General features: G+C 33.9%; 3 protein-coding genes and 1 pseudogene across 3 annotated transcripts; 2 read left to right on the forward strand and 2 right to left on the reverse strand.

The window, feature by feature from the left end:
• The first annotated feature begins 60,353 nt into the window (after window positions 1-60,353).
• LOC128214532 (uncharacterized) lies at window positions 60,354-67,962 on the forward strand (annotated as a pseudogene).
• Window positions 65,960-67,555, reverse strand: LOC128214541 (uncharacterized). Its single transcript, XM_052921054.1, has 2 exons — window positions 67,500-67,555; window positions 65,960-66,236 (listed from the first exon to the last, which is right to left on the reverse strand). The coding sequence occupies exons 1-2, from the start codon at window positions 67,553-67,555 to the stop codon at window positions 65,960-65,962; spliced, it is 333 nt and encodes a 110-aa protein (XP_052777014.1).
• Window positions 67,963-83,210: 15,248 nt separating the features above from the next.
• Window positions 83,211-89,940, forward strand: LOC128244306 (uncharacterized). Its single transcript, XM_052962324.1, has 6 exons — window positions 83,211-83,286; window positions 84,539-84,614; window positions 86,194-86,307; window positions 86,510-86,560; window positions 87,282-87,435; window positions 88,395-89,940. The coding sequence occupies exons 2-6, from the start codon at window positions 84,555-84,557 to the stop codon at window positions 88,589-88,591; spliced, it is 576 nt and encodes a 191-aa protein (XP_052818284.1). The 5' UTR covers window positions 83,211-83,286; window positions 84,539-84,554; the 3' UTR covers window positions 88,592-89,940.
• A 10,682-nt stretch (window positions 89,941-100,622) lies between these two features.
• Window positions 100,623-101,057, reverse strand: LOC128214544 (sex-determining region Y protein-like). Its single transcript, XM_052921068.1, has one exon. It carries the CDS (start codon window positions 101,055-101,057, stop codon window positions 100,623-100,625), a length of 435 nt encoding a protein of 144 aa, XP_052777028.1.
• Between the last annotated feature and the right edge of the window lie 22,695 nt (window positions 101,058-123,752).

Consider the following 123,752-nt stretch of genomic DNA (forward strand, 5'->3'; position numbering starts at 1 on the left):
CAGTTTATTTGCAGAAACCTATACGACATATAAACGACACAACACAAAGCCAATTCATGCTTACATGTTTTGCATTAATTCCTAATGGGGATTACTGCAATCTTGCTGAGGTTTCTCAAATCAATGCAAATGTGTTACATTTCTGATAAAACACAGACTTGAATAATGTATCAGGCATTCCGATGCAATAAGGATCAATGGATTGTCACTTCACTTACAAATGTACATGATGTAAATAGGGAACTAGGAGCGTGCATTTCCTTTCTATGATGTGATTTTGTGGTAAACTTAAGTGCCCTATTTTATATATTATAATATTATTATTTGCACACGACCTAGTTCAATTACGACGTTAATGTGAATCATGTTTGCCTGGTTATTTTTATTAAAACATGAACATTACTTACTCTAAGAAAGTAAATATATTGGTAGGATGTTAAGGATATTCGATTAGATCCCATTGCATGTCGTTTTTGTCAAGTAATAGTTTTTGCAACAAATTATTATTCATTTAATTTTGATCAATAATAAGAAGTTACCATAACCTAGTGCGAACAATAAAAATGTTCATGAAATAAATAATACCTACCCTTTTGTGAACAAATCGACCTTAAAAGATCTCAAAAGTGGAAAGTGCAATGCTGTCGTTTTAGAATAATGTTTCTTTTCAAAATCAATTCATTTTGTCAAGCCGCTGTGTGCAATCAGTAACTGTCTCGTAATTAACCTGAAAACGTTCGCTACCTTTCGAATTTCGCCGAAAACTATTGTATTTACCAAAAGGAGTCACTTTTAAAACCAAATGTTTAGGCATGCTTAGAATATTTATTTATATGTTGAACATAAGTCCAGCTACTAAAGAGCTTCACATAACTCCAGCATGATATGCTTGGAAGTATGGTGAGGTCTTGTGGTTTCTGATGTTTTCAAAAGAATATTTATTTTAGTAGAAGGTTTTGCAGAAGCCATACAAACACATCGTTACAGTTTGTGATAATTGATGATGAGTGATAGTATATTGTGGGTCTTCCCGGGCTATGTCTTTGAATACTCACTGAAACTCTCAGTGAGTCTTTGGAAATTTTAAAATAAACATGAAATGACTGATGACGTAGGACTGGCATATTGTTTCTACATCTTATTCAAAATTCAACCTACATCAATTTTATATCACATAAAGCTATTAATAAATTTTAGCATTTTCCTGCTACTTGTATACTTGCATATTTATTTTGACAAAACTCATTGTTTCACTTAGACTTATTTGCTTCGATGTCCTTTACGTGATGTCATTATATAAAAACCTCAAACGTTGCTTACATACAATAATGCCACTCCCTATACACACCACTTAGCACTAACCTTTATGATCAAAGGCGTCGTAAACCTTCGTCGAAATAGTGTGATGTCAGGAAGTTGTCCGTCCAAATTTCGTTTGAAACAACTAGTTGACACGCAACTCGCATTCATACTGGACATTTTCAACCAATTTATGCCTTGAGTCTTAATTGCATAGAACGAGACACGTTTCTTGTGGACGCCGTTATACTCGGTTCATCCCTTATTGCATAATATAGTATATCCAAAACAAAAACATTGGTTTTGAAATAAACAAACTGTTGTTGTGAAACATCACGTTAGCGTCATGCATTGCATAAAACAAATGAATATTTTATAGATGTGTATTGCGTAGAGTTGATAAACGTTAAAACCGAGTTTTCGTTGTTGTTACAAAGGGAAATTCTCGGACAATTCGGATAGTTTGGAATGCTCCGCTTTACAAAATACAGATTCTTGGAAATGCGACCAAAACGTGAGGACACTCGCTTGTGTTTCTTTAAGTGATTTTAGGTCAATTGGTACCGCCTATCGGCAGTACGGAAAAGGAAGTGAACATTTCGGGCCATTAATGCTTGCTTCAGCTTCCAATGTTATATTATGGGGCCACAGCATCTGCAGCCTTAATGTAGTTCGCCTAAACGAAATTTAAGTGCTGATATATGAGGGTCTGGCTCTGTTTGCCTAAATGTGGTCTTTATTCCTATGCTTTTATAATACCTTTGTAGTTAAAAAAAATCGATGAATTTAGTGCAGTGTGATTGGTGGGCTCTTTTGTCATCAGGCATGCGTTCATGGTAAGCAGTTGAGGTCGCGGGGGTACCAATTTGGGGGTTCAACACATCGACCTCTCGTGGCAGGGTATGAGTGGCCTTAGTCTAACAAGCCTCAGGCAGAAGATTAGGACATTGTTCAAGATAAGACCCCTCCCAACTAAATACTCATATTTAATATGAAATTAACGACATTGGCCGAACCACCTAAGTGCAATTATGTAGGTGTGAGTGATAAAATGAGTTTTGATTGAGATTTGAATTGAGTATTTGTGTGATATTTGGGCCATTCCTTAAATAACACTTGTACTAAAGCTTTTTTCGTCCCTGGTTTTTAATGCTATATGCAGTTTTTATGTCATTTTCATAAGTTATTGATACTCATCGCTTTAGATGCTATGTATCCGGTGTGCCTGTATAAATAGTGTCTGTTAAACAAGCGATAGTAATACGCCAGTCTATACACTGTTTGCTCAAAAGATTAAACTTAAATTTAAAGCGTAAAAGTAACCTTTATTAAAATAAAATTCATTAAATATATCAATATCTTATTTCACAACTCAGCAATATCAAATTGGAATTTTCTCCTTGATAGGAATGTCTTGTTGGCACGTAACATTTAATCAGCTGAGACAATTAAACCAATCCCTGCAACGCCGCCTGATTTGCTGACGAATTCACATGTTGCAAGAAAGCTGCTTCATCTTTTAACGAGCTTAAAACACCATGACATCAAAGGGATTTAATTTAAAAAATGCTCACTCGCCTTTGTTATAAGGTTTCCCGCCGATCAGAGGTAACTATATCATTATAGTGACAGAAAAGGAAATTAAAGGAATTGAAATTTGGTCGTGAATCAAATCCATCATCGGAAATATCGGTCAAGCCTTTTTGATCAGTATTTGATTACGTAGTCAAGATTCAAATGTCGTAAAATGTTTAAACCGTAGTGGTAAAGAAGAACAAGTATTTTAATCTTTGATATTCTTCTTAACAATGCAAGTCATGAACACAACAAATTTCTTTTTTATTTTAATAGCGGTTAATCATCCCTATGAAGTATACGATTGTAAATATCCATCTGTGTATGTCTTGTTTATCAGGCCATATATGTAATCAGCTGTATGAAAGAAATATTGTGGTCTGAAGTTTTGCTTATCAAATAAATGTGAGGCACTACAATGCAAAACATTTTGTGATAAGAATCAGGAGTCTGTGCAGATGATCAGGTAAAATGTTAAGTGTGTGTCAACAAGGAGTTTCAAACGTATTTTGGAAGAAAAACTTTCTTGCCATCAAAAGTTTTTCTCCGTGAGTTTACGATGTATTTGATCATAAAGGTTAATGCTAAGTAGTGTGTATTTGACGTAGCTATAAGCAAGTGTTTCTTGCTATATATAACCTCCTTCTAATAAGGTAGTTCTGACTGTGTCTACTTACTAACAGGGCAAATTGGACGATGTGACGAAATGACTGTTTTAGTTAAACAAGCTGTTAGTTTTAAAACGTGTACATAACAGACTATCAAGCGATGAATATAAGTAACTATTCAGCATAATACAAGGTGAAGGAGATTAGTTGTAGGTTGAATGTCCAGAATTTAATGCAAAACAATTTTATTATGCAGACCAAACACAATGCCACCCTAGCGTGAACAAAATAGTTACTGCTTTTTAAATTGTTGTCATCAGTCATTCGTTCTATTTTTCATTCTAATTGAGACGAACATAATACCTTCAGGGAGCAATCAAATACGTGACCAGAAATATGATATGCCCTACTAGCAATACGATAGCATTGTGACAATAGTGTGGTATGTTGCAGACTTGAGTGCTGTGTTTTCATTTTACAGGTGTCTTGACTTATTGCGGTAAATGGTACATAGCAAATTTCTATCAACGCGGTAAAAGCGTACTTAATAAGAACCCGTTAATAAATGAAAGCTGTTTGATCCTTGCTAACTTAAGCCTCATAAATGGATTGAATTGCTTCTTATAATGCATTCGTTGTTTTTAAAGTGGCACTCTTATTCTAAATCAATTCATACACATGTGTAACAAACATAACTAAACCTTTAACTACTTACTAAATAATGCATTTATGGAAAATATTAATTACTGATAACAAGTTTGTAACCGTGTATTTAATAGCTGAAAACGCATACATATTAAATGATTGGTGAGTGATAAAAGATTTACAGTGACCAACTATAGTCTCATTAGATAGAAATACCATGTTCTGCACCTTTCAATTTGAAAATCCTTCAAAGGAACCATGGTTTTCGATATTTGTTCACCCTTCCTTTTTTGTAAATTAAAAAAAAAACAATATATTAATTGTGGTACATCTTATTTGGGAGTAAGAGTGCATCTTCAAAGAACACAAATCTAAAAAAGGAATGGTGTCTCGTGATAAAAACAATATTTGCCTCATTTATTCTTATATATATATATATATATTGCATTCAAGGCAGATCTTTAAGATGTTAAGCATCTATGAACTGATTTTCGAGGTTATTTGAGTACAAGCTTTTTGGAATATCAAAAGCAATGTTTTGTTTTTCAATTTGTTTCACGGTTTATAAACTATGTCCAAAATGTATTTTCATCAGTTTGACAATCATTACCTTTTATTTAAATTTCGCTACTGGGACCTTCCTATAGTTTTTATTGTTTTTAATTAGAAAGAAAAGATGTCGATAACGCTTTGAAATTATGCTTTTTGCATATGACTGGACAAAACATTTTTTGGTGAAGTTATAATCATCACGCACACAAGTTGAAATGTCTCAAGTTTCAAGTGCACTTAGGCAGATTGTAAGACAAACATTTTTGGCGCTACGGAAATTAGTATCTTGCGAAGGTGAAATTAAAAAAGGCCTTTTTCAGAGAATCAAAACCAGGAGTTAATCCTTTCATATGTCTAAGTTAACGTTAACAAGGTATATAACATTACTTAGTACGCTTAACCAATGTCGGTGAACTCGCCAAATAACAGGAAAGCGTCATAGTATGGCTTCAGACGTCAGTTCATTGTTCATATTAATTATGACAAAAAACGTAGTTTCGTTGAACGCAAATGTGTTATATGCAAAACCTGTTTAGTGTTTCTGAAAAGCAACAGCAGACAATTTGTCGTCACTAGCCCTCAAACTGTCTCATTTTGGAGCGGCAAGTAGCTATGAAATCTAGTCTGCAACTCAAAAAATAAATAAAATATGTCGGGCATGCACAGACACTACACTAAATAGATGTTTATTCCTGCCATAAACTGTTTGCTTTCATAAAAGGAATAATTCATATACTTATTATTCGTGAAATAATAATATTTCTGCATTTAAATCTTAAAATTATTGTTGCTACACAGAAACAGTCTGTCCTAGACACTAAGCGGACATCTGAATTCAAATGAACTGATTCTTAGATAAATTGGGTATGCATATATGTTTGTCAACGTTTAATATCAAGTTATCATTTATCGTTGGTACTTTGACACTCACAGGGTAGGCAGTTTAATGGGTCAGCATAAATATAAAAATATTCTAAATTTATCAACGCATACAGCATTGTGTTTCGTTTGTCAATATCTGGACAATCACCACTAGTAATTGCTGTGTTTTGGTGATGCTAATGCAAATGTAGTTGGTGGTTTAATAAACATTTCAATTTGTTTCTCCTTGCTGTACAGTGTGTTTTTTTCGAGTCAGAAATGACATATACTTAATCAAGTACAGGTTTGAAAACGATAATAAACTATGGACATATATTCAATTAATTACGAATAATGAATTCTTATAAGAATTCAGGTAGTCAAATGCAGCCACTCTTTTTGTGTAATATCATCTTTAAAATATTGTTTTTGACTTTAAACATAGGTGCACACAATGACCGGGTTATTCGGATATGTGTTTAGGTTAACAATGTTATGAACAGAATCATTACACAATTTCAACATATAAGCTTTTATATATATCTTATAAATCAAAACAAATTTGTCTGAAACTATTGTCTTAAATGAAAATAATAATACTCCAGATCATAAAAGTGTCCATGAAAATTCAAAGGTTTTCAAAGAAACTTAAACAACAATGTTGGTATCAATGTTATACTTACAATTGTCAGCCTGATATTCATCAACCAATTTCATTCTAAAGATTGAGTTGAGCTTCATAACATGACAGGAACTGTTACCATAAGGCTTGAAATGATGTATGTGGAAAAAGTTATTATCCAGATTTTAGAGATTAATTAATATCCCCATTTGATATGAAATGTTGTTGTTTCTAGTTATTGCATTTATCTGATGTGTGTCTTTCTGCATGACAAATAATCGCGATGACATCAGTTTCCACTTTGTCAACATCAGACGAAATTTAACTAATCATGTCCTGTTGTAAACAACAAATCATGCTCACGTTTATTTGTTTCTGTTGGGCCTTTGTCATTGACTGATTACAAAATATACATCTCCATTTTATAGAGCCTACACTCTTGTCATGATTCCACGCATTGTTATGTTTGTTTTGTTTCTATTGAAGGCAACACTACCAAATTAAACATTTTTAAAGGAGGGTTTGCTTTATAGTTGTGCATAGGTTGTGTCAATTTGCTAAAAATTAACAAATAAAGTTTATTTCCGGGATTCCGAACTTACATTTTATGAACAACCTCGGGCACGTTTTCCTCGTTCAGTAAATGGTAATGATATTAATAGTCAAATTAGGAATAAAGGAAAATAATTCTTATAAATTGATACTTTTCTGATTGATTGAAAAATGGAATAAATTTCGGGTTGTTATACACCTCAAACATATTCGGACCTTCCTAGCCTTGAAAACAATAAAACAAGCTGTATAACGTATACACATTCATTGTTTAGAAATGTTTTTGACATTTGACAATAACTTCTAGCTTGGTTTGCTTTTTAGAATAAGTCGATAAAAGCGATCCTTTAGAGTGACAATCATCTATCTGTGTTAAATACTCATCCCATATTATTTATTCATAGTTTTAGTTGAATTGCAAAATAGAATTAGTTTTTTACACAAACTAAAAACAATAGCTCCGAAAGTGGCGTCTTTCGTATTTATTGAGTCAGTCACAAACTATCAAAGGAGAAAACATGTATGGAAAACAGTCGAAAGATGTCGAGAGTTTTCGGGAAATATCGATATCACACAATAGTAATTGGATTGACTAAACTTTACACACAGAGTTTTAAACTTAGATAGGTTTTAAAGTCAATATGAAAGACCAAGTTTAAGTGATTGTATTTATATTTCCTTACCTCTTTGCTCATTTTATTGATACAATGAATATTTGTAAACATTAAGACAAGTTTGTTTCGATAAACATGTTAATATTAGAACAATTGTTTAGTTGGAACGAATTTATGTCTTTTGAATGATGATGTATTGCAGACTGTTATTCCCAAAAAGAAAACACGCTAGTATATAATCAAATTGCACGATTGTGTTTATTATGTTACCAATTCAATCCCTTGAATTTGCAATAGAAATCAACCATACACATATTTCATTACCGTCATAATAGAACAGGTCGTGTGCAAAATTTAATATAACACATGCCATCCTTATCAAAACTTTCTCGATTTGTAAGCAACAATTAGATCACAGAATTAAACACAAAAAAACACATTCAAGAAAGGAAATGCACTCTCCATGTTCTCTTGTCACGATCTTAATTGAAGTTACAATTTATTGATCATTAATTATACTGGAATACTTGCCATATTATTCAAGTAGGTGTTCTATCAGAACGAAACGTATTTGCATTGATATTAGAAACCTCAGCGAGATTTCAATACTACCCATTGGATATAAGTTCAATACCAGGACCTATGAGTTTGCGTATAACCTGCCTTTCCGTCAATGAAATCGCTCATCTACCTCAAATAAGTTCAATGCTAAATCAATATGATTTGTATTATTACAACTTATTTTTCAGTATGTCACAATTTGGTTTCCAGCATGCTGAAAGCTGGTTGCAATCAAAGATTTGTACATAATTTTATTAATATAAAATGTTAAACATTATACACAAGATAAATATATAAATACATGTTTTCAAGTGACCCTTGATGACCCTCTTATTATGTAAAACTCTAAACCATAGAGAAGTCTACATATGCATGAACTAAAACAGACAGTCTAGTTAAGGGTCCGTATTTTATATTACAACAATACAAAATAATAAGCAGCTGTTTTAATTTTGTATACATACTCATTAGGTAATAAGCCATATATAGTTCATTTTAGAATTTATATGTGAGATCTTATTCATGTTTACAATGTTGAAAATATACACATGGGAGCAGAAATTGGTATTCCATTTAAGTTTAAAGTTGAAATGGGTTATATGCATAGTGGGTGTAAAACCCTGTATCAGACCATCTTTATGGAGCAAAACTATAGACAGCCTTAGGCTACCATGTACTACATTATTTTCAGTAATTGTAATGTCTGACACTCAAGGAGAAAGTTAAAATCGTATGCAATATCTCTCTTTTGACACTCCTCCAAGCTCCTTATGGTTGTATAAATGCTAGTGTAATTGAGGACTCGAAATAGTGATGTTTTAGGACTATATTCTCTTTGACAGGAACATGTAAAGAGCAAGCAGGGGAGGGAAAATGTGACTGATGAAAGAAGACGGTGGGCTAAAATGGTCATTGTTGGAGTATTAAGAGATCTTCCCAACTAATGTAAATATAATGAAATTTGTTGGTAGGCCGAATGTCAATCCGGAAGTATTTAAAGATGGCAGAGTAAAACTGCCCTGTGGTATCCTAACATCCAAAATAGAAGAAAAAGAAAAGAAAAAGGCCGATAGGAATATAACTGATCGAATATGATAAGTCGTCCTTGTGTGGTAGAGCGAAAGGTAAAATAGAAGTGATATGTATCTCCTGTTTTAACACATAGGCTGTCTACTCTGGGGGGTTTTAAGAACAAAAACAAATGTCCATATAATTTACTAGAGTGCATACACTGCCTTCATTGAGTAATACTCGCTTTCCGGTCACCTTCATAGTATTTTAATGGGAAATTGTCTTGCAGAGATGGGAAAGATCAAATATCGCCCGAGAGGGCATTCCGTAATGGTATGGTTGATGGAAGGAATAAATAGCTGAAATTTGCAGGCGATATTTCTGAGATTACTCGAGTTTTGAAGATGGTATACAATCCTATCCCCAACACAAGAAGGAATCATAAACGTTACGTCAATTGAAGTAAAACAGTGCTACATTCCGTAGATTACGATAACTTGTTTCGTCTTGCTTTGAGATATTCCAGTAAGGTTTCGTTATGTTCGTGTTTGAGTGACACACGTCTAGTGTCACTTTTTTGATTATTGTCGCCTCCTGCTGGATCATTTCACTGTCTTCTTCGTCGGATCGCGATTTTTTTTAGACAATTGCGTATTCATGCAGCGTTCTGATGGAAGTGGTAATATACCATGAAAATGTCGATAATGACTCGGTGAAATGAGTTGAGTCCCTTATCAGACGCGTCAGGTTGAATTGTTGACAAAAATTATTTTAGACGAGATGACGGTTTGTTCCAAACCTTATTATCATGTAATAAAAGTATATTTCTCATACTGGTCAATTGCTAAAGGTCGAGTTAATCATGCAATAAAAGAAATGGATACGTAGTTCAAAATTCATAAGAAAGACTACTGAAACAAGTCAAGTAGTCGATAGTATAAATATAAACCCGTTTCATACCAAACACGTTCTATGCAATTGTTTTCAAAGACCTACGAATATGTCCGACTTTACGAAAATACCACCACTCTTCAAGATGGGGCATGGAAGGAAGGATACATAAATTCCGCTGTAGCAATGCGTTTCGTGAGGCATTGCTCAGTAAAAGAAAAAAAGTTGAAACTTTATAAGCATGTCAAAAGAAACAGAGAAAATCGAAATATTATACTGAATTATAAACAAATTACAAGCGCTAGAAGATATGGACGGTGACGAGCAGGAAATATGGTCAAAGTTTGCAAGGATGTGTCCAGAATAAAAGTAAAAAAATAAACAACAAGAAGATAAAAACAGACCAACAATCACCCGGTATGCGACAATATCAACGTTTATGTCATCGGGGTATACCATGATAAAATATCCGACCGAATGAATTGAAACTTTCATGCTACTGACCCGTTTATAAACGGAAATAGAAAAAGGGCTTTGAATGTGATGCTAAGAAATAACATTATCGATCGTCAGAAATGTTAGACGATCTTAATGAAATTGAAAGGGTGTGGATGGGGTGATATTATTACAAACATGTTTTTATGAAGTCCGAACAAGAGCTTTAAGTACAAAAATGATATTGAGAACATTTGAATGTGCACGTGAGTAGGATGGTGGTGTAAAGTGTCAGGTATGATTCAATTCCCATAATTGTTGTCTAGAACACCAAATAACGTTCTAGACATTATAAGATGTTTGAATACAAAATCAACAAAACCCATCTTAATAAATATCATTCTTTATCACTCAGTAATAGCAATTATTGTGTGACATGTACCTCGGTGAAATATATATATAAATTATATACATTTTTTAATCAGTGAAACGGGATTAACAGCAATAAGCATATATTCACACGTGGTCCTTGGGAGTTGACACAGGTGTCTGGTGTGAGTAATCGACCATAATCGAACATATATATTGACTAAGTTATGTTTTATTAGAAATAATCTTGAGGTTACTGGTGTTAAGTAAAAAGTGAAATAGTGTCATTTAGTGTTATTTGAAGATTTCTGAGTATTCGAATTATATTTGATACAGTTTTGCACGGAAAGACAATTATCTTATGCATCCGCTTGAAATGATTCCTGAGGATTGACACATCCTTTTGTGTAAGTGTTTTTAGTGGTCTAAGTAAAGGATATTTTTTTTGTATTAAATGTCTATTTGTAACATATATTATTTTTTTGTAATTAATTTGTAAGGTATAGGTAGACAAAGTAAGGATCCACCTCACCAAAATGTATACTAATTGCATATCAAAAACGATTACGATTGTTGAAAACGTAACTGATATGGTCAGTTCGTGATTAGAATATTAATCGTCTCACTACAAATATAGTTTTAGCTACAGTTTTAGCACTACGTCAAGAATGTGTATATTGAATTTGAGTTTGGAATGACATGTACGATAGCACGAGGAAAGTTATTGATGTGCATATCAGCGAATCTTAACTTCAATGTTTACATGTACTGTATACACGGGTACAAAATCACATACATACTAATCTCACAACTTCGACATTGATTAAGCTAGAGAACTACAAAAAAAGGCCAACACTTGCCAATTATTTTAGTCACTCTACAATTATAATTGTGATAAGTGATAAGCCTTGGTACTCACGCACGTTTTGACACTGGATCGAGTGATATCTTGTTTGTAATGAACAGCTTCAATTTTAAGCCGAACCTGAAAGTTAATCTCGACGATGAGTTAAGATATAGCCCAACATTGGCATTTTACCTTCGTATCAATGCATGTTTGCGTTCACATCTAAAATCTATAATGACCATCCTAATGCATGTATAAGGGCGAATGAAATTTGCAATTTGTTCGGTTTTATGCTTAGTTTTTCGCATAAATATTCGAAAAACTGTCTACGTAAATACCTTCTGCAGAAAGAATGCTAGTTCTTTTATTCATTATCATAACGATCAGCAAACTTCTGAAAAAAAGACAAATGATATATATCATTTACAAGATAACCTGTAGCGTTCAATATTTGCTAATTTGGAATTATGCCTTGCCTCATATGGCGTAAGGGACAATCATTGTTTACCGATGTTAATTATTCGCATTTTTATTCGGAGACAATTTGCAATAAATCAGATTAGAAAAATGAGTATTTGTAGTAGATACAATGTAATCAAATATTATACAAGACCGCTACTGAATGGATTAATCAAGTTTGCATTGCTGGGTTCCGTTATTACTGATAACTCTACTGACGCCGTACAAGAATCTATACATAAAATGATCCTTTCTACAAACATAATCACGTACCGGTTCGAATGCCTTTAGAGGATCAAGTAATGCTTTAATCAAGCTCCTTTCTAAAATACTTTTTCCGTTGATTTTTATCACCAAAATGTCAATTTAAATGGTAAATTTATTTGATATTTTAACGAATATATTATAACACATACAGCTTGGAACGGGAAATCTGTTTTGAAAGGTATTCATGTAAAATACTTATACCCAACACACAATGGAAGAAAAAGTATTTATTCTAGAGTATCCAATAATTTACACTGAAATGAAGTTTGATCCTCAAAAAAAAGGATGTTGGCTACTGTTTCGCTAAAGCTCAATTAGAATTAACAAACCTCAGGTTCAAACAACTTTTACTAAGCTCAAAAGATGTACGTATTGGTTGTGATAGGAAACAATTGAATGTCTAGTATCTGTGATGTTTTGGATGGTTTTATTATTATCGCTACAAGTGTGATGTATATGAAAAAGACTTCATTTTAGACAAAGGTGTTTTTTAAGAAAAAGCGATATTTTATCATTTTGTTTAAAGATATGTTTATACGTGCAATAAAATAGGCGGGCTTTTTCGAAACAAAGAATAACATGTTTAAAAGCCTCTTCATTCTTCGGTGTGAAGCTCATTACAGGCGGATGAAGTAAATAATCTATCAAAAGCCATTTGAATATGGATCAGTTCTAATAGATGTAAGGGTCCACTGCCGGAGTGGCAGTACAAAACGTCTATCCGGAATAAACATTGCGTGCCCAAATATTATTGCAAGTAAATTTTAGAAAAACAAAATGTTTCTCCCGTCTCAGGATTAATGACAAGCGAATCATCACAAATGAATGTTTTAAGAATGTATTCTGGAAAGAAGAGTGGCTTTTATATTCGACTACGTTCAGATTCATGCGATGTTATTTTCAATTCAATACAACACATTTGATTTGAAAACGCTATTTGTTATACAAAGACACGTTTTGTTGATTGGTATGTTCTCCTACCAATATATGATTTCATATAAACAAAATATTAAGCGAATTTTGAGTCGTCAGAGGCATATGTGAAACAAAGTTGAATGTAATAAAAATGAAATACAAACAGATAATTCATAATAGTATGTATGTATTATTATCTTATTAGGTTTCTTTCGAAAAAGACATGTGTCAACAACACTGCTTTGATCACCATTATAATTTCAAGTCACAATTAGTTGATATGTGTAACGTGGTTGCTAATTTATGCCTGAACTGACGGTAAATTTTCCAAATTAAAGTCGTAAACATAAAATAAAAATGTGGCGGCGAGTTGTTTTCACATTATCGCATTTTGCTCCGCCGTTTGGTGCATTTCCGCCCTGCAATTTGGCAAAATACGAGACGTAAGGTTTATTATATTTTAATTACTGGTCAAAGGGTATATTGTTTGTGGTGGATACGGAAAAAAATACAATTCCGGAGAGCTCGTTATACTTTAATTCATTTATTTCGCTTCTTTTGTATTTTTTCTTATGCTTTAAAAGTTCGAAAATGGCATATTTTAACAAATGTATCCATTTGTAAACCCGCTGAGTTAGTGTACAAACAATCTAAGAATACCAATGTGACATTGGCCTTTGATTAGAGTCCACGATGTGTTCGTTTAATTCTACTTTGTCATTTTATATATTTTGTTAACACACTACGGGTATTAACTAAGACTCAGTACCTAATCATGGCGAACAAGTGTGTCATGTCAAATTCATTTTGAATGAGTCAAGTAAAAGTTATAAATGTAGAATATGCTTATGTGAAAGAGTTATTCAGTTAAAGGAGCATAACCGCCTTTGGCGTGTTCATTTTTTTTATATTTAGCAACCAAATAAGATCATGGTTTGAATTATGCCTCTTCTCAGAAGTTTCTCAGTACACTACTACTTAATAGCAAAATGTACTAACAAGTATGATAACGCTGTTTTAAGCATCCTCCAACATTCTAAAATATATTTCGAAATAATAAACGTTCAAGTGTTATTAACTTACGTTTAAATGTTAACCAGGTTTTAGTTGGGTTTATATGTATAAAAAAAACTCACTAAGAGCATCAGACTGTCGAAGACAAATGAATGAAGTGCACGACCGCAGACTTAGAGGCGAATAATGTTTTTTTTTTCCTTCAAAAAATGGTATACATGTATTCTGATCGGAATTGATTTTGACAATATAAATATCGTTTCTAATTGAAACGGTTCTATTGGCTTTATATTTTATTTTTTAACATTTTCCTCGGGGAAAACAAGTGTTTAGTGATATGCTAAATTGGTGAAGCATTCGATTAGAAAGCAGGGTGTTTTACACATCGTTATAAATATATAAGATAAAAACGTTTTAAAATCATAACCATGATGTAGCTGCTGCTAAGTATCATAAACATGTAAACATTATTTTTCAGTTTGTTATTGGTGCTGTGTACGTGTGCGAAGTTTGTTCTTGATGAGATTTGTGATGGGGCATTGGTTCCATGATAAAAATGCAGAAATATTATGATCTTCTGTGTATTGTTACATTGATCCATTCATCAATTTTGGCTAATTATTCAGAATAATCAGTGGCTGTGTGCATATGTTTGAATTGCAATAACATGAAATAGATATCCTTGCATCGTTGTCAAAAGTGTCAAAATTTTTCTGACTTTGAATGTCCATACCAGGAATTTGTGTTACATATATCATGTTTAAATCCTGTCTCATGTATATTTATCTTTTCATTTGGGCATTTATTACAACATTAATTATAGTTATATTGATGTGGGTGTTTTCTTATATTTATAGGGAATCAATAAAACGTGCTGAGGAAGACAGTATTGTTCCAGTTGAAGCAAACGTTTAAGTTTGACATAACTTTATGGACGGAAACTATCATGCTCGATGCTCCTCGCTGTTACAAATGAATTGCATAAAGTGGCGCTCAGAGATAAAAACATATTTTATGTTTGGCATAAATGAAATGAAAACGAAAGCATACTACTACATTTAATAACGTTGTAAACATCGTCGTTGTATGCTTTTAAATAGTTACAATGTGTTTCAAATTTCATTGTACAATCGACCATAAAATAATTCATCTTATAAGGGGATATGTTGAAGGTTTTGGACATAGACTATGTTTTCTTTGAATATTGGTTCCCACGGTGTATTATAGTATAAGTAGTAAACACTTTGTACCGATATTTCACAAGAAAATACAATTAAAACATAAAAAGACATAGTTGTAGTTGGTAGCGAACGCACGCCGATGCAGTCGCGAAAAAAGGAAATAAAATATACTATACCCCCTTGCCCACAAAGGCTCATACATAAGCGTAAGGAAAATTTGACCATAAATGAAAACATTACCAGTATCACATCATGATGTCAATCAACCAATCATGCTACAGGCTTTTGTTGAATGGTGTGACTTACGCTTTTCATAATCATGGAATTCAAAGACATTATTTGAGCATAAATCAACATTTGTTAAAGGGGTCCAGCCGTCAATATCTTAGTTTTAACACTCCTAATGACAAACAAGATTCATTCGTAGCAAAAATAAATCGTTTTACAAACCATAAAAAACCTGTAAGAGTAAACAACGTACTTTTCTTAAACCATCGGTCACTTATTAACATCTATGGCAAATAATAGTTTGTTTAGATTATGTACAACTTATTGAGTGCAAATGAATCTGCCTAGTCATGGACGGACGGAAGTTTACAAACATGGACTTCTGGATTCCTATAATCAGTCGAACGATTTGAAGAAAACAGTCGTTCTGATTCTGGATTATCTTGATTTCAAAACGTTGCTGTTGACCAAAATAAAATCGATGTTTACGGAATATGTGGTAATGTTTGATACATCTACTTTATGCATGTGTGATATGTGTTGTTTGTACACTTTGTTTCTCTCGCTCAGTAAATAGTGTGCCCTAGCTCAGTGTTTTTGCTCAAAAAATCGACTACTGGGCTAGTCGCAATAGCTTTTATTGTGTTATAAGTCAATGCATTGATATAAATCAACGTAAACATCAACTTATCGTGTTCCTATGCCCTTGGACGACCACGTATTTATGACAATCCTAATGTGCGCTTTTCGTCTGCGATGAAATAAAACAAATAAGTACCAATTCCGAAGTGCAAACCTCTTTCCTTGCGAATCTGTAACAACAAAGCATTCATTAAATGTACTTTCTCGTATAAACAACACATCACCGTTTTGCATTTGCAACTGAAATCAATCAAGATGATACATGTTTCCATTATTGGTTCCATTATTTTACCAATTCCTACGAAGACTGTCTTAATTTTAGAAACAAAAAGTTCCATTATCCTTGCCTTGATAAACATATATCACACCTTTTGATTGAATTTAACTCAGACTATACATATCATTCCAACTTGGTTTACTGATTTAACAACCTTTACATATTGCTTATATGGCCAGTCATATTTATGAATATTTATGAATATTGAACTAAAACAAATAGACCAGGCATCTCTGTTTTTAATAAATAATTGTTATTACTTACAATCAATTCAATTAAGTAAATATATATAAAAGTGAACAAGTGCCTTATATTTTAATGAATTCTGAATCATAGCCACGATTTTTTTTACACGTCGCCATGGCCGATGCTAACTACATTAACGCGATACTTAACAGTTGGGCCTTTTCTCCTTCTTTTTACTTTTCTCCAGGCGTTATCAAATTCCCTCCGAGTTAATGATAAGCAACAATTTCGCAAAACTGCTTCTTTATTTATGTTCAATTGGAAAATGTCTGATATTGTCACTTGATAATTGAAAAGCAACAAGACAAACCTAATCAAAACATACCATAGGCTTCATTAAACCGAATTTGATCAATTCTGACTTCCTTTTTAAATTAATGATGAAATTACCTGTAATCTCCGGGAACTTTAATAATAAAAGAGAGCGCCTGTTACATGTTAATTAAATCAGTTTGATGTTTAGGCATTAAGCTCGTTAGAGAAAGATGAAACAGCTCTATGGAAACCTGCAAATGCGTTAGATTGTTCGGTCGACACAAAGCGTCCCCGCCGGATTTAATATTGTATGCCAACAAATATATAATGTCCGTCATCACATAAGGTGTGACATGAGGATTTAATGAATACATGCTATTTTTATTCACATTGGTTCGATTGTTCAGAACTTTAAGAAAATTAACGACTGTGTTAATGCTATTCACTTTAAAATCCTAACTGCCCTGAAAGTTAATAAATACCCTTGTGGTTTTTAGTTCTTCTAATTTTAGTTCAGTCAACTGGTTCAGCCGACTAGTTTCATTACAAATATGAGAATATCATCAACTATTTCCCCTTATAAAAAATAACAATGAACTCATTAACAACGTTAATTAAAAAAAAATCTGAACTAAGATGAAATGTAAAATAGATTAGCACAACTTATATTAAAAGGTTCATGAAATGAAAAGAAACATTTTATGCATATTAATCTTTACATGTACAGAATTGGGGGGGGGGGTATTGTATTAAACTATGATTGCGTTGGTTCAATTGGAAAAAGGGAGAAAATGACAATGTTTAGATTGTTTTAACAATTAAGGCTGAGCTTTGCAAATGGTTTGTAAACATGCGATCTGATTATTGAGGGTCGTCTGTAGCTATTTTTATCTTGGTATTCTATCAAATAAGTCGTCAACCGTCAACCGTGTCAACATTGTAAATTTTGTATAACTTTGAATAAATGTTTCCAAAGCCAATCATACTATGCATTGCAAAGACGTAAAGTCGATAAAAGTTTTTTTACGTTTATATTGATAAGATAGGAAAGCATTGTGCGAACAAAGAAAACATCAATAAATTGTGTATCAATATGTGGAGGCTACAGTTACTACATTCATGTTTGGTAATGAAACTTGTAAACAAGTATGTACATAAAATAATTATAATTTATATGAAACATTCCAAGTGAGACTATACCATACAGAGTGACCGTAGATTGTGTTAAATTAAATAGTTAAAAGATCTTTACGATAACTAGTTATTCAATCGGCCGAATTTCTTAAGTTGAATAGTGTTTAAAATCTTTGGTCAAGAAAAATAGCATATTTTATGTAAAGGAAGAAACTTTTATATTTTAAATAGGTACTGAATACCACGATGGCTAAGCAATTCATACAACATTATGATATCCATTTAGATTTTGCTTAACATATTTGTAATGATATTTTATCTATTTGAAAACAAAGGTTTAACAACAGATGTTAGTTTCTTTAAAGTTTACCTTAACAGAGAATGATCTGTGTGGATAATTGATTTGAAGTTTATGACTTTATTATATTATAGAATACTTGGTTTAACAGTATGTATGAATAGCTTGAAGTTGATTCGATTTAACTCATTTGGTTATGCTAGTGTTGATTAATGCTTGGACAAGTGTCAGTTCTGGCGAATAAGCAATAAAATGGGAAAATTTGTAGAAAATATATTTGCGCGGTGGCTTCTAATATCTGGCAATGTTATGTAGAAATACAAACTTTATAAGTCTGTTCAAAAGCAGTGGTGAAAGTTATTTGATTACATTGTATATGATCCAAATTCTCATTCACATAATCTGATTTATTGCGAATAGTCTTCGAATAAAAACACCAATAATTGACATATGTAAATAATTCTTGTCCCTTATGCAATCGGGCGAAAGGCATAATTTTCAGTTTGCAAATATTAAAAGGCTATAGTTTGCCTTGTATAGAATGGATCTCATCCATTTTCCTTATTCCAGAAGTTAACCAATCCCAATGATTAAGGATGTAGAACTAACATTAGTTCGCCGACCATAGATACATATATCAAATGAATATGTCGCTTACTTATTTCGAACATTTGATTTTACTCATGGCAACTTAATTACTTTACTAAGTAAAAAGGTTAATAGTATGCGATGTGCATTATGAAACGTTGTAAAACTGATGATGTTCGGTGGGAATCTTTCCAGTTGAGATTAGCCTACGCAAAAAGGACTGGAAATTAACCATCATTAAACAACCAGCTATATGCTTTCAGCTGTTTCAGTGTTTTGAAGTTCATATTTTAAGCATTTACCGGCTGATTAGGCAATTACCAAGAAATACCGGTTTAATCAGGGCGTTTTGATGTTATAGGGCGGATTCCGGTGAGTTACTGAATTTTTCTTAAGAAAATGCTTTATTGTTTATATAATCCAATTATTAAAATAAAGCATTAAGCATCAACAACAACAACAACAACAGTAAAATCCTTTAATGCATTGGCGATATTCTTTGCAACAGCAAAAAACACACAACATAGTGTACCAGAGATGATATCACATATAAATATCAGTATGCTATTTAATATTAAAAATATCTGTAGGAAATTACATATATACAACATGTCTCCAATTGAAAAATATTTCTATGTGTGCAAATCAATAGATCACGATTATAAAATAAGGTTCAATTTTGCAACCAGTAGTCGTCTCAAGATGTATACGGTTTGCATGAAACAAACGTTCAATAAATACTGTTATGCATGGACATTTGAAATCCGGTTGACATGCTGATAAGTGCGTTGTAAGACCGGTGTATTTTTTTCTTGAAATGGTAGTTTTTTCTTAATTATTTCGCGTCCAGATACACGTGAATGTAAAAATATTTTATATATACATTAACAGTTGTGTTCGAGTAATGTGATTACAGAGAAACAAAACTGTCATGTCAGAGTATGACACTACGGCAATTTTGTTTTGTCATTCTTTTTTTTTCAAATGAATACATTTGTGTAAGTTTATTTTACATGCACTTTGAACCAAATTAACAGGTTTTCAATTTAAACGCCTGTCCAGAAATAATGAGAGAAAGAATCAAAAGTTTACATAATGAACACACGACTCCTCCATATTCCCAAGGGTGTCTGTCGGCCGTGACTTTTTATAGATAAAATCGTTACATAGAGGCTCAGTGGGACTGGCTTTGTTACGTCACAATACAAAATTGATTAGTCGGTTTAGAAGTGGTCGTGTATAATTTGTGATAACATTATATCTCATACGAATTCTCATTCACGTAATCTGATTTATTACAAAGAGACTCCGAATAAAAAAGGCAATAATTGACAGATGTAAACAGCGTTTGTCCCATACGCAATCGGGCGGAAGGACCAATTTTCCGTTTGCAAATATTGAAAGACACATTTCGCCATATATGGAATGGATCACATTCGTCTTTCGAATTTCAGAAGATTGCCTATGACAATTGGTATACATGAAGATTTATCATTAGTTCGCCGAAAGATACTGTTTATTCAATGACTGCTTTTACTCACCGAACAACAATGCAGACAGTAAGTTCAGAATTGTTGTTCGGTGAGAATTTTGAATTAACAAACAAACAAAAGGAGTATACGAGTGCACACTAGTTCACGTGAAGGATGTAATTTGGATCAGTTCTCTTTGTGTTTTAACTTTCTTTAAGCGTTTTTACGAATGTACGCGAATGCTAGCTAGAACATTAAATATAAACAGAAATCCAAACTTACTATTATTCATATTTCAATTATGTCGATCAAATGACCCTTTAACCAAATAAATAACCACCGCGACAACCGCAAATCGGATTTATCCTGAAATTGCATTGCAAAATATCATTGAACATTTTATTTATAGAACGTGTTCTGACTTTGTTACTATTAGATAAGGTTATGGTTAGAGCAGTCATCGGGCGTCCTTCTGTTATACCGGGTAATAAGTTATTCATAACATTAAACCGCAGCAGATCTTTTTATCAACCGTAATATTCAAATACTGTATTGCAATACGAGTCCAAAAAAATAGGATTCTATATCGTGATTTTATTTTATGATTCCTTAATATAAATGTCTTTACTGCATTCATGCAAATCCGGAATACCGATTATAATAGATAATTATTAAACTGTATATATGAATTTGTTTATTTTGATTTGTATACATATTTAATAGTATTATCAAATTAAATTTAAAAACTAAAAAAAGAGGATTTAATTTCGATAGTGGGATGATAAGGTGTTTTTTTACTTCATGATATATAAGTTAATGTTGGTCTCCTCGCCTATTCCGCTAGTTCAAACTATTTGTATGGTTAAATATAATCCGTCTGCAATAGAGGCATAAACAGAATATGCTACCAATTTTAGTTTTTTAACCCGACCTATTTGCTATTTTTCATACATTGCAAACTCCCCTTTAACGCAATGGAATTTCGGATCCCAGAAAATGACATTATTATCTAATGTCACGCCTTTGGAGTTAACAACTATAGTATCCCCTATATTCCAAAACGACGTAAAACTTAGCCTATTCATAGCTGAATGTATTGGCTAAATTCCCAATGGTGATTATTGCAATCTCACCGAGGTTTCTCATATACGTGCAAATGTGTTATATTCCTCACTAAGCAAAGATTCAGATGTATTCTAACTATTCACTTCAATTACAAAGTTAATTGAAAACGAGGAGAATGCATTTTTTTTTAAATATGATTTTCTTGTTAATTATGTACCATAGGAGGCTTACTGAACTAAATGTTATAATGAAGATTATGCGCATTACATCAGATCATTGCATCTAAAATGGTGTTAATGGATATGTGTATCGTTGTATATTTGTTTTTAGTTCGAACATAGTTCAAACAAGGAATCTATAGCGGGTTATAAGACACACTATTAAGCGTTTGATAAAATCCCACTGTGAAGTATATTGTACCTGATTTCTGCAATTTCCTGTTTCTTATTTTCGAGACGAAGATGTGAAAATGCAGGAAGTGGCGTGGAGAATGGGCGACAATACGGCAATATATAAAGAGGAAAAGGGCTAAATGGAGTTTAGTTGCGGGGGTGGGATGTTTTACGAAATAATAATAAGGTAGTCGGCACATTTTCGCCATTTTGTCTCGCTACATGGTGCATTTTCGCTTAATCGTATTTTCGCCCCACCACAGGGCGCTTTATCGCCTCGCAATGTGCTTATTCTTCGCATGTTCACCATTTTACCGCATAGTGCGAACATATGAACAGGCAGATAATATCCACTATAGTAGTTCTTATTTTTAAAATAAGAGTTTTGCAATAAACTATTATTGCTTACTTTTCCCAGCAAACAAACGTTATCATTTTCTGTTAAGTACCTCATTAAATTAAGTCAATATCATCATAGAATGCATATCTTTATCGTAAATTATAACAATTCAATCCATTTATATATTTTTAAGTTAATAGTATCAAAAAAATCAATTAAATCTCATTTTTCATGATTTTTATTTTTATTTTCTAATTTGAAGTTTAATATTGTCTGGCCTTGCTGTTAACAATCGCTCTCATATAAAATCAATTTATAAAACAAGACAAAAAATAATAACACTTAAATGACCAAAAACAGTTAATGAATTGGTAAAATAAGGAAATACGGAAACATAAAACATGTTTTCAGCACTCGTATCCGTTGCAATACATAGTTGATATAGATCTTCTTTTGAAAGGATTAACCCTCAAGCCGCCCTTCGTAGTCAAAATGGTAATTTCGCTTTCAAATAACCATTTCAGTCGTTGCGGCCCTAATCGATATATATGTACAAATTCCATATATCGTTTTAAAAATATCTAACTTATCCTCGACTGAAGCAAGCAATTATGCATTAGAAACAATGACAGAACGACGGACACCGACTGGAGTGATTTTTATTCCAAATGGAATATTTCTAAATCTTTCGAAATTCCTTACATGAAGTGAGGACTCTCCGTTTGGTATTGTTAGCTGCCAACAGCAATACTTGTGTGATACGGGGACACCATTTTCATCTTGTTCTCATTTTCCAATTTGAAGAATGTTGAGTACACACCCTATCTCTAACAAATATTACAACATTTGTTTTCAACCTTGCCAAATTGGTTATTACTCTTAGTCTTAAATTTCAGCCAAGCAATATAATCGTTCGAAATCACTTTTAGATATAAGACAGTTGGTGCACTGGGACATTAAATGCATGTTATTCTAATGTAAATCAATACATTTAACATCCTTGAAAGCATTTTCGTCTTTTCAATTTGATAAATGGCTATTTGAGCCTGTTTTTGGGGAAACGATTTCGCGCACCAGGAATTTGTGTTTGGATTGTGCAATGAAAAAGAAATAAGTGTTGTCATAAATATTAATGATGCACTCTTACTCCCAAATACGATTTACCACAATCCATACCATTGTTTTAAAATTCCAAAAAGGCTGAATAAATGTCGAAAACAATGGTTCTTATGAAAGATACCCAGTTTAATTGAAAAGAAATTTGCAAAAAACACGATATTTGCATCTTATAAGACGATAGTAGATCAGAGTAAATCTTCAATAGCTGAAAACGCAATTGATTTAAATGATGGGCGAATGTTAAAAGATTTACTATGATATAGTATCTTGTTATCAGTAATTAATATTTACCATTAATGCATTATTTAGTAAGTAGTTAAAGGTTTATCAGTCAAAAATTGTGATTGTTATACAATATGTTTGTATTGATTTTGAAAAATAGTGTCACTGTAAGAAATATAGATAAAGGATAATATAATATTCAATGAAAATTAGGTTCAACAACGATTCCTCGTTAAAGCTAGAAATGCACATGTATTTAAGATGCTGTTAACAATGTTAATGGTTAGTATTTTACTAAAACTGTTATGTGAATGTAAAAATATATTTATCTTCAAGTCAATATTTTTAGTATGTCAACTTTGTTTGATACAGTTTGTTTTTACGTGCATTAGAATGTATCAATGAAGCATTATATTGTCATCAATGTTTGTAAAATGTTCGATGAAAAAAAGAAAAAAAAAACAGATGTTTTTCTGTATGTTTTGTTGTGGGTTTTTTTGTCAGAACGAAAACAACATCTGTCATTGATTTCACTAAAATCAACATGCTTTTAAATGGTTTGTGCTATTACGACGCATACTTTTATCCATGACCATACGGGTAGTACTCCGTGGAATCATGACAACTATGTAGGCGCCTAAATATCCTTTATATGATAGTAATGCTGTGATAGAAATGGACAGATGAGAAATACAGTAACTAATGAACTATCTTTAGAAAGTTTTTTTTAGAAATTAAAGGTAAAACACTAATAGAATGTTATTCCAAGGCTCCAGCCATATATGTATTTTCACTGTCGGTTAAAACCATATCATAGATATAACCATAAGATTGTGAAAATAATTCCGTATGCTATGTGCACATTTGGTCAGAAATCCCGTTTAATATGTGTTTTTCGTTTAAATGGAGTGTCTGCAATCGTTTATTATGCAAGTACTTGTACAGTAGTTTTTCAGTTCCGATTGTTTGCAGCTGTGAATTGTTTTTTAGACAATGGGTATCTCTAAGCAAATGATCATATTTTATTCGTCATATAAATTTATGTCTTAAAATACTTAAATATGTTGCCTGATATCAATTCAAGCAACTACTTAAACTGTTCAATTTTCCAAGCGACATCAAACAACAATCTCTAAATTCTTTCTGGGTGTGATGTTCTTAATGGAGACATTAAAACATAAAGTATTCATTATGCAGGGACATATTTTCCTAACTGTGAATGATAAATCGGATCATAGCGCATTTGCATCTTTGATGGCAACACACAAGTATGCTGTCGGTTTTATTTTAGGAGCAGATAATAAGAATGAATGTTTACTCACAGTAGAAAAGTGAACAGTAAATAGTAAATTGCATCCTTAAAGTTTGTGTTTTATTTCAGGTTCAATTATGTATGATCATGTCTGTCCCTCGACATTCAGTTTATCAATTTTACTCAGCGGACTCTATTGCCGTGCACAATAGAAGTAATATTGATGAAAAGATCCCACGTACAAGCATAAGGTTTATTTGTTCCTAATGCAACATAATGTTTTACTTGCATTTATCATTAATGAACTGTTTTTATTTATTCTGTGCAATTTAATTTCGTTAAACATCAAAATTTGTTTGCATAACATATCCAAATACTTCATGATCAAACAAATCGAAGACGAGTGGAAGAGTTATTTCTACAATATGTGTGGGAAAAAACTGTTGACACGCAATTATTATTCCGGCTTAGCTTATCTTAACCAAGCATGCAACGGACGCATATAACCTTTATAACTAATAGGTATGTTGCGTTCGAGAGCTTCACTTCCCTTCATTCTGTCTTTAATAAACACGGAATGGTAAAATGAGTTTAAACATGCCAAGCGTCCTGCCGATAGCAGGCAGTTAAAATATTTAAACGACAGAAAAACAACAAATTTCACGTGAAGACCTAAGGGAATGTCTACAAAAGTGTAACACTGTCGAATGTTTATTTTGGCATGCGTGTATAGTACGACGCAGTCTGAAGTATTTTCTTGAGATGCAAAATCAGTAATTCGAAAATGATTTGTTCCGAGTGCTGTGTTAGCATCCGAAAATAACTAATTGATAGCAAAATATTCTAGAAGGGAGGCAAACACTTAAATGAAATTTTGACAACAGCAGTTTCGCTAGGATTGAAACAGCGAAGACAGTATACTTGAGGTCTTTCAAACATTCACTAATAAAAACCTGTTTCGTCTATAAGTAGCCACTGGTAATATTGTTCAATCTAAATTATCAAATAATTACCATTTTATGAATAACTTTCAACGTTTTTCAATACACCGGCATTATTACGACAAAATTGAAATTTTCTCCAATCGAATAAAGTAATAATTATAAAGTGTTTCTGTTACATCCTCTTTCTACTTTTTGTAGCGTTGCTGCGTTGGTGGATGTGCAAGGCTTACCTCTGATGTCAAATAAATATATAAATTGGAAATGAAAATTTACAGTTTGTTTTTGTAAGGCTATTCTATAACTACAAAATCAGCTGAGAATTGATCGCGGTAACACCGCGTAAGATTTAGCTTGTTAGTGCCTTCTCAGCAACACTTTAAGATATTTGCACATAGCTCACCCTGAACTATTGTCGTGAAATGATGTATTACATGACAAGTCGCCCAAGATTTTACCCATTATCAAAGATTAAATGAAACCAATATTCTATAGGCGTTAGCACCGATGTGTGTGACCTACAATAATAGTTGGTATTGTTTCGATAAAAGAACCCTTTTCAATTTTAAGATAAACTAAGTTTTAGCTTTATCAAAGAATTTAGTGTTTCCTATAATTTTAATTCCACCTGTATAGTCCTGTAATCTATGCATTTTAATTATTCTGATCAATGACATGTTTACTATCCATTTTTGGAACGACTGGTGTTCATTTGTCAACTACAACGTTCGTTTCACTTGCCAGTCACGCATGATTCTGACCAGTCACATAATCAAATAACTAGGACATTTATGCTTTAGTTTACGCTTCGGTCATACACATAGATAAGGAGTTTTTTTATGCCGACTGGGCTACGTTGACATAAAAAACTTATTTTATACGTAAACACATCATATTCCATCATCAGTCAGTTGATGTGTTTTTCTTCACTATACTGATGTAATATATTATAGCATGTGGGAGTTTAAACAACAAAGGAGGGAATGTCTAAATTGAATCACGTTGATGTCTTATCGTTAATCTTGATATATTGCAATCCCTTTCATTCGGATAATCAAGTTACGTTGCAGGGATAGGTTTTTAAATTTTTGACGTGAAGTTTGAAAACCTTTGATGGTTAAAGGCTTTATTTTGATAATAATAGTTATTAAAAGATAAGTACTTTGATGTATGTTTGAATGTAAATTATTTAACTACACTATGAGAACTTCATGTCGCTTATTTTGTCAAGATTGCAAATAAAAGAAGGAAAAACACACAAAAAATAGATTTTGAACGCTATAGGACTATCCAATGCTTTGAACTGACTTATAACTCTATCAGTTGTGTTTTTATCTTGTAATATACATGTAGCAAAAACCTTGATCACTTCATTAGAGGATCCATTTCAATAAATGGTAAACTATAAAGCTAGGATGTTTCTACAGTGATCATATCCACGCTTGTCAATTTATTTTGACTCAGAATAAGAAATAATCATTTAAAAAAAAATCATGTTTTTTTCTGATTATAGATTATACTATATGATACAAACTCTTCTTATATTTGCAATTTTGCCACCAACATCATCATCAATACACTTGTTGTACTCAATTGTATCTTGTTGCAATTGTTCATGAACATTGACTCTAAAGTTAAGATGTTATTAAATTGCAAACCACCGACTGCGAAATTAACTGCATATCCACAGAAGACATTCTTCAATTTAATTAGTAGACTATGTAAGACGTGTTGTTTGCACATTTCTCTCATGTGACGTGATTGATGATCCATTCTGAGATATTGCTTGCCATTTTCAACTCAATCCTTTTCAATTTTCGTCAACGAAATCCAACGTCAGAACAAGTTAGAATTTATATATATTTGATGGATGAATATCTGACATTTCGTGCATGTGATTTTGCATTCATAATGACACTAAATAAGATAGAACAGTTATCATAACCAATTGCTAGGCATGCTTTTTGTTGCTTTGGAAAGAAAACAGTGTGTTTTTCATAATATCCACGCCATTCAACCTTTCAATTACAGTTCCTCTTTCCATTTTTATTACACTTTTTACGTCGAATTTATTGCTTGATATTGTTGTACCATTTGTGTGCGTGTTGAAAAAATGCATATGCACTAGTTTACAAACTAACACCTGTTTAGAAAAAACACGGGTGGGCATACGCTTACTTCTTTCAATTTGACAATCAATACATACTCAGTACTGCATAAGTAGTTAGTACAGGTTTACAACGTAGAGGCTACCAGCTGTTATTTGACTATTTTAAGGGTACACCTTTAGTTTTTTGTTGCCAACAATACACTTCGTAATTATTCGAAAATTTGCGTCGTTTTTTTATTTTAAACATTAATTGACGATTGCACACATGTACCAACAATACTTTTCTTACGTTTTCAAAAAGTTCGTCGCCTTTTAATTTTACGGTATAACACCTGATGAATGTAAGATATTTTCCCTATCTTTTCAGAAAGGTTTGTCGCTGTTGATGCCCACGGGTGCCAACGATACTTATCTAAAGTGTTCGTCGCCCTTTGAATTCACTGCTCACCAGTGCCCTCAACACGTTTTTATTTATTCGAAAATATTCGTCGCCTTTTCATTTTACAGTATAACACTTTTTGAATACACACCGGAGCCAACGATATGTTTTTCGTATTTGTTCGAAAATGATTCTCCTCTTGCTATAACCGATATAAATATAAAAAAACAACAACGTTGATTTGTTATTTTGAGGAATACGGAAAAATAGTCCTTGCAATTTCGTTTATATCATTATAATTTGTTAATAAGTAGATCAGACCGTTTCTTTTGACATATACAATAAGTCAAAATATAATTGCTACTGACAAATATTTTGGCTTATATGCATTAAGCTTTAAATGAGTAATTTGATACATTCGGAATGATTTTTTAATATTGTTTAGGTTTTTATTATTAGGATTTATGTCATATTTTGTTCGATACCGTGATATAAAATAAAGCGTAATTGGTACCAAGTTTTAAAACAACGGAGAGCGGGCATGTCTTTATGAAATCAAACCCTCTTGGCGTTGGAAACGTTAGAAACAAAAATATATCATCAAACCATTCGTACATTCAAAATAAAAATCTATATATTTACTAAGCAGAATATGACGACGTTGGATTTAAGAGTCTCGAAGGGTTAAAATTGCGTGTCATCGAGACGTACCACGCATCAGAAAGAAATATATCTCTGACACATAAGGATATGTTATGTGAAGCGATGATATCTTATTTAATAAACGCTTGCAAATGTCTGCCCACCTAGGAATGTCAGAGCTCAAGTGCAATATAGTGGCCGGTCGTCTGCAGTGGTCTGTGGTATTATAATTTTAAACTCAAAGGTCATTGAAAAATTCTTACAAAATCTTACATGATTTTTTAATTGCAAGTAAACAATTCGTTGAAACTACTTTGCAGAGTTTACCGTATTGAGTTAATATTTTAATAGCAAAGTAGTGTGAAAATGTAACGTGAGGACAAAATCATTAAAAAAGATGTGATCAAGATACTATTTTGCTTTGAAACAATAAAATCTTCGCGGGCACCGATGTGCATTGATGAAGTATAATTGAACTTAACAAGAACCTTTTAATCATATAGCGGTTGATCATCTCTTTGTAATATACATATCTAAATATCATTTTTTTATGTCGAGTTTTATCATGCGATGCATACGATCGACTGTTTAAAAAAATCAGTATGCAGGGTAAAGCGGCGAGGCTGAAGAACAATGTGCTTAACTATCTAAAATCAGGACTTTGTGAAGGGATTGGTTCAAAAATGTCCAGTAAGAATGTACAGTGCGTGTTCCATTCGTATAGGGAACATCTTCCCTGCCATCAAGCTATTTGCGACTTGGTTTTACAATGTCTTTGATCATAAGGTTTAATGCTAATTGCTGTGTTATTGAAGTGTTCCAAGTGCATTTTGGACGAGCATGTTCCCTTTCGTCACAATATTTGCGCCGTGGTTTTACCATTTGTTTATCATAAGTCATTTTAAGCAACAAATCTAGTTATATTAATAACCACTTACAACGTTTGTGAAACTGATAGTATGTTTACACAATCAAGGCAAATTGAACAAAGTGGGGTAATGACCACCACCATTTGTTTCAAAACATGTTGTTAGGTCAAAGGGTGTATGTAAGTTATAATTAACATGTAAGTTATAATAACATGTACATAAATCAAAGACTAACATCAAGCGATGAATCTGACATACACAAGTATTAAAGGTGATGAACATTGAAGGCGATAAATGAAAGGTTCCATGTCGGCGATGAAATGCAAATAAATATTTTTATGCACACACAGTAAAATACCAGACGTAATCATTTTATTTACCACTTTTAAAAACCGAGGCTTTTCATTTATAAGACTAACATGATGACTTGCAGGAGCATTCAGAAAGGTTGCCAAAAAATACCAGTAGTGTGATATCACTGACATCACTTACCAGCTATGAGATACCACTGATTGTCTGACATGCTTTTCCTGTATCATAATATCACTGATCATCTGACATCATTTACCAGCTATAAGATACCACTGATTGTATGACATTATTTATGCATTACCAGTAGTGTTATATTAATGATCATCTGACATACATTGAAAACATCTTTTTATTACATCACAAGACTGATGTACTCATAAAGAAGTAACACTTTTTTGACAAATTGAAATGTTACGGGTGTTCCAACACAATAGATGTTTCTTCCATCGAGCTGTACAAATTTCAACCAAGAACATTGTCAAAATGTTTTTGAATGCTGTGAAATGGCGATTCTGTTTATGTTGTGATTCAGCCAAGGAATTTTTAATAATTATGTTAAGACCTGAATTATTGAATGTAATGAATTTCGAAAGCTTCACCAAATACTCACTACCCCTTTCCCCGCGCGCGCGCGCACACACACACACACACACTCACACACACACACACACACACACACACACACACACACACACACACGATGAATACGATGGAAATTGACTAAATAGTGAAAACACTTCTTTTTAAGAATAGTCCGGTATTTCCTTTTCGAATTTTATTGCTTGTCGTCATTTTTCACCCTGCTTGCACAAACTTCATATGAATAATGTTGGACAAGCTTTACTGAATACCATTTTAAATGTTCATCACCTTACATACATGTGAACTTTAGGAAGACTTAAAAACCTTTCATATCTAGCCCGTATAAAACGCTTCTTCACAAGACTCACGTATAAAATAAATCTTCAAAAAGTGCCGTGGATTCTGCTCTGAAAGGGATCAAAACACATGTACCAATAAGTCTCGTCTGTTAGCCACGTTGATGCATAGGGATTCAAAAATAACTTGATATTTATCTCAGAAGGAAAAGTATGTTAATAATATTTCGAACAATTATTTTTTAAATCTGAAAAGCATGTTTTAGGTCGGCTTATGGCATTATATTACATAGTGAGTGTTTGAAACACTAAGGCAATATATGTAAAAATACGTTAATATGTCATCTATCTAAGGAAACTCTGATATGAGTTTTACTTTTATTTGCAAGTTCTTTAAGTAACTTAGTAAAAATTAGTGTGAATATCTTCATGTAAAAGAGCATCTTCAACTAAGTTTGCCATTTTCTTAAAAAAAAATGGTCTTGCCAATAATAATAATTATAAATGTTGACATTTCCGAACATATTATATACAGAATAACAAATACTGGGGAAAAATCAGTAACAAGCCAGACGTTTATCATAAATATTTTAGGAATTAACTCAAATACGACATTTCGAATAAGTAAACGCGTGTTTCTCATTTAGATGAGACGCAGTTGTTGACTCATATTACAATAAACATCAACGTCTGCATAACACGTTTACTTAAACTTCAATTTTCACAAATGTGAACGCACGAGCATAATGGTGTCAAAACAAGGGACATGGTTATTAATGAGATTAGGATAAAACTATTTTAATGGAAACTTTCAAGGAGAACAATGTACCGAATCATACTGCACTTGAAAACAAACATATCAATGAAAGAACATTTAGCAGATAAATTCCCTCTAGAAAATACCCATTAATGCTGAGGTTTTCCTTCACAAAAACACTCTAAACATGTTTACGTAAAAAGATAAATTACTCAACACTAATGGAGCTTACATGAACAGCCGACGTTTGTCGCTGATTTGTAGAAGTTTGGTGTTATCTATTAGAGAGCTTACACTGTTGGGTTCTAGGCTTCCGTTTATGTCTTTTGCTTCATTGACATTAAACTCGGTTTATTAGAGATAAGGGTATTACGATTTTGTACTTTTTGTTTTTAATAAAGGTAGTTCCTGTATATTTAGTTACAACATTTTACCTATGTGTTGTTAATTTGTTGTTAAGAGCTACACTTTGGAGAGTTATAAACGTTTCTCTTCGAGAAAGTGTGAGTTCTGCTAGGTCTCACATTGTTCATCTAAGCAGGGCCTTCGTTCGAATAGTGGCAACTGGAATTGTCCCTGTAGGTTCCCTGATGCGCTTTATCTTTGTTAAGGATTGTTGGGATAAGAGTGAGGTTTGTGCACATAAAGTGGTTAAAACCCCCCCAAAAATTACATTTTACTGACCGTTCCAAGGCGGTACCTTACAATTCTTGATAAACATACCTATTTGTTATATATAGTATGTATGCACTGTGTTGTTTCTTGAGTTTTGTGCTGTTCTTCTATGTTTCTTGTTTGTGATTTTATGTTTTATGTATTTGGTGTTTACCCAGTGCCATTAAACCGGGTTTATGATCCAACTTTTTGATACTGAGCTTGTTTCTGTAGCTTTTTGCATAAATATTCATTGAACTTTGTTCATATACATGTATTACCACTAACTTCACTCAAACACATGGCATGTGCGTTTCAAAGTTTTGTTATAGTCATAACGAAACATTTTCGAGTCTTTATATCATTGTATCATGTTATAAGGTGATCTAAGCGATGTATATCCTAATCTGATCATTCAATGAATTGTTTTTAAGATCTAAACAATGCATATGGACTTGTTCGTTTTCGATATATAAATAATTTGTTTTATGTTTGTGATGTCATAAGGGGAACACTAGAAAAATATATAATTTATATCAATAGAATCAATTAAAGTTCGTGGATAGTGGAAATGGAAATGTTTTGCATTATCGGCTAATTTATTTGCCTCAAAAGAGGCATCTTTCAGAATATCTTCGCATTTTGGAGATGAATACTTCAAATTTATTTCGCATGGACACATTATGCCAGGTTTTAAACCTTCATTGTCTGCATTTAAAGCAGACAATGCCACCTAGCGTGCTTTTATGACCGCACTGATTCACAATGATCTGAATAATGATTGTTAAGATTTAGTTTTCAGACAAAGGAATGAGTAGTTAAGTATGGATAAACTTTTAAAACGAATCGTACTATTGTTTATGTCAGAATAATAACCAATAATCTCGTGTAACGCAATAAAAAAGTGCGCACTAGCCCAGTAGCTGAACATTAATATATTGATCTGGTATAATGAGGCATTTGGAATCGGAAACAACAGCCCAGCAAACATTGAACCCGCGAAAAGTGTCGCCTGTCGGGAACGCCATTTTGATTTTGTTTTTAGTGAAGGTCATAATGATTGTAACCTTTGACTCCAAAACCAATATATTAAATTTTCTACTGACTATAGCAAAGGGGCATACCTAAATTGAAGACTGCATCAACTTGTTAAATAATATATAATATATTCAATATGTGTTAATCGGATTAAAGCGTCATTATGTTTTATCACCAAGACCGTTTGATTTGACCTATTAACCACAAAATGACCACCCAAAATGACCCGGATGACGACGCCGAACAAAAAAATGATGTATATGTCTGCCATGCTTCACAGTTGAAGCAACATGATTCTTATAGGGCCCATGTTACTATTTAAGAAACATTTATCAATCCTTGTTTATAATAAATGCTTTGAACGTTTCAACCTTACACTGTTTCCTGCACTTATCAACTAAAGCAAAACTATATCAAATGGATACATGGTATATTCCTTGAAACATGCGTAAAGAAGATACGTAATGGGTACGCTTTCTTATTGTTGACCAACCGAATCATTCTCGGCAATAATTAAAACAAAAGTGGGAAGTTATATATCAGCATGTACACTTTGCATACTGTGTATACGGAAGTACGTTGGTGGATAAAAAGAATCAGAAGAAACATTTAAATTTTGGAGCATAACTTAGTTGATAGTGCAGACCTACATTCTTCATCAAACTGTCTATTATGGTATATGTGCTTTATAATTAAATTTATTCGAGATGACAGCGAGCCAAACGAGGGTCCATCAAGTTTTTGGCACACTTTCAAAATGTGTAATTGATAATTGTTTTGATTATTGAAAGCTTTGTTATTCTTTTGAACTATAATTATATTCTTGAAAAATAATACGTGACAGGTAATTATGATTTTATGTTAGACTATGTTTATACACCACTCTCATTTAATGACGCAATGATGTCTTCGTATCACTTTTTGGCACCATAGCCATGTCCATCCGTCAACTTGATCGGGCTACACCTAACACAAAATGAAACGTGAAAAACAAATATACGTTACATTGAACAAACCGAGTTTATCCGTATCGTGGACTTGCGTGTTGCATGACCATTGGACGGAAATAGGAATCAATAAATTGAAGCCCTTTGGATTTGAGCCCATACCTTAACTGGTAACATTTAACATGATAATTGAATAATGTATACAAAACACAACAGTTATATTACCGTGTTCTAACTTACGAGGTTTGATTTCAGTGAAAAATTATTCTTACCTCTAACAAATACTGTGGCCAATTTATAGATGTTTATCAGAAAACACTACCGTTTCAAGTGATATATTACAATTTATAGCTTCAAAAGGCGTCGTAATACAAAATGGCTTCATAAACACCTAAATCACCTAGTAGAGAAAAAACAACATATATTGATCATCAATAAAGGTCTTAGAATTTATTCGATTGTTTTATTTGTACGGCAGACAACGTCATCGGAAAAACAAAATCATCAGAAACGCTTGTAAATTAATTTTAATTGTACTCTCCTAAGAACGTTTCTATTAACAGCACTGCAAAAATAGCACGAATTTACATTTTGTTTCCATTGTTCATTTGTACAAAATATCACGTCTCGTCAACGAACGTGTTCAATTAACTGAATTTGTACAAATGATTAAGGTTATTTCAATCGTCTCTTTAATGTCAAGATCGAGGCTAGACGTTTTTTTTTCTACCGTCATGTCTGAAGTCCAATGTAAGATGTTTATAAATCTGTGTTAAGGTACAAACGTTTGCAAATTAACCCCATTCTAAAAGTTCCAATAAGCGCGGTTTTCTTCAATATTAAGAGATTAAGAATTGCGAAAAGGTCGTGGTGTATTCGTCGGTAAGTAATAAAATTAATTAGGGCTGCTATTGCGATGGAAATCCATTTGACGGAAGTTCTTTTAGAAAAAGAAGTAAATACTGGTACATAGTATGTACAAATTTGGACCAGAAAACACAGTTTTGGTAATGAAATAATGGTATATATATGAAGAAAGATCACAAATTTAATATTAAAGGTACGTTGTTAACGGCATTTTGAAAAGCAAGCATATTTACCGCAATTATAAAGTTGGTTAACATTTGCTAGTAAATAATGTGTTTATACATTTAATAGGTCCCGCCACTTGCAATACAACTTGCAAAACCTAGTCTACAACATTGTAAACTCCAATGCAATTGATATATTTCTTGATCGTTCTAACTATCTAATAATTAGAGGATATTTTTTCAACACATTTTAATTTTTTAAAATTTGCATGATAAAAATATTTTTTTGTCAACTAAGCAGAATGAACGCAACGCTACTTTTATTAAGCAATGTGTGTTACACATTAATCTAATTCGACATACATGTATTTAATTCGGAGGATTTAGTCAAATGCAGCCATTGTGGTTAACACCAATTTATATGAAGTTTACGATTTCAACTCGAATTCGCACATATTATCGAATCATTTGTGTACAACTTGTTGTTACGAACCAAATATTTTAATGGAAACCTTCTAGAAAAACGATGCTCTGTAACATAGTGAACTCGAAATCAAGTGTACATTAGGAGCCAAATTTAGCTGATAAAAAACCCTCAAAGAACGTCTAAATGCTGTTGGTAATCTCTGTATAATATGGCACTTAACATATTAAGTTAAAAATATAAAGTACTCAACACTAATGGAGGTAACAGGAACAGACCTCGTTAACCTCTGATTTACAGATATCTGGTGACAATAAGCTTCTAATGTCTAGTTCCGGGTCAGTTGAAGCCGTATTAGTAGCTAAAAGAAAAATATTTCTTTACCAAGATATATGTGATTTATATCTATATTGCCAACGTCTTTAAAAAAAAATAAGTTAATAAACAGTATATGTTCTATACACTGGCGGTCTTTGTTCGAGTCAACAGTCAAAGGCACAACGACCTATTCCATTAAACAACTTTACTGCTAAACGCGAGACACATGCATGCACAATTAAACAAACTAGGCAAGGAGGTCATTGCTTTTGCATGAAGCCTCTTAACGTCTTATTTAGAAGACACAGCACCCTTGTCTGATAGGCAAAACTCGAGCAACCATCGTAAACTGTCTATTTTGGTAAAGATAAGTGTCAGTAGTTCCTGCTCTTCCATCGACTTGATTTGTTAAGCCTTTTTGACTCTAGGACATTGACCTCGAACGCTTCTCAATGTGGTGCTAGGAACGTTGACACTTAAGTCACCTACATTTCATATCAGTTAACAGCTCATAGTCCCAATCGTAGACGTTTTAGTTTCATATTGTGTTTGTAGGTTAATAGAAATGGCATTGAACAAGTTTTAAACTCTGCACTTATCTGGGTTGTTTTTTTGCCTGATATATAATATATTTTATCTTCAGTATAAGCGACATGAAAACATCGATTGACGGCGCGGTATAACGCAATTTTGTTTGGATTGATAGCATAATAATGCAATGAAAACTACAGGGACAAGACCAGTAGACAAAAAATGATGTTGATCCAGTTTGAAGGCTAAGTGCAACGCCGAATAGATACTAAACAAGAGACATAGTTCACGTTCCATTGCATAATATCAAGAAGGCATTGCCCATATGGACATGAACATAAATCTTAAGTGTTTACAGTTGATTCAGTATATATATTATATCAGACAATCAATATACAATGTAAAATGAATAAATGTTGCATTACATCATAAATCATTTTATAAATATACATGTATTTTTTAAAAGAAAATGCTTTCATATAAATATAAATACTCCAAAATACCATGGTAATGATCTGATAAATACATGTTTCATAATCGGAAAAGACAAGTTTACATTTCTATTTTTAAATATAAACTGGTTTAACTGATTGTTTACTGATGTATATTTGATATTGTAGATTAATTGATTAAATATATATTTGTATACCTGATTTAAAGAGAAATCTATATTCTAAAGATTTATCAATATATGTTAATCCCTATACAGGAAACAACATGGGCAGACAACATACAGATTAACACCTACAGACACAGACAGACCACACATGCATCATAATATATCTATTAAGCAATGTTAGAGCCCCCACCTTCGAATGGTGAGTAAAACAGGCACATGCCGTAGGCGACATTAAATTCAACGCGAATTGCCATAGTTATTGATGTTTACCTGCTTTGCCTCAAACGGGATAATCTTGTAACATAAAGAAATAATAGATAGAAAAGAGACGATCGAAATTGAGAGTGATGTTTCGAATAATAAAACATGTCGGATTTTGATTTTTATGAGGACCTTGACGCTTATTTATCAATATGTGTATGTTTTCCTCATGTCATAATGCATAAGACTTGTAGAAACTGTAACGAAAGGGTCTGACAGACAAATCTTCGATGCAGCTTATTTACTGTTACACGCAATCACATGTCACCTCAATAATAACGTTGTTGACTTGTGATGGGCCTCATGCAACATATTCTTACATGAACGCAATGCGACGAGGACAAATTATGGACTGTTAATTAAAAGAACGTCCCGTTCATGACATCCTGCTAAAGTTTTCTAGACAGTAAGGTTACTCAGAAAGCCGGAATATTGCATTGCATATTTGTAAAATAAAGCCAGTATACCAAGATCTACAAACAATGTCCTCATTTCGCAGAACAAGATTAAGCGCTGAGTGAAAATATGGATTAACAATCAAGACTATAATCTTGTCCTTAAAGGGGTTCACCTATTTTATTGCCCATGTAAGGTACATAATTTACCTTAAATTAAATTACCGACGTTATTTTGTAGGTGAAGCCATTTGTCCAATATCTTGACCAAATTTAGTCGGATTTTACCTCCATTTTATGATTCATTTGAAGACCATGAGAAGGTTCCCTATGACCAGTACCGTGCCAAGAGGACACAATTACCACTTACCGGACGTATATTCATTAGACCACACCGTCTCTTTTCCATTATGATTGTACTAAAATAATGGCGAAAAATGTGAACCATGAAAACAACAATTTTTAATCAGGTGTATTTTATAATTGGGTTGAGAAAGAATGATATAAACATACCGAAACAACGTTGTCGAACATACAAGTGCAAGCCTCCTATTAACAGCATATTGAATAACTTACAAATATTGTCTTACAGTTACAAGGGACAATGACCTTCAACCGAGAGGAGTATGTATTAAAGTTTCAGTAGAAAGGCTTCATAACTGACTGTACAGGAAAACCTTCAATAAACGTAGCTAATCATATTATTTTTAAACTAGACATACTTTCAAATGGATCAATTTATATTGTGTCATAGTTTCATTTAAAATGGTGAAGAAAGTTATCTTTGTTTAAACCCTTTATTCGAAGCAAAATATTGCCTTTGGAGCAAGCACTTTTGACGCAATTTATTAGGTTGACGTATACACATAGTTAAAGGTGTACACATTTAATAAAGGTTTTTCGAATTCATTACTTCCATCCTCACCATGTTTCAAGATAAAAGCCCAACGTTCGTACCAAGATTTCTGCCAGCATATCAACTTTCCACTAATTATAACTTTAGAATGTCTTTGAATCTATGTATATGCACCTTTTAGGCAAATGCCATTGTTAAAATGAGCAAGGGGCCATTCATCAACATAAATACTAAACCAATTCTAAATTTGTTGATCAGTAGTAAACATGCAGTTTTACTGCAGCCGCAATGGAAGTCCATTTGTCAGGATTTATACTTGAATGCCAAGGCTGATGCTGATGTATTGTATGTACGTGTTCGGACTAGACACAACCGCTTCGGTAATGGAATAATTATAGAAGAAGGAGAAAAGGGAAAACATACAATACTTGTTGTTTGACTGGTAAATGAAGAACCGTTAATAAGGCTTGTAGAACTGGTCAAGCAGACGAGAAATTCAATGAATGAAAATAACGCTAGAATGTTGCTAACGAAAGTGTTCCAATGTTTACATGGAAACAATTGCTTCGGGAAGAAATTTTGTTTACTCTGCCCATCTCTTGATCAGGCATAAGCAGTAGAATGATGAAGTTAACCCTACAATATTATTAATGTTGAGTGCTACATAACGAAGAAAATAAAACAAAATCTGGCACTTACGTTTCATTTTTAAGCTAAAGACTCGACAAATTAACTTTCATACATGTTTGTTATTTTAACATCATCATGGCTAAAATCGAAACCAAAATTTAAAAAAAAGTACTTCTTCTATGTAAATACTTTTTATCAGGAGAGTATTGTTATGAGACACAAGATTTGACAAATAGATGATTCAAAGGTTACATATTCACTCGGGAAAACATTAGATTTCATTACTATGGACGTTGAACCTATGAGTCTTCGATATTTGGATAAGAGAGGAGACACTAGATTTTACAAATAGATGATTTAAAGGTTACCTATTCACTCGGGAATATATGAGATTACTTATATAGGGACGTTGTACGTATACGCATATTGTTAAATAATGATCGATGTAACCTTGTTCATTATCTTAACAAAAGAAACATATGGGTCAATAAACAATGTTTGATATAGGAACATTAAAACGTAATCGAAATTGAAAATCTTTGGTTGGTAAGTTATTGAGCCTGGTTTTACAAAGAAACCAAAAATCATTATACTCGAATAAAAACTGATTATAGACTTTTTGGCCACCTGATTGAAAAGAAGTTAGTACAAGCGGGAATCATGCTTCTTATCGTCTTAGGGATTTGTAAAATAGCCACTGATCTGACTGTTTTATTTCTATAAAGACTTTCACCCATGTTGATTTGAACAGAACGGTAGTCATTAAAACGTCAATAGCTGTGCAAGGAAATCACTGCCTATGAATAAAATGCCATTGTAACGGTCAATGTATCTTGCTGTTTTCGCAGTAGAAGTCCATTTGCTGTGTGTTATTCTCGGACATGAAGCTAGGATGGACACTTTAAATAATGATTAGATAGAACGAGCAGGGACTATTTGCTTGTCTCCCGAAATATATTTCCCATTCTTTACATAAGAAATCATTTAGTTGAAAATGTTGTTTTGCATAGATTGCAGTATATTACTCTTACGCGTATTTTTATAGATTTTAATTACCTGACAATAAAAGATAATTTCACCTTTTCACAAACCGGTTCTTTTGAATTGTTGTAAATTATATAGACTGTATTGTCCTGATATCTGATATTAGTTTATAGAAGAAAGGTATTATTTACCTTTGATAACACTATTGTTTGATCGTTCAGATGTTCTCTTTCATGTACATGTGTATATATTTCCATGTGAATTAAACAACATAGACCACGGGGTCCAATTGATGACATTATACATGTATTTATTCATGAAGATGTACGGTATATACTGATTAATCAAATTATGTTTTTTAATCAGCGACAACCAACTATAGACTGTCATGATAGAAACCAAGAATTGATTGTTCATGGGGATAAATCATTTACATATTTTCCCAATTCATGACATTGGACACGTACAAAATCTTTGGTCGTATCTTTGATGTTTATTGGCTTTTCTATACTGCCAATGACTACATCAATAATTACCAGCATATTTTGTCACTCCTTATTCTACTAATTTCTGTTTCACAAGAATGATTTGTCATTTTACCGTCAATCTGACTTAACTCGTAATCACAAATGCCAAAATGAAACAGGATTGGTGTGACTCTAATAAATTGAGAAGGGAAAACATATTGTTGCCGTCCAGCACACCCTTGTCGGGGGAATAACTGAAACAGAGTAGATTTAAATCAGACAGAGACAGACGCTTGATTTTCAAACCGTTTCAAACGGATCAGGGGACGGGGTATTCTGGATTTGGTCAAGATTTGAGCCTGATGCTTAAAGTGCCTCAAGAGCGTAGGGCGTCTGAATATTTTAATTACGTTCATGATTTAATAATGATAAGTGTTTAACATTTTTGGTATGATGGTCTTGCTCATGATCAATCAATGTTTTGCCTTAACCGGACTACGCTCGGTAAGGTTTTATTTGCAATAAAAATAATAGAACAACATAAACAGCCTACTAAACGGAAAGGGCACTATATGTTTTGGAGTGGTCAAAGCATCGCGGCGACCGTGTTTGTAGTGCAACAAGCGTTAAGTGATCGGAACAATAGTTGAGATGCTTTGAACCACTGCTTAATATCAAGACTAGGATTTAACTTATAGCGTATTTAAAATAATAATAAGAGCGTCCGTTCAGTGCAAGTGCTAAAATTGTGTTTGAAACAGTAAAATGTTAACTCTGACGCAATACCCACATCTTGTCAAATGAAAGTTATAATTAGCATTTAACAATTTTTAAATATGTGTTTTCCTAATTTAAGCATAGTTTGAAAATAAGACGAATTGTAACAGCATTGATTTCCCATTTATCGAACAGTTCATGGCCAAAAATAAGTATTCTCAAAACGTAAGAGAAAAATGAATCATACAATATTTGAACTAAGATCAAACCATGAACTTTAAATGTTGTCGCCTGAAGTGTGTTAGAAAATTGTTGATCAAATCAAAAGGCAATGACTCTAAAATAAATGTTTGTATTGCACAGTACTTCTGGCCCAATCGATATGTGTATGAATTTTGAAGTCAATATCTTAAAAGCATATTGAGTGAAGGAGAGAATTTAACATTTAAAAGAAAAAAATAATCAGAGTCTAACACCTCTAAAATATCATTCAGAAAATAATGTTTCTTTTACACAGCACTTCTTCTTCACAATTAATATGCGTTTGAAGTTTAAAGTCAATAAATCCGAAAATATGGAGTAATGAAGGAAAAAAGGCTTCTCCCCATTGCTCCAGGTCGGACGGACGGACGTAACACTTATATATACCAACTGATTTGGGTATAATAAGGCAAATAGTACCATTTCACATGATATTAACATCATATAGTCTCAAAAGGTACCATAGTACAAACTAGCATATTATATCAAAAACCTTGCGAAAACACATGCATTTCGATTATAAAATGTCTGGAATGCATTCAAGTGTTATACTTGTAAGGTCAACAACGTCATTAGAAAAAGCTAGATAAGTAGGAACATTTTTAGCTATATTTTACAGGACTCTCCTTAAAACGTTCATTGTAAGTTTATCGGTATAACGAATGGACTATTTTATGTTCGCTGTAGTTTCGTATCAAATGTCACGACTCATCAACATTCTTGTTTAAGCGGCTATTGTTATACAAAAATGATAAAGATTAATATTTTATTTCTTATCGCCATTTTAACATCAAGGTCGTAAGCACACAGGAATCGCAAAATTTCTATCCACACAATGTATGTTTCGATATTGTTGTGTTTCTTTTCTGCCAAAATCTCAAATTTCAAATGAAAATAATTTTAAGAATATGAGTTTAGTAAAGAGTGACGCCCATCCTTAAAACAGAAGTACAGATCAGAACATATTTTAAAGGCGCAAACTTTCCTGTTTTTGTGTTGCATTCACATATTATTGTGTATTTTTTCATTAACATTAATGCTATAGTTTGGATACGGAATTACTACTTAATCGCGAAATGGTCATGATGTTTTCTTTTCAACGACAATGATCTGTTATAAGTAAACACACATTTGTGTTGCTGATGGAAGTCTATTTGTCAAGAATTATTCTTGGAAAAGAAGGAAATGCTAATATATTGTCTGTACGTGTTTGGATAAAAATAACTGTCTTGGTAATGGAATGATTATATAAAACGATGTGCGAATGCAGCTTATTTTATTTGACTTCTATATAAACTGATAGTTATTGTTTAACTTTGGTAAATGAATTGCTGTCAACTTTTGAAATACTGGTAAAGCAAACTCTTGAAATTCATTAAATGAAAATTAATTCCCTTCTTATCATTTCACCTTAAGATCATGATTCAGTGTTCCAATATCGCTCCAGGGCATGTGCAATACGCTTTGAAGAATAAAGAGTGGACATGTTTGCTTGCTCTGCCATCTCTTGATTTGTACAGAACAACAGTTGTTATAGGCATGATCAATTATTTGATATATTTACACAAAGTTGAATGCTTAATAAACGAAGACAATAAAACAAAAATTCGTATCAAATGTTTCACTTTTGCCTACGAATGCACAACTGAACATATAATTATATTTTTTTAACAAAAGCATATGTTCTCTGTGTGCTGTGAAGCGTTATTTGAAATGTTTACTCTGTTTGAAAAAAAAAAGTATTTTTCCCCAATGTTTTTCTTACGACCCTTAAATTGTCGAAAATTGTGTTAATTACTCGTCAACAGTCACACCAGCTTTAAGATTGTCTTCGATATGTCGACATAAGGGGAACCACTTGAAAGTAGATGATTAAATAAACACTTAATGACCATGGTCTATTACAAGAAATTAAATGGGAACTATAATAAGACACAAAGTTGTTTTGCAAAATAATACACATGCCTTCGAAATTTTATTGACTGGTTTAAATAAAACTTAAGCCTATAAAAGCACACTAGGAAAACACTTTTTGGGCAACCTGATTTGATTTTTGATACGACCATTCCTTCTTCAAAGCGGGGTAGAATCAATCTTTATTGCTTGTTCTTTAAACTGACTTATATCTAACGGTTTCATAAGCAGCGTACTCGTTAAATGTATAAGCTGTGCTAGGAAATCACGCCTATGAATGACAGACACGATGTTAACTGTCACCATATCTTGCGGTTATCGCATTAGGAATCCGTTTGCTACGTGCTATTCTTGGACATAAAGTAAGGATTGTCCAAGTAACTTATGAAATATACGTGCTCGGACATTATTATTGGTCTCCTGAGAGTGAGCCTCATGTCTTGAATACAAATTTATCTAGGAGATCATTGTTGTTAGCTGCCGTTGTCATATTGACAATAGACAACCATGGCATATGATAACCAACAGGATCATATCCTAGTCTAGACTTAGACTCATTAAGCACTTTAAGTCAATCACAAAGGATCTTTTCGTTTTACAAAACTAAATTTAATAAACTGTACAATTTTAAATCGTCATAAATTGAACAAAGTTCAACATCAAAACTTAACTCGAAGGGAAGATAAAATGAAATAAAATTGGCATTTGGCAACTTGAGTCTGAACTCAAACTTGAGTCTGTTCGTAATCAAGACACCTGGTACTTATTTGTATGATTGTATGTAAACAAAACACATCTCACCCATCTGAATGCTTTAGTGCCCAAGCCAATTACCAGAAATTTAATGGTCGTTTAACTTATGAATTATCCTGTTTTTCTAACATATTTTAATTGGGTAGACTAATTAAAATTGTGAAATAAGTTCACTATATTTTACTAAAAAGAACTTCAACTCATATTAGTTATCAGTAAAACAAAGAACATTTCACTATACGAGAATTTAGCTTATGTATATATGCCTTTATATGAGAAATTGGATATTGGCTTTTTTATAAATTTCAAAAAAAATATCAGTGTTTAGAGCTAGGTTATACAACAACTTGTTTCATTCATTTTGATAAACTGTGTGTACATTATTGATTAAGTATCATATTCCAAAGGGTTCAAGTAACGATATTTATAATATTAGCTACTGCCAACTATAGACTAACATGATTAAAAGTACGAATTCATATGTTGGGGGAATTAATTAATTTACATATCAATCCTCCAACCTATGACAATAGACCCATATAGAATCTGAAGTCGTACTTTCGTTGACAATTTGAAGTTCTGTCCTATCAATGCCTATAGGAATACATGACAACACACGTCTTCATAATCTGTTCTTGTTATTAATGTTGAGGGGTGACAGTGTTATTTTTGAACGTGAGCGTTTTGTGTGCGTAGGAGTCGACATCTAATATTTTGTCAAAAAAATGGCATTAACTTGATGTCCTTTTGTGATATTGAGACGCACTTACTTTTGTGAAGAATGTAACATTATAAAGAAATAAAAATCTAATGTATTTGAAGTGCAAGTTCTTACAGGGTTTTTGATAGTTTTAGTTTATTAACAAATACAATAGACAATATGTCCATGAGTATACATTTACAAATAGAGAATTATATGCATGTAAGTAATCAAATGGTCAAATAAATCACCAATGATCATATAAATAAATATTCATGTTTCATGTCATAATAGAGACACAATATAGCATTATGTACATGTATATGACAGCGAGAGATCATTGTGTACATGAAAAACACATATTATTCATAGTAATAATGGTATTGGTTTCTAACATTAAATGCCTTATGTATATACATAGCTAAATTTCTATTCACTTTAACATTGTCCGATTGCATTACCTCAACAAATTTTGGTACATTTGGTCTAGTCCAATAATATTTACTAATATAAGTTTTTCTTAAATCACTATACAATGAGCATTCTAAAATAAAATGAAATTCATCTTCTAATACATAACAACACAAACATTTTCTATCAATATATGGTATTGGGTCAGGTTTGTGCCATCTGCCTGACTCTATTGACAGTCTATGTGAAGAAACTCTCAATCTACACATGTCTTTTCTAAATTTGTACATATTAACATTTGTCAGATAAGGTTGTAACATAAAATTACTAAACATTGTATACGATCTTGCACGAGATGAGTTATTTAATTCTGACATCCAATTCTGAATAAACATATCATTTAGTCTTGTTTTTAACAATGATATAAACATATTTTCATCACCAACTCCTTGGTTTAACCATACATAATGAAAGCCTAGAGATTGCAATAAAGAACACACATCATTTGCCCAAGATTTACAATTAGGTCTTGTTTCAATATAACTACACATATGAGAATACATACCTTTAACATATTTATGAGCATCTAATTTTATACTTAGAAATATTGGTGATTCTTAGCTCGATCCTATCAGTAGCGACAGATTATGTTTTTACCCTACACATTGTGATCAAGCCAAACAACGCCCTTCGTTATCGCTGAGTATCGCTGCGAAGAAACATTGGTAATGATTTCAAACACGGATGCGCCCATTTCATTTGTTTAGTATTCCAAGAAACATCCAAAGCAATACAGATTTAAAAGTTAACACCGATGACGTTTACAGCTTTGTTTACTTTAACAAAGTTCTGAACAATCTCCCAATCTTGAGTATTAAGCAAACCTGGTTAGAATTGCGTTTGTAGCAACTAGAGGGGTGACATCCATTCGAAGGGTAAGATATTGCTACAGCTGCACTCTCACAGATTATACATTTTGACAAGTTTTTTTTTTTTATTTTTTGTCTTGTAACGAGCTATTTTATGCTATATGCATGTAAACCAGTCATATAAGTCTGCTTACAAAAAGTTAGATAGCTGGGACCGTATTCAATATGCATCTTAGTGAATATTTTCAACTTAGTGAGAATTTCGTAATTTTTGACAACGATTATGTTAAATACCCGCTACTTTTCATCAGATTTATTCATATGCATATATTGTTTAGACCAATTTCTTGCTTATTTTCATATTTTTGGTTTACAAACATTGTTCGTTTTCTTAAAATTCAAATTAGAAAAATGGCAATTTTTCACTTAGTTGAAAATTATTACTAAGATGCATATTGAATACGGCCCCAGATATTTATATTTAAGTTCAAAAATGGATGTTTTAGCATTTCTCTTAAACCGTTGGTAACGCTTTTAGTAATAAGACATTGATTTTCGAACGAAAATATGAAAATCTGCGGTCTGATCTTTCCTCAGCAGTCTTATATCACTGGTCTGCAGATATTTACGCAAAAATTTGCTCATTCTAAGACAAAAAAGTTGTAAAACGGTAAATCTGTGAGAGTGCAGCTTTAAGGGACAGCTACACATGTATCGGGACAGAACACTCCAAGAATTGTTATCCGGACATTTGTTTCTTTAGATAGATCGCCACACATGTACAGGATACATTTTTTCTTTGATTTATAGCGTTATAGTCAAAACCGCATGTTGAAGTATGTTATTTTAGATAGTAAATATTCGGGTAGCATTTTCGCTATACATTATTTATAACTAAAGGTATTGATAGGATAATGTTTTTTCTTCTACATTTAGTTACATAGACGTTATTGGCGTTGACATTGTTGCTCCCCCCAACAAGCATGCATGTACGCGCTCACGCACGCATGCACACACGCACACAGACAATGCCTTCCGAAGGTACGTCTCCTCTTCGGCTTGCTTCATACCAAGTTCCATCACTTATAATACATACTTCTTAACTCATCTTATTGAGCAGATGCCGTTTTCCATTTAAGTGACCTTGGCCTTGACACAACAACCCCAAACACAATCTCTAGGTTATAGTTCTAAACTAAGTACATGCAATTGAGCGTAAAATGTTTGATTATCGGTCAGCCACAATGATTTTGTCCTCTATCACAAACATAGCTGTGATGTTAGCATCGTTATTTCGCAGTCAAACTTGTACTTCCCCTTCTCATCGTAAAACGTTCTTAACACAAAACAGTTCTCAACATCTTAACTTCCAATTGACGTATACTCACACAGCTCCTCAAAATTGCACTAGTTGAAGTGCACAAACCTGCAGGTTCATTGTATATTTCATGTTTTTATACTTTAAATATATGCTTTCATTGAAGAAAATGTGACTACAGTATTTTTATAAATTTTCTGCATGTTATAAACATTATTCAAGTAGTCCGTATGTAATAATAAATCAGGCTTATATCTGCTCATATATATATATATATATATATATATATATATATATATATATATATATAATGCAATTTTCTTTCACTAACAGAGCTGGTAAAAGTTACCCAACCGTACCGTACGGACCCGGAACTGACCCTTACAGCATAGCATAGCATAGCCAAGCACAGCACAACACAGCATCACAACATCACACCACACCACACCACACCACACCACACAACATCACACCACATCACATCACAACACACTACACCACACCTCACAACACCCCACCACACCACACACCACCACACCACACCACACCACACCATACAACATCACACCACATCACACCACACTACACCACATCACATCATACCACACAACATCATACCACATCACACTTAACCACTCCATATCACAGCACACCACACAACATAATACTACACCACACCACACCACATCACACTTAACCACACCACACCAACGTTTACGTTGGTAAACGTGTTGCGATGACATCGGGTCCTTCCTGCTTATGCCAAGTTGTCCCCCTTTTTAGAAGAATTAAACTTATTCAATGAATAATTATGTATGTCGGAATAATTTCCGAAATATTGGTTGTCTTGTGATAAAATGGTAAAGACACCCGAATGGAAATTAATTCTTAACGTTTAAAAAGTAAAAGCAAAGTAATTTTTAATTGCAATTCTTGTACGTATTTTTGTAATGGGTCCACTTAATAAAAGAGAAGCCGCCACAATTGTAAGATCCATATCACTTCTAAAGTAGTGAAGTAGTATTGAAGCACAACAGGTATACACAACACCTACGACGATTATATTTGATATGAATAATTTGACATTGTTTAACTAGCGCAGTGCAAATTTTAAACATGACACCTAAGACGATTGTCTTAGATATGAATAGTTTGACATTGTTGAACTAACCCAGTGCAAATTTTAAACATGCCATTGCACAGCCTCACCTACGCTCTGTCCCCCTCCCCCCGCCAAAAAAAATAAATATATATATATATATAAAGAAACAATTATTCAAAAAAATAACAAAAGTAAAGAGTCAAGATATTGATGCGTGTTTGACTGTAAACATGTTGTTATTAAAAGGTTTTTTAAGATGAACTTATTGTTGGGTTGTTATCAATATTGTCCAGGCCAATTTTCGCAGTTTCGTTCTTCATTTTCATTTTCAGATCGAATCCGGTGTACGTCAATAAATAAAATCCTACCTTGCATTCGAGATTCTTCTCCTGAGTATTCTGGAACACAACTGTATATTCGGCACACTCAATTAATATACCACATTCAGTAATTGGGGTATTCAAAGATTCAAAATAACTAAAAAATGTCTTAAAGTCAATTCAATTGTCGCCAATACTTTTGAGACACGTTTTGCATTACATGAAAGAAAAATTTAAAAGGCAACCATTTGGTTATTAAATTAAAGCAATATTGAAAAAAGGTATCAGACTGTTACAATGCATGTCAACTATTCTATTTTCTATTTGCACCCGAGTGTCTATGACATATATACTCGCAATTAGAGTTTTCTTATTTAAGGATTTGGTGAAAATATTTTGTTTAAAACATCAATATTCTCGAAAGAGTGTAAAAGCAAAATAATATTTTGAAAAAAATAATTGGTTTATAATCATGATTAATGAAAACAAAGAAGCAACTCAAAACTGAACTACATGTACCTTGAAGTCATTTTTGTATCGTTTAGCGAATCTGAATTTTAAACTTAGGACCTTTATTTAATATGCATTCAATTATTCGGAATATTTAAATTCTCAATGCCACTAAGGATTAAATAGTTAAAGAAAAAATAAGTAAAAAGGAATATATAACTATGATAGAGTCTCACAAAGTGTCTGATACATTCCCAATGTCCACACGATGATTTATTAAAAAGAAATATATAGGACATACCAACGAACTTCCAAACTGGTCCACTAACTTACTATATGCTTATAAGGCAAATACGTTGGCGGAGCATAGCAAAAATGTTGATTAGTGAAAATCGCAGATAGGTACTCGCTCGTGTTTTTGTAAAATGCACTTTTTGTGCATGCCGAAATAAAGTGTGGTAAATCATTAGGAGAGTTAAAACTAAGATACTATTAGTTTGAACCCTTTAGCAAATGTTGATATTTGCGCAAATATCGTCTTTAAAGACCACAATTTCCAAGCTCTGTTGTTGTGTGATTGGTTGATTTACATTATCACGCGTGATGTTACGATTGTACGTATCGAAGTCCATGTGGTTTGGTAGATCAGATGTTCGAGAATCTGTTTTTTTACTTAACTGGCGTGGTTTCGCACCACACCAAAACATTTTTTATACTATAATTGTCCTTTTTTCTGCACTTTCGATATCATAGAGTAAAAAATAAGTGCCATAACTATATTCCATGGAAAACCGTTAAACCAAAGCTTCTTAAAAAGTGCAAGTCATTAGTTTCTTAAGCTACATAGAATTTAAGGTTTTCAGAAAATCAATTTGCAATTTTGTAATGACGTTGAGCGCGCTAAATTTAGATTTACCTGGATTATACTTTCGGTTAAGCTGCATTTTTACCATCCTGGCGGTTAAAATTGCAAAAATTTGTATAGAAGCCATTTCGATATACATACAAAATAAGTTAACATTACTTAAACATAAAATGTTCAGATTAATTATTAAAATAAAACCCGCGTCATGGTTTTAACTATTGTATGGACGAAAGGGATGCAACATATGTTTGTAAACGTGTAGTGTACTATATGCATGTTACGTTTATACTTTATATGACTTTATAATTTTACAAGCTGGTATATGACCTAAAATAGGTGAGGGAGATCAGCAGAAAGTATGACCTCACAGTTTAATGTGACTGCCATTCAAATGGTGTTGTTTATGAAATGACACTGGAATTTGTTGTTTCCGTTTCTTTGAAATGACATTTCTTTTCTTGTTACAATTTATTCATTATGATATAATTCACTGACCTTTTCATACCTATTTTTGCTCACCGCGGTTTTGTTATAATTATGTAGTACTATACGACATAAAATGCAAGGACGCCGGTGTTTTTGCTTATTCTTTTTTACATCGCATACCTTACATCCATAGGCGTAGATGGTTTGTGGACGTCTGTAGCTAATTAGGCCGTCGCTGCTAATAACGACGTAGACGTCAGGTTTCTTAGTTATCGGGTATTCAGTGGCACTGAAATAGATAGTTTTTTTATCAGTATGTTTTTCATGAATTGAATGTGTATACTCTAGGGGATAATACATAAAAATTAATACGCGAATTATTGACAATGCAAACATATTTATGATGTGATCAGATGACTTTCCTAACTCATAAATATGACAAACTACACGTACATAGTACATAATACATAGGAGAAGTATATTTTAACTACATTTGCTATCGCCAAAAACTGTTTTGTACAAGGCGATACTACCATTAAATGAATTACTCTAAACAAACCTTGAATTCATGAAGACTGATCATGATGTATAACAAATCATGTCTATTGACTACCTATTGGATAGCACAATGTCAGGTTTCCAAATGACGTCACTAGGCACATGCAGCAGTGTTACTTTGAAAATGACGTTGGATCCCAAATGAAACTGTTGCCGATCCATATTTGATGCTCGAAAACGTCCAATCCAACAATAGTGTCTTTCTGTGTGATAAAATGCGATAAAACGAGATACAAGATAAAACAAAGTTACAAGATACACGATCTTTATTTGAAGTCGGGTTTATGATAACAAGAAACATAAGCTCATTGAGCTATTTTCCGAAATTAATAACAAACACACAACACATAACAATGAACTGGTGTCCTGGAAATATAAGCATATACTTTTAAATAGGTAACGTAAGAAGAAAAAGTATCTACAAAGGCCGTTTCTAATTATAGTCATGTAAACAATACAGAAATTAAGATGTATTAGAGCAATTGATCAAGTGTGTTTTTAACTAATTGTACAGCGGTGCCGTACCCTTGTTTTTGTATATGGGGGTCATCTTATAAACGATCGTTCGTGACTGTGGTGCCGTTCACTGGTATTGTATATGTTGGTCATCTTATCAACGATCGTACGTGACAGCGGTGCCGAACGCTTATATTGTATATGGAGATCATCTTATAAACGATCATGCGTGACAGCGGTGCCGTACATTTGTACTGTGAAGAACGTTGTACTATGTTGTACAGCTGAGCCACTAGACTTTATTCTAGTAAACATATCATCCAGTTTGAAATTGTGAGGACTTATAGGATAAATGAATCTAAGAAATAGACATACTTTTTATGGGGCTTATCCTATAAATGATCGTAGGTGACAAAATATCGTAATATTTAGAATTTTCTTTTATAATATAGCGAGTGTCTAAAAATAATTGAATGTTAACTTGCAAAAATATGATATATTTGTCTAAACTGACCAATGAAGTCTTTGTTTTGGAAAAAGTCAGTTTAACTACTCAGAACCGTTAATTCAAAAAGCGACCATACGATACGTGCGTCGATATATGCCCTTATAAATATGTGCTTAGCCAAATAATACGTCTTCATAAGCCATGTTCATAATGTATATGTATATGCAATCGTGTGCCATGTAATTGATATACGATGTATTTCAAACCTGCCATACTACCACACTGTAAATCAAGAAAGGCAGAAAACCTACTTCGTGTAAAGCAATTATTCTCCTCAAGTATAGAGCGTGTGCTACTTCAACATGGTCTCCTTTTGGCCGAGCGAGTTTGTTGTAATGACGAAACAGTTTCTTTAGTAGCTACTCCTCGCCGCTACCTGCTTTGTTTTTGCCAAACACAGCTAAATCATAAAAACAGTTTCTGTAGCTTTAATTTTTACCACTTTCCGAAATAAGCTTTGTAAATTTCTGATGCTGACCTGTTGTATGAGGCCAGTATTTGCACATCGAAAAGTATCAACAACCTTTGTACAGTGCTGTTTTATTAAAGTTTTGTCAATCATAAATTTAAAACAAGAAGTTTTTTTTTCTCAATTGAGATATTTAAGGTACTCGTGCGTGCGTATGCTTCTACGCACTTAATTTTGTACAAATTGGTGATTAACTTCTTGTACTGTACACTTTTTTAACATAATTGATGTAGTAAAATCGAAAGAAAATTGAAAAATAAAGCAACAATAATTTAACACATTCAGAAAACTTTGATTCTAAACGGAACATGCCCAGTTCTATTCTTAAAATGAAAATACTACATAAACTGTATGCACCAGTCCAACTTTATTTAAAATCTAATCTAGATGACAAACCCCATTCCATCTCTTGTTTTATGGGTAGATATTCGCCGATGTTTTTATAACTCTTTGATATTGCATAGTGTCGCAAAGGTATATTTTTGTAAATGAAATTGTGTGTCTTAAATTTCCGTAGATACCTACACATACCTGTCAAACACAGCAGAAAAATGCACGTCAAGTAGCTCATTATAATTAAACATATCCTTCCTTGATAAGACCAATTTTCATAGGTTTTCAAAGTCCACTGGTTCCAAAAACATTTTTGATTTGTATGTGAATCAACTAACGTTCTTTAACCTTACGATAGGTCATTGGTTTAAGCGTTTGTAATCATAATTACACTTTTGGATTTTGTAGATATCACTGGTAAGCTACTACAAATATCATTTACAAAAAATCTTGAGAGGAGGGGTCTGAGCCTATATAAACTCTGAAGATTTCCGTAAAAGTTGATATACTAGAACGATTGTATACATCGATATGACTCATGTACTGATTTTCAACCGACAACTGAATAGAAGAGCATCCGAGTTTGTTTTCGAGACAATACAAAAGAAAAAAGTAACAGAGACTCAAATATATTAAATAAAAACGATTACTCCCATTTGTATTTGTTCGGAAATGTCAGTACCTTTCCACATGAATGGGCTGAAACAAATTATTCTCCAACCAATTATCGCCCCATTTTCTACCATCCGTTCAATAACAGCAACATGTTTTCAAGATGTTTCTGCCGTTATAGTGGCCATCTCGATTATCATTATTAACCAGGTTTAATCACTTTAAATACGATCTACCCGGTAAAATCACAATAAATAGCTATGAATTAACTTTGATAACCGCCATAAATGAAGTTCCATCTTTATCAGTCCACTGATGCACATATATTTTATAATTCTGGGACACTCTTTAAACGTAGGTGCATACCTCATTGCACAGTCTAAATATTGGCCAGTCTATATAACGTTTTCATAACTAAATTCATTTCTACTTATTATTATTATTAAGGTTTATATAGGAAAAGACTTGACACACATGTAAGAATATCTATATTTCGTAAAATGGCAATTTATCTATAACAGTTTTTTTTTTAAAGTATCCTAGAACGATATCAAACATATAGCTTGACCAAAATGGCAAATGACACCGTTCCATCGTTCATATCTTCCACTCGGATATCATTTTTCCTTAAATTCTGAAGTCTCCGGTTTTCCATTGAAATATTGAGAACTTAACCTGAAAATAAAACATTTCTTATATGGGTTTCAATTATCAGGATTCTTTATTTAAATCAACTTGTTGACTCAAAACCTCTTCAACATAAGATTTTTGCGACAAAAGTGATGCAACAAAACAAAGCGTTCTTCCTGCTGGTTGCCGTACTTACCGAGTTCTTCTTGCATGTTATCGTTCTGATCTCGGACTTCCCGTTTGTTACCATTCTGATCGAGTTCTACTTGCTGGTTACCGTTCTGATCGAGTTCTACCTACTGGTTACCATTCTGATCAAGCTCTACCTACTGGCTACCGTTCTGATCAAGCTCTACCTAATGGTTACCGTCCTGATCTAGCTCTACATACTGGTTACCGTTCTGATTAAACTCAATCCACATGATACCGTTCTAATCAAACTCTATCTACTGGTTACCGTTCTAATCCAGCCCTTCCGTCTGGTTACCGTTCTGATTTAGCGCTACCTACTGGTTGCAATTCTGATCATATTCTACCTACTGGTTCCCGTTCTGATCGTGTTCTATCTACAGATTACCGTTCCGATCTAGTTCTACTGCTGATGACTGTTCTTATCTAGTGCTACCTACTGGTAACCGTTCTGATATAACGCTACTTACTAGTTACCGTTCTTATCTACCGCTACCTAATGTTACCGTTCTTGCCTAACGCTACGTAATGGTTACTGTTCTGATCTTGTGCTAACTACTGGTTACCATTCTGATCGAGCGCTTCCTACTGGTTACCGTTGTGATCTAGTGCAACCTTCTGGTTAACGTTCTGGTGTAACGCTACCTACTTGTTACCGTTTTGATCTTGCACTCTGTCTACTTGTTAGCGTTGTGATCTAGCGCTAACTGCTGGTTACCGTTCTGATCTTGCACTCTCTCTACTTGTTACCGTTGTGATCTAGCGCTACCTACTGGTTACCATTCTGATCTTGCACTCTCTCTTCTTGTTACCGCTCTGATCTAGTGCTACCTACTGGTTACCCTTCTGATCTTGCTCTCTCTCTACTTGTTACCGTTGTTATCTAGCGCTACCTGCTCGTTACCGTTCTGGTATAACGCTACCTACTGGTTACCGCTCTGATCTAGTGCTACCTACTGGTTACCATTCTGATCTTGCACTCTCTTAGTTCTGGCTTCCATAACTTTAAAAGTCGCTATTTAAATTTTTTGACATATACGCAACGTAAAGTTATGTCGGAACCCTATTATGAAAGTCAACAAGCCTTACGTCAGCCGACCGAATATGATGTTATAAGTAAATCGTGACAAGATAATTAACATGATTGTACACACAAATAGTTTTTCTCTTAAAAAAAAACAAGAATAGTAAACTAATACGGCAATTAAACATTGAAAAATACCCTTTTATTAAGATATTTCGCGATCTTCGGTACCAAAAGCCGCCATCTTGAATTAAATAACGCGAGATTTGAATGTCACATGACGAATCACATGACTCGGTGACACGTGATACATGTAAACACAAAACAGGACAACAACTCTGAAATGGATGTTTGAAGTGATACAAAGAATGTGTCAGTCGTGTCGCTTTTTTGCATGACACGATGTCACAGACTAACAACTGTCAATCACATACTATATAAAGATATATACGGGTGAGTAGCCGTTTTTTCTTTATTAAGTAAGGCATTCTAAGTGTCTTCCAAGTGTCAATTGACATTGACAGATGCCAAAGACTGACAACTTTTCTTCATTCAATAGTAAGGTATTCTAAAGTTATCTTGGACTTATGACAAATCCTACATCCAGAAGTAATGGATGCTTGTAGAGCATGTGGGTGTAGTTTCACAGGGTGTGGGAGTAAAAAGAAAAGAACAGTTGAAAGCAAAGTGCATGGGCATGGAGTAAAGTGTTCTGTAAAAGAAGGTGTAAAGAAGGCTTTGAAAGTAGATGTTACACCTGGACAAAATGTATGCGATGTGTGTTTTAAAACAATAAATAGGGTGACAGTGTTATCAGCTAAAGTGAAAAGTGATGAGGCCGAGTTAGCTAGCCATAAACGAAAGTTAACAGAATTTATCAGAGATGGAAAATTTTTACACCCTCACCTGCATAAAAAAATATGTTTTTCGCCAAGGAAAACCACTACCCCTAGAAAAGTGAAGGTAGGTGGGTTCAATGTAGTTTTTTTTTCAAATTAACACTTATGTAATAAATTTCATGACAAGGAATATTTTTATTTCATTTTCTCACTCATCATTTGTTAACAAAAACAAAAGCACTGTGTTTAACAATAAGCAGATGCTTTCTTTAAGCTAAGGAAGTTTTGCGAACATGTTATATGTTTCTTCTTGGAAATGTTTAGTTTAGGGCAGTGAACATCTATATGAAGGTTATGGAAAACAGAACTACATTTCATAATTTGAAAAAAGGGCATGACTGAAAAATTCTTACCATAGTTTTAAGATGTGCATTTAGATGTCTCTGGGAACACATGTTTTTTCAAGTTTCATTGATTTGTTTCGCTTTGGTTATATATAAAAAGACTATCCTTGAAAATAAAAAGACCATCCTTGAAAAAAGTATTTGTATTTTTGGTTAACTGTAAATGGCCTCAATATAAAATATTACCTCCTTATCTAGCCAGCCATTACATTTTTTTGACAATTCAGGAAATAATTATAAAAAAAATTGATGTTTACTACACATTAAACACGTCACAAAAGGTAATATATAACATGTTGCTGAAATTGTTTAGCTAGTATGTGTCCTGAAACATAAGTCAACATTTGGCAGCCAAAACAATTGAAATCGAAGTTACCCGTAAGTGTTCTTATATGCTTGTGATGACAAAATAACCTAATTTAGGGAACAAATAGAGATAAATTACATGATAAAAAATATGTTTTTACTTGCTAGGTAGTCCTCTTGAAAAACAAAATGCTGCCATTATCAAATATTCCCTTCTCAATTTGACCTTTGGGTCATTTGGTCTTATAAACAAACGTGTTCATGATTGTTTAGACTTACAAAGAGAATTTATATTTATACTTAATGTACAGGGCTTTTTCTATAGCACCTATATATCAGATTAACAACTATCAGACCCATTTCCTAAGCAAAATATAAGATATTTTTCCCAATCTTCAGAAAATAATCCCAATAAAAGATATTTTTTTTTTTTTTTTTTTAGAAATTCTTTTTACCTGTTCCAGTTCATTTTCAACATCCTAATGTGTAATTTTTTTTATGGTAAATGGACTCAGAAATCATTGATTTTCAGAGATCAATATGAAATATTATATGTCATGATTTAATGCAATAGATATTTACGCCCTATGGATTGATATTTCAGCCATTGTGGGTCTTTTAAAGGGAAAATAAACTCATATTTAATCATTTTCTAATTTGCAGGAGACTAGACAGCTTTTTCTTTTAACTGTAAAATTTCCCAACTTCGGCATTTTTACGACGCCAAATTTCCCAAAAAGTCTAGGGTCTTTTTCACAAAATGATGTAAATGTCCTAAATGATAAATGAAATAAATAAATGTTTCTTCAAATATTAAGGCATCTGACCAACAGTTTTTCTATCTTTGTCGGCAAAAAGCGACAAAAAGGAACTAGCAGTTAGTAAATACAAATATTCATGTGATCATAAGCATATAACACTTTTTAATTGAAGTTAAATTGGTACATAACAACATTTATTCAACTTAAATTTTTGTTCGGCATAACACATGTCAAACTATTCTATGAACCTGTTGGTAAAGGGTCAATACTACAGGAAGAGAGCATGGGCTGTATTCATGAAACTTTTTATGTTGATGCTTACTTTTTTTCTAAACTTAATTTCACTTGTTTGATAACTCTTTTTGAAACTTGACCTGACACATATATATAAATTATGTGTCTACTTATTAAATTTTCTAATGATACCAAAAAAGCGTGAGGCCACCAGGCATAAAACATAATTATTAGGAATACTGGCACTGCTCAATAAATTTTGAACATATTTTGATAACTAGAGTCTTAACTCTGGTGTTAAAGGTACAATCTGTCAATCTCACTGTTGATGAAATTAAATTATTTACAAAGTTAAGTCAATTATATGCAAAGAAACAACAGGGTCTATTAAAACCTTCTCAAATCCGTATATTTCCTTTTACTGTTTATTATGTTGATTGTCTTACCTTCACTGTGAAAAAACCGAGATTGATTATACTGTTAAACACTACCATTAAAATGAACCCATGTTATTTACTGTTGTTGTCTTCTACAGACCACACCACTGACTGACACGGTATTAAGTCAGATTAAAAACACAAAATATGACTCTGCCATACGGACACTGGTGCGTAGTTCAAAGAAAGCCAGGGAAGACATCAAGAAGGTTTTCTCGCTTCTCGTCCAAGATGAGGTTCGAACTTTTTCAAAGAAAATATCATCAATGAGACAAGATCTCACACTTAAGAGCATTGAGAAGTTTTGTTGGGGAAGCCTCTGGACTGAACTTGATTCAGGTCTCCCTCTGTTGGCTGCAGTCCTTAGGTCCGTCCTCACATCTAGGAGGGCAAAAGACAAAATATCAAGGTTATTACAATGAAATATTTGGATGCTTATACTTTGTATAAATAATTAGCCAAAGCCTCAACTGCAAAGTAATTTTATACACAATAAGATAACAACAAGATCAGAAGCAAAACATTTACAAATATACCATTGTTTATATCATATTCACCTGTTTCAGTTCTGAGAAGAAAATTGGTCCTCTAGTACCAATGTTTGGCCTTCTGCTTGGTGTGATCCTCTATACAGGGCATCCATCAAAGTTCAAGTTTCTGCAACAGATCATCTCTATTCAGATGTTTCGGTCTGGCTGCAACCACAAGGTATTCTAAACCAGCATGTTTCTGTAAAAGGAAAAACTTATTGTTAAGAAAGCACAATATAAATTTTCATCTTGGAATACCTTTATGCAAGGTTAATTGTACAATGTAAACAGCTGGAGTCCGTTTTTTTTCAAGATTTTGTTGTTTTCATTAATGAAAGAGTTAAAAGTACATAAAATGTTTTAATGTGAAATATCTTTTATGATTTTACCTTAAGACGGCAAGTTTATGCAGAGATCTTGATTAATTACTGTTATTTTAGACATATGAGGATTAGCTAAAAGGAGTCTCAAACGTCAGCTATTTCCTTTTCTTTGCAAACTGCTCGCCACTAGGCGGCCACATAAGGACACGGCCCTTTACTTTTGCCCGTTCAGCTGCAAGGGCCAGGCCGGCCAGGCTACACCGTGTCATTCAAATCAAAATAAATATTGAATTTCTTGCATACCATGGCTTCTAGTTCATGTTGCAGATGTTCAGATGGTTCAAGAAATTCGGCCTCTGCATGAGTGTTGACTCTACCAGACAGTTAGTGGACAAGCTGGGGAAGGATTATGACAAGAAGATTAAGGAATGGAAACAAGACATTGAAGAGGTATTCTATATCAAACAATTGATTTAAGAGATGTGTTTGGAAGCATACCTTTATTGGTAGAACTAAATTTTAAGACTTCTCAACCTATGTCATTATTTTGTTCGAACAGTGTATATTTGAACATTTTTAAAATAGTTCCATACGTTGAAGAAGAATGAATTCATTTGCTTTTGAAAATAATGCAAACAAATCATTTCACTTCCAATATAACTAGCAAAAAAAACACAAACAAATACAAATATATGTTTATAATTCTAAAACTTGTGTGAAACTGAAAGAAGCTTTAGGTAAATGTACTTTTACACAAACGATAATTTCAGCACGTACTTCATGTCACACCCACACCCATCAGAAAGGCGAATGCAGCTGGTGACAGTGATGGCTGGTCTTCACTGAGTGAAGATGAACTGGACATGCCCAGTGATCATCCTGATTCGGATACCGATGATGAAATTCATGAACTGTCCACGGTCATGGAAGACACAATTCTATATTCTGAGTCTGATCATGAGGATGAATTCGTCCCTCTAGCAGAGGTCTCTGACCCTGAATTAAATGGTGTGTTTAAAACATCGTTTTCTTTGTTTACTGTACATGAATAACTGAAAGGTACCACTTGAAAAAGATTTTCTAACCAAATGACTGGAAATTTAACACTGATGAATAAAGTGTCACTTTACTAACTCTGGCTGTGGACACCATAACATTCCTTTAACTTAACATTTAATTTTTAAATAAGTAACAATTATTATTATTTATACATTCAGAGTTCAGCAAATATTTATGACTGTTTTCTACCTCAGACATTGCAGGCTTTTCTTTATGCTGGGACAATGTTCAGAAACTGTCTGTTGCTAGACATCATAGTCGTCATCATGGCAACAAGATGATGCTATGGGCAAACTGCTTTGCAGCACGAGATAGAATTTCCTTCAGCGGTGTTACCAACAACTGGGAGGAAACCGTTAATGCCGGATCAATAGATTTAGCAGTATGTTCAGATTCATCATTTCATGACTAAATAATTAGCTAAAAACATAATCATTAAGGCTTGAATAAATAAAAGGTATATACAATGATAAGTCAACCATTATAATTCTCAAGATCATTCTTTAGTTGAACCTCAGGAAGAGCTTTGTTAATTATTGAATTTGCAGCACAACAATATAGCTGCATTCCAGAATATATCACCCATATGTTTTAGCAACAAACAAAATGCTCTTTTAACATTTTCAATTAAGGCAGTGTTTTGTTTAACATAAAGCCAACATTTATCATGTTAAACAGGTTTTCCTACCTTGTGATGAGGACTGAGCGCAACTTCGGTACCGAATGGAAGTAATTGTGGCAAGAACCCTGGTCAATCTTCTCGACCTAGACATTCCTGTTGAAAAACATATCAGCCATCAATATTCAGAAGAATCATCAATCAAAAGTGAAGTGGTAATATTATTTTAACTGTAAATAACTACTGATTAAACAAAGATACCACAATTAAGTTTTCCTCCTTCTAAGAGGCTATGCATTCAAGCTAACAGTTTTGTAGTATTTTTTTCTTAATGTAAATATTATCAATAAGTGTGCTTTCGTTTATTAAAAATAAGTATCAAACATCCTTTTTATTTCTATATTTACCTACAAAAGGACTGGATGCAGTACCCTCTAACAAAACTGTTATTTGTTTATTAATGAACTAGTTCTTTATATATCACCAACATTACAACTGCATTTGTTTGTTTAAAGTGAATCTTGGAGTTATTAAAGAGAACCCATCTGCATGTTAAGGGGTTATTGAAATAATTAAGAACTTACATCGATACAGGCAGTCAGTGTTAACCATGGCCAATAATATGTCATGGTGACTAGCTCTCGGTGGAGAGGATGATTGAAGGAAGAATAACAATGACTTCCTCCGAACAGGCCAATGACTGTCTCGAAGGGCTGATCCCCCGTCCACAGAATTTTCACAAGAGAGTAATACTCTTACAGGTACTAATGAAGAAAAAATGATATAAAATTAAGTTGAATATAAAGTATTTAAATTTTATACCAAATACTTACTTAATACTAAGAAGTTCTTTTGTATAATCATATAAAAATAAGAGATTTTAGATTATATTAAGTTTCAGTTAACAAGTCATAGTGTCATATTACTTTAAATGAAATATAATTTTAAAGAATAAATCCATTTACCAAAAATCAATTCCAATAATTTTTTGTTGACCTCAATCACATTTTTATCAGTACTCAATCATTGTTTTATCCATAAATGTGCAATTGTACAATTTGTATGTTTGTTTAATGTTCTAGGTAACTCTGGGTATGTTATTTGGAAAAGGTGCAAGTGATAAAGGGACCCTAACCCAAATTAAAAATGTGTTTGGTCGAAAAAATGTGAAGAAAAAGGCTTCGGACTGCATGAATCATCTAACTGATTTCATTAACTTTGTCACTGAGGGCCACATCCTCTTGTTGGCAAATCATTTAAAGAAAACTGATGATCTGACTCATTGCATTGAAGACCTTGGTGATGTTTCTTCCCTTGCCAAAGAAATCGTCCAGTTTGTTTGGCCCAGGATTGACGAGCCGGCGGCTGCATTGAATGATGAGTTGTACTACAGTTGCATCTGTAATGATGAAGATAGTAAGTATCATTACTAAGATATTTAACAGAGAAAAAAAACTATACAAACAAAGAAATAGAATGATAATGAATAGTTAATGAAAAAAATAAGTACACATTGTTAAATTATACCTTTCATAAAACAGAGGGTGGATAATGGATAGAATGTTCCAGTACGACAGAGTGCAAAATACGCTGGTTTCATCAAGAATATATGAATGTGCATGAGGGAGCAGATGATGGAGATTGGTGGTGCTCAAAAGAATGCAAAGCCAAAGGTTTCAGTACTTATTGCTGTGGAAAGCAAATCAGTGATGGTTGGGTTCGCTGCAGCTCCAATGATTCCTGCAATCGTGGACAATGGGTTCACGGACTCTGTGTTGGAATACAACACAATACTGGTACAATTAGATTTCTAATCAAAATTGTAAGTTAAAATGAAATCAAGAATTGTTTGTACGATGACAAACAGAAAGGATATACCAATAGCTACATTTTTAATTTAAGAATGCATAGCTTTATTTTTACTTGTTAAAACTAACAAGCTGTTGTTCTTTGTTTATAATAAATTTTCCTTTAACTCTCTCAAGTGACTGATTTGTTTAAAAGTTCCTACAGCAATAAACTTTTTACACCCTAACAATGCTAAAAAAATCAGTTACAGATCAATGGTTCTGTTCAGAGGTGTGTACAACAGCAAAGGACACTGACCATAAGCAAGCCTATGCCATGAGTGTTTTATGTCGTGGCCTGATGCACATGGCAGAACGTGATGCAGAAAGGGAGAATGGTGGGGATGCAATGATACGGATGTTGAGTATGGCCATTACAGATACATCACATTGGCCTTCAAGCTTTTAGCATGTAAGTTTATATACATGTACTTTAGTTCTACTTATTGGATTTGTATAAGGGGTTATCCTTATAATTTCATGTATAATTAGGTTAAAAAAGCTTTTAATAATTTTATTTTTAATAATTTTATAACATCTTAACACAAGAATTGATAGTTTTAGCTTCCATAACTTTAAAAGCTTTCGATTATCCGATTGTTACTTATCCGAAAACACGTCAATTACATACATACAAGCTGTGTACGGTTGGATGCCCAAACTGATTGCCGAGAACATTGTATGGAACAGCACAGCAAACCTCAAAGGAAAACCCGGTGCCAACATCCCTTTGGACCTGCTTAATGAGTTCCTCAACAACGAATTTAAAAGTAAGTTTTTTTTCCGATTTAGAAAGTCTGGATGTGTCGAACGCTTACATCTGCCCATCTATAAGCGCTATTCATGAGCGCCTGGGCAATTAAGATTTTTTACATAGATATATAGCTAAATCAAATAAGTACCTTCGTTTCTTGATTTTTAGGTAAGTAAATGAAATTGTTTGTAAATTTGTTGAATGAAAAAACATTTATTGTAAACTATATAGTTTAATAAAAAAGGGGCATGTAAAAACTTTTAATGTAAGCATTATACCAAAGCACATATTTTTTGTGGTTGCAATCATCATCATATTCCCCTATATATTGTGTGTATGTAAGCTTATTTATACTCGCACTCGTGCCTTGCCCATTCTGCGAGTGCTACCCTGGTTCTTTAACGTACACCATATAGCACTGTCACACAAAACCCCCATTTATTGCCCCTCCCAGAAGACAATTAGTATTTAAGTGATGAGATGGGGAATTGAACCTGCGACCCCTTGATTGATAGTCACGTGTGTAACCACTAGACCACGGATCCGCCACTTAAACATAATATGATGTACCTATTTGCTTTATACTATAGTTCAATGAGAAAAGGGGCGTGCCAAATGTCATATCTGTTATCCATACTCATATTATTATCATTTCAGCCAATTTGAAGAGAGTTAAAGGGCAGTATACAGACAATGCAGTGCAGATGTGCAGTCTTATATCTGGAACTGTAGGAAAGAGACTGGAAGAGAAGTTCATGAGCCAGATCATAGACAAATATGTTGGAAAATCCAACACTAAAAAGTGTTCACAAAAACGTGACTTAAAGAAATTTGTCAAAATGTACAGTGGAGAAAAACTATTTCATTGTGTACCTGGCAGACACCACAGTGCATATGAGAATTTTGTCCATCACATACCCGTTAACCAACAAGGGAAACTGAAAGAAAGACTGACCAGATATGGAGTGAAATTGGACACAGAACGTTTTCTTTGTAATTAAACACATGAGGCAGTGTTATAATATTACAAATTTACAATGATATTTTCGAAGTCTTCTGCACAAGTTTCAAACGTACGAATAGGTTTATTTCTTATCGTGCCATAAATGATTATGCTTTTTTTATGTCAGATTTTGTTATCATGAGGAGTGGTGCTTGCTGAATAATTTGTAAAATATTAATTATGTATGTTCATGTACATAATTAATAATGTTGTTTTTTTCAATTTGTGTTGGATTGTTTTTTCAAATCAATATTGATATAAAATGATAGTGTTTCAGCACAAAATTTACTTTAAATGCAAAGCAAATATTACATTTTTTTAATTTTTGATTTAATTCAGGTATTTTTACTGTATCAATATTCAATAATTAAACAAACATTAAATGGTTGTAATCGTTTTACAATATATATTTTCTTAAACTTTTTTCTATTTACCTGTAGGTTTTTGAGATGCAGCCAGCCATATCATACCAATAAGCACTTTCTTCTTTATTACTTTCTCCATAATCATAAGCAGGCCTTCAGTTGTGAAGTATTTATCAGTAACCGATGTACCTGATTATCCATCCAAATGAACCTTGTCATTTGTTCTTCTATGTTTCTTGTCTGTGAGTTTGTGTTCTATGTCTTTGGTGCCACTGGTTTTATGTTTAAACTTTTTGCTACTGAGCTTGTTTCTGTAGCCTTTTGCATAAATATTGTCACTATCCTCATATACTTTATGTCAAAAATGGTTATTTCAATACGGGTACAATTTATTGTGTTCCCATTGTGTTCTCCATTGAGTCTTAGTGGTATTACTTATTCAGCACGTGATTTAGTTTGTGGTCATCAAGTCTGACAAGTGGGTTTCCTCCAGGTACTCAGGTTTCCCCTACAGCACAGGACCCCAGTCTCACATAACATTGTGCCAATGAGAGTGATTAATATAATGTTGTAATAACTTGTTTCACAATTGTTGTAAAATGAATACCGTTTTGTCTCTTTATAACATTGTTTTAGAGGAAACGGCATACATGGATTGTCAATTGTCAACTAATTATTACCACAGACACATTTCTTCATGTAGCTGGAACAGCACATGCACATTAAGCACTTGCAGACACATTCACACATACATGATTGCCTTTGCAGGATGACCATCTCGCCAAGCCCTTCCCACCTCTTGCCAATAGTCTTCAATTGTTTTTGGAGCACCCCAGTGGAATACATATCTTCTGTCAGCGATATTGATCCCAATACCAAAAGCAATTGTGGATATCAAAAATCTGGTTTTTGATTCTGAACTTGAAAATTCTTCAAGAATTGTGTCATGATTGATATAGGCTGACTGCCCCATGAACGCTATGACATCGACAGCCAGTCTTGACATCTGAGAAAGTCCACTGAAAACAGATGACAACCCTTAAACCACTTTCTAAAAATGTAAATATAAAAACCAAAGTATAGAATTATTAAAATCTATCTATGTATTTGATGCGTTTTTAGCAGTTATTTAATTTAAATAAAGTTATTTATTAATTAAGGTTGAAGTTGAATGTACATTTTATATTGTTTTTTTAGAAGAAGAATAGTATTTATAAAAAAAATCCTAATCTACCATGAGGGACCGAAGAGGTGACACAACTAATGAGTACAAGTCATAGCCATGCATATGTGATAGAATCACTGTTGGGAGAGTGGGAGACCTATCGTTATAAATCAACGGAGAATCCATATTTTTGAATTAACATGTAAAGTATTTTTGTTGAAACATGACGTAGATATACAAATGATATAACTCACCTCATTATTTACCAAATCGGTATGCTGGATTCATCTAATACTTCCGTTAAAAACAAACTCGATATTTTTCATGGCCATGTTTACATATCCGTATTAACTAGGTCAACATTTTGATCTGAAGTATTCCGAATGAAAATCTCGTCGTCACGTGATCAACATGTACTCAAGATGGCGACGATATAACTGAATTTTAAGCAGTCTGTTTTATTATGCAGGTTAACATGATTTTCACCGAGTTTTGAGTCGCGAAATTGTGCTCATGATCTACATTTTTTTTATCTTTTCCATGTTAAGGTAGGATTAACGTCCAGGAAATCAATATTGACAAAAATACAGCGTGACATAAAAATATCACGAATTCTGGTAGGGTTTGGATATGGCGTTCACTTCAGCGAACAGGTCTATCAGCACTATAAAAACTGTTCGATGAAGTTCTTTAGCTAGCTCTCTCTCTCTCTACTTGTTACCGTTGTGATCTTGTGCAACTTTCTGGTTACCGTTCTGGTGTAACGCTACCTACTGGTTACCGCTCTGATCTAGTGCTACCTACTGGTTACCATTCCGATCTTGCTCCCTCTCTAATTGTTACCGTTGCGATCTAGCGCTACCTGCTGGTTACTTTCTGGTTACCGTTCTGATCTAGCGCAACCTACTGGTTACCATTCTGATTTAGCTCTATCTACTGGTTATCGTTGTGATCTAGCTCTGCCTGTTGATTACCGCTTTGATCTAGTGCAACCTGCTGGTTACCGTTCTGATCTAGCTCTACCGACTGGTTACCGCTCTGATCGAGCTCTAACTACTGGTTACCGTTCTGATCAAGCTCTATCTACTGATAACTGTTCTTTTCTAGTGCTACCTACTTGTGACCGTTCTTATCTGACTCTTCCTGCTGGTAACCGTTATAATCTAGTGCCATCTACTGGATACCTGACTTAGCGCTAGCTTTTGGTTACTGTTCTGATATAACACCTTAAATACCTGCGAATAAACATGTCAAATAAACGTGATTAAACAAAAAAATCCTTATTCCGTGTTTAGCGATAATAGCAAATAAAACCCATAGAAACGATAGTCTCAAAAGCTTCCGCCTAGGCACTGATTGGTTGATGGCTTCTGACAGGGTATCTGAGACCATGTCTTAAGGATGAAATTTGTGTTTAAGAGTTCAAAGTAATAATATATAAGTTAGTACACAATCTTGATATGAAATTCCGTGAAACGTTATCGTTTCGTTCGAGCTCTATCTACAGATTACCGCTTTGATCAAGTGCTACCTGCTGGTTGCCGTTCTGATCCAACGCTACCTACTGGTTACCGTTCTGATAAAACGCTACCTACAGGTTTCCGTTCTGATCTAACGCTACCTACAGGTTACCTTTCTGATCTAACGCTACCCACAGGTTATTGTTCTGATCAAACACTACCTACAGGTTACCTTTCTGATCTAACGCTACCTACAGGTTACCTTTCTGATCTAACGCTACCTACAGGTTACCTTTCTGATCAAACGCTACCTACAGGTTACCTTTCTGATCAAACGCTACCTACAGGTTACCGTTCTGATCAAACGCTACCTACAAGTTTCCGTTCTAATCTAAAGCTACCTACCAACAGGTTACCGTTCTGATCTAACGCTACCTACAGGTTACCGTTCTGATCTAGCGCTACCTACGGATTACCGTTCTGATCTAACGCTATCTATAGGTTTCCGTTCTGCTCAAACGCTACCTACAGGTTTCCGTTCTGATCAAACGCTACCTACAGGTTACCGTTCTGATCTAACGCTACCTACAGGTTACCGTTCTGATCTAACGCTACCTACAGGTTACCGTTCTGATCTAACGCTACCTACAGGTTACCGTTCTGATCAAACGCTACCTACAGGTTACCGTTCTGATCTAGCGCTACCTACAGGTTACCTTTCTGATCTAGCGCTACCTACAGGTTACCGTTCTGATCTAACGCTTCCTACAGGTTTCCGTTCTGATCAAACGCAACCTACAGGTTTCCGTTCTTATCAAACGCTACCTACAGGTTACCGTTCTGATCTAACGCTACCTACTGGTTACCGTTCTGATCAAGCGCTACCTACAGGTTACCGTTCTGATCTAACGTTACCTACTGGTAAGCGTTCTGAAACTTTATTGTTTCAAAGAAAAAAGAAGAAAAAGTTTTAAGGTTTTTAACTTTTCTATGTTTTAATATCCGAGATTACAAATTATTTAAACCAAACATTCTAATAATCTCATATCGAACCATAAAATTGATAATGATTAAAGTCCAAACATTGGAAGATCCGTTTAATCTTTCCCTTATTGCTTTTCAGAATTAAGTAAAGGTCCAAACGCGTTTACTTCTAAATGGCGAAGATAAACGCTACAACAAGTACAAACCATGGTGTGACAAGTCCGCGCATGGCAGTGGGAGCAGATCAATCACGAAAAACACATCGCCGGATACAGCCGGTAAAATGTAACTCGCTGCTTCATTGATTACTGTTGGACGCTTCGCTTGGAACACTCCCCTTATCAAGAAAAGTTAGTGAGGCAGTTTCATTGGTGCAGACAGGGGACCCAATGAATCTAAGCCAATGAAATATAATACATTGTTAAATATTAAATAACAAAATCCATGTGTGCTGTCATGGTCATTCTTCAAATAACATGACGATAATTACCCCTGGCTCAGCACGCCTGTTCAATGTTAAGGTCACAGTCTAATGTAATTGGTTCGAGCAATATATTTTGCTTCTGCGCCGTATCCATCCAACCCATCGAAGGATTTCATGAAGCTTGGGTCAGTTGTTAACTACATCGAGGCTACGTGCAAATCTATATTACAGGTGCAACGGTTATAAGTTAATGTCGCCTTTTAAGGTCAAAATTTAACCCCTTAAAGGATTATTCAGGAAATTTAATACCTTTCAAACTACTCTATACCTTTTTATGTAATGACTGGATTGTGTTATGTTATTCCGATATACTAGAACGGTGCGCATATAACATCATTAAACATATATAATGAATTATTGAAAATATACCAATCGGATGTATGAATCGTGTTTAATCACATTTTAGTCATATATTTATATTAGCTATAATAAACTTTTAAAAATGGAGCATAACTGACAACAACTGCTTATCTGTTTATCAGATCCATACGGAGAAGTATTCTTGAATTGTGCATCTCCGACACTATTCTAGCAATGTCCTGTCTATAAATGGTTGAGTTATTGCTCAAATGGTAAATTTGATGGAACCTTTCGGAACCGGAACAATTAAGACATATAATACATGGCTACAGGGGTCGTTACGATTATTGCAATATATAAGACAAGCATGTTAAAAAAACAGAAGCTGGTATAGCGTTTAATAAGCTGACTGACACGACATTGTTGTGAGAGAAGAAAAGCCCAAGAAGCTTGAAATAATCATACTGTGACAAGCAACATTAAGGTTGACTTCAGTCTGTAGTATAGGTTCAAGTGTGGGCCACCAAAGCAAATTCCTAGTGGATACTATCTTGCCCTTTTTCTATGATATCTTATTTTTATCTAGGGTCTATCCCGATATATTGTCATATATCAATGCCATTACTTATACATTGATCCTGTTAATGTTCAAATATTTCTCACTGCATATCTTATAGGACCTGACCGTGTCAGTTTACAAAAACTATACAATGCATATTAACCACTTGCGTTTCTTTTGCTTTAATAATCTCTGCTTTATTTACTGTCCGTAAGGTTCATACAATTTTTTGAAAGCACTGTTGGTGCTTATTAATTGCACTATCATATCAGATAGCAATACGATAAATTAAACTGTTTCATGTATACTAACTCAAAGAAGAAACGCTACAAGCCTTGTATGAGGTTTTTTTATGGCTTGAAAAGTATTGAGTAGACTTTTGCGTATTGACAATACGTTTTCAACAATATTTCGACGTTCGTGTTTGTATATATTGTAAAAGTGCGCATTATGCATGATTAAGCAAATACAATGTATGTTTCTATTAACAAAGTAGATATTATATAAATATTATATGGCAGCATGTGTGACATTGATATTGTCAACCGATAGCAGAATGTCACCGGAGGCGTTAACCGATATTTATATTGTAATACCGAACAAAAATAGGTAAACAATAAAGTTTTAAAATGTTTTAATTCATTTAATTAAACAAGTTAAATAGAAAGGTAAACACAATATAACATGATAAAATAATTATATTTAGAACAAAATTCCACCGTTAATTATACTAAAAATCCTTCAAAAATTGCTTTTACTGTATTTGTTCATTTTTATTTGCTGACAGTTCCTGTCGTCTGATGTTTTTGTGTAAACATTGAATAGTAACGCCACTGCTGTATGTGTATAAGGGAGGCAATCACGTCATGATTTAGCTAAAATATTAAAGCAGTTATTTGCCCTTATATGACATGACCTGGTCATGTGTCAAAAAGGTTGAAAATGTTTCTGATAGTCAAAATATCTCTTTTACGGGTAATGGGATTTTACCATTGTAGACCAAAGTGAGGTTTAATAAACACATATACATTTTAGTTTGTTTCAGTCATCAAGAGAATAGTAAGTAAATGAAGAGGGTATTTCAAATTTTCAAGGTTTCTCGTTGAAACATGTGCTGCTGTCCTTGTGCCGATTTCAAAATGATGAATAAATCGACATTAAGTAGGTTATGCAAGGTGTGCATGTAAAATTTATGACGACCCCTATCAGAACATTTCGTTTTAATGACTAGAAATACATTAACATGCATACAAGACGTTTCAAAAGAAAATGTCATGTCATTGTTTGTACTGTTAGGAGGGAAACATGCTACAAAAATAAGTACATTTTGTCTCTTCTTTGGATATGGATATAAACAATTCCCACCCAGCATATCATTATATTTTCATTTGCATCGATTGCGTCTGGTTGTTTGTAGGAATACCCTTAATCCAAAATAGAGTTTAAAAGACTAAAGCAAACGATTATCAAAATGTGAAGTTTCATATGATTAAGGTTCAACTTGTTCGCAAGAATAATACATGTATCCTTTTGTATTTGTGTAATGGTGTTTAAGATCTGAGTAATTTGTACGAAGGAAGATTTTAACAGAACTGAGTTAAAAAGCATTTGCACTTAATTTCAGGAATAATACAAAATTGGAAAAGTTGTGGTGCCCAATTGTGTGTGTTAATTGCTTTTAGTAATAAAGAGATATTTTCATTTTTTTCTTACCATGAATTGAATCTAGATCACTTGTTGTTTTGATATATTTCTTACTTAAACATTTATCATCAAAACATTGTTGGTTGGATAGAAAGATGCATTTTGGTCAAATCCCATTTTTATTGAAAAGGGTTGTTTTCAACCCTGTTCAGTGTAGCCACAAACTCGACACTCACAACATAAAATGCCTATTAATAGTAACAAGTGTCGTCTGCCTTTTTACCACCAAATATATAGTTTGAGAAAGTGCGGACTAAATAAATTGCAAGCTATGTTTCCAACAAGACGAATGTTTATGTTAGGCATCAAAATCGCGGCTAATGGGTTTTATTGAATATTAATATATATCTATTGATGTTCATGAAACATTCTGATTAAGTTCCATGAATATTAGACCAAACATAATGCCTCTAGTGTGTTCCAGATTGGACCTAGTCACCTAGTTTTTGACCCACGTGAAAAATATCGATACCCAATTGGCTTAATAAAGGCATGTGACATAATATACAATTGTTAACATTCCGATTAAACACGAACATAGCCGAACTATGACGGTTTAATTAACTTTCTAGATCGTAATTACTCGGTCGTCTCCGGCATGCGTAAATTATTAAGACTGGTCCCTTGCATTATCAATGATTGGTGTCGGGTCGATACGGCCGAGATATCTTTCGGCCTGATTCTTTTCGGCCTACTTTTATTCATTAATGTTTGTTTTAAATCGTGTGAATTACGCTTTGAACTTTCATTTTATATCAGTTAAATTTAACTTGTGTTAATTTCGTTATTGCGACTTATATTTGTAAGTAAAATCGTGTGAATTAAGTATTGTACTTCCATTTTAATCAGTTTAAATAGTCAATTAATGTCGTGTTAAGGCACTTATATTTGTTACTTAATTTAAACTATCATTCACAATATGCCGGTAATTCTCACATGCTTATTTACTACCACAGCCTGTATATAAATCGTTTTCACAGAAAGTAAATTTCTAAAATAACGAACTCGTATGACCGGCGACCAGTCAATAAAAAAACAGAGAGAATAACTTTTTTAATTTCCTGTTTTAAACATTAGGCTTATTCGTTTTATATGACGTTTTGGAAGTTTTACACGCATCAAAACAGTTATTGACGATAAATTTTAAGTAAAGTTGAATAAGAGTTGACTATCATTAACAAATCTTTTTTTTTCATAGCTAAAATTTATCCGTATATACTTCTCCTTTGACAATTGCAAACATGTATCCATATAGACGCGGCCTGGATAATAACTGAGCTAGATTTGACAAGGCAAGAAGCAATCATAACGCAATATCTATTTTAATAATTTAATTTGTTGAACTCAGAAAAAATTAAATTTATAGTAGTATCCCTGCGCACAAAAATGAATGAACATCAAAACGTAAACAAATAATTACTATCCATTCAAAGCTCATCATTCAATCACGTGACACAATGATCTCATCCCCTGCGCACAGTTTCCCCGCTTAAAACATCACGTGATAGCCCACGTGGTGTCGGCTCACAACGAAATGCTTCCGGGTCGCAGTACCCATTCAAGTACTTCCTAAAAATGTTTCTCCCCACTCAGGTAACTTTTGATGATGGAAACATTGTTTTCTTGTGTGCATTTTCAAGTTTACACATGATTTATATCATATTTGAAGACAATTGTGTGTTTAATGGTATTTGGCAGGATCTTTTTCTTGGGTTGATGGACTCAGAGATGACCCCAGAGATGCGACCATGAATGTGGCACATGGTCGTTAAAGATAATGACTGTAAAGAAATGATGATAGCAGAAAAACGAAACTATCTTGACATGGTTTTCTGGAGTAAAATCAACAGTGTTCATAATTTGTGGAAAAATAGTGTCATAGCTCAAATCTTTTCTGCACATTCATAATAAAGTGGTGAACTGGAGTGATTTTACATAGAACAAGAAGGGCATTTTCGTTGTGATCCGTGTCCACGTGGGACAAACGCACGCCATTTTGACAGGCACGAACTAAAGTGCTGACGAGTTAGCTGACGATATAGAAATAGGAGAGAGTTGCTGACCATATAGACAAAGAAGGAAAACAAGTTTTGAAATTAAAGATTTTTAAAGACTTACTTTGTTTAATTTAATTTATTTACTTTTTATAGTGTACGTATAGACGGATGTTTTTTTGAAAATGGCATTTCATTGAAATGAATTGAGTTATATTTTTTGCTGGTTTGGTGTAAATATGAGAACATATCACGGATTTAATAACTTTTTAGGTGTTTCATTAACAGTTGTTTGAAAGCAATTATTTTAATTTTTGATAATTTTAATTAAGAAATTATTTCTCTTGAATCTGTGTACTTTCGAAGTTGTTTTGTGAATAACAAGGCAAACATAGGCAAACTCTTGCTAATGAGTAAAGTTTGAATAGTATATATTTCATTTTCTTGGTTGGGAATAGCACAAACAATCACACTTTTTATATTTTCATTTTTTATTATTAAACGCCACACATTTACGGGGAGGAAGGCTTCGTTAATTTCAAAATTTGTTAATGGTCATTATAATCTCATATCAAAGTACAATAGTAGTCTTAAATCGCTTATTGCTAATAGTATTGCTCGTCCCGATTTTTATGGTGATGTGTTAAAGAAAATTTGTAAAATTAGAATGTTTCCAGCAGGTAGTTGGGCAGATAGACTTAATGAATTATTTGGATTTTATTTAAACCGTGGATAGAAAGGCAATATTTTGAAGAGCACTTGCCTTCTAGTTTTTGAAGATGAATACCTGAAACAAAATATAGGGTTGAATTTAGCATCCTTTCATAAATAAACTTTCAGTGCTTTGATTTTTATGAAGATATTGCTTAATTCATGTTATCTTTAAAATCGTTTTTGGCTGACTCGGAGTGATTTGGCATGTGACTTCATTTTCTTCAAATATTTTACATTTTCAAATCATTTGGATGGAAAGATTAGCGAATACATGCCGCTTTTATTTTTAATAATGTTTTCTAATTTGTTCCCAGTTTTAATACAATAATGCTTTTTATTATGAAACTCTATGATCATACAGTTTTAAACCTTTTATTTTATAAGGTAGACTGTGTAGGATATTTATAGTTTCTTACAATGACTGCATCGTACCTTTGAAAAGTTTTTTTGCATTAGGTGCTCTGAATTCTTTCCCTCCGTCTGCAGATAGAGTTGGGATCTCTAATCATAGAAGTACTTTTGGTTTACGTTTATTATTATTTGTTTTATTGACAAATTTCCTCAAGTTAATGAATACTTTGATAAGATTTACCTTTTGCGTTTTATCTTTATTAAGGATTGTTGGGATAAGAGTGAGGTTTGTGCACATAAATTGGTTTAAACTCCCAGTAAATTTACATTTTACTGACCGTTCCAAGGCGGTACAATTCTTGATAAACATACCTATTTTATATATAAATATAGTATGTATGCACTGTGCTGTTTGTGGAGTTTTGTGCTGTTCTTCTATGTTTCTTGTCTGTAATATTGTGTTCTATGTCTTTGGCGTTTGCCCAGTGCCACTAAACCGGGTTTATGTTTAAACTTCTGCTACTGAGCCTGTTTCTGTAGCTTTTTGCCTAAATATTCATGGAATTTGTTTCTATGCTGTTTCAATAATTCACCAGCCGTTGCATATTATCTATTTATCGTTCCTCCCGGGTGAGAATCCATTTTTTATGTAAATAATGTATATATCATTTTAAAATACTATTTGAAATTTTAACAGTGGCCCTGAAAATGATCGTTTTCAATTTAATAATAAGTATAATCTTTGTTTATGCCAACATCTAATTACCAACCGATAACGGTTTAAGTGTATTTTTTAAATTCACCTTGAATGGTCAACCAATATCTATTTATTTTATTTCTCTGGTTAATAAATCCTTGGCAAGCCTAACTCATATTTTAACACCATAGGATGGAGTCTTATGCTGGAATTGGTTACATCCTGGTTTGCCTGGTTACACAGCGACATTAACTTTATTGTCAATAAAATATTAATTTGTCATTTACCATCATGCTTCAATAAACCTGGGGCGGCCCCTGTCGTTGGTTTACACGGGGACTCTTAGATTCACTGTGCTACATATCAGCACCTTATTAAAACACACATGATCGTGAATCATAATGGTGAAAACCCTTATAAAACCCAGTTCATGTAGCGCTATCAGCGCTTTGGTTTTGTTGTAAGATGTATGGAAAGCAAATAAGAGTTTTAACAAACTCTGATAAATTATTCTTCTTAATTATTTTCTCAAGTCTTTAATGTACCAAAACATGTTGCAAACGATATATGCCTTACCCATTCAAAATATGTACCTAGATAAAGCAATAAAGGAGAATTTGAAATATTTGACCTTCGTGACCCACTCGTGGACGCGCCTTACTATATTAAACAGCGGAAGAGGGATTCGAAAACATTGTGATTGGGTCAGTTCAATGTTATGACTTTATGTTATGTCCTTATTCCACTATTTCAATCTAATTTATTGTCAAATTAAGCTATGTATAAAAGGTTTTATTATGATATACATTAAAATTGAAAAACAATTAGCGTTGTGCTATATTATAAAAATCTTAATATACAGATTGATCTGAAAAGAAGACAATCTTCTTTGCATATGTTTTTCAAATCTACTGATCCACCTTTATAAAGGGACAGGAAGATAAACAGGTGAACGAAGAGTTTAAAATCTATTGGCTGAAATGTTTTTGCCTGTGTTATTAACACTTAATTTAAAGGTTTATATTACACGTAATCTGACAACTTACTATATCTATAAGGGGGAGCTAATCTCGAAGATATCTCTGGAACCAAAAATGATAGGAGGTTGGTTCTGGTGTTGAAATTCACGTCTCCCCATACCCTACGTAACGCGCACGTCGGCGCAGCGCTGACGTCATTACGTCACAATTTCCATTCGCCTATAAGGTTATTTTACTCATTAGCAAGAAATTGCCCATGTTTGCCTTGTTATTCACAAAACTACTTCGAAAGTACACAGATTCAAGAGAAATATTTTTTTAATTGTCTGTGTAATAGAGCGACCATGTATCTTTCATACCAAACATGCCAGCTTTCTCAATTTTAAGAAATTCATCTCTTCACAATAACGTCTTGTTATCTTGAAATAAGAGAAGATCCGTGTAGTTAAGTTATCAAAAGACTAGACACTAATGATTATATAAATAGTTCTTTGTGTGGCTAAAACCGAAAAACATATTTTTGTCCCTGTTATTTCAAAAAAACTTACCTCAAAAGATATTTTAGCAAAACAAACTTATGATGCAGCAAGACATATATTCACGATTAATTTTATTTTCAATGTCACAGTGATGTGAAAAAAGCGGTTTAAGTGTGAAATAGAATATTCAAAAAAATAAAATAAAAAAACCTTACCGGGCTTACTGCAGATAAGCTGGTTACTTCATTGTCAGTCTCACATCCTGTTACCATTTATGCTGCACGATACATTTTTTAAGCTGTGAACATTGATTCAAGTAACTAATATCAAATAGCGGGTTAAGTGTAAATAAATATACAAAAACAATAAAAAAAAATCTTACCGCTTTCATTGCATATAATCTGGTTAATTTCTTGAATACTCCATCGTCAGTCTCCCATCCTGGTTGTCAATCATATTATATGCGTCTTAACATTTGATTGATGTGATTAATTTGAAATTCAAATAAGCATCCCACGTTATCAAGCAAATTATGTGCATCATATTATTTGAATAAAGTGATGAATATGAAATTCAAATCCCATCCCACTTAAAACGCCTATAGCAAATATAAGTTATACATCATGGTTTTCAAAACAAATCGTGATTCGCATGTTAAAGTAGAATATATATAGGGACACGTATATGTTTTGCACGAAAATAGTTTCAGATCATCCACAGGAAGTGTGAACACCCGTTTTACAACGGGGTTGGCCTCGTCCATGGGCGTATTTGGCTGTCTGATGGAAAGTTATGCTAGACTAAGTGTTGATTAAAAACATAAATATGTGGCAGATATCTATTTCATACTGTTCTTCATGTTAACATAAATAACTGACCGCTTCAATATCAACATCAAGGTCAATACTTAAAAGGCAAAAGCTGAGATGTTTTGTTCATTTGCTTACTCAAGGGTCTGTAGAAAGTGGATATTGATTAAAATCTCTTTTTAAATATGCATTTAATTTTCAATGTAATGTTTTTTATGATATTATGAACACAACTTAGTGTTATCCAAATCAATCCTACCTAAGACGATCGCCCAAAAAGTGCTGTTTTCAAGCGGTTTAAATATGATAATGTTTGACTGGACAGTATATTGTAAAGTTTAAATAACAAGATTTACACTCAGGTGCAAATACGTGCATATGAACGCAAATGACACCGGGGAAAAAATTACCATTGGGAACAAACTTGCCCCAATATTTATGCAAAAAGGTACAGAAACAAGCTCAGTACCAAAAAGTTTAAACATAAACCCGGTTTAGTGGCACTGGGCAAACGCCAAAGACATATAACACAAAATCACATAGAAGAAACATAGAAGAACAGCACAAAACTCCACAAACAGCACAGTTCATACATACTATATATTTTAAAAAATAGGTATGTTTATCAAGAATTGTTAGGTACCGCCTTGGAACGGTCAGAAAAATGTAAAATGTCATGTGTAAAAAGCAGGGCTTAACAGTAAACAAGAAAAGAAGTGAATTTGTCTTTAGTACAACGTTTTGTTTTATTCCTTAAAACCTTTTTTTAATTTTCAGAAGATTGTTTCTGCAGAGGACTGCAATGTTTGAAATATCATGTCAATTTTTTATTTAAAGGTTTTGTGTTCAAGTTTAGCTATTTGGTCGTACTTGGAGACGTATTTGCTAAAACATGGAATTCTTAACTTTCAAATATAAATAATTATAAAATCTATTGCACTTCTTTTTCAGCTGATGCATTAACATTTCTCAACTTAAAACCAATATTGATTCTTTGTTTAGAATAAAATAAACGTGAATATATCGTGCAGTTTATTTATTTGTTCTGACATTATGACATTTCTGTTTCTATTAAATTAAGATTTTTTATATTTTACGTTAGTTATATAAACTTCATAATTGTCAAATCTTCTTTTCAAAACAAACTATTTGCATTTTATTAGATAAATTAAATGTTCTGAATTAGCATGTGAACGCATCCAAAAAATACCTCAGGTGCAAATTTGCCTACGTAGCATTAAAACATATATCTTTAAAGGCCTAGTTTAAGGAATATTTGGCATGAAATCCCCTGCTGTGCATATCCTGCTAATTGCACTGGTGTCACAGTAGGGGCCAATTTCCTGTGTATTCGTTTATTGGCTCAGGGCCTTGAAGGGTCCATTTCTATCTTAAAATATCCCAAACTGCACAGCAGGATACTCAGATCGGCGATCCGATAAGACAATCAGGCAATTAGATTAGGATCAATTAACAGAGGTTGTGTACAAATACACGGTTTGTTTTTGGTGTTTTTTTTTTGGGGGGGGGGGGTTGGGGGATTTTTTTATTTGGGGGGGGGGGTACTTATAGAAGGCTTAAACTAGGCCTATAAGGATAACTGTTTCGTGATGCACTTAAGCATTTCAAAATTAAGCTCAAACGCATTTGAATGTCAAAATGAATGTTTGACCAATATCGACAGCGCTATTACATATTTCTTCATTTTATCTGAAAAAAAATAAACAGAAGCGGAGAATCATTAATAGAATCATTTAACATTTTTAATTATATTTCATCTCATTTGTGAAACAAAAATCAATGTAGCAATACGATGGCCCTACTTAAGCGTATGCAGTGCTTGACTGGATCATAAAAATATTTGTGTGAGCTTCCTGTATTACTATCCATCCGGATGTATCACTTTTCAGTTTTTTTTTCAGTGTTTTACCAACCTGATGTTTTATCATTCCAAACAACCCCAAAACAATATCTTTCCAAGGTCAAACAAGTATTTAGAAAGCCAAATTGTGTATCTATAAGTCTACTGAGTGGGTCCCTAGCAGCCCTCTGTATCCCTATTGTGGTAACACTCTAGGCAAATTATTATTAATAACAAGCGCTTTTTCATAGCCAAAGAAACATGCATGCAGCTCTGATTAATGCTTAAGGATTACATCATTTTGGCCCTTTCCAGTGCAAAACAAACCGCTCATTAGCCTACTCAGTGCTCAGTTGTACAGATATTGGCTATCATAAAGCCCATGCAAAGCCAAACAAGCTCATGTGCAGCTGTCAATAAGCATGTTCAATGTCTATTAGACCACATGTAGACAATTTAGCACATTCAGAGCCAAAGTTACGTTAAAACTTGTATATTAATTATTTTAAAGGATGTTATGATTACCAGGGCAGCTCATAATCTTGATTCGAGGAGTATCTGTATGAATTCTCAAATAGTTCACTTTCAATATCTTAATAACCATTAAATATCACTAAACAAGGCATTTTTTCGGGAAACACCAGACTATATATTTACATAATTAATTTACATAATTATGGTAATGTCGGCCTTCCTGAATTTTGGCAGCCATTTTGAAAGGGTCCTGAGTTTTTTTTCTGCAAGTGTACAAAGTTTCAAAATGTTAACCCAATGTGCACAATATTTCAGAATATCAACAGACTAATTTGCATGAATATGGTTATATATGAATATGAACATGATGGTACGAGGAAATTGGGAATCTCTGTGTTCTGTTCAGTTTGTTTTCATCTAATGTCGAACGCCGAAAAAGAACAAAATTCCGTATAACCCCGTGAATGAAAAGCATTTTGGTAAATGAGCGCGAAAGAATCGTGTGCTTTATAAGCAAAAGGGAAACAGGGTATTTTTGGTGATCTTAATTACTACTACAAAACCGTAGTGTTTTGTTTTAAAATTCGTCACCGTTACGAACGAACGGTTCAAACGGTAATGAATTTCCAAAACACAATTATAACGAAACGTTGTTTCCTACATAATTTATTAAGTGTATGGTAAAGTCATGTTAATGTCAATCTTACTGAAATAATAAAAACTACGAGGACCAATCCAGAAGCATACAATTAAACGAAGGTAATATTTAAAGGTACTAGGATCTAAACACAACATATAATGTCGCAAGATAACAATCGCATAATTAAGATAAACATATCGTTATGAGAAAATATTGGGCCTTAACCTCCTTGGCACGATCAGAGAAAACTTAGTAGGAAATCACCAAGAGGGGCGGGGTAGGAGTGATTCAATCGGTTTGGGTGCAACCAACCTCAATTGTTTGTTTTATATTTACAGGACCCCGTTTCAGTAATGTGGGCAACAACATTACAAATTGTTTTCTCAACTCTGTGTTACTTTAAAACTGGGTTAAGGACATTTTTTCCGAAAGAAAATAATGTTTAAATAACGAAAATGTGACCGTTAACGTGGCTGTGTTAGTTTCCAATGACTTGCATTTCAAAACCAGAAAATATATCAATAATCGTGCCCAATGCCTTATCGTTCTTGGCTAATGCGACATAGGTCATTGTTTCCTACTTCCTGAAAACCATCCATGAGATATTAGTTAAAATATCAACTTTATTGTATATTAAGAAAATATCATGCCCACGAGAAACCCATTTGGTTTGGGCGTGCGCTTCCGACGATGAAGAGAACAGGATACGCTAGATTTCATTCACTTCTATATAAACTTAATATTCGAGACCCAGTATAAAAACCCAACAACATTGACGTACTTTTGACCTGCATGACCTCAACCGTATACACAAACATAGACTTCGCCTCAGGAATAAAACATTTCATCTCCCTTAACTAATCTATTCTTAGATTTCGCTTTACTAGATAAGGACCTTTTTCAGATCTTGACATTTTAGTGAAAATAAAAGAAATACTTAACATTTCATTTTACAACTTAAATCATTGCCTTTTTCTCCCAAGTACATTTTATCTCACAACCGCCATTGAACAGAAAAATAAAATGTCTTCACACAAACTCAACTAGATTATTTAGCTACCTGTAGTGAATATTGAAGGTTGTATTGAAGTTAATTGCTTCTTGAAGAAGCAAGAAGCTCAAGAAATCTTCAAGGACAGTTTGCATCCTTAACAAAGGTGAAGAAAAAAAGGAGAAAGAAAAAATATAAAGGTGAAATCATGAAACTGTTCTAAAAAAAGAAAATTATATGCTTTGTGAATACGGCCCCTGGACTTGAAATCTAGACTAAATGTCCCTTGAAACTAAACAAAAGAAAAAAATGCCAATCATGGATGATCTCCGAGGATTTGTGATATCCAATAGAGTTATTATTTGATAATCATCATTATTATGCTAGCTATTGTAGCACGTAACGACGAAATATTTTAGTGTCAGTTCGTTCCGAACAGTTTTGTATACTTTTTTTTCAAAAACGCCTACGTGGGAAGTTTATCTGCACAAATATTTTCAATGTTTTTAAAGACTCTTCTCTTAACAATGCCAGTTATTGGACATTTTAATGTAGTCTGTACGTAATATCTTAACAAAAAAAGCTGTGACATCGACATCGCAATAATTTAATTGAAAAACAAGCACAAGGCAGTACGGAAATATTATACGTGTGATTTTAGCTTGAAACGCAGTTTTGATGTGTTTAAAGTATTTTTTTAATTAAATTCCTGTGATAGTAAAGGGACTACACACCAGATGGTTTGAAAATCGGCAAATACATTATTTCCTCAAAACAAACCTAGAGTTATCAAGACGAGTTAGTATGAGACCGATAATACATCATTTTACATGATGAAATGAATATTTCGTCGCTGTCACAGCTGAGTTTACGCGTTTAAAAATAGCGCATACTGGTTTCCCAGTTTATAGTGTGTATTATTAGCATGTGAAAGTCATGTGATAAGTACAGATAAATTCTGATGCTATTTTAAAATTTACTGGGATTTATGTGTTAGACAAACCCAATAAATTTTAAAATTGGAAAAGTACGAAAAAACTGCGAGAGATTCATGTATTGTAAGCGATGTCATACATCAGTAACTTAGATTCAATGCGTTGTACACAACGATATCAATTTTATGTAAGTCTTTGACTATTTTCTTCTTTTCTTGCAATGGTCATCTGGTTTCTAGTCCCTTTAAGATATACGCATTACAATACACATTTTTATATCATTCGCGTACGCCATATTGAGGATCTTTGTTCAAATCAAGCATCTCAACTATGAAAAAAACGGTCCATAAAAATATTCTCAAAAGCTTTCTTCTTGGTCGTGATTGGTTGTTGCCTATCTTGGGTGTCTGAGACCATCTATTTAAGATGGAATTGCTGCATAAAATTGCAAGGTGATTTTGAAGTGTTTAAAGGCTAGACGGAACAACGTAAGTTTTGTTATATGTCTTGTTCTGGTTTTAAATATATTGTGCGTTGTGTGCGCAAGTATAAAGAGAATACTTGTTTGTTTCGGTGTGATATTGCAATATATTGCAGGGAGTGGGCACCAGAAGCTTTTCACTTTTTAATAATAATAATAATAATAATAATAATAATAATAATAATAATAATAATAATAATAATATTATAATAAAAATAATAATAATAATAATAATAATAATTATAATAATAATAATGATAATGATAATGATACTACTACTACTACTACTACTACTACTACTACTACTACTACTACTACTACTACTACTACTACTTCTACTACTACTACCTACTACTACTACTGCTACTACTGCTACTACTGCTACTACTGCTACTACTGCTACTACTGCTACTACTACTACTACTACTACTACTACTACTACTACTACTACTACTACTACTACTACTACTACTACTACTACTACTACTACTACTACTACTACTACTACTACTACTACTACTACTACTACTACTACTACTACTACTACTACTACTACTACTACTACTACTACTACTACTACTACTACTACTACTACTACTACTACTACTACTACTACTACTACTACTACTACTACTACTACTACTACTACTACTACTACTACTACTACTACTACTACTACTACTACTACTACTACTACTACTACTACTACTACTACTACTACTACTACTACTACTACTACTACTACTACTACTACTACTACTACTACTACTACTACTACTACTACTACTACTACTACTACTACTACTACTACTACTACTACTACTACTACTACTACTACTACTACTACTACTACTACTACTACTACTACTACTACTACTACTACTACTACTACTACTACTACTACTACTACTACTACTACTACTACTACTAATACTACTACTACTTCTACTACTACTACTACTAATAATAATAATTATAAAAATAATGATACTAATAATGATAATATGTTATTTTCCAGCACTTCAAAGTTCACCGGAAATGTCTGTCTGTTGCGCACGAATAATATATCCTGTGTAGATTTTAAGATTGGCATGCCAATTTACTGTACTGTACGTTTCTTTTTAGCAATGTATTAAGGGATCTTGAAAAAGTAATAAAGAAGGAATTAACGAATTTTGTTTCACAATGAAAATAGCCTTGAGAATGCTTTGTTCAATATTAGAAATAACTGTTTATTTGCATTGCATTTACTGTTTCAGGCCAAGGACAACGAAAATGAAGGGTTATATATTTCTTTTCCTGGTTGCCACTGCATTTTGCCAAGCCACCGCTCAAGTAAGAAAATACTTCAATAATGTCTTTTAAAATAACTAGAACTTATCATAGTTCAGAACATTGAACCTTGAAGGCTTGAATGAACATAAAAGCAGTCGGACATCAGATGATTAAATAATATAATATCGCTCTTCTCAGAAGCCTGTCAGGATACTTACTATGAGATTACGTTGGTGTGTGTCTTGATATAAACAAAATTGCACAAATTCATAACTTATTTTGATTATTTCTTTGCTCTTCAACTTGGAGGAATAAAAGATATCTAGCTGTACATTTGACTTAAAGGTTAAAGGGTTAGGAAAATCAAAAACCTGACAGAACAAGGAAATGTTAGTTTTCTTAAAAATATTTTAAAAAAAGCCAAAACTAGTACGCATTTGTATATATTGAATGGTGAAACTGGTCACTATTCAGTAGAAATAACAACTCAGAGTGAATTAAATGATGAACTGGACAATCATGTTTTGAGAGATAAAATACTTTAGCCCATACAGGTAATATGACAATGCGAAATGATAGTACTAAAATATTTACGTGTATTCTAATATTCATAGAGATATAAGGGAGGTCCAAATCGATCCGTTCAAACAAAACTGCCACTCTGTAAGAATCATTCCTCTAAAGACTATATTTCTTGAACTCTCGTCTGTTGCAACAAATATTACCGTTGCAATGACTATGACTGTGGAAGAAATGCTTTCAGAACTATGACGTAAATGAGTTGCGACTTCAGTTAAATTCGTATGGCGAATCACAAACTTTCAATAAAAGTGAATCACTAATATTGACCATGCAACTTTTTACTTGTAACGATGTTACATTAACGACAAGATAAGCAACATCAAGGGCGAATCTAGGATTTGACATTAGAGGGGGTAACTTAGAGACGTAACCTTTTGTCATGCACCTCTCCTTCAAAATCGAAATTTATTTGGATATAGTGTTGGCAGGGGTGTTTGTTTGTTGGTATTTTTTGTTGTTGTTGTTGTTGGTTTTTCTCGGGGGACTCCCTCAACACTATCTTGTCTGAAATGGTGAAATTGATTGAAATAAAAAGTAAACTTGGACGATTTTAGGTTGTGTGGTTAGGGCTGGTGCTTTAGTTATTTGGATGCATGTGTGGTCTGCCTCTGTTGTTTGTTCGGTTTGTGTCTGTTAAGTCATAGCCTTGCGCTTTGAAACAGTGTCCATTCTAAATCCTTGCTTTCCGGGCGTGTCCCTGTGGTGTCCAAGTTTGACTTGTTTGATACTTAATGTTGTTATCCTGTAAGGCAATTGTACAGTTTTCAATCTGTTAAAGTAAAATAAGTATATACCACTTTTCCGTCGTTAAAAGAACTATGATTGTTATGTATATGACGTAATAGTATTCAAAACAGCATCGTTTTCTTGTCCGCAACCTAAACGCAGTAATACAATTACAAAATAGAAATAGGAAGTAATTATAGACAAATCGTTTTATTGACAACTACTCTCATGTTGTCATGCTTACTTGTTTTGTATTGTATTGTATTGTATTGTTTTGTTTTGTTTTGTTTTGTTTTGTATGGGTTTGTATTGTATTGAATTGCATTGTAAGGGCACTGACGGTTTGACTGCTAAAGCTGCAGAAGAGACTGACGAAGAGACCGATATTGACATCAAAGACGAAAACGGAAATCTTGTTACACAAGCTGAAATATTTTCCGACGTGGTAAGTTTTTTTAATAAAGAAAGAGTTGATTTTCTACCATATCGTTTCAAGTTGTATCATTAATTTGAAATTAATATTTTGATGAAGAATATCTAGATGCAGATTTTTTTCTTTGAATCCTTAAACACAATTGTTGACGTTCTTTAGAAAGTCAAATATTTGCCACTTATCTCATGTTTGTCTACCAATTCGTTATTTCAAGGACTTCCAAGTCGAAAAGCCGGTTGAAGGAAGTGTCTGTCTGATAAAGAATGTAAGTACGCAGGGCGACAACTTGATAGAAAACCATATTATTTCATGGTTCGTAAAATTAACTTTTCACACTATATTTATTACGACAATAAGTGTGGCAAAAAATAATGAGTGTTAAAATAACTACTTATTAAAAGATACTGACGGCTGGAACCCTTCAACAAATATTGATGCTTAAACATTGTCCACGATATTGAACGCGATTCAACAAAAGGCTGTATCGTGATTGGTTGGTTAATATTTTCCCGTGATGCTACCAATGTGTTCAACAAATATTAAAATATCAATCCGTTTACTTTGAGTCCTTGTGGGCGAGTGGTTATGGTCTCAATTTTTCTGAGGGTTGGGTCGGGGGGCTCTTGACACCTTCCGGCGTGGATTTGCTCCCCACTAAATCAAGGTCTTTTATACTTTAAGTGTATTATTTTCTGCAACTTCGGAATCAAAGAGTAAAATAAGAATGATATAAGTGTGAACTACCGGGAACTATCATTTTAGGTTAAAGACATCATGATACTGTCACATTTTTTGAAAGAAAGGTTCGTTTACAAGGCAAACGTCACACACTGTCGTATACTAATGTAATTACATTTAGGATATTTAGAATTTCAGACTATTCAATATCAGTGTTAGGAAACATGAGTTGATAGCAAATATCGTCGAATTAAAAATAATAATGCTTTCCTTTCAAATGCTTATTTCTTATGTTTAAAAACATGAAGAAAAATGACACCAGCGAATGCTACAAAGAAAAGCCGTTGACATTTGAGATTCCGTCTTCCGTCTGGGCTTTCTGTGAGGGTCGTGAGATGACGGTACTGGAGGCCATAGAGTGTGCGGATAAACAAGGACAAGAGAGAAACTTCATAGACGAAAGTAAATATCTAATCGTTGAGTTGGATAACTTTGCATTACACTGAAACACAGTCTAGTTCGACTATTATGGTTTTCAGATAGAATAAGCTGAGAGTAATATTATAGTATAGCTGTTGATATCTCATCCAAAGGATTGTGGGTACTATGTTCAATATGGGAACTTTCTCACGGCATCTCGAAATGGACACCAGTACTTGTTCTAGTGGAAGTGATTATATAAGCTAAGCTATCGGCTTACGTCACAAACGATCTGAAATAACACTTCTTTACAATGTTCAAACCTCAATTCATGCTGATCGTTTCAGGAACCGGGCTCTAGTGCCGTTGGACTGGGGGGTTTAACTATTAAGTTAATACTTGAGCTTTTTGCTTATAATATATTTGAGTATATAGATTCTAATATTAAGACATTTTGTTCAATAAATCTACATGACCTTAACTGAAAAACTTCATTACACATTACCAGGGGCCGTATTCAACTAAGGTTGAACTTAAATTTCAAATCAGAAACTAAGTGTTTTGATTGGCCTGTATATTTAGCTGACCAATAGGCTGAATGGAATCATTGAGGCATATATAAGGATAAAAATAATATCAATTTTGAATCTTTGTTGTTTAATACGTGAGCGTGTGCTCAAGTCAAGTCACTCTCAATGCTTTCAGTTGCGTTTATTTTTTTTCTCTTGCGTTATCTTCGGGCAGATATCCATTGGTAATCTTGACCTCTACCTTAGCTTACCACACCCATTTCGACTCTTTCCATGCCTTTTCTCGGAATGTCCTTGAACTTCACAATTTTCCGTCGAACACATTATCAGTCACTATCAAGTGTTATTTCCGAAATACCTTTTGGTCGAATGAATTAATAAGTAAAATATTTTCTAACTTTTTGTCTAATAAGGCAACTGCCCGCCATATCACGTAATCAATAATCTCAAAGTAATGTATTCGTGTTACAGTATTACATCGAAGGGCGAAAGGTCAGTACAGAACAGTTTGCCTATGGACAAGAAGGGACACAGTAACTTGTGCGGCTAAAAGATGTTGTAAATACAAAAAATATTCAAGGAAATGCCTGAAGACATGCTGCAAACAATATAAGAAGAACGTGATAAGTACAGAAAGATGTATCAAAGGCTTCACCACCCGTTTCTAGAACTGAACTCCAGCCGCGTCTGGTACTGAACTCAAGCACACGTAAATCAATAGTGCACTTTCAGTATAATGGACAAATGACTTTGAATCATCTTCATTTTCTTCGAACTATATTAACTATATTAGACATTCTGTTCTTGTTATGAAGTTTAAAACGCGTGGCGGTTTTGACTCCTGGATATTGAATCCTACCATACGATCATTTTTTCGAACTGGTATGTACAAGTTGTCATAGTATCTAATTCAAAACAAATTGCTTTACTGGTCTCTTTATACACAGCTAGTTTAAATTTGGAAATAACATTTTCATTTCAAACTGTAATCTTCATACAGTGTTGTTACTGTTGTTTTCTTTATTTTCAACAGAGCTCTTTTAAAGAGTTATAATTAACAAGACATGATTAGTTCCTAAACAATGTTTAAAATATAGGGCGTTTTTTGTCCGTGTTTGTAATTATCCTATTGACCTTGACTCAAATATGTCATCTCTGTATGAAGTTTATTTAGACTTAAAATACTGTTTGATATGTATGATTTTTTATATTTTATATTGATCTTTAAACTTTCACTTTAAATATTTAACCAGAATGTATTCGGATTATGTTGTATTGTGTTGTGTCCAAACTTTGTGTACATAAATTATACGTCTGTATAAAAGGACTCCCTCATAGATTTTTATGTTTTAAGATTGATTTTTTCCTAGCTCGAATTCACGTATTGTAAATTGCTGAACAAAAGTTCAACCAAGTAACAGAAAGGTTGCGAGATGTTTTTAGTGTCTTAAGTAAATGTTGAAATATTGTTTCACTTTAAATTGATTTATTAACGCGATTTGGTTAAAACAGTAGTCCGCGCATGCGTAACTGACATTACTACTGTATCGCAGTACTACCACGTGACAATACTGCAGGTGATTGTGCAAAATTTTAAACGGGTGTCTCGATCGGTGCTGAAAAGGTTTTCTGTAATATTGCTATATTTTGAACACAATCACCAATCACTGTAACAGTTGTAAAATAAAAAAATAAAAATATCTATTTTAAGTGTGTAAATGTTGCTTTTATATGTAATACATTTTAGTGTCAATCAATTTGAGAGTTCCAACTTCCAATAAATAGCACTCGTGGAATACTTTGAAGTTATAATGTGTTTCTTAAAAGCAATTTCAAATATTTTCCTTCATCCACTATTTATTTTGGATAGTAAACATGCATTTGTGTGCTATTATATTTTTTGTTTCATTGCATATCTTATTCAACGAAGTGAAGGTTAAAAGCCTCACGTACAATCGAACTTTATCCGAAAACTATTAAATGAATAAATACGAATAAATGTTACTGCTAAATCTTGTTTATGCATTATCCATTTTTAGTAGTACGAAATTTCCTCCAGTACAAATATGAATTATATATTAAATCAATTATTGGCATAGACTTTTTAAGATCTTGTGCAGTTTTTTGTCACAAAGATCAGATGCTTTGACTGAAAAAGTCTAACGAACAAGAACAGTATTATCTCTCTTCATATTTGGTCACAAATCATAATATGGAGAAGAAAAAATAATTAAGTTATAGAATTGAGAAAAATGGTTCGCCGAGAGCAGGAATCGACCCGGGGGTCCCATCGGTCTAAACTGAGGGAAGATTTTTTCAAGTATTGTTATACAACGTCGTGTTGTGAGAGCATTATTATTTCTTTGTTAAAAAAAGGTTTTACTACCGACCGAATTACTTAAGAGCAATCTCAGTTGGAAATAGCCTTAGTGAAATATGTTGAACAACAGACTTACAATTAAGGCTGAACGTAACAGTATAATAGACGAAGCATAATCCAGATTTCGTAGCGGTTACTCTACAACTGACAATATTTTAAGTCTACTGTCAATAGTTAAGATTAAGCCAATTTACACGCATCGCATACCTTACAAGATGGTGGACACTTGTGCCGAGTCATAAACAACATTTCACTTGATTGTTATAGAGCGGCTATTAAATTGGTTCAATAAGACATAAAAGTGGTTAAACATAAAGGTGTTCTTAAAAGAGGCCTACTAACTAGAGTACTGCAAATCGAAATTAGGTATCGTCAGATCGAGTTTTGGACATGACTAATTCGCCAGGGTAACATATGGTGTTATGCGTTTTTAAAAAGAGCAATTAAAGACAACTTTATTTAGATACGTTCATAAGATTGCAACGTAAATGTGGATTTGATAGCAAGCCGAAGAATCTTGGTTAATATGTTGACTTAAATACCCTGCCTTACTTTCCTACTACTCGAAGACAAAACAGCCAATGCTTATACCGGGTTTCATTCAATTAAGTTTACACTATCAATAAACGTGCACAGTGATTTATAAGTTACTAATATGAAACTAGCTAATACGATAAGAAACGTCATCAATATACATAACATATTGTCCTATTAAAACTTATGTCTTTAAATGAAATATAATTTTTTTCTTTAAGTTCGCGGTGTTGATAACCGATACATTTATGATAGGGCGCAGAATAACCTCGTAAAAAAGAAAAGCACAACATCCTTCTGATCATCTGGAATGATGTGAAACAAATGTACTATAACCAAAAGGTCAGACACTGTTCTTTTCTAACAAAATACAGTTAGACTTAGAGTTTCCTAACTTTGCATTTCAACCATTACAACAATTTGTATTACTTTTCTACAAACATATTTAATTGGTTGATTATTCTAGGAAATACGTTTTTTAAACATGATGACCTTCATCTATCCTAGCTTCTTGTATTGCCGCAGCAGCGTCGTTTTCTACGCGTGTCATGAATCTTGTAAAACAATGGAACAGATTCATTCCCTTTGCCTTTTCCATTTATTGACAGAGTACCTACAAACGTCCGAAAAGATCACCGTGGTCATCATCGCAGCCAGTGCTTTCCTGAAAGATTTAACTACTGCACTGCACGGTCATCTTTAATATTCATTATAGATGTGTACTTATAAGGGTAACCTATGAATATATGGCAAAGCAATCAGTGGATGTCTTGAAGGTTATTGTTTTATATAGATCCTTGTCCAGTCATGGTCATTACTGCGTCACATATCTTGAGACCTCACTTAAATTTCATTATCAATCTCTTGACAACAATCGTTCATTAACAAATAAAAAACATCTGGACAAAATAACTCATAGAGATTCAAACGTGAAATTCAGTGATTTGAAAAGACGCAGTCGTCTCATTACCTTCTTGGAACAAAATGAGATTTGTCTTTAAATTCTTAATGTCACAGACGACTCGTATGATAAACAAATATTGACTCAATGAGAACTGTTTCTAATGTTTGCCAATAGTTATGCTATTGTTTGCTCTACGTTTTTCTCTTCTCGCTTAACTTAAATATACTATTTTAAGAACTGTCGAACCCTTGCCACGTTTTTATCTACTTTACTTACAGTTAAATACATGTTAAAAACCTCTTACCCTAACCCTAGTCGGGTGATATTGTGAAAATAATGTGTACATTGGGGTAAAATTATAACTGGATACACTTTCAGAAATTGTGATAATCATTGAAAAAAATCAGGACCCGCTCTGGATTAATCGAAAAATTGGCACTTACTGTGACCAAAATAAATGACTTGTTAAGTGACGTTTAGAAATAATTGTATGGGGCTTACCCTAGTCTCACGCTGATAAAATGTACTTGACACAAATGTATGTGGACACCAGCTATAACACAATATTCAGTTTCAACTTCGCGTGAGCCCTGCTAACAAGCTCAAGTTGGCTCTCATGTGACCGACTCAACTCTGATATTAACCAGACAATTATATACCGTCTCCGTGGCCTAGTGGTTTAGGCGTCCGCCTACGGAGCGGGAGGTCGTGGCTTCGATCCATGGCCGCATCATACCGAAAGACGATAAAAGTATGTACACGTGGCTCCCTTGCCAGGCGCTCGGCATTTAAAGTGACAAGTGGTGTACTCCGTACTGGTTTAATCCAGGAAAGTGAAAGAACCAAGGGGTCCCTTCGAAAAAGAGCTAGGGTATCGCACCCGGACTTCCTTGTATCCCACCACTGTCCTTTCCGCTTGCTGTCCCTTCAGCAAAAACAAAGGACCCCGTTAAAAATAAGTGCTTGCACTTCCACAGGTTATCCTTGACCGCAGGGTCAAAATACATAAGCATACACATATAGTCAGTACTTATTCCAACCACGTATTGAAAAGAGTTTTTCAGTGTTATTATATTAATTGAAACAACACCTTAACTGAGAACAACTGTTCATACAGTAATAATATGCATTTTAATTAGTATATTAAAGGTCACTACAAACTACGTCCTTCGCTGGTGCGCACGTTCTGTAAATATCGTATTATATTATTTAATTATAATAAAATATTTTTGTTATATTAACTATGAATGTCGCGATGTTATTTCATGCAGAATAACGCGATTTTAATATTGTTCTGGTATGGAAATCTAAGGGAGATAACACACACAAGTCACCGTACTTGCTCAATATAGTTATATGTCATTCTAATCTTTAATCTTTAATACACACGTGTTCTGTAAATGCTATAGGCCTATATCAATTTTATCAAAGTTGAACGTTTGTTAAAATACGAATAATGTTTAATTTATACAAGGCCACCTTTAAGTTATATGCTTACCTGTGGTCTCGACGGATACGTGTTAACAGACCGAACTCGACGTGATACAGGTCACCAGAAAAGCGCCCAATCATAATATCCTCTATATATCAAACTGTATTATAATATTACTGGCGTTACAATTTCAGTTTAAACTCAGCTTTATTACCTTTGAGTTTCAAACGTTACGTGGTTCTGCTCCAAACAAATGCTTGACTCAGACTGACTCAGACTGACTGCCAAAGAACATCGTGGCGCTTTTACACTCGCACTGCAACCGTAGGTTGACGGAACGCTACTGCCATGAAAAGAAATGATGAGCCACCAAAAACGTTTGCTGTGCCAACAAAAATGATATATTGAGTGGCAGTCATGTGACCGCCACAAAAAGAACGTCTTAAGACATTAATGACAGCCATTATGAAAACGAACGCCACTGATGAATAGAAAGGCTCTGAACATAGCTGTTAAGTTTTGGAATATAAACATAAACAATTTATATGGATTTGTCACCTTATTAGGCTGTTTTTAGTGATTGGTTTATGAGATCGTACTGGAGACGGAAATATTTGAAATATTTGATTTTAGCCTTTCGATTGTAAGTGTATGCACAGAAAAGCGTTGTTGAAAATTTAAAATTAGAGAATGATACTATTTAGATAACTGTTATATTGATTTAGATTTATCTTTTGTGAAAATGTTTATCTTTTACCTAATTGGCAAAAAGTGTTACGAAATAATGTAATATGTCGATTTCGAGGCGTATATAAACAAAGGCCCGGAGGTCAATAACTCCTTTCAATTTTTGAGCATGCGCAAAGCAATTATACACATGCGGTGCGGGGTAAAACAGGAATCCACTAAATACTAAACAAAATGCCGCATAAAGGATTCATGTTTAAATTTTATTGAAATTGGTCGAAAAATGAAGAAATAAGAGATTTTCAAAAAAAAAATGGAAATCAAAGTGAAAACCAGTTTTCGAGAAGTCAAATCCACTCATAACTCATGAATTTTGTAACAAATAATTTTTAAATGAATATTTGATTGAATATGCATCATACCCGCATTGCGAGACGTCGATGTAAGTTTGCGCGTTTGTTTATAAACAAGAGCACGTTTTGACGCATTTCTCAGAAGCTACTTCACATTCTGATTAAAGAATCTGAAACACAGACGGGTATGAAATTAAAGCTTTCCTTTACGGATTGAGTTATTGCGTTGTTTCGTCTATTTGTTGTAAACTGACGGCATGTGAGTACTGAACGTTCATCAGGTCTGACAAGTGGCTTTCCTCCTGGCTCTCCATATTTCCCCTCAACAATTGCAGCTGCTGATCTACGGCCAATGTCGTTCGCACTGACAACAAGCGCAATCGTCTGAATGGTATAAATAGACACTAGTTTGTCAGCAAACTTTGACTTTTAAACATATTTTATTTCCGAATTAAGGGCCGGCAGTGATGTGGATGGGGAATGTCAAAAACTAAAACGTTTAAAAATACATGTTTTATTTACCTTTGAGGAAGGATCTTTATGGAGATTGAAACATTTATTCTGGGCGACATGTTTTGGGTAAGTAAGGAATTAAACAAGTTTACAAAAAAAGATTTTGGATCAAAAAGCATTCACATTATTAAGAAAAGGTCTGACGACATAAGTATATGTACTTCGTTTTTATGTAAAAATGCCCAAGACTACCTATTCAACAATGTCTTGAGAGATCATGATGATATCTTCTCTAAAAAGAAAGTTATTTCGAGAAATAATGAAAATTAGTGGATGAAATTCATTTTATTTCCGAACTAGACATCGTCTAAGTTCCTGGTCAGCATAGTTCTAAAACAGGTTGATCAGCAGTAAGGACTCGAATAAGGCTGACCAGGTTGGTCAGCGATAAGAAATACATGTTGTTTCTAATAACACTATGTCTTTAAGTTTCACAAACGATAAAATGTATCCATCTATTGTCTAACAGAACTTTTAAGCATAACGCACACTTTTAAGTAAAGACATATGAAAACAGAAATGAAGATTTCTTTTATGAACATCATGCATTACTCACATTATTTGTTTCTGCACTTGGAAGTTATTCATTATTGAATCAATTTTCATTCTCATCAAAAGTACATGTTGTTAAACATGTGCTTGTCTATTTCCTCCGAAATTTGGTATTCCTAAAGAGTAGTACATTTCTCTTTCACAGTTCCTTCCAAAAGAACAGTACAGATCCAGACTTCTTATTGGATGTGGACAGCACTGAAGATTTCCAGGTGATGGCAGTCAAGTGTGATTACTGCTACCAGTGCTGCGATAGACCACGTACTTCATATATAAATAAAAGTTGTTCTTTATAATATAATCGCATGTACTCTAACATATCATAATTATTCAAGTTTACATATGCATTTGTTACACAAAGGTTAATTTCTACACTCGTTTCCTTTTTTTGCCATTGTTGCATCTTTTCTTTTTTATTAATACTGTTTATAGCAATTTATTCTACTATACAACTTTTGCAAAGCTTAGTATTTGAACTTTTGCTTTTTCTTTGTTAATACTTCCCACAGGTGCAAATCACTTTTTACGGCTATTGACATTGCAACTTTTGCAAATCTTAGTATTTAAACTTTCGCTTTTTGGTTACAAATACTTCCCACAGGTGCAACTCACTCATTACAGCTATTGTCATTGCAACTTTTGCACACCTAAGTATTTGAACTTTTGCTTTTTGTTAACAAATTCTTCATACAGATGCAAAACACTCCTTCAAGCTATTGACATTGCAACTTTTGCAAACCTTTGTATTTGATTTTTCGTATTTTGCTAGCAAATTCGTTCCACAGGTATAAAACACTCATTATGGCTATTGACATTGTAACTTTTGCTAACCTTAGTATTTGAACTTGTGAGTTTTGTTAACAAATACTTCCCACAGGTGCAAATCACTTTTCCTCACAAAACACTAACTGTACATTGCTATGGATCGATTTGGAGCGATCCCTTTTTGCTGTCTCCTACATCAATTGTGTACTTGTATATGAGTGTTCTTGGCATTACAACAGCGGAAGGTGCGCGGTATAACAAAATGGCCGACATTGTGCTAGAACAGAAAAAAACTTATGATCAATAAATGCAAGAAATATGGATAAAACGTCGCTACAGCGATAAGGAACATATCGCAGGAAGCTGTACTTCAACGTTTAAGATCTTAACGCATGTTTAAGTGTTAAACATCATTAAACAGAAGAACTATTCCATTAACTGACGAAATGTCCGTGTACAACAGTGCCCCCACACAATAAACAAGCGATTCTCCTGCAGCCTTTGTTTTTTAAAGACCACTCTCTTCATTGGTCTTCTACTATCTTCCTCAAGGCTAAGTCTGGATTCCGTCATCATCTGATCTAGATGGCTGACCTTACGCTCGATTCGGCAAAAAATCGTTGGTGTTTTCATCTTAAGCTTTACATATCCTACTAAACCCGGACATAAATGCTGCGGTTTGCGCCTCCATGGCTGCGACAATATTACTTTCAATGGAGGCCATAGCATCATGCGGTTCAAAAGGATTCTTTTTTGCAGGTTTTTCTGCTGGCTGTTTGGATTCTCGCTTTTCATCGCAAGTTAGTGTTGTCCCATGGAAAAATGGGTCAGTAAGGTCCTGCCGGGTTGTCTACCTAGGCCAGCTCTGGAACTCCTCATTAAGGCAAGGGGTGAGTGCGGGATCAAATACCGTCCGCTTTCGTTTTATTCTAGGTTTTAAGTGTTGATGTAACGGTCCTTCTGGCTTCACCATAGGATTGTAAAAAATGCCCGCGACAGTTTGAAAGGCCGGTATTGGCACTGCCTTGTATGTCAATCCGTGTTTGGTGCTGGAAGACGTCAAATCAGACAACAGTGGCTTCCTTTAAATTCAAGTTCAACAAAAGAGTTAAAACAATTTTAATTGACTATGTTTATAATTATCATCCATAATGTATATCGGTGCCGTTGACTTATATTTTATACGGGGGTCATGTTATTAACGATCGTATGTGACTTACATTGTATACGGGGGTCATCTTATAAATGATCGTAAGACATACTAACGTAATATAAATTTCCGTTTATTGTATTTTGAGTGTCACAAATAATTGAAAGTTTTACATGCAAACATATGTACTCTTTGCCTTAATTGACCATAAAGCGTTGTTTCGAGATAGATTTATCATGATTAAGCAATCATATGATACGTGTATTGTATACGGGGGTCATCTTATAAATGATCGTAAGACATACTATCGTATTATCAATTTCCGTTTATTGTATTTTGAGTGTCACAACTTAAATTGAAAGTCTTACTTACCGTAACCGGTTACAGTTCTGATCAAGTTCATCATACCGGTCACCGTTCTAATCTAGCACTACTTACCGGTTAACGTTTTTGTCGAGCTTTACCTACCGATTACAGTTCTGATCGAGCTCTTCCTGCTAGTTACCATTTATATCTAGCTCTTCCTTTCGGCTCCATGTCTGATCTAGCTCTTTCTGCTGGTTACCGTTCTGATCTGGCTCTTTCTGATGGTCACCGTTCTGATCTAGCTCTTCCAGCCGGTTACAGGTCTGATCTAGTTCTCCCTGTTAGTCACCATTTTGAATTTGCTCTACCTTCCGGTTACATATCTGATCTAGCTCTTCCTGCTGGTTACCGTTCTGATCTAGCTCTTCCTGATGGTCACCGTTCTGATTTAGCTCTTCAAGCCGGTTACAGGTCTGATCGAGCTCTTCCTATAGGTGACATGTCTGATCTAGCTCTTCCTGCTGGTTACCGTTCTGATCTAACTCTTCCTGATTGTCACCGTTCTGATTTAGCTCTTCCAGCCGGTTACAGGTCTGATCGAGCTCTTCCTATAGGTAACATGTCTGATCGAGGTCTACCTTCCGGCTACATGTCTAATCTAGCTCTTCCTATCGGTTGCCATTCTGATGAAGCTCTATCTAAACTTGCAAACATATGTACTCTTTGCCTAAATTGACCATGAAGTTTTTTTTCGAGATAGATATATTATGATTTAGCAATCATGTGAAACGTGTGTTGTTAATATGCCGTTAATATGTTTATACAAAACAAACGTTTAAGACTTAAGATATCCAACTGTCAGGTAAACGTGACTGTGACACATGAACGTTATAAATAGTGAATGTAAAGAAGTGATGATAGCAGAGAACGAAACTTTCTTGATATGATCTTCTGGTGTTAAATCAACAGACAAAGTGTTCTTAATTTATTGGAAAATAATATTTAAGCTGAAATATTTTCTGAAAATTAAAAATAAAGTGGTGAACTGGAGAAATTTTACATATAACAAAGAAGAGAGTTTCTTTGGAAGCCGGGACCCTACGAACTGATCGTTTTCTTCCTGCTGGTTATCGTTCTGATCGTTACAAGTGAAATCGAGGTCTTCATACTGGTTAAAAGTCTGATCGAGCGCTACCTACAAGTTACCCTTCTGATCGAGCTTTACCTACCGGTAACCGTTCTGATCGAGCTCTACCTACCGGATATATGTATCATCGATCTCTTCCTGCCGGTTATTCCCTGATCTAGATCTACCTGCTGCTGACTGTTCTGATCTAGCTATACCTACTGGTAACCGCCCTGAGCTAGCTTTAACTACTGGTTAACGTTCTGATCGAGCTCTTTCTACTGGTTTCCGTTCTTATCTATCTCTACCTACTGGTATCCGTTCTGATCGTGCTCTACCTACTAGATACCGTTCTGATCTAGCTCTACCTACTGGTATCCGTTCTGATTTAGCTCTACCTACTAGATACCGTTCTGATCTAGCTCTTTCGGCTGGTTACCGTTCTGATCGAGCTCCTGCTGGTTACCGTTCTGATCTATCACTAACGACTGATTTCCGTTTTTCATCTAGCTCTGTTTACTTGTTACTGTTCTGATCGAGCTCTTCCTACCGGTTACAATTTTGATCGAGCTCTTCGTATCGGTTACCGTTCTGATCGAGCTCTACATACCGGTTACATGTTTGATTGAGTTCTCCCTGCCGGTCACCGTTCTGATCAAGCTCTTCCTGGCGGTATCCGTTCTGATCGACCTCTTTTTGCTGATAACCGTTCTGATCGAGCTCTACCTACCGGCGACGTGTCTGCTCGAGCTTTTTCTGCTGCTTTCAGGTCTGGTTAAGTTCTCCCTGCTGGCTACAGGTCTAAAGGAGCTCTTGAAGTTGGTTACAGGTCTAATCAGGCTCTTCCTGCTAGCTAGAGGTCTGACGAAGTCTTTCTGCTGACTAGATGTCTGATCGAGTCTGCCTACCGGCTACCGTTCTGATCCAGCTCTTCGTGCCGGTAACTGTTCTGATCTAGCTCTACCTCCCAGTTAAAGGTCATATCAAGCTCTTTCTGCTGACTAGAGGTCTGACCGAGCTCTGCCTACCGGTTACCGTCCTGATCCAGCTCTTTATGCCGGTAAACGTTCTCATCGAGCTCTACCTACCAGTTTCAGGTCTGATCAAGCTCTTTCTGCTGGCTAGAGGTCTGACCGAGCTCTGCCTACCGGTTACCGTCCTGATCCCGCTCTTCGTGCCGGTTACCGTTCTGATCTAGCTCTACCTACCGGTTATTGGTCTCATTGAGCTCTTCCTGCCAGAAACCGTTCTGATCAAGCTTTTCCTACTGGTTATAAGTCTGAACTAGTTTTACATACAGTTGAACCAGTTGTACTGGTTATCGTTCTGATCGAGCTCTTCCTCCTAGATACCGATCTGATTGAGCTCTTCCTACCGGATACAGGTTTGACCAAGCTTTACTTGCAAGTTACCGTTCTGATTCAACTCTTTATGCTGGTAATCGCTCTGATCAAGCCCTTCCTGCTGGTTACCGTTCTCATCTAGCTCTACCTACCGGCTACAATTCTGATCGAGGTCTTTCTACTATTTACCGTTCTGATCAAGCTCTTCCTGCTAGTTACCGTTCTGATCCGGCTTTTACTATCGGTCGCAGGTCTTATCGTGCTCTTCCTACCAGTCACCGTCCCGATAAAAACATATTTGCTAGTAACCGTTCTGATCTAGCTCTTCCTGCTGGTGATCGTTCTGATCAAGCTCTAACTACTTGTGACCGTTCTGATCTAGCTCTTCCTGCTGGTAACCGTTCTGATCTAGCTCTTCCGGCTGGTGACCGTTCTGATCTAGCTCTTCCTGCTGGTGACCGGCCTGATCGAGCTCTTGCTGCATGGTATCGTTCTGATTTATCACTTCCTAATTATCGTTCTTTTTTATCTCTTCTTACTGGTTTCCGTTCTGATCTAGCTCTACCTCATAGTAAACGTCCTGATAGGTCTGATCGAGCTCTTCCTGCTGGTAACCGTTCTGATCTAGCTCTTCCTGCTGGTGACCGTTCTGATCTAGCTCTTCCTGCTGTGACCGTTCTGATCTAGCTCTTCCTGCTGGTGACCGTCCTGATCTAGCTCTTCCTGCTGGTGACCGTCCTGATCTAGCTCTTCCTGCTGGTGACCGTTCGGATCTAGCTCTTCCTGCTGGTGACCGTTCTGATCTAGCTCTTCCTGCTGGTGATCGTTCTGATCTAGCTCTTCCTGCTGGTGAACGTCCTGATCTAGCTCTTTCTGCTGGTGACCGTCCTGATCTAGCTCTTCCTGCTGGTGACCGTCCTGATCTAGCTCTTTCTGCTGGTGACCGTCCTGATCTAGCTCTTCATGCTGGTGACCGTTCTGATCTAGCTCTTCCTGCTGGTGACCGTTCTGATAAAGCTCTTCCTGCTGGTGACCGTTCTGATCTAGCTCTTCCTGCTGGTGACCGTCCTGGTCGAGCTCTTGCTGCATGGTATCGTTCTGATCTATCACTACCTGATTATCGTTCTTTTCTATCTCTACTTACTGGTTTACGTTCTGATCTAGCTCTACCTAATAGTAGTCGTCCTGATAGGTCTGATCGAGCTCTTCCTGCTGGTGACCGTCCTGATCTAGCTCTTCCGGCTGGTGATCATTCTGATTAAGCTTTTCCTGCAGGTGACCGTTCTGATCTAGCTCTTCCTGCTGGTGACCGTCCTGGTCGAGCTCTTGCTGCATGGTATCGTTCTGATCTATCACTACCTGATTATCGTTCTTTTCTATCTCTACTTACTGGTTTCCGTTCTGATCTAGCTCTACCTAATAGTAACCGTCCTGATAGGTCTGATCGAGCTCTTCCTGCTGGTAACCGTTCTGGTCGAAATCTTCCTGCTGTTTTCTTTTCTGATCTAGCTTTACCTGCTGTCTACCCTTCTGATGAAGCTCTTTCTGCCAGTTACAGATTTGATCGAGCTCTTCTTGCTAGTAACCGTTCTGTTTATCGAAAATCGTAGCTCTTTCTTCTGGCTAGAGGTCTGACCGAGCTCTGCCTACCGGTTACCGTCCTGATCAAGCTCTTTATGCCGGTAAACGTTCTCATCGAACTCTACCTACCAGTTTCAGGTCTGATCAAGCTCTTTCTGCTGGCTAGAGGTCTGACCGAGCTCTGCCTACCGGTTACCGTCCTGATCCCGCTCTTCGTGCCAGTTAACGTTCTGATCTAGCTCTATCTACCGGTTATTGGTCTCATTGAGCTCTTCCTGCCAGAAACCGTTCTGATCAAGCTTTTCCTACTGGTTATAAGTCTGAACTAGTTTTACATACAGTTGAACCAGTTGTACTGGTTATCGTTCTGATCGAGCTCTTCCTCCTAGATACCGATCTGATTGAGCTCTTCCTACCGGATACAGGTTTGACCAAGCTTTACTTGCAAGTTACCGTTCTGATTCAACTCTTTATGCTGGTAATCGCTCTGATCAAGCCCTTCCTGCTGGTTACCGTTCTCATCTAGCTCTACCTACCGGCTACAATTCTGATCGAGGTCTTTCTACTATTTACCGTTCTGATCAAGCTCTTCCTGCTAGTTACCGTTCTGATCCGGCTTTTACTATCGGTCGCAGGTCTTATCGTGCTCTTCCTACCAGTCACCGTCCCGATAAAAACATATTTGCTAGTAACCGTTCTGATCTAGCTCTTCCTGCTGGTGATCGTTCTGATCAAGCTCTAACTACTTGTGACCGTTCTGATCTAGCTCTTCCTGCTGGTAACCGTTCTGATCTAGCTCTTCCGGCTGGTGACCGTTCTGATCTAGCTCTTCCTGCTGGTGACCGGCCTGATCGAGCTCTTGCTGCATGGTATCGTTCTGATTTATCACTTCCTAATTATCGTTCTTTTTTATCTCTTCTTACTGGTTTCCGTTCTGATCTAGCTCTACCTCATAGTAAACGTCCTGATAGGTCTGATCGAGCTCTTCCTGCTGGTAACCGTTCTGATCTAGCTCTTCCTGCTGGTGACCGTTCTGATCTAGCTCTTCCTGCTGTGACCGTTCTGATCTAGCTCTTCCTGCTGGTGACCGTCCTGATCTAGCTCTTCCTGCTGGTGACCGTCCTGATCTAGCTCTTCCTGCTGGTGACCGTTCGGATCTAGCTCTTCCTGCTGGTGACCGTTCTGATCTAGCTCTTCCTGCTGGTGATCGTTCTGATCTAGCTCTTCCTGCTGGTGAACGTCCTGATCTAGCTCTTTCTGCTGGTGACCGTCCTGATCTAGCTCTTCCTGCTGGTGACCGTCCTGATCTAGCTCTTTCTGCTGGTGACCGTCCTGATCTAGCTCTTCATGCTGGTGACCGTTCTGATCTAGCTCTTCCTGCTGGTGACCGTCATGATCTAGCTCTTCCTGCTGGTTACCGTTCTAATCTAGCTCTTCCTGCTGGTGACCGTCCTGGTCGAGCTCTTGCTGCATGGTATCGTTCTGATCTATCACTACCTGATTATCGTTCTTTTCTATCTCTACTTACTGGTTTACGTTTTGATCTAGCTCTACCTAATAGTAGTCGTCCTGATAGGTCTGATCGAGCTCTTCCTGCTGGTGACCGTCCTGATCTAGCTCTTCCGGCTGGTGATCATTCTGATAAAGCTCTTCCTGCTGGTGACCGTTCTGATCTAGCTCTTCCTGCTGGTGACCGTCCTGGTCGAGCTCTTGCTGCATGGTATCGTTCTGATCTATCACTACCTGAGTATCGTTCTTTTCTATCTCTACTTACTGGTTTACGTTCTGATCTAGCTCTACCTAATAGTAACCGTCCTGATAGGTCTGATCGAGCTCTTCCTGCTGGTAACCGTTCTGATCGAACTCTTCCTGCTGTTTTCTTTTCTGATCTAGCTTTTCCTGCTGGTTACCCTTCTGATGAAGCTCTTTCTGCCAGTTACAGATTTGATCGAGCTCTTCTTGCTAGTAACCGTTCTGTTTGTCGAAAATCGTAGGTCTTTCACCTTTTCGATAAGGCTTTACTCGAACACACACTCAAATGATCCTTTATGTGAAGGGAAACTTTTTTTCATTTTAAACATTGACAACGTTAACAGATAAAATTTCTTACAGTTGTGTTTGCACGTGTTCCTGTAATAAGAAAATTTGCCTGGACATCATTCTTTGTATGCATAGAATGGAGTACCATTTTTAAGAACAGTGCATTAAATATTGAGTTTGAGTTTATTTTCGTAGTTATTTACTATGTTCGTATAGCTTTTTCACTAAGTTCGTGCTGAAAATGATGCTTAAACTATGAGATGTTGTTTTATATAGCGTTATGTTTTATATATTTAGTGCCGTTGATTGTTTGCTTGATACTTTCTAATGTCATTGTCAAATAGGTGTGCTATAAAACCTTAAACGACTTAATTTTGAATAATCAAATACCAAACATTTCGAACAGTACAGTTTAAACAGTGCAATACCTTTCAACACATATTGGTTTTCCTTATTGAGTGAATGGCTCTTCAAAACCCCAACTAACGTGTCTGTTTTAGTTTTGAAATTTAAACTGAGATTTTTGCTATGGCATTCAACGGCTTTTCTGCCTTGCCTTTAAAAGTCGGTAAGTGAATTTGATAAAATTATAAAAGAAAAATGTCTACTTTGTTTATCAGTATATTTATAGATTTATATATTTGTCCGAGTTGTTATGAAAATTCTCTTCGCTTTCCATCCAATCGCATACGTCCACCGACAATATTACATTTTACATACTTGTTTTATAACATTACAACTACATAAAAGTGTAATGACACTTCCAGCAACAATCAGAATAAGGTGGTGGTACGTTATATCAAGTATATTTTATGCTGTCATTTTTGCATTATCATGATGGAAAATTATTGTTTGTTATAAAAGTATGCTTTGTATAAGGAAAATTGCATTAGTTTGCAAATAGTTAGAAACAAATTCACGAAAATAACTGATTTTTACCACCTTTTATAAATCGACGTTTTAAGACTTTGACCTTGACCTTTGGCGATCTTTTTGGGCAAGTTTGACAACTGTGCATTACTTACCACAAACAATGTTCATTAAAGTCTTACATATTTGTGACAAATACGTAGTTATAATAAACATGGTTAGACTAGTCATGAGCTGATAAAACGGCGGCCATCTTGGCTGTTGTCTTTTTTACCATCATGGTAACCTGCATTATGCCATTCGCTCAAAATGAACTTTATTCCGCAACACTAATATATAAAGAAATTCTCTGTCAGGACCAAAGTATGCACACACATACCACTAGGGACAAGACAATATGAATTAGTAATAATGTCAAAATGCATCGTACTATCAATTCACATTTTGGTGTATTTGATGATAGATTCTCGAAAAAGAAAGATATTTTAAACCAAAAGTATAATTTCACTTCCTGGTTACAAAGGTGAAAATATATTTCTTAAAATATAAGCAGACAAGCACTTTTGTTTAGAACGTTTACATTGTCCTAAATAATGCTCAAATCTATACCACCATATACCAAGTATGATAGTATGTAACTATTAAGCTAGCTAAAAATAAAAGATAAAATCAAAGGCTCAAAGGCTAGGCTTTATAGTGTTGCTTTGTCAAAGGTTGATGATGGCAGTTGACAATGAACGGTCATTAAAGAGGACAATCGATGAAAGCAAGTTACTTTAGACGTTATTGTACCTGCTGGTAATGTTACCCACTGCTTAGAGCGATGATTGGTTCGAGGCATTTGTCCTCTTACTTAGCAGTTTTTTGTCCACGTCAAACATTTCAAAATTGCAGATCAAACAAACCATATACGTAAAATATTTTCAAAGCTACATCCTTGGTCGTGATTGATTGATTGCCCATGACGGTGTATCTGATATTATTTATTTAGGATGAAATCGCTGCATAAGCTTTCAATATGATTTAAACTATAAAAAGTAAACACAGACTTAATGTCAAATTGCATTTAATTACAGTGTTTCAAAAATGAAAGAAGATATAGTTTGAAGGATTTGAACAAATATTCTAATATCAGAGTTAACAAGTTATAGAAACCAAACTTAATAACAACATTTCATTGGATTAAACCCTTATGAGTTTACCCAAAACATAAAATAATAGAGACAGGGGATTTCGTCGAGAGCATAGAACCGTTTTTGTCAATATTTTAATATGCTATAAATATTGATTATTTTAGTGAATATGCCCTCGTGAATTAAGCTACACGCAATAACGACGTCAACAATACCCATGTAGTCACCTTTCATTATAACTCGTCTCAAAACACGTCGTTATTGGCATAGCTAAAGTTTAAATAAAAACTGTCGTAGTTCGAACCAGACAGTGATTAGATGCACTGTTATTTCTGACACTTGCAACACAAAACGTTTTCATAGATTGGAAGTGTATAAGCTGTTGAACCTGAAAGATAATTAAAAATGCAGCGACGCAAATTAATGAATACATAACAAACTTGAGCATGAACTTTAAATCTAATGACAATTAATGAAGCAGCAGACATCTCTGGCATTATGTTTTACAAGTTTAATTTGAATATCTTGAACGCTTTTATAATTTTAGCAGAGTTCTAGTTTTGTTATCATTACAACGAAACAAAGGCTGACTTTTTTTCTTAAACAGCAAGCACAGTAACCTCACATGCACTCAGATTGTTCATGCTAACCAATTGAAAATGGAGGTCGTCTGTTGACTTTCATATATATTTTAAGTATTATTATCATATTCGTTTAAGTTGTAAACTGCTGCTAGACTGCAATAATAGTTTTCATATTCCTTAAGGTATGTTCTACTATCTACAATTTACGAAGTTATAATTACTGCTCAACCGCAAACACCTTCGCCGTCAAATAATCTATAATAATTATTAAATCAAAGCATATCCATCTATGTTGAAAATGGTATCAGATTTCGAATATGAGTGCCGTCGCGCGAATGTTTCATGTTGTACAGTAATTCTTATGGAGTATCAATTTACAATAGACATTGCCATTACCGTAACATGGACTGAACTTACTTCCTTACACGATTTTTTTTTTAATTCGTTTTACTTTGGTATAATTCCAAGAAGTAGTATCACCAGTTTCATTGGGACATTTGACAATATTTTGAAGATTTTAGCTGTTTACGCAGCCTTCTTTTGTAACTCCCAAATTTGCAATTACTCTCATAATAGGAATAAAGAATACATGTTCTATGAATACAATCTTACATAGATGTGAAAGCCCAGTTCCAGTTTACTGATTGAATATCAAGTCAATTTTAAAGGTGCGTTACATATTCGATCGTAAATTAGATCAAACAATAAATGAGTGATGTTGGTGTATAGGTTCTTCTATTTCATGACCTACGAAAATCGTTCTAAACATATATTGCTTTGTATGCCTTGCATTGTTGAAAACACATGTTTGAACTAACGCGATGTCGTGTACAGCTACTGTTGGCAAGAGAATGATCTGAGGGTCATCTAAGGATCATTATGTCCCCTGTGTTCAACAAAAAAAGAACATAAATAAGCTGCACATTTCCCGCTGCATGCAGGAAAATATACAGATGACGAAACAAAATGATTAACTATGTACTGGGTAATTGATACTTTCTTGTACGGCTTTATTGTGTAAACCTATTGTGTGGAAAACTGTCACACCTACAAACTAAATTTACTCATTTTCTTATGCATTCAGATGGTTGACTGGAAATCTTTAATGGACAGTGAAAAACGTAATCATGTTAAATTTAAAATCATTTGTAAAACTTAATGGATGTTTCGTGCTATACTGTAGGAAAGATAATGATACTATGTTTTGGTTTTTACCTCGTTTAGCTCTGCCGATTCATACAATATTTGTTCTGTATACCATGCCATTTAATAATGTTGAGGCAGTAAACAGGGAGTAATACAGGAAGAAGGATCATTTGTTAGTACAAAATACCTTGAGAGGACTGTCCTGTTTTATTTAAATGATTCCGTCGCGTGGTTTCAATTCCCTTGCAGAGATCATTTTTCATTGCATGACCAGAATATGGCATTACAGGAATTGTATAAGAAACATTATCAATACTATCCCCAATACATTGCGCCTTGTCAGAAAAATATATCAACTTGTTTTCAATATATATTTGGTGACACTAACAGTATTGCTACAGAAATCCCAGCTTGCCCAAAGCGTGACATTGTCCATTAAAATAAAAGGTTATGTGTGACACTCTTCGATGAGTTACAGAAGGTTGGGCTGTTTGATTGAATTCACATTAACTGCAAAAGACAACTATGCCGAAACACTCCAGGCTTAAATAATTAATGGTTAGGAATGATATGAACGCACTGACAGACTAACAGGTGAACAGACGTTCGTCGCAATTACGTATTGCTAAGGGTCATTAAGATGAAGACCTGAAATATTTCTATGTGGCAGCATTCAAATAATCATGATTTTCTTTGCATCACTTCTTTCGTTCTTTAACCTTGAAAATTATCAATGATTTGGAGATCATGTATCTCACAAGTTAGAAATAGCGTATGGATATGTGGTAATGCGTGGTTGTCATGGATATGCGTGCAGTGATTCAGATTATGTTGGTAGTCAAATTGGTCTTTAAAAAGTTCTGAGGAGAGTGAAGCATTATTTTTCGAAAGGTTGGTGGAAACTCTTTTATGGTTCCATTTGAAGCGATAAACACTTAAATAGCATTCTAAATATTGGCATAAGGCAAGGTTTCTATGATGATATAGACGACAGTCTTCAACAATTACAATGAGATGACCATTAAAAGGAGTTTCATACGGGTACTTGTTTTATCTTTGCCCTATATATTGTGATGTTTGAGCATTTTTTCACAAAATGTATATAGTTAAACATTACATAAACTGAGTTAAGTAAACATATTATTATGGTGACATGATATGGACAGTTTCAATTAAACCGAAGCCTTTGTTTTCGAATTTTTGGTTTGAATGTTTGCTTCCGTTCAAGAATGTGTTACATTCAAAACAGTTGTTACAACATTAGAACGCAATACTGAGAGCATTTCATTTCCCAATTTAAGTAATTTGTAATTCTCGTGAAAATACTTCAAACTACGTCGTACTTTAACATTACACAATAAAAATATTGAATAAATTAAAATGTTTTCCTGTCGTCTAGATATCATGCCTGCAATCGGCAGAACTGTTGACATATTTAAACCCATTTTACTATTCGATGTTCATTACAAGTCATACAAAATAAGTGTTGCATAGTAACATACTTGTAAACTCTAAAATATTTAAGCGTTCATTGTTTGATTGCTTAAGAAAAGTCTAGCCGGAATAACAATCGCGTGACAGTAGGTCTTTCCGCGCAGATGTAAAAAAACCTTTTCCTCTCGTTTACCATTCGTTAGATGATAAAAGTATGTTGATATCTTATGTAAATATCTATGATGTTAGACTTGCACACGATTAATGAAAAGAATTATAAATTACATGAAATCTAACATAACTTTGCATTACAAACAAATTAACCCTATGCTAGCAATAACGTTTTTACATCAAAATGATATAGCTTATTGCTTATGTACACGCCACTAGTGTTCGCAAAGCAAAATTTATAAACTGAAAGTCAAGTGGCAGACATGATTTTATATGAGCTTTAAGTATGCAATTAACTTTTTACTATTCGCATCTTTACTGCCAATAAGCATTTTTGATCAACTGCTACCTTATATCGACCGACAACATACCTTTGTGGAGCCATCAAAGAAGCAAGTACATCTACAACATTGCGCTATGATCCCATTTATCATTAACACTCACAAACATTAGTCTTTGCATGATGTATACGTTGTGTTTCATTTGAATCACACATCTAGAATGCACTTAGATGTTTCGTTTTATTTCGGTTTTATAATGAACAATAGATTAATTTAATATCTGGCATTATATTTGCGCATTTTGAGACAAAGCATTCTATAAAACTTAAAAGGCGACTCTTCGCTAAGAGTAAGCATTGTCTGATTTAATGTTGTTTCAAATACTTCAAAATCGAAACGAAAAAAAGAAAAAAAAATCAACTACCCAGGTTATAAATAATTAAAGAAACTAAAAAATGTAAGAACACCTCTACAACACGACATTTTGACCGAACAATCTTTGCCTTGAACAAAGCAGACTAGAGAGAATTTCATGAAGACTCCAAGGATCGATTTCAAACATATGACATAGTTGCAAAATACAATTCTATATGGCCGGAACCTTAGAATAACTTTTCTTGCTGCTGTATGGTCCACATGATATTTGTAACAATTCATTATAAATTGGGTTGAGCACTGTTGAAATTGCAATGAGGTCGAGATATAAACAAATGCTTGTGCCAGGAAAGTAAACTTCTTAACAATAGAAGAGGTTAATACAATGAAGCGGCTTAATGACATAGTTTGGGATATACACACTTGGGTGTTGATTTCTACAGAAGAGAAAACTTGGTCACGTTTGTGACGATCATTTCGAATACACATATGTGGGTGTTGGTTACTGCAGGAAAGTAAACTTTAAGTCTGACCAGTGCCTGTACCAGCCCTCTCATTTCACCTTTCTTTTCTTCAACCATTATCATTTCTTCCTTCTAACTTACTGATTACAGACTAAAACAACTTGTTTTTACATACATTGTTACGACAATAAGATTATTTTTATTCGAGTCACCGCAACTTACACACCAGCCTAAGTAGCGTGAATGGCCTACAGAAGCGAGACATAGTATAAGCCTTAAGGCTTTCTTCTCAATTCTGTTTGCACTATTGTTTTGTGCATAATTTACATGTTCTTTGTTTTAATGCATTACATGTTAAACTTTGATCTTTGTTAAAATTGATTAGGCTCAAATTTGTTAAACTAAACTAATTGTAAACATTATATCGAAAAAAATATTGTTTAAACCAAACTTAAATTTGCCACAATCATTTCGGATAAACCTTCTTGAGTGTTGTACAAAATCCATAAAATGGGACATTTGTGATAAAGTAAATATATGACATTGTTATGTCACAGTTGTTCGAGGATAAGAACGAGCAGACGGGCGGGCTGATTGACGGAACATATATATCCTTCGAAGGGTACAAACAACGTACACATAAAAACAAAAATAACCCTCCTCACATTCATAAACTGAGAACATGGCTCTATACCAAAGTTTTATTTACGGTCTTGCAAATTTATTGATTTACACACCTATGTTTACTGGATCTACAGTGATAATACATATAGTAAGTTGCTCCGGACGTCGATCATTGTCAAATTACATACTCATGCCTTCCACATACATCTCTTTATCCTCTTTGTAAGTACATATTTATGACAAAATATTTCATGTATAACTAAAATGCGTGCTGTTTTTTTTAAGTTATGAAAGTCTTGTTATTTGGGAATACTTTATCACAAAGCAGGCAAGTAGATCCTTTTTTGTGAATAAACAAACGATCATTGTTCCGCCTTTCCATAAAACATACACCCATGGTATACTCATGATTGAGTTATGTCAAAATAGCTACACAAACTGCATTAACTTTTAAGTATTTTATGTGTGATGCAGACATGCGTGCGTTACCAGTATCGTGCGTGCAGTATCATTCCAAGACGAAACCCATGAATTCCAGAAATTGGATACCAGCGACCATACGCAGTTACGTAAAACAATGGTGTGCACGATCAATTGGGTTTGTAATTATATATACTTGCATGCAACAGCAACTTACCATACAAACCGTACTGAAATTATCTGGTGCATTATATCCCGTTAAACTCACTGTTTGAAACAGTAAGATAATAAATTTGAAAAACGCACTACCTTTCCCACCTTCGGTAGCCCCACATTTCTAATACGCAGTATGCAGCACCAACAACAAAAGGAGTTAGAGAAGTATCATTTGAGTTTTGAAATCAATATTTGATAACGTTTTGGATCTGGAAAAGTATGTCAAACTCGAGGTTACTAACCAGTACAGAAGTGTTGACCCAGATAAATTTACTAGAAAATGAAAACAGAAATACAACGATAAAGATTGTCTGACATGAAACCTTTTTTCCTATTTTACTGTGAACAAATGAGACAGAAATGTCTGAATGCCTGAATACATTCCCCCTGAGATATTGAATGATTTATTATGGCAATTCATCCTAGGTGTTACTAATTAAGATGTTTCAGAGTATAAGCCTACAATTATGGTGGTTTAGGCAGCTTGATCGCAAACAGGCACAGTTTCACATTTAAAGAAATCCAGCTTGCCATATATCGCGCTGTTTTCGCACAATACAGCAGCACACGATTTAGATAACAAGCCTGACTGACGCAATTGATGTCAAAAGCCTGAACCAGATGTATGATCTGGCACCCTAGATGACCTCAACACGAGGTCACTTATACACTCTATGTGGTTATTATGTAAAACTTAATTTGGACTGCAGCCTGGAAAGCACTGTCATGATCTGTGTTGGGGCGTCCTTTTAAGGAGTCGATAAAAATACGGTGGTAAGTTTGTCGAAAGCAATACGAAAAGACAGACAATAGAAAAATACGACAAACACAACAGAAAATGGTTATACGTATAAGTATTGTGTTGCAAGAGAACTGGAAATTGAAACTCACTTATTATTATGTTTCAAATTGTAGTGTAACATTGAACTCACACAATGTTTCCTAGATAAAGGTAAATACATAATTTTCTTTAAGCTCAATATATTTTTATCACCATTACGTCTATCTTTTAACAACAAATCAGGGACTATCGTTAAGTCACATATAACATGTGTACGCGTTTTGCGAATATGTTAATGTTTTTTTCTGAATTACATAGGAAACAGGGTTTTTTTTAACGACGTCGACACTTCCGACGGTAACGGCATACAATCCATATCAAAAAGTTTTACTACGACGAACCAAAATGTTATGTCTTTGTAACTATATTGTTGGCGGTTTCCTCACTTCTGTGCTAACGTTTAACCTATATACAACAAAGAAAAAACAATCATTTTTCCCAAAATAACAACGTCGACAGTCTCCCATTTTCCCCAACTTTTAACATCAATGTCAATTCAACTTTTATAAGACTCACACATGCAGCTATACCAAATTATGTGCGTAAAGGTATGTCAAGGTAGAAGGTAGGTTAAGATTGGTGTTTAGTCTGACTTTTATGTTCAAGATGCATTCTTACTCCCAAATAAGCATTACCAATATCAAAACAATTGATTTAATTTACCGAAAAGGATTAATGAATATCGAAAGCAAGGGTTCCTATGAAGGATACCGTGTTTAATTTGGAACGAATGGTGCAGAAAACACGGTTTTTTCTACCTTATGAGACGAAAGTGGGTCACTGTAAATATTTAAGTCCCACATGTCATTTAATACTTGGATGTGCGTTTTCAGCTGTTAAATATACGATTACAATCATGTAAACAGTAATGAATATTTGCCATGAACTCATTATTTTGTAAGTAGTTTAAGGTTTATCAAACATAATTTATGTTTGTTATACATGTGTATTTATTGAATTTAAATACGAGTACCAGTGTAATGCGTTTGTACAATTTTTAAATAAATGGAATTAGAATTAACATATCAGAAGCACCCCCCCCCAAAAAAAAAAAAATAAATAAATAAATATGTTTTTATAATAATTATGTAATACAAAAGGTACTTGGAAAGTTTATTGGACGACCCTTAATCATCTGATGGTGCCCGCAATTATAGATCATAGTTTACAAAATGTATGTAGTGCATGTATGTTTATTATATATACTAAATACAGTAGGCGATGTGGGTTATTCGTAATGACAGCAACGTTAACTTTAAGCTATCAGGGGGAAATAATGACGAGAGGCCTCATTAAACAACGTGGTTCGTTCAAATGATTCGGTACAGGGATTAGGTGTGTTTCTCTTGTTAAGCGTCTTTAAGGCTCTAACACAGTGCTTCTAAAAAGATATTTCTTAAATTTGGTGACTACCTACTCGGATGATAAATGATATTTTAAAAGATTTGAAATGTAAATTTCGTGTCACCTTAAACCAATTTGGGATAAACATCTTCCTTGACGTCAAACGATTTCCGACAAGAATTTAGAAACCCTTTAATCGAGAAGGTTACGGTTATTACAGTGTACGGTGGTGAATCTTTGGTCTGTAATCAACCTTTGTGATATAAACATATATATTGACCCACAAACAATGACTTTCGGGCTAAATTTAACATACCAAACGTAATTACTTGTTGCAAAGGAAATATCTTTTGTGCATGACATGTTATTGAAGGCCTTGTCTGGTCTTTAACTGGTCTTTATTACAAGAGTACTTTAAATATGAGCACGCATGACTTAATAATTTACAGTTTCTGCTGAATTTGGTCATCGGTCAAAACATACTATTTCTGATTAAGACTTGTAGGAAAATGTTAAAGACAAAACCAATTAATATCAGCAATTTGAAACCACTGAGCATATGAAATGGTGTACAACATAGTGTGAACTTTGTATGTGCGTTCGTTTTAACAGTATAACTCCAAGACGAAACCCATGGAAACCAGGAATGTGATACAACTGATCATACGCAATAATGTACAACTTGGATGTGCACGATCAATTGTGGCTTCAATTATCTTCATTTGCACACAACAATATTTTTGCGAAAAGCCGTACTGAAAGTGTATCCGGTTACATATATATCTGCTTCTCAGAGTAAAGAATTTTATTGTTAAGACAATTTTACCGTATTCACAGGGAATTGGGATAGTGTTATGTATATGCTGGTTTAATATTTCACTGATTCAAATAGAAGCGACCTTTATATTTGATTTTCAGATATATTTATCATTCAATGAGCATAATATGTTGTTATCTCAAAAAATTCTATATTAAATGGTGCCAATTAATTTCTCAAGAATACATGATGTTCCAGACCCTAATATGGGTACGCTTCAACTAAATTATTGTTATTATTGCATAAATAAAGTATTTTGATATATGAATGCAAATTAATGCAACAAAAATGATATTATGATAACATCATATTGTATGTTGGAGAATATTATATTTGTAATAAGAAGACACTAACCTTTAAAATTTATCATGAGGATACAACACAACGCTATCAACTTATTTACATTCTCATGGCAATAACCCTTCACATTTTCGGTTGATGGGCGCATAAACTATATTAATATAGTCATAATAATACTTATTGAAACAAGTCAGCATTTTCTCAAGTAAAACTCTGGTTTAGCATCTAAAATGAAAATATTTTCAGTATAATTATATAGAAGAAAAATCAATCTCAGTGAATATTCTCTTTAAATGTAAAACTGTTTAAAAGGAAACAAAGCTCGTGATTTGAATACCTGTGATCAGTCTATTTATAGTATGGTTATATACATTTATTCTTAATGTATACGCTAAGCGAAAATTTATGTTATAATCTTGAGGTTATTTGTTTACAACCTTTAAACAAAATGGAATTACAAAGAGAATGTCGTTTGTTTCCTTTAGATTCAAAGTTAATGAGCAATAATAAACTAAAGGGCTCTTGATCAGTAGTACGTAAGTATAACTTTTAACAATATTTATAACCCATTATAAAATTAACTTTTTCAATTATACAACTTTTTTAGCAAAACAAAACCCTATATTTTGAAATTTATACAAAAATGATATCTTCGAGTGATATATGCACAAAACAAATAATGAAGCCAGAATATAGTAGGAAACTCTGAAGATAATACGAAGTATGTCTCGCTTACGTCACTTTTTGAAGCTTCTAGATAATCCAGTTAATAATTCTGAAGCGTTTTTCAGCAGCCCTGTTGTTTCTGGACGAGGTCACCTTATCCAACCACATCCGACTGTATGTGGATAAAGATGAAGTCAGATAACCTTTTGTAAATAAAGAATCTGATTTGACTAACATTGATATCTTCATCTACGTACACTTTAAATTTGACGATCACAGCGTCTTATCAATTTTCATGTAAAACATCTTGATTTTTATTGTAAATATCACTTAAACTGCAATTCTTAAGTTTGGTTAATTTGTGGTCAAACAAAATACGTTAATGTTGCAGGTGCATCCAACTTAGCCCACAAAGCCTAAAAATGATTTTTCAGATCTTGTAGAAAACATACAAATGATCTCCTTGGACGTATTATTTAATGTAGATATAAAACAAATAGGCCTAGACTTAATAACGAATTTTAGTAACGGGTAACATTTAATTTTGAGATGTTACAATAACATTATATACTATGATAAATATTTCATATTTCTTGACGGAAATGATCAAGCCTTAAGTTAGAGGGAACATGAATATTGCTTATGTTCAATTGGTTGTAAAGGTTTTTCATAAACTGGTGTTGAAACTTTTCTTAATAGCATTATTTAAATTAAAACCCACAGAATCAAGCTCTATAGCCGAATGTTTATGTCAATACAATATTATTCTTTTTGGGGAATATCAAGCCAAAGGTGAAGAACCTTAATGTAAACGTTTATTCCCTTTCAGATTGAAACTGAATGATAAGCATAAAAGATTCAGTTCAAACCAAAATAATGAAGGCATAAAGATCGTTTTAACTGATTTAAACGTATTTCAAAAACAATTTGCCAAAAGCGTTTTCTCCATTATGCGATGCCAATTACTCCTGTTTTACTTGTTAAAAATAAATATAAATGTTAGATCAGTTTGTAATGTGGAGAAAAATACTGCTGCACCATTTTAATGTCTTCATAATTAAGGTAGTGTCTTCTTTAACATTAATATTACTTTTGTTGCGATGGCAACGGACAAGTTATTCAAAATAAAGGCTTTTAATTATAAGACAATGTCTATTGTAGCTACAGGAAGGATCAAGCTGTTTTAAATTAAAGTTTTATCTTAACGAAAAACATTACAATTATATTAAAATTAAACAAATATCTCTAACAGTTTATTTCATATTCGACACCAACATAGCATAAGAATATTGTTAAACTGACTTAAAAGCAGAACCTACTGAATTTGTTTATATTCATTTGGTTAACGTGACAAGCTAAAACATGTTTAATTAATTCTGTAATACGTATAAAATGTGTCAATGCTTTGACACAAATCCTGCAGGAGATCGCTAATTTCAGGGAAAAAAAACCGTAATTTCTTCAAAATTGAAAATTAGAAACAGATATTTCTGCATTGTGTTCAATACAGACTAATAAACAGAGATATAGGCACATTTCAATCCCGCCCATTACTTCATTTGGCCTAAAGTCACATGGCGTGTCACAAATAGTTAATAAATTGACTGTTTTCTGACAAGAATGATGATGTATTAAGAGGTATTAGGTGTGTGTTAAAGAAATGAAAGAAATGGGGGAGGGAGGCACGCGAACAGGTCACTTCGTTGATAGAACAATCTTTCAACAATTTATATAAAGGAAATGAGGAACATTTAGTTTTGGGAATGTAGTGCTGTACGTGGATAGATATTATTTTGTGAGTCTAGTACATGGCTTCTTTTAATCCAAACAACAGTAGTTGAATTGACAGTTGGCTATATGGGCTTAACAAAACATCTTAAAACAACGTATAGGTGAATGATTTTCAGGAACAAGTGCGAAAAAAATGGTTCAAAGATAAGTATTATTAAAAATAATTCATGAGCATGTTTGGTATAATGAACGCATATTTCTAACAACAAACGATTATATTGATATATCAGTTAACAAGATTCCTTTTAGCCAATTTATATTAAAATAATGGAACATAAACTCTGTCTTAAGTTAAACTTTTAATTGAATAGAGTCATTTTTGGTCCAACTTAAGTATTCTATATTGAAATTGATTGATCAAAATGTTTTAACTCAACCACTTATGGAGACAAATGTTCTGCTTATATCTTTTCTTTTATAATGTAAAAACTAGAAATGCTTTTACTCAACTGCGTATGAATAACAACAAATGTTCTACTATATCTTTTCGGCGTGAGGGGAAATACAAAAACCGTCAAAATGGTGAGAACAAAACCAACAAATACCGCATTAATGTTTTACAGGTCCCCCGCAACTTGGCACACCCTTGTATTGTCGTTAATTTCACTCCTCCGATTGATGACATTTTGCCGTAATTTGGCATATTCGCTCAAATGTATTTATCACATCCGCTATAGATTATTTGTAAACACATGTTCAAGTTTATTTGTGTATATTTTCATCAACATCTTAATAAATTCCATCGTATGCAATGATCCTATGTAACATGCAGAGCCTTTATTAGAACGTTCTCGTTAAGAAGGCTAAACAGGACACAGAATTTACAAGAAAATCATATTTAATATAAAAGAAATGCATTCTCCTCGTTTTCCATTAACATTTGTAATTGAACTGACAATTTCAAATACATCTGTACGTTTGAGTTGTAGGGAATGTAACACATTTGCACTTATATGAGAAACCTCGATGAGAATGCAATAATCACCATTGGGAATTTAGCCGATACAAAGAGGTATGTGTCATGTCGTTACGGAAAAATGGGAGTTTACATAATTGTAAAATACAAAGGCCCTGGTATAAGTTAATAGTGATACTATCAATAGCATAAGAACTGAATTTGCAATGGATGCAATGTTCAAATGGCAAGTAGGAGGGAATTAAACAAATATTTTAAATGGCAACATTTTATGTATGTATGCCTTAAATGCCGAACGTGCATATCAAACAATAAACGCAGTTTGAATAAATGGAATAAGCGAGGGGAAAACATATAGCATATACATGTATATCAAGAGGTATAACAAGCATCATCTCATTTATACGTTTCCGAAACTAGAAAATGATATGCAGTTAATAAATTATATAATGTTTTATAGCATATGACGGTTAAACTTGCATATATAATATATCTAAATGAGCACTGTATAAAGTAACTTAAATCGATATTATAACTGATATTCTTGATTCAAAGTGACACACCTATTCGAAAGCAACATATAAACATGTATAACAAACATAAAGTTTGAGTGATATTTTACTAAATTATGCATTTATGGTAAATATTAATTACTGATAACAAGATTGTAACCGTGTATTTAACAGCTGAAAACGCAAAAACATCAAATGATGAGTGCTAAAATATTAAGTGTGATCTATAATTCTCTAATAAGGTAAAAAATACCGTTATTTCTGCCCCTTTATTTTAAATTAAGCTCGGTATCCTTTATAAGAATCATTGTTTTCGATAATTATTCATCCTTTTTGTATAATAAAACAAATGTATTGATTAAGGTAAAGCTTATTTTGGAGTAATGGTTTTTTAGTAATTACATAAGTAACGCAATAAAGTTATTTATATTTCGTTAATATAAAATTTTTTATCTCAATATGCCAGACTTTGCTTTGCGATACAGTATCTAAATATCATGGTTAATCCATAAAATCTGCTACGGTTTTATGCCATGAGCAATGTATTATCTTACGCATGAAAACGACACTGGACACAACATAATAATGCTGTGAATTTCGCTTAACATATCTTTAAATAGAGAAAATAACTCGATCGTCCGATTCGCATCACAAATTATCATGCTCTAACCAATAACAACATCAGTAATAATTTAATTTTCAATGCTACGTTGCAATGTAATTTCATAATGAATCTGGTATGCAGCAGTTGTGGTAGTTATTTATTTGGTAAAAAACGATTAGATTGACATTATAATATAATATTAGTAGGTATGTTCGAATTCCTTGATATATTTTTACTTCGCAAAAGAACTATAAAACAAACTTATAGGAAGTTAAAGCCTTTCTTGCTTACTTCGCTAAAATTCTAAAACAAAGCTAAAATGAAATGATTACAAAATTGAGGTAAAAACAAGGTTATTTACTTCATTATCTGTCTTATATTTTTACATGTGCTTTTTACAAAACATATTAAATGCATAGTTTTAGCCAATTTCGCTTGTCCATGCTGACATTTAGTCTAGAATGTGTATTCAGTAATCAAATTCATTAAATATACGAATCTATATTTCGGCGAACTTATGTTAGTTCTTCATTCAGTATCCTTCGGATTGGCAAACTTCTCGAATAACAAAGACGAATAAGATTCACCGTTGCAAAGACAAAAAAATGCGGCCTTTCAAATAGGCAAATTGAAAATTCCTCCCGACCGAATGAATAAAGGGACACGCATTGTTTACAAATGTCAATTATTGGCATTTTTATTCGTGGACCATTGGCAATAAATCGGTTAACGTGAATGAGTATTTGAATAATATATAATGTAAGCCAATATTATTCACGGCCGCTTCTGAACAGACTAATCAATTTGTATTGTGACGTATAATCTTCAGTTTCAATGAATATCCGCGCAAGGGTATTTCAACAAATATTCACAGCCAGCAAGACAATATTGAACATATTGGGAAAGTCGTGTATTCACTAGGTGAACCATTGACTGTTTCCCTCATTGTTGCTGAGCAGGTATATGTTTTTATTTAAAAGCCTTGAAATTAATTTTAAGTGCCTTACGTACTCGTGCTACAAACCATTTTACGGATCTTTGCAGATGGTAACGACCTCAAAAAGGTGTATTAACCCTATATATTATATTTATATCAAATACTACAGAAAAAGCACAGTAGTCGAAAATCCTACCAAGTCTGATTTTGATGTTCGAATAAAAACAGACATACACCTTTTACATTAACGTTTTTCTAGTCGAGGCCGTGTGCAAAAATATAGATAAACAAACGAAATCCTTGTTATAACGTTCTCATTGAAAACAAGAACTAACAGACATAAGTAAATACAAATCATATTCAAGAATGGAATACCCTTTTTAACGTTCGTTATTGAAGTTACAATCAATTGATATTTAGTAACATCTGAATACTTGACATATTATTCAAATAATTGTTCTATTAGAACGAAACTCATTTACATTGACGAGAGAACCTCGGCGAGATTGCAATATTCCCCATTGGAAAAAAGGGATTAGAAACCAAATGATACAAGAAAAAAATTGTCAAAAAATGATTGACAACGCATTGAATCTTACTTACTGATGTATCAAATCGGTTTTGACACTTGCGTCTTTAGCAGTCTGTGCGCTTTTTTAATTCAAAATTTACTAGGGGCGTCTAGTAAGTAAATCCAAGAAATATATAAAAAAAGAGTTTTATACTGAATATACACACTTCATGGAAACCTGGAATAACGGACATAGTAAGGGAGTGTACATATATATTGAGACTTTGAAAAAAGTACAATCGTTTATAAAGGCATTATAACATTTTTGAATCTGTATGTTTTAATAAGGTTTACTTTATTATTCTCATTAACTGTCTAAGTAAGCGTACATAATTCCTTAAATATGTGTCAACAACTGCTAATGTGCTAGTATAGCAATTGCATGTATTTTCAATTTAATTATAATTTGTAAAATGTTTTAGTCGTAAACTCGATATATCTTAGAGTCGTAGTTTGGATTAAAATTTGTTTAATATTTGCAAAGTCATACCATTACCCAGTTTAAATGTTGAAAACATAAAAATTAAAACGAAACTAACTATCTTGTTGCCAATAGTGACGTTCCCTTGAGGTAGCTTTGCAATGCGACAATAGTGAATTGAAGACGATCGCATAGAGATTGGGTGTACGTGGTTAAATGCTTACTTAAATCCTTCCTGTATTTGATTGAGAAAGTATGGTAAAGAACTGCGGTAGCGATTTGTTAAGCCAATCATGATTGCAACGTAAATGAATGAACGAATAAGTGTTAGTGGGAGCCAAGTAGAATGAAAGGCGTAGTACAAAAGCAACTTTGATAACATATCATTAATTTGCTGGGTATGAGATTGCACTGAAAAAAGTAATAGTTTACCAGATTGGCAACGGCAATATTTTCTTTAAAATCAACAACATACGAATAAAAATAAACAATATGCGAGTTTATCGAATGCATCTTATACATGTTGTTATAAATTTCTATGACCTAAAATGGCTTTGTTACTATATATCCATAGGCGAATGACATTTGAAATTTGGTCAGCATTGAATTACCTAGTATACGTATCTACCTTGCGGAAAACGAACGCCAGTTCTTTTATTTATTTTCATATCGATAGACACACTTCTGAAACAAGAAAGGCAAATTTGATATATTCTTTACCAGACAAACTGTAGCCTTCAATATTTGCGAATATGTAATAATTCTTCCCTACCATGGCGTAAGAGACAAACAATGTTTACAAATGTCAATTATTGGCATTTTTACTCGGTGTCAATTCTCAATAAATCAGATTATATAAATGAGTATTTGTTTTAGATAAAATGTAATCACATATTATACAAGACCGCTACAGAGCGGACTAATCAAATTTACATTGGTCGGCTCCGTTATTACTGGGGATTTGGCCGACCATCGCGCAAGAATATACTATATGAAAAGATTTGTTCGTAAAACATAGTTTCCAACCTGTTCGAACGTCTGGAGAGGATCAAGTAGTAAATCAAGCGCCTTTCATCGTTGTTTTGTTTGTTGTTGTTTTCACAAAAAAAATCAATTAAAGCATTTTATTTATGTAAAGTAGTATTTGATATGTATCTTGATATGTTATATAACAAATACAGACTTGGAGCGCAAAATCTATTTCGAAAGGCGCTCATGGTATAAATGTACAATTCAGTTTATCACTAACCAACACACGATGTAATCGCTTTGAACTCACCATGTTCTTACAAGCATGCTTAGTTGTTATTTTTTTATCATAGGTTAACATGAGAAGGTCAATGGTTTGTAAGGGATGAATTTCCACATCAACTACAAAGGTTTGACTTGCCGTTTTGTAGCCAAATTATATCTTAAAAATGTATGTCTGCCATGTATGAGAGCATCCTATAGTTTAGACTGAACATGAACATCATTATGCGCTTTTGAATCTTACATTTTTTCAATTACAAATTGTGGTGTTAATTTTCAATGAGCACAACATATATACATATAAAACTGAAATAAACTTGTTTGCAAAAATATATTTATCAATGTCAACTATCTCCATTAAGTGTCTCGAAATACTGAGATCAAAAAGTTTCAGTTCAGTTCGGTTAATATGTTAAAAAACTCATATCCGTCATATAACAGTATCTGTCTGCCGTAGTTTACTGGATACAGTGCCCGAGTGCCGACCTAGAGGACACGGGATCGAGCCCTGCCGACCGGCGAAATATGTTTTTATTTTTTATTTTTTTTTATATTGTTTTTTTTTTAAATTGACGTTGTAAACATCGTCGTTGATATTTTTTACATATTTATTACTCTGATAGTTTGATGGGCATACTTGTGTTTCACATTTCCTTTGTTTATCTAAATATATGAGCACAACAAAGATAGTTTCACCTTTTAGAGAGACTAGCTCATGTTATGGAACAAAATATTAGCTTTCCCGGAAATAATCTGAAAATACCCATTCTACCTTATGTTAACTCTTTGATACCAGAATGTAATATTTAAAACTTAAATAAAAGAAATATGTTTAAGTGGGAAGCTTACCCACGCTGGCATATTTAAGAAAACCAATGATAGCATATCTCTTCGCCTGCAAGTACTCATACTCAAGTTTACTGATACCAATCACGATACAACTTTTTGCTTTAAAATCGTATAATGCAAAAACAACATTTGAGGAAAAATCTACATTTGTTGAAGAGTTCTAGCCATCAGTACCTGAGTTTCAATACTCCTTATGATTTGCAACACTTTATGTCGTAATAAAATATCCACAAGAAGTGCATTTAACAAACTATGAAATACACCCTGTAAGAGTTCACAACGAAGTTTTCTTAAACTATCGGTCTATTCTTTACATTCATGGCAAAAATATCGACTTTTTTATGACCGTCTCATGGATGGACGAAATGGGACCATCGTGAACTGCTGTATACATATTATACGTCGAACGATTTCAACAAAACAGTCGTACCGAATCTGGATTACCTTGATTTGAAAACGCTAGTCTTGACTAATATAGAAATGATCTTTACGGCATATATGTTATTTTCAAATACAGCTATTTTTATATATATTATATATTTATGTGTTTTGTCTCTCGTTCAACTTTTGTCGGGCCCTGGATCAGGGTTTTGCTCAAATGTTTGATTACCGGCCTTTTCTCCAG

This window comes from Mya arenaria, chromosome 2, assembly GCF_026914265.1.
Source record: "Mya arenaria isolate MELC-2E11 chromosome 2, ASM2691426v1".
In the NCBI taxonomy this organism is placed as follows: domain Eukaryota; kingdom Metazoa; phylum Mollusca; class Bivalvia; order Myida; family Myidae; genus Mya; species Mya arenaria.

Bases quoted from the DNA above. Each gene is read 5' to 3' on its own strand.
- LOC128214541 (XM_052921054.1), bottom strand. From the start codon at position 67,555: ATGGCACTAGATTATAACGGTTACCAGCAGGAAGAGTCAGATAAGAAC. The intron at 66,237-67,499 runs GTAGGTAGCACT...ATCTGTTTTCAG, and splicing joins TCAGATAAGAACGGTCACAA to TGGACTTTCTCAGATGTCAA.
- LOC128214544 (XM_052921068.1), bottom strand. From the start codon at position 101,057: ATGCAGCAAGAGCTCGACCAGGACGGTCACCAGCAGGAAGAGCTAGAT.
- LOC128244306 (XM_052962324.1), top strand. From the start codon at position 84,555: ATGAAGGGTTATATATTTCTTTTCCTGGTTGCCACTGCATTTTGCCAA. The intron at 84,615-86,193 runs GTAAGAAAATAC...TTGCATTGTAAG, and splicing joins TTTGCCAAGCCACCGCTCAA to GGCACTGACGGTTTGACTGC. The intron at 87,436-88,394 runs GTAAATATCTAA...TTCGTGTTACAG, and splicing joins GAGAAACTTCATAGACGAAA to TATTACATCGAAGGGCGAAA.